Below are 144,179 nucleotides of genomic sequence, written 5' to 3'. Positions count from 1 at the left end.
TGAGTGACATCATATACTCTAATGGGTATGTGCACTTGCCGTAATTGTGGATGTCTAAACACGTTGGTCAACAAACTTACCACCTCAGCTAATCCTTCATCCATCGGGGAATTCTGATCCTCTTGATTGTTATCTCCCTTAGGATTCTGAGGTATTCTACTACGAGTCATGTGTCATTTCTTGAAACACACGACTATACGTATTAAAACCACATACTACCTTTCATACCTTAAGAAATTCAAGCCTAATGACGACTAAAATTTCAAACCTAATGTTTGGTGCATTTCCTAAGGACATGTGGATTTACTGCCCAGAGACGTATTGCTCTGATACCACCCTGTGACGCCCCCAAATTCCGTTTGGGATTGGACGGACATTTGAAGCGTCGAGACATGCAACACCAGGTTACCTGCCCCCGTTCATGACATATAAGATGCAATGTTCCTAACATGCATCTAACATTATGCAATATTCGCAGCGGATAATTTTTTTCTTTAGCAATACTATGCACCAAATTGAAAATATCCCAAATGCTTAAAACATACTTCACACATAAAGATCCCTTGAATAACTAAGATCACAGCACTAGTCCAAAATAGTTATGATCCAAAAGTACTGGAGATGCAACTCAATCGTACAAGTAGTAATTTAACTACTATATTAACATTAACGACGCACCTTCGTTCAGTCGACTGTGTCTAGTTGGTCAGCTCCTGATCCTCCTTCAGGTCCTGTAACAAGATCTACCATTCGGGGGGAATGGTAGTTGGGACTACCACAGAGAGATTTGATTACAAATCTCAGCAAGTTAACAAAAAACTTCCACACAGACTAATGATGCATGGATAACAGTAAAAGCATAAATGCATAATCAAATTCATAAGTAATTAAAGCATAACTTAGCGTACAACATAGCATAATTGACATAATTTAAATTGAATCATAAACTGAACTTGACTTGACATGAACTTGATCTGAAACTTGACTTAGCATGAACTTGCTCTGAAACTTGAATTAACATGAAAAATACATACTCCACAGTTGTTGTGGCCCCATGTATTCTACGTGTAAATACATACTCCACAGTTGTTGTGGCCCCATGTATTTTACACAAACTTGACTTAACATTAAAAATACATACTCCACAGTTGTTGTGGCCCCATGTATTCTATGTGTAAATACATACTCCACAGTTGTTGTGGCCCCATGTATTCCACACATCACTATGCAGTTAAATACATACTCCACAGTTGTTGTGGCCCCATGTATTCTACATAAACTTGACTTAACATGAAAAATACATACTCCACAGTTGTTGTGGCCCCATGTATTCTATGTGTAAATACATACTCCACAGTTGTTGTGGCCCCATGTATTCTACACATCACTATGCAGTTAAATACATACTCCACAGTTGTTGTGGCCCCATGTATTCTACATAAACTGAATGTACTCAATATGAAACGTGACTGGAATATGAAAGGACTGAAGCCTTGACGTAACATAACGTGACTTGAACATAATTTGAAATACATAACCAACTTGAGATAGTAACATTTCGTAACATGGCATAACATATAACAGACAACATATTTAACATGACATATTTGTAATGTATAGTAATACATGACAGAATATATTATGTAACAGATAAAAATTGATGACAGAATAAATTCTGTATAATAGACAATTACATGATAACTTGGCATGGCATGACATATATGATAACATACATACATACACTGTAATTCTTTTACTTAGCACACATACACAGTATACTGCTAGTAAGTTAAAAACTAACTTACCTCGATCTCCGCGTTTCTTATAAAACTTCAAGTGCGATCACGAGGAACTGTAATTAGTGATTCTAAAAGTTAGAACTAAATCACTAATAATTTGAAATATGGAAAATACTAACTTAAATAGTAAAATTTTCATTTTACTCTCTACATGTGGGAAAATGACCGTTTTACCCATAACTTAAGGATTTTGCATACTAACTCCAAAAGTCACCAAAATTTACATCCTTCATGTAAATTTTATCCTCAATTCAAATATCAATTTAGAAAAATTTAAAACTAATCACAACTATTAAAACTCCGTAGGGCCGAAATTCTCATATGCTATTTCTATTGATTTTTTGTTTCCAACTTGTTTTGATCAACCTTTTGATCTATGACTTATAAATATGTGATCTTCAAACCAAACCATCACATGGTTTAAAAAGATGTCCTAAAACATATATAAGCTTCTAATTCAATGTCACATGGTTAAAAATTAACCAAAACATAAATTTAGCCAGGAACATCCACACTTTGGCTTATCTGAATATCTCTTTACATAAAATTTCATATCTTTGAAACTAACATCAAATATCTTCAAAATAATAATATAACATGTATATAAGATGCTTAGTATCCTACAATAAAATTATCAAAGTCATTAGAATAGGTTTAAACCACCAAAGAGTTAAACTTTCTCAAAACAGAAATTGTTTTTCCTCTTCTAGTTTCTAAGTTTCTAAATCTAAGAAAATCTTTCATTAAAACCTTTAATCATGCAAAAATCCTCAACCAATAGTCATATATACATGTTAACAATACTCCATAAAAATTTCGGACCAATATCTATCCATTAGCTTGGTCAAAAACTCCAAATTATAATATATTCTCCAGTTTATCTCCCAGAATGACCTTTCTATAGTTTACACAATATTTAACAGACCGAATGATCTTCAAATGGGGCAAATAAAATATCCATGTAAACTAGACTCAAAAAGGAACAACTTATATGAAGGATACTTTATGATAAAACACTTACAAAAGCTTCGAAATGGGCGTGCAAAAGAACTCCTAAAAGCTGTACGAGAGAGAGTGTTTGATAATCTTTTATTGGAAGGTGTAATTGAAGATAAGTTCGTGGGTGCTGGCTAGAGACACTTATGGACGAGATAAGGGAGATGATAAGGCTGGAGTTGAGAGTTGAGTGTGGTTTTCTCCTACCCAAAATATCTAAAAAAGATTATCTTAAAATATTCTATCCAATAATATCTATAAAAATCAGCTCAACATATTTTCCAAATGTGGAGTAGAGTTAGAAGAGTAAGGTTGCTAAAATCTTTCCATGTGTCCAAATAAAATTTCGCTAACCTAATTTGGATATTACACACTGTGATTTTGAAAACACTGTGCTTAGTACGTTTACCGAGGTTACTATTCACTCCAAAAATAAACGTAATAAACTTAGTACTGAAAAATCATAAATATTCAATTAAGCCTATTGGTGTAGACTATAATGTATTCTGACACTTCTAACTATCTCAAATAATTAAAATCGCACTTCGGATACCATAGTAAATAGTAACACTAACTATATAGTTAGACTAAAACCTATACGATTAATGGATTCGTGAAAATTTATGGGCTCTTCACGAGGTTCCTAAAGTCAAAAGAAATTCCACAATTGAATTTCTAGCGGGCTGTTACACATATCCACACTTCCACACCAAAACTCCACCCCACAAAAAGAACCTAGTAGCTCTGATACTAATTGTTGGGAATTTAGACCTCTCAAATTCACCCCTCTAGGATCTACCTTTTGCAAGCATAACAAGAAAAATAGAGAAATAATAACAACACAAGATTTTACGTGGAAACTCCTAAACAGGAGAAAAACCACCAGACCCAGCAAAGAAAATAGACTATGTGAAAAATTATTACAATCACATAATTTCTCTCCTCACCCCAAACACACCCACAAAGCTTTCTCCACTAGAAAAACTTTAACTCACACCTCTTCCCATTTTATAAAAATGGACAACAGAGGAATTTAATGAGAGTCAAAAGTTATTAACTAAGCATTTGGCTGGTGCACTTAAACTAAGAGGCTAAGCCTCTTATTTATAAACCTTGAGAGCTTGCTTCTTCCCATTTCCCACCCATGTGGGACTAACCAAAGGAGCAAAAAGTCCAACACTTTTCTGCTTGACTCGATCAATTTTACTACATTTCATGTAACGTTTCAATAAAAAGCTCAAACTATATGACTTTATAATCTAAAATAACTAGTTAATGATATAACTGGAGTCTAATTAAAATCTTATAAAGAGCAAAAATTTCTTTTTCCAAACAATGTTATATCACATTCACTACCTACTCTTATCCTTATTATATGGAATATCATATTTTATCTCAATCGGACTGTTCTCTTCCTCATTTAACCATTGCAATTAGGGGTATAAAAATTAATTGGAAAATCAGAAAACCGAACCAAACCAACCCAAATTGATGGAACTGGTTCGATTTTGGACTGGCTCCCTTAGTTCCAAAACTGGTCAGTACCGGTCCGGTTCCAATTCTATGCTTTGTAGGACCGAACCGGGCCGCTATAACATATATTTTAAATTAATTTTTTTATATTATATATTATTTATATATATTATATATAAAATAATGTTATTATAATTTATAACATAAAATTTTAATTTTAAACGTGAAAATTTATTTGATCATATGCTTTAATATATATTAAAGCACATATTAAGTCTACGAGCCTGCCCTAATATTCTAGAGAGAGAAGGAGAGAAGCTCTTCCTTCTCTCTAGAAGTCCAAGCCATAAACCACCTAGGGGAATCTTTGGCTACTTCCCCCCTTCCTCCTCTCTCCCTCTTCCCTCCTTTCAGTTGATGTGTTTTGGGTTTTGTTTTTATTTTTCCAGTTTAAACATGGAGAAGTGGCGTTTGATGTTTTCTAATGGCTAGCTACCATCATGCACCCCACTGCGGGGTTCTTAAGCCCCCGATCTTTCAACCTTCGAAGGGTTTGCCACAAGGAGAGGCACGTGAGCCACATGCACAATTCAAAGTGCACGCGTTGTCTCCACGCACCACCACACAGAGGGCTCTGTTGCCTTCACGTGCGGCGTTTATGGGGTCAGCGAGTCTGGAAGCTTCAGGATCGTCAGTCTGGCACACTCCGAGCATGACGCATGTCCTTCACACGCAACTATAGTCTCCATGCACAATGTTTTTTTGGTTTTATGTGTATTTCCAGTTTCTGTTTTGTTGTATTTCAGTTTTTTTTTTTTATATATATATTTTCTATATATTTCTATTTTATTGTTTGTTGTTGTTTGAGTTTTAGGTTAAAATAAAAAAATATATATATGCTATTGGACTTGTGGTCTATAGTAGGAAACCCCATCCTCATTTGGAGGATGGGAGATGGTTATCCCGCTCCTCCTTGGAAGGATGAGGTTGGTGTTCCCTCTCCTCCTTTGGAGGATATGGGTTGCATTTTTCTTTTTATATAGAATGGTGTATTCTCAGACAGACCGAGATGAACACCTCTGTTATTACAGAGTCTTGCATCTCAGAGGGTAATTTCACTTGAGAGTTTATAGAAGTTTAGACGATATCCGTCACAAAGAAATTTATGTGCTAGGAAGCCTCAAACAGATGAGTAGTTTGGCTTGTAATATGAGTTTTTTCTCTGTATTTATCAGTCATAGTTATTACTTCGGTTTCATTTTAATAAAATGAAGTCTATTTTCTATTAAAAAAATATATGAAATAATGATATAATAATACTAATACTATCACTCTCAATAATATAGTTATAATAAATTAAAATCACTATAACAAATATTAATATATAGTTATTCTAATCACTATAACTAATACTAATATATATACAAACACTATTAAAACTGAAAAATCAGACCGAATCGAACTGAACCGGTAAAATTGAAGGTACTAGTTTAGGAGGGTAACTGGTGCGTAATCAATTTTAAAAAATGTAAAACCGGTACATACTAGTTTGGTCTCAAATTTTATCCAAAACTAGACCAAAACCAGACCAGTTATACTCCCAACTACTCACTTCACCCTCTTCCTCCAACCAAAGTAGGAACGGACTAAAAAGAGTTAAAAAAAAACAAAATCCTCCTCAATCACTCTCAAGAGACGGTTGAGAGAAGATCACTCCAAAATCAATGATATAATAAAGTTGTTGACATTTTCTAATCTTTATAATGATTATAAGCACTAATAGTGCATATGATTTTTCACTAAGAGATAAATTGGTTCATTTTTTTTCTTAGGGATGACTCGTGAGTTCTAACATTGAATATCCCGACACATTCAAATTGGCCTAGATTACCTTTAGAGATTCCGTCAATAATGCTAAGCTTCATTTTTTTCAATTGGGGGAGTTAACCACTCGACAAGTTTAAGCCTTTTTCATTTTTACTTGCAATATAGGAACATGCAATATTTGTAGAAGAAAATTGTGCGAATCTAGTAATCTGAAAAAATAAATGCAATTTTGAGGCGTGTAGTGATGAGAACTGAATATAAACAAAGTCTTTTTTTGCAAAGAAACAATTGTATTTCCACTCACACATTGATACACGAATCAATATAGAATAAATACATGTTTATATATTCTATTCTAAGTAAGGAGACTAAAAATGAGGCTAGAATTTCTATCAATTACAAAGTCAAAAATCCTTTGTGATTTTCTAGCTGTTACGGCTGCGATTCATGCCAAATACTTAGCTTGTGTGATCTTCAGCTTGATTTAAAGAATCATCCTTTATACAACCCCGCAAGATGAAGCTACCAACGGCTGGCCCAATCTTGTTTCTAAGGATTTCTGTATGCTAACATGTCAAAGGTTTTGTTAAGAGATCGGCAAGCTGATCTTGTGTATTAACATGATGAACATTTAGTGAGTCCCTTTGCACTGTGTCACGGACAAAATGTAAATCAATCTGAATGTCTTCGTCCTTGAATGTTGAACATGATTGAAACTTAGTTGTGTTGCTCCCAGATTATCACATAATAATTTAGGGGAAGATGAGATGAAAAAGTCGAGTTCAGCAAAGAGTGCTAGAAGCCACAATGTTTCTAAAGCAGCGTTCGCAAGTGCTCTATATTCGGCTTTGGTTGATGATCTTGCAATAGCCAGTTATTTTTTTGAGCTCTGAGATATGTGATCGGAACCAAGAAAACTGATGTAGGTAGAAGTGGATGTTCAATCTTCAAAGTTACCAACCCAATTAGCATCGAATTATGTGGTGAGAGTGGAGGTGGAGCTTTTACAGATGTGAATGCCATGGAGAATTGTATGCTTCAAGTATCGAAGGAGTCTCTTTGTAACTGTCCAATGAGTGGCTATTGGTTTATGCATAAACTGTGACAATTTATTGACCGCAATGAAAATATCTGGACGTGTGAGTGCAAATATTGAAGAGCACCAATGTCACATCAAAACTATGTGCTATCAACAAAGGATGTACCATCAATTAACTTGAGAGCTGTGGTTGTGGACTGTGGAGTTGTAACATCTTTTGCACCAGTCATGTTGGTCTTTGACAATAAGTCTCGAATATATTTGTGTTGGGACAAGAAAAGACTTGATGTAGTGGGAATAACCTCCATGCCTAAGGAAAAATGTAGTTGGCCCATGTCTTGTAGAGAAAACCGAGCTCTAAGTTGTTCAATTATTGAAGAAACAAAAATAGAATCATTTCCTGTGATAGCCAGATCATCCACATACACCAAGAAATAGCAAGTAGCAAATCTGGTTTTATATATAAACAATGAAGAATCTGCTTTAGAGTTTTAAAAAGGCATGATCCATGATGGTGCTTTCTAGAGCCAAATACCATGCTCTAGGGGCCTTCTTGAGGCCATAGATTGCCTTGTGTAACTTGCAAACATGGTTAGGTTAGACATAGAGGATGAAATGTGAGGCAAATTGGGAATGTGTGTAGAAGGGGTTGTGTGTGTGGATGACGAGGAGCGTTCGCCGTGGTGTGATGAATTTGGGTCAATGCGTGAGGGATTGAATTGCAAATTTTGGAAAGCACAAAAGGAGAAATCAAAGGAGTTACTTGGAGGTGATGTGAAAGTAGTGGCACGATCCAAAAGCACTGGTGGTGGTTATGGTGGAGACGGCACACGGATGGGTGGAGCAGCTATCGGGGATGACGAAGATGTTGTTACAGATATATGGGTTTGAAATAGGTTTTGGTTTTCATCAAAGAGAACGTGGCAAGATATGTAAGTTTTGTTTGTGGAGAGGTCGAGACACTTGTAGGCATTTTGAGTTTGAGAGTAGCCTACAAACAGACACAGGGTGGCTTTGGGTTGAAGTTTATGGGTGTTGTAAGGTCTGGTGAGGGGAAAGCAGAGATGTCTATTTTTTATTTTTTTTTTAATTTGAGGTAATTCGGTGAGTGTTGAAATAAGACTTCAAATGGAGACTTGTTGTGTACAATGGTGCTGGTTGCCGATTAATAAGGTAAGCAGCTGTGGAGAAGGCATGAGGCTAGTAGGATAATGGTAAGGAAGCATCATGTAAAAGGGTGAGACTCATTTCCACTAAGTGCCAATGACGATGCTCGGAGACACCATTTTACTGTGGTGTATGAGGGGCTGTGGTGTTGTGGCTAATTCCATGAATAGAAAGATATTGTTTAATAGCAACAAATTCACCACCACTATTCGAGTAAAGACTTTTGATTTTATCTTGAAATTTTGTTTTAACAAGATGTTTAAATTGACAAAATATGTTGCTTACTGATTAGTGCAAAACTGCAAGTGTACAGTATCGTAGTTTTATAATAAAGTGATAAGAAAAGATCGTCATCAGAGATTGGTACCTTACTTTTGCCAAATACCAAAATTATACTAATCTCGATTTTCTCTAGAGGAATAACTAAGATTTTTGTAGTTGCAAATTAAACTAAAATCAACTCAAAGAGAAATACGCAAAGGAAATAAAACTGACGTTCAAAGATCAAATTAATGGGAAAGAAAACTTCTAGGAAATAGATTGCACCTAATTCTTCACTATGCTTTTCTCATCCAGCTAATTTAATTTAATTCTTTTCGTCTATTAGCAAATCTCCAATTCATCCAAAAACCTCTTTCGATAGTCAATTGGAAATGATTCTTGTTTATCAATTCACACAAGAATATGCAAATTAAATAATCAAGAAAGCAATAAGATCAATGATTTAATTTCTATATAGGTTCATACAAGTCTGTCAATCTCTATATTTACCTATCCTGAAATATTCAAGATCTACCCTATAATTCCCTCTTTCGATAGGAAATCACAAGATTAAATATTATCTAATTAATGGCCAGTTAATTAGAAGCAATAAACTCAGAATAAATCAGATAAACAAAGAGAGAATTGCCTTAAATTAACATAGACAATCAATCATAGTTTGGATATAGGTTATATCGTTTTCCTAGAATAAATAAAATTTAGCTCATGCTAGAAATGGAATTCAACATAAACGAATTCACTATAATTGTTCTGAGAATATTGGAAGAAAATAAACACTGAAAAATACTCCTCGCAACCGCAACTCGTCTTCAAAAACTCAAGGAAATGATTCAAAGCTTTTCTCCCGTCTGTGCTCGTGTATGATTCCAACGTACGTGCAATATATGGAATTCCCTCTCCAAAACAGATGAATTGAATCCATCTAGCTGTGTTTTTGTAACAGCCCGCTAGAAATTCAATTGTGAAATTTCTATTAACTTTAGGAATCTCGTGAAAAACCCATAAGTTTTCACGAATCCATTAATCGTATAGGTTTTTGTCTAACTACATAGTTAGTGTTATTATTTACTATGGTATCAGAAGTGTATTTTTGATTATTGGAGATAGTTAGAAGTGTCAAAATGTATTATGATTTGTGCCATTAGACTCGGAGGGTTATTTAAAGTCTTATGGCGCAATAACATTTTTTCACATTTTCGGACAAAACGTCTGTTCAAAACTGTAGATATTATTGGATAAAAAGAAATATCTTGAGGTGATTTTTGTGAATATTATTAGATAAAAATATCTTAAGTTGATTTTTGTAGATATTATTGGATAGAATATTATGAGATAATCTTTTATAGATATTTTGGGTAGGAGAAAACCACACTCAACTCTCAACTCCAGCCTTATCACCTCCCTTATCTCGTCCATAAATGTGTCTAGCCAGTACCCATGAACTTATCTTCAATTACTCCTTCTAATAAAAGATTATCAAACACTCTCTCTCGGACAGATTTTAGGAGATCTTTTGCACGCCTATTTCGAAGCTGTTTTCCTCGTGATCGCACTTGAAGTTTTATAAGAAACGCGGAGATCGAGGTAAGTTAGCTTTTAACTTACTAGCAGTCTACTGTGTATGTGTGCTAAGTAAAAGAATTACAGTGTATGTATGTATGTTATCATATATGTCATACCATGCCAAGTTATCATGTAATTGTCTATTATACAGAATTTATTCTGTCATCAATTTTTATCTGTTACACAATATATTCTGTCATGTATTACTATACATTACAAATATGTCATGTTAAATATGTTGTCTGTTATATGTTATGCCATGTTACGAAATGTTACTATCTCAAGTTGGTTATGTATTTAACTACAATTGTGATGCGTAAAATACATGGGGCCACAACAACTGTGGAGTATGTATTTTTCATGTTAAGTCAAGTTTATGTAGAATACATGGGGCCACAACAACTGTGGAGTATGTATTTAACTGCATAGTGATGTATAGAATACATGGGGCCACAACAACTGTGGAGTATGTATTTACACATAGAATACATGGGGCCACAACAACTGTGGAGTATGTATTTTTAATGTTAAGTCAAGTTTGTGTAGAATACATGGGGCCATAACAACTGTGGAGTATGTATTTACACGTAGAATACATGGGGCCACAACAACTGTGGAGTATGTATTTTTCATGTTAAATTCAAGTTTCAGAGCAAGTTCATGCTAAGTCAAGTTTCAGATCAAGTTCATGTCAAGTCAAGTTCAGTTCATGATTCAATTTAAGCTATGTCAATTATGCTATGTTGTACGCTAAGTTATGCTTTAATTATTTATGAATTTGATTATGCATTTATGCTTTTACTGTCATACATGCATCATTAGTCTGTATGGAAGTTTTTTGTTAACTTGCTGAGATTTGTAATCAAATCTCACTGTGGTAGTCCCAACTACCATTCCCCCCGAATGGTAGATCTTGTTACAGGACCTGAAGGAGGATCAGGAGCTGACCAACTAGACACAGTCGACTGAACGACGGTGCGTCGTTAATGTTAATATAGTAGTTAAATTACTACTTGTACGATGGAGTTGCATCTCCAGTACTTTTGGATCATAACTACTTTGGAATAGTGCTGTGATCTTAGTTATTCAATGGATCTTTATGTATGAAGTATGTTTTAAGTATTGGGATATTTTCAGTTTGGTGCATAGTATTGCTAAAAAAAAAATTATCCGCTGCGAATATTGCATAATGTTAGATGCATGTTAGGATTATTGCATCTTATATGTCATGAACGGGGGCAGGTAACCTTGTGTTACATGTCTCGACGCTTCAAATGTCCGTCCGATCCCAAACGGAATTTGGGGGCGTCTCAGTTTTTCTGTCCCAAAAAGTGTTCTTTAGTCAACAGGTGCGGCCATAGAGTGAAAAATCCCTTTTTATATGGTGTGACGGCGGAAAACCTTAAATCTGTCAAAATACGATGTTCGCTCAAGAGGGGTGTCGAACGCACATCTAGCGTTTGATTCTGCCTGATTTCGCTCGAGCGTCCTATTGAGCGCACGTCGAGCGTTCGACTCTGCCTGATTTCGCTTGAGAGACCAATGTCCCCGCTCAAGCGATCTTTGTTTTCCAGCAACCCGCTCGAGCTCAATGTCGAGCTGCAGTCGAGCGTTTGAATCTGCCTGAATTCACTCGAGCGGCCAAAAGTTTCCGCTTGAGCGATCTTGTAAAATCTACAATACGAAATGTAGGGGATGATGGAGCCTCAGCGTTTCTATTGATAACTGTAGATGAGACAACCAAAACTATAGGAATCCAAGGGATACCTGTGGTTGAAGACTTTCCTGAAGTTTTCGTTGATGAGTTACCTGGTTTACCACCAGATAGAGAAGTAGAATTCCAAATAGAGTTGGAGCCGGCAACAACTCCGACTCACAAGGCGCCATATCGTATGGCCCCTACCGAGTTGAAGGAGCTCAAGTTACAATTGGAAGAACTTTTGGAGAAGGGTTTTATCCGCCCTAGTTCTTCGCCGTGGGGAGCACCTGTGTTATTTGTGAAGAAAAAAGATGGATCTATGAGGATGTGTATAGACTATAGAGAGTTGAATAAGGTGACGATTAAGAATAGATACCCATTACCCAGAATCGATGATTTGTTGGATCAGTTGCAAGGAGCAGTAGTGTTTTCAAAGATTGACCTGAGATCCGGGTATCATCAGCTAAAAGTCAAGGATCAAGATGTGCTGAAAACTGCCTTTAGGACAAAGTATGGCCACTTCGAGTTTTTAGTGATGCCTTTTGGGTTAACCAATGCTCCAGCCGCATTCATGGACATGATGAACAAAATATTCAGACCTTATTTGGATAATTTTGTTGTCGTATTCATTGATGACATCTTAATCTACTCTAAGAACAAGGAGGAACATGACATCATCTAAGCATGGCTTTAACTATACTTAAGGATCAGAAACTTTATGCCAAACTTAGTAAGTGTGAGTTCTGGCTGGAAGAAGTAAAATTTCTAGGTCATGTGATCTCTAGTAGAGGAGTAGCAGTAGACCCGAGCAAGATTGAAGCTGTAACGAACTAGCAGAGACCGACCAGTGTGCATGAGATCCGAAGTTTCTTAGGACTGGCTGGTTACTATAGGAGATTTGTGGAAGGATTCTCCCATTTGTCTGGACCACTCACCGCCCTGACTAAGAAAAATGTGAAATTTACTTGGAATGATAAGTGCGAAACAAGTTTTCTTGAGTTGAAGAAAAGACTTACCACCGCACCGGTACTTACACTGCCGGAACCTCTTAAATCTTTTGTAGTATATAGCGATGCATCTAAGGCAGGACTCGGATGTGTGCTAATGCAAGAAGGGAAAGTGGTTGCTTATGCTTCACGACAACTGAAGAATCACGAACAGAATTATCCTACTCATGATTTGGAATTAGCTGCAGTAGTTTTTGCTCTTAAGATTTGGAGACATTATTTGTATGGCGAGAAGTGTGAAGTCTTCACAGATCACAAAAGCCTAAAGTACCTGTTTGAGCAGAAGAATCTTAATATGAGGCAAAGAAGATGGCTGGAATTAATCAGCGACTATCAGTGCGACATCAAGTATCATCCTGGAAAGGCCAACGTGGTAGCTGATGCTTTAAGCCGCAAGAGCAGACAAGAAGCTTCATCAGTTCCTTCATCAGAAGTAAATTCCCTCTTATGTAGTATGAGAAAACTGTTGATTAGAAACCGTAGTCAGGAAACCATGTTGACTACAATCCAAGAATTCATTCCATTGGACTGGGAAGAACTGAAAGACCGTCAAAAGAAGGACAGTAAACTTGCGGAAGTTGTAAAAAAGATCGAAAAGTCAAAAGGACCAGTGGACTTTAGCCTCAGAGAGGATGAGACTCTGTATTACAAGGACAGAAGAGTCATTCCAGCAGATGAAGAGTTAAAGGAAAAAGTACTAAAGGAAGCTCATAACACACCTTACACTGCTCATCCTGGTAGTACAAAAATGTATCAGGATTTGAAACAGTCTTTTTGGTGGGAAGGAATGAAGAAGGACGTAGCAGAATTTGTGAACAAATGTTCTGTCTGTAGATTAGTAAAAGCAGAGCACCAAAAGCCAGCCGGTAAATTGCAGTCATTGCCAATCCCAGAATGGAAATGGGAGGATATTTCCATGGATTTTATAGTAGGCTTTCCAAGGACCTCAGCCGGAAATAATACTATCTGGGTAATAGTTGATCGTCTGACAAAAAGTGCTCACTTCATACCCATTAAGAATACAGATTCTCTAGAAAGATTGACGAGAATTTATATAGCAGAGATTGTCAGATTGCATGGAGTGCCTAAGACAATCGTATCAGATAGAGACCCTCGTTTTACGTCACGCTTCTGGAAAAGTTTACAAGAATCGATGGGCTCTAGTCTGAGGTTTAGTAGTGCATACCACCCACAAACAGATGGACAGACAGAAAGGACGATTCAAACTTTGGAAGATATGCTAAGAGCCTGTGTTTTGGATTACGAAGGGAATTGGGAGAAACAATTACCTTTGGTAGAATTTGCTTATAACAATAGTTTCCAGGCCACTATTCAAATGGCACCATATGAAGCCTTGTATGGTAGAAAGTGTAGATCACCTCTGTATTGGGATGAAGTAGGGGAAAGCAAAGTAGTTGGACCAGAAGTCTTACAAGAGATTAAGGACCAAGTACACTTGATTAAAGAAAGGATGAAAACAGCACAGAGTCGACAGAAGAGCTATGCTGATAATCGAAGGAGGAGCATAGATTTTAAAGTTGGAGATTGGGTCTATGTGAAGGTATCTCCTATGAGAGGAGTAAGTCGTTTCGGAGTGAAAAACAAGTTAAGTCCGAGATATGTGGGACCCTATGAGATAGTGGAGAAAGTGGGAGTAGTTGCATATCGTTTGGAATTGCCAACTGAGTTCCATGGAATTCATAATGTTTTCCACGTGTCTTCTTTGAAAAAGAGTTTTGGGAATCAAACACCAATGATAGTGGATCCCGATAGCATACCTTTACAACCCAACTTGACCTATGAAGAGAATCCAATGCAAATTCTTGACTGGAAAGATAAAGAGTTGCAGAACCGTAAGATCCCATTGGTCAAAGTACTTTGGCAAAATCATAATATTCAAGAGGCGACTTGGGAGAAAGAAGTTGATATGCGAGCCAAGTACCCCCAGTTGTTTGACATCTAAATTCAGTCTTGCAGAATTGTTTTAGGCTTTTGCTTAATTGATACTTTGTAGTTCACTTGTACGGGACTGACAATATCAGACGTTGTACTTCGTTATTCGAATATCAATAAAGTAAATGTGTTTCCTTAACTTTTGAATTGTTATTTCTTACTTACTTCGATTTCGAGGACGAAATCTTTTTTTTAGGAGGGGAGATTGTAACAGCCCGCTAGAAATTCAATTGTGAAATTTCTATTAACTTTAGGAATCTCGTGAAAAACCCATAAGTTTTCACGAATCCATTAATCGTATAGGTTTTTGTCTAACTACATAGTTAGTGTTATTATTTACTATGGTATCAGAAGTATATTTTTGATTATTGGAGATAGTTAGAAGTGTCAAAATGTATTATGATTTGTGCCATTAGACTCGGAGGGTTATTTAAAGTCTTATGGCGCAATAACATTTTTTCACATTTTCGGACAAAACGTCTGTTCAAAACTGTAGATATTATTGGATAAAAAGAAATATCTTGAGGTAATTTTCGTGAATATTATTAGATAAAAATATCTTAAGTTGATTTTTGTAGATATTATTGGATAGAATATTATGAGATAATCTTTTATAGATATTTTGGGTAGGAGAAAACCACACTCAACTCTCAACTCCAGCCTTATCACCTCCCTTATCTCGTCCATAAATGTGTCTAGCCAGCACCCATGAACTTATCTTCAATTACTCTTTCTAATAAAAGATTATCAAACACTCTCTCTCGGACAGATTTTAGGAGATCTTTTGCACGCCCATTTCGAAGCTGTTTTCCTCGTGATCGCACTTGAAGTTTTATAAGAAACGCGGAGATCGAGGTAAGTTAGCTTTTAACTTACTAGCAGTCTACTGTGTATGTGTGCTAAGTAAAAGAATTACAGTGTATGTATGTATGTTATCATATATGTCATACCATGCCAAGTTATCATGTAATTGTCTATTATACAGAATTTATTCTGTCATCAATTTTTATCTATTACACAATATATTCTGTCATGTATTACTATACATTACAAATATGTCATGTTAAATATGTTGTCTGTTATATGTTATGCCATGTTACGAAATGTTACTATCTCAAGTTGGTTATGTATTTAACTACAATTGTGATGCGTAAAATACATGGGGCCACAACAACTGTGGAGTATGTATTTTTCATGTTAAGTCAAGTTTATGTAGAATACATGGGGCCACAACAACTATGAAGTATGTATTTAACTGCATAGTGATGTATAGAATACATGGGGCCACAACAACTGTGGAGTATGTATTTACACATAGAATACATGGGGCCACAACAACTGTGGAGTATGTATTTTTAATGTTAAGTCAAGTTTGTGTAGAATACATGGGGCCACAACAACTGTGGAGTATGTATTTACACGTAGAATACATGGGGCCACAACAACTGTGGAGTATGTATTTTTCATGTTAAATTCAAGTTTCAGAGCAAGTTCATGCTAAGTCAAGTTTCAGATCAAGTTCATGTCAAGTCAAGTTCAGTTCATGATTCAATTTAAGCTATGTCAATTATGCTATGTTGTACGCTAAGTTATGCTTTAATTACTTATGAATTTGATTATGCATTTATGTTTTTACTGTCATACATGCATCATTAGTCTGTATGGAAGTTTTTTGTTAACTTGCTGAGATTTGTAATCAAATCTCACTGTGGTAGTCCCAACTACCATTCCCCCCGAATGGTAGATCTTGTTACAGGACCTGAAGGAGGATCAGGAGCTGACCAACTAGACACAGTCGACTGAACGACGGTGCGTCGTTAATGTTAATATAGTAGTTAAATTACTACTTGTACGATGGAGTTGCATCTCCAGTACTTTTGGATCATAACTATTTTGGAATAGTGCTGTGATCTTAGTTATTCAATGGATCTTTATGTATGAAGTATGTTTTAAGTATTGGGATATTTTCAGTTTGGTGCATAGTATTGCTAAAAAAAAAATTATCCGCTGCGAATATTGCATAATGTTAGATGCATGTTAGGATTATTGCATCTTATATGTCATGAACGGGGGCAGGTAACCTTGTGTTACATGTCTCGACGCTTCAAATGTCCGTCCGATCCCAAACGGAATTTGGGGGCGTCTCAGTTTTTCTGTCCCAAAAAGTGTTCTTTAGTCAACAGGTGCGGCCATAGAGTGAAAAATCCCTTTTTATATGGTGTGACGGCGGAAAACCTTAAATCTGTCAAAATACGATGTTCGCTCAAGAGGGGTGTCGAACGCACATCGAGCGTTTGATTCTGCCTGATTTCGCTCGAGCGTCCTATTGAGCGCACGTCGAGCGTTTGACTCTGCCTGATTTCGCTCGAGAGACCAATGTCCCCGCTCAAGCGATCTTTGTTTTCCAGCAACCCGCTCGAGCTCAATGTCGAGCTGCAGTCGAGCGTTTGAATCTGCCTGAATTCACTCGAGCGGCCAAAAGTTTCCGCTTGAGCGATCTTGTAAAATCTACAATACGAAATTTTTCAAGTCATCACTTACACTAGATTTTGATGCCATGGGATAGAACCAAATATATTTGGTAAAATGATCAACTAAAATCATATAATATTGTGAGCCTTCAAGACCAACCATGTTAGATGGATCCCAAACATCAGTGTAAATAAGATCAAGTGGTGCATGACTTTGGAGACTTGTTGGACGAAATGGTTGTTTATGTACTTTATTGACTAAACAAGGTGTACAAAGATGAGACACTTGCTCTTTTATTATTGGAAGAGAAAAGGAATTAATAAGGTGATGAACAATTTTTTGAGATGGATGTCCAAGACAATTGTGCCACCCATCGATCGAGGTCCATTCATGCACATCTGCAACCATTTTGAAAAGGATACTAGTGAATCCGAAAGCTTGTAAAGACAATTTCCACATGCATCTTTGAGTAGAACTGCCCCATAATCTGACCCTTAACAAGAAAAAAAGAAGGATGAAATTCAACAAAGACGTTATTTTGGATAGTAAAATGATGAACAAAAATAAGATTTTTGCGTATGCTTTAAACACAAAGAGTATCATTTAAATGAAAGGTGCATGTGGGTGAATGAAATAGTAATGAACCAATATGTGAGACATGCAAACTTGATCCGTCACCAATGACAACCTAATCTGTGCCATCATATTCAGAATGGATAGATAAATTTACAAGATCACCGATAATAATGTGAGAGGTGATAGATTCAATAAGACATTTAGTACCCTGACTTGCGAGGTGGAAGCACAATTAACAGTTCCCTCAGAAAAATTCAACCGAGGACAATGTTTGGCAATATGGTCCAATTGATCACAAATTTGACACTTTGGTTGATACCTATGCTAGCATATGGACTTAGTTGATTTCTTATTATCCCATGGGCCACCATATTTACGAGATTGAGCTGAAGATCCATTAGATTTTGATTGGCCACCTTGTCGAGAGGGGTTATTTGATTTGTAGAAAGCCCTAGATCCGTTAGCTCCTGCCGAAGAGTTTAGGGATGATCGACGATTTGAAAAATTAGCCGTAGCAAATAGCTGCTGCATGGTGGCTTTAAGGCAGCACAAATATCCTTCATGGCCTACAAGAAGATCATGAAGCTCCTCAAAGGCCAATGGGCATTCCCTTGCTTGAATTGGTGCAAAGAATTCTTGAAAATTAGGTCTCTGACCATTGAGAATATAAAAAGTAAGATCATCATCAGGGATGGGATGATCAATGAGTGCAATTCATCTGCAAGAGCCTTGACAGTATGCATATAATCTTGAATCGTCCAATTTACCCTCTTGATCAAGGTGAGCTCCTATTTGAGTTGCATTGCACGAGTGTGGGATTTGCTTGCATACATGGTATTTAATTTTTGCCATGCCTCTTGGGATGTTGCAGTAGCAAAGATGAATGGGATTATGGTGGGTGTAGTGGAAGCCAAAATGGCACTTAAGATCAATTTATCCTACCTTATCCAGTGGATTTTTTGAAGGGTAAAGATGGAGGAGCCATTGTTGGATGGACAATGTTTGTCGCCACTGACAAAATTAAGAAGATTATAACCAATAAGTAGGGCTTCAAACTAGTCATACCATTGGGTAAAAGTTGAGGGTGTGAGTTTTTCATTGATTTGGATAGAAATGTTTAGGGCAATTAGGGGAGCATCGATGGGAGATGGCAGACTTGTAATGGGTGTATGCGTGTTTTCTGGGGTAGGGACCGAATTCTTGTTAGAGTGTGGCTCTCTTGATACCATCATGAGAATTGAATAAATATGGAGTCTTTGCTAACAAAGAAACAATTGTATTTCCACTCACACATTAATACACGGATCAGTTTAGAATAAATACATATTTACAGATTCTATTCTAAGTAAGAAAACTGAAAATGAGGCTAGAATTTCTATCAATGATAGAGTTAAAAGTGAGAGGGAGAAACGAGTTGTCGTTGCTCCGACTCAAGACCTAATATATGAGGGAGAGTCCCACCTCTTGAACTAGTTATTAAGATTGAGAGAGGTCCAAGACCACCTAACATCATCTTGGACGGTTGATGGATACGATAATTCTTGGAGCCACTTTGCATACAATAAGAATGGTCATAGCCATATCTCCTAACATTTTCTTTTATATTTTTAGTTCTGGAACCAAAAAAGAAGCCAGCCAATTAAATGATCTTTCAACAAACGAAAAGAAGAATGTTGTGAAACATGGGCCAAACATTTTTTGGGCAGATAATACATTGACTTATAATTTCCTAAAGTAACAAGAGTTAGTTATTTGACCAGACCCAAAGCGAGAGGTCTATTCTCCACAATATTCCATTGGAAAGTAACAGACCACATTAAACGACTCCTCAAAGCAAGCATGATTGAAATTTTTAGGTTGGCCTAGCTTGTGTAGGACAAAATTTTCCAATTTTCTACTTTTCAATAAAATATCTTTTGAAAGAGAGATTCTTCAAACCACACCATTATCTTACTCTGATCATCCCACTACAATGACTTGGTATTATTGCCTATCAACTTTTGAATTTCGTTTTTTTTTTATTAAAAATTTACCAGAATGATAAAAAATGTCAAATTTTTTAAAGCATTGAAAGAAAAACAATAGTATAGTATATAATATTACTTGTATTTTTAATTATTTGTAAAAACTTTATAAACACAAAACTTGTATAAATTGCCTGTTTGTTATTGTATTTGAGTTATGAATAGTAATATTTTATAAGTTCTAGTTGAGATGGGTTTAACTTTTTTTAATTAAGATGAATTTAAATTTTATGTTGAAATATATAAAATAAACTAAGATGAATTTAACTTTTTTATGAGAAGTTAAACAAATAATAATTTTTATCAATAATTAATTTAAGAAGAATTGAATTTGATCCAAAAACCAAACACAACCTAAAAGGTATTTTTTTTGTGTAATTTATGAGCTATGGACCTAAGCTTGACCGGTAAATTTTATAAGAGAATAAGGATGTATAAAAGTTACTTTACACCTTGCCTCTGCCACCGCCATTCATGTATGTCAAGAAGAGAAGTTTCATTTTTTTTTCTTTTATTTTACGCAACCAAAAGTGATCAGTTTTATGAGATGCATGCATTTGTTTTATTTGTAAAAGAAATGAATATATATTTTAATTTTTGTAAGAGTAATGAGATGGAAATGTCGGTGGTAAATAAGGAAAAAAGTTTGTCGAGACAGTTTCAGAAAATTAAGAATGCAATAAAAGAAAAGGAAAAAAAAAAAAAAACCCGAATCCAAAAGGTAGTATAAATTTTATTATTTCCTAAAGCATTCCCATCCGGTTCCTTAAAACTCTATATTTCCTATAATTTGGAGTTTATTTTAGGATTTTGATCAAAATACCCCCCATATCCGGATCCCTATTTTAGGGAAAAGGTTTAGGAAATAAACAGTAAGTCTCCATATTTAGGGACTCACTATTCATTCCCTAAATTATTTTTATTAATATTTTATTCTAATATATAAAATAAATAATTTTTCAATCATCTATACTTTCTTTTATACTCATATTTATTATAGTTTTAAATAATAATGTTAAAAATAATTTAATTAATTACGAAAAAATAAAAAAATTAATTTTAAAAATATTATTATATTCACAAAAAAATAATTTAAATTTTTGTTTAAAATATTCACTAGAGTAATAGTTCAAAAAATAAGAAAAAATATTGAGTAGTTAAATTTGTAAATAGAAGTGAAAGAAAAAAGTAATAAAAAAGGAATAGAAAAATATTATTTAATAGAATAGAGATAGGGATGGGGAATGGGATGTAGGAAATTTTTGAAAGATGAATAAAATTTAGGAAAAATTTTGAAAAAATGTGATTTTAAGTTAAATTATAGGAATGTGGATGAGGAATAGGATGAGGATGCTCTAACCAAACTAAAGTAGACTTTAGACCCGATCAACTCCTAAAGATTAGAATGAAAGAACCATACACATGAACGGGTGTACAATATGGTTTAAAACTCTTAAAATATTAAAATTATTTAGTACAATAGGTTCTGCTTGATCACTGAGATTTTTTAGATAAAAATTTTAAGTTTTAAGATTAAATATTAAAATATTATATTTTAATATTATTATATTAAAATTTGAAAAAAAATTAAATTATTTATTATATTTTGTATGGAGATTTGAAAAGGTTATAATGACGAGATGAGAATTTTATGTTTGAGATAAAAATTTCTTATGGCCAAACAGTACTTAGTCATATTAAATGAAAGAATCATTCGTATTGATGCAATTTTCAAAGGAAAAATCTATTTACAAGTACAACTACACATTATTATGTGCACTAATCTAATGTGATTAATCAAAAAGTAGATTTTATTGAAAATATTACTAATTTAAATTTTAAATATAAAAAAATCAATATTTATATACGGATTAATACGCGACTTTACTTAAATATAACAAAACTCATTTTCAAATATGCCTACGGTGTGTTCTAACCTTTCGGAACACAATATGGCCGTTGATATCTTGCTTATTAGTGCCCAGTATCATATCTTGTCAAGATATAGTTGGTTTTCATGCTGGTAGTGTCGTTGTAGGATTTATCTCTATGGATTGATGTTGATATCAGAGGAAGAATATTGATATTCATTATCCCACACATCACACTTATTTTTTTCTTTTCTTTTTTTTTTTATTTTGGTTTTATTTATACTAAACTAATTAAGTTCTTCTATTCATTATCTCTAAATCACATACTTGCTAAAAAAAAAAATTTATATATTATATGTGGTATAGGGATAATGAGTAAAATTTTTTAGTAAAAAAGTACGAATAGTTGACTTTATCCATGAACTCATATGGTGCGTTTGATGTATTTTCATCTTTTAATCGCTACTTATTAAGTGAATTCCATGTGACCGCAACCTTTAGATCCTGTTCGAATATTCAAGTATTTTTAAATTTTTTCTTTTCAAACATTACTTAAACACAAAATATTTCTAATTTCAAATCATTAACATTTTCATTTAATAATTATCTAATCATTACAACCTTTTTAAACTTTCAAACAAAGCACAAAAAAAAAAAAAATACAAAATTTTCCAATTTCAAAATAAAAATTATATTCAAACAATTTTTTTTTTAATTTTATAATATTTTTTTTAATTTTCTCTTTCTTTTTTTCAAAATTCAATAAAATATCTTAATTTAAACTATTTTATTATTATTCACAGTACCCAAATGTGCTATTAGTCGCCAGTTATTCATTCATTGCCCACTATGCCAACATGTTCCGTTATTCATCGTTCTCGCCTCTAAAGCATATTTGTACCCAACAATTCATGTATTTCTATCTCTACTTCTCTAAAAATAAAGTAGGATATCTTAATCATATGGTAATAAAAAAAATTCAAAAACTCTAATAATTTCTATTTTTTTCTCACAAATTTCAACTCAATTCCATAAAATAGAACAAAATAAATAATAGTTAGCACTTCATCTGACAATTATATCTGACAATCTTCAAGAGTTTTTATTTTTATTTTTATTTTCTTAACTTAAATGAAAACTTCAAAAATTTAGATTGTAAAAAAATTTGAAGAAAATACCCAAAAAAAAAATAATTTTATTTATCATTATCAAATATGTTTATCACGGGTGCTTCTTGAAGGAGTCAAGATTCAACAATAGAAAGAAAAAAAAAATAATAGAGTTCTGGATCAGATTCCTTGAGCATTGGTATTGGTTTGGCCAAATTTATCTTTAAATTTGGCCAATATCAACATTTTTTTATATTTGCCCACTCCATCAAAATTCAATCCCCACATTAGATTAGCCATTTATTCTCTATATAATAATAAAATATTATTAAATTAATAAATTTTTTATTTAATTTATTTTCTCACATTTTGTAATTCTACCAATTAAATGTTAATAATAATTATATTCTAATTAGATTAATATTAAAAAAAGTATTATTAAATGTTAATAATAATAATTATATTATATTACATTAATATTATTATATTATAATTAAATTAATATTAAAAAAGTATTATTAAATGTTAATAATAATTATATTCTAATTAAATTAATATTAGAAAAAGTATTATTAAATCTTAATAATAATTATATTGTATTAAATTAATATTACAAAAAAGTATTATTAAATGTAAATAGTAATTATATTCTAATTAAATTAATATTAAAAAAATATTATTAAATGTTAATAATAATAATAATTATATTATATTATATTAATATTACAAAAAAGTATTATTAAATCCTAATAGTAATTATATTCTAATTAAATTAATATTAAAAAAAGTATTGTTAAATGTTAATAATAATTATATTATATTCAATTAATATTAAAAAATATTATTAAATGTTAATAATAATTATATTCTAAATGTTAAATGTTAATTATATTCTAATTAATTTAATTTATTTGTTTGGAATGATAAATTAATATTTTAATGTTTGATGAATGAGTAGTGATCTTTCATCTTTAGCTAACCACTGTAGCAAAAGTCTAAATTATTTTAGACTTGCCCAATCTAATGTGAAGGATTTTTGAGCTAAATTATGTAAAATTTGACCAAATATCTCATTTGACCAAGCCAACGTGAATGCTCTTAGAATCTTCTCAGCCAATCACCATAAAACAATTTGCGGTTGCCCCACACGTTAGTTTCTCGCAGTCGCATACCCTTTCAAGTTTCAATTGACTGTTTACTACTCCCAATCCCGCGTGCTCTTTTCCTCAGCCTCTGTTCCCACTCAACAACAATGTCGCCAATCCCACAACGTATTGTATCCGCCAGCCTTCAAACTTCAAAGTCGTTACCAGTGATCGTCCGAAGCTCAAGTCTATAAATTTTATGGTCCAGGTCCGTTTATTCGTATCAAAATCGACTTCTTGTGGTGGGTTTTTTCTTGAGTAAAGGTGTTTGTGATAGAAATAAAATAAAGGGTCTGAACACCATGGCTGAGTTGATTAAAGTTTCTGATTTCAATGGTGGTGATAGCGATGAAGGTATTAGAGTACGAAAGGAAGCTTTGGTGAATGGGCCATCCAAGTTTCTTCGGGAGTTTATGGCTGATGGACTGGAAGCTACTCTCAATCGAATGGTTGGTATTTTTGGAAAATCTCAAATATCATGGTTTTTTTTCTCGCTTTTGATTTCTTTTTATTGTTGTTGTTATTGCATGTGAATCATGATGCCAGTATGACGGTTCTGGTTTCTTTTGATTTGTTCTGATTGATCATGAAATTATTTCTGACAGTTCAATTAAAACAACGTTCTCATATTATTTTATTTGGCCCGTTTAGAGCTGAAAATATCTCTAATTTTAGTTTTAGTTTAAGGTCACTAAATACATTTTGTGTGAGTAAATAGATATTCTATGTTCTTTCTTCCTTTCGATTTTGAATTTGTGTTGGAGAACTAAAGCGTCCTTAGTGGATGTTCTCTACCTAAATGATAAAAGTCGCATTGTACTTTTAGACTGAGATGTCTTTTAAGAAATATGTCGGGGTGTGGTAGTAGAATTTTCTACTTCCTAGTGGTTAATATGATTCATCTTGCAGTTTTCTTGCTTCTCATGAGATCATATTACACTTCTTATACAGATCCTTGAGGTCGCAGTCCTTGCATTTGCTAAAAATTACAGTTGACAGTAGAGCATCCGTTATATGGTTGGTAACTAAAAGAAGTTGGGTGAAAATGGATTGAAGAACATTAGCAAGAATATGTACCCGTTTAATCAATTATGAATCATTCAGCAGCCATTAGGAATTAGAATTTATTTTCTGCTCATATAAGCACTCTTACTACCATTTGGCTTCTGAGGTATGCATTAGATAGTTAGATGCTAGGATAGTAACCAAACTTCTCATCACATAGAGGTGATACTGTTGCGAAGCTCTGCAGCACATGATATTTTCTGGATATTGCTAACCACACATATTCTAATCTCGTCTAGTGACCATTTTCTTCTTTTTGGACTTCCTTTAGGGCTAAAATCATGCACACGATGACCATATCTCACTCTTTTATTTCATTGCCTGGTCTCTACATAACTAAAATGTAAATTGATACAAACCGTAGGGGTTGGCTTAGTGGTAAGGGCCTTGGTCTTAGTGGTATGCTCCCTTCAGGTCCAAGGCTCTAATCCTCTTGGATGCAAGTAGTTTCTAAGGGTCATTGGATTAGGAGAATTTTCACTTGAGTTACCTAGGGTGCACTTGCAGGAAACTCATAGCCAAGTGCTTTTACACCCCTGGGATTCACCTGAACTTTGTTCTCGGACATCTGGTACCAATAAAAGAAAAAGTAAATTGATACAATAAGGACTTCAAAAATTCTTAATAATAGCACGAGATTCCTTGAATGGAGACTGGTATGGGCTTGAGCCGATAAAAGAGAGATTAAACATAGTTTTCATCAAACCCTAGAACATGTGTGAATATTATTATAGATATGTAGATACCACAATTTTCTCTCTTTTAACTTTTGTGGAGATGGTTTTGCATATCTTGGCAAAAAAATCTTGAGTTAACATCTTAATTGCTGTTGTTTTCAGAGCAAGTGGCTTGTAGCTGCTCTTTTTGGTGGCATTATTCTTTGGAGGCATGATTCAGAAGTCTTGTGGGCTTCTATGGGTTGTCTTCTAAATTGCATACTCTCTATTGTACTCAAATGGATACTAAACCAAGAGCGGCCTGTTTCCACTTTGAGATCTGACCCTGGGATGCCATCATCACATGCACAATCTATCTTCTTCACTGTTATGTTTACCAATCTTTCAAGTAATTTCTCCCGTTGTCTCCCTACTTTATGATTACTCATGAATGAGAGAGAGAGACAGAGAGAGAGCAGTTGCATTGTTAAGCTTAGAATTGATTGATATGAAGTTTGCTTGTTTTTCGGAACATAATTTCAATATGTGTTGGCTCAATTGCAGAAATTTAATGCTTGTTTTTCTGCATACTGTTGCAGTTATGGAATGGCTAGGAACAAATATATTTACAGTAACCATCAGTGGTCTTGCCTTGGCATTTGGTTCATATCTTGTAAGTATCTTCACATGGCTCATATTAGTCAAATGTTGCACATAATATATGCTTTTAGCTTAGGTTTCATACATGAAGGTTGTTATTCTTAAAAATAAAAACAGGTCGAAAGCTAATCTGGTACATTTCTCTCCTCTGTTAATGTTAATCTATTGAACAATATAGAGACCATGGTGCAGTTATCCTTGCTAAAACTCTCTTGTTCATACCATAGTGGCAATTGCAATCATCCTTAGTTGGGATCAGATGCAGCTTTATATCGCTATTTTTATAGGATAAGAAGGTCAAAATCTAACTGATGGAGCCCCAAATAAGACCAATTGATTTGTCTTTTCTAAAAATAAATTTACTGATTAACCAATATCAGTTTTATGAGAATCTTCTTTGTTGAGGAACAGCTTAATGCTTTCATAGAATCCTCCTGGTGGTATACCAATAGCCCTTTCTTTTTTATTGTGAACCATATTTTGACATTAACACTGTTTGTGAATCTAGATATGAACTCATCTCTATGTATATGGAGTATAGGGAAGAAAGAATATAGGGTACGATAAAAACCATAGAGGATGGTTATGTTCTAGTAGCCTGTAACTTATTGGCCAGTGCTGTCCATTGTTTAGACTTAATTCACAACACTTTCAAGCTGAGTATGCATCTAACTGCATGTGCTAGTAGACTTATTGTGCCAGAGGATTGATTTTTTTACCATCTATAAGTCAATTGACAATAGCTTTATATAAAGAATAAATTTGCATTGTGACACCCTGTACGCATATACTGAATAAGGCAATATTATTATGGGTATGGACAAATACACTTTGCACTCTCAAACTAAGTAGGGTTCTACACTTTGCACCCTAAACTACCACGACTGACACATTGTATCCTCTAGCTACCAAAAACTGATAAATAGCTCATTCATTCAATTCTACCCATCAAAATAGATAATATATATAAATATGTGTGTGTGTGTGTGTGTGTGTGTGTGTGTGTGTGTGTGTGTGTGTGTGACGGGGCCGGGGCACAATCTTCTCCTAAAAGTATTGATTGGCTCACAATTAAGTAGAAACTCTGAGGAAAAAAGAAAGTAGAAACTAAATTTTTGCCACTATATGTCCACCCTGAAAGGAGTGGAAATCAACAAAATAAATGAGTAAAAGAAACAGAATTTCTTGTTAAGTAGTGTAGCTGCTGTAGGATGAGTGACCTGTCTGTTGCATGGATTTAAAAATAATGCTTATTTTTATCTTTCTCCTTGGTGTTTGCAGTCATGGCTACGGGTCTCACAAAGGTTTCATACTGTAAGCCAAGTTGTTGTGGGTGCTGCTTTGGGATCTATCTTCTGTATTTTGTGGTCATGGTCGTGGAATGCTTATGTTCTAAAAGCATTTATTTCCATTTTATGGGTTCGAATAGTTGTTGTTCTGGGAGCTGCTGGGTTTGCCTGGATTTTCTTGTACATGTGGTTCGTTTTTCGCTTAGGGATGAGGAGGAATTCCTTAGATAAACTCATGAAAGCCAAACTTCACTCAATCTTAGTCAAAATATGGAGAAAATGTACGCTGAGGTCTCCAAATAGATGGACATAACTTTGTAATGTGCTGCCTTAAGTTTACTACAATTTTTGTAATATACCATAAGTAGCTCAAGTAATGAAACACCAGATGTGTGCATGCATGCGCGCACAAATACACACAGCGTGCAATAAGGCGCACACCAGATGGTAGTAGCAGAAGTAAAACAATGGCAGCAGAGGCAACTATTTTGAATGCTTCTCGATGTACGGCAGAGTAGTTGTCTCATTCTTAGTTACAAAACTTCAGAATAGGCTGCTCTAATTTCCTTTCTTGTAATCTCAGTGAACAGATCACAATTCGATGGAATGTTTGTATAATTGTATCAGCATATATTAATGAAACTAGATTGGGGTCGAATGAATTCTAGTACCAAAAGCACTCGAGTTGTGGCTGCCCCACCCCCTTATTTTTTATTGATTGATATTCCATGATAACCAAATCCATTACACCATTGTATTGTCATCCAAGGCTATACTTAATTCATATATAGAATTCCTAAGATTGAGTACTGCCAGGGTTACTGGATGAGGAAAATAACAACCCTGAAGCCATCGACAAATTATTTCCACAGGAAGGGGTTTTCAAAAGACAAGTTTTAAATGGTGAGGATATGATGAGGATTAACGACAAGGAGAAAAACAAAACTAGTAGCTTACCTTCGGTGGATCCTGTTCTTAACTGCATGATGGAGATGGAGTTAGAAAAGGACCAGCATTATGACAACTATGAAAGGGAATTCACTTCAACTACCAGCACCAGACAAGCTACTAGTCAAATGGAGGGGAATTCTCTTACTGAACCTACTGGTCAACCCGAAAATGCACAAGAGATACAGCTACATGTCATTCACTCTCCATCTGAAAAGGACCCTACAATGACCTGCGATGATAAAGTAGAGAAAATGAAAGCTGGCAAGTGGAAGAGAAAGGCAAGGGGACCACCCAAGGAATCTAATGTCCTTCAAGACGTCACTAATCTCCAAAACAATGCTGGCTCAAAAAGGAGAGGCCTAAGATGTGAAAGTGAGCTGTCCCAATTACAAAAAAGACCTAGAAACAATGGCGACTACTCTGAGTCCCAAGAGCAAAAGGCAGTGGTTGGTTTCCAGCACTGCCTACCTAAATGAGTCTCCTAGTGTGGAATTGCCGGGGGCTCGGGAACCCCCGAGCAATTCGAATCCTTAGAAAACTTTCTAAGGAAAAGTGCCCCAAACTAGTTTTCCTAGTGGAAACTAAGTGCAGTAAAGTTAGAATGGATGAAGTAAGAAGATCTCTAAAATTTGATGCTTGCTTCGATGTAGAAAGAGTGGGGCTAAGCGGGGGTATAGCTCTACTATGGAAGGAGGAGTGGAAGGTAAAAGTGATTAATTATACCCGGTGGCACATAAGTGCTTTGGTCACTGAGCATAATTCAAACTCCCCTTGGCTATTCTCTGGATTTTATGGTCATCCCGACAAGACAAAAAGGGAAGGCAGCTGGGAACTACTCACTAGAATTAAGCCAGACCCATTGACCCCGTGGCTGTGTGCAGGAGACTTCAACGAGATTCTACACCAAAGAGAAAAGGTGGGTGGACCAAGTAGACCCTACAGGCAAATAGAAAAGTTCAGACAAGCTGCTGAGGTATGTGGGATCAGAGATATCCCTAGCTTAGGACAGAGATACACCTGGTCGAATAACAGAAGAGGAGTGGGTTTTATAAAAGAGAAAATAGACAGGGCAATGGCAAACAAACCCTGGCTAGACCAGTTCAAATCAGCTACTTGTAGTGTCCTTGCAGCCATTAAATCTGACCATTCACCTCTCCATATCAGTATACCAGACCGGAAAAGGAAGAAAAGGGGAAACAATAGAGTTTTTAGGTATGAGGCAGCTTGGGAAGTTAGAGAAGGCAGTAGTGATGTGATAAAAGCAGAATGGCATAAAAGAATAGATGCAAAAAACCTTGCTGGAACAATGAGGACCAAGCTAGAACAGTGTCAAAAAGGACTTACAGATTGGAAAAAAACCTTAGATCTGAAAGAACAGCAGCTCCCTAATCAAATATGGTCTAGAATCAGTCAGTTACAAGATACAGGAAGGGAGGACCAAGTAGAACAGATTCAGATTCTGCAAAGAAAAGCTGAGACATTCCTTGAGGAAAATGACCTAAAGTGGAAACAACGGGCAAAGCAACACTGGCTGAGGTATGGAGATAGAAACACTAGTTATTTCCACAAGCAAGCAACCCAAAGGAGAAGGGTTAACTCCATCAAAGCCATATCTGGGCCTTCGGGAAGCACAATTACTGAGCAAGAGGAAATTGGGGCAATCTTCACAGGTTATTTTTCATCTCTATTCACCTCTTCCATGCCAAGTAATATTGAGGTTTGTTTGTCAGTTTTAAAACCGAAAATTACTGCTGAAATGGAGCTTAGCCTGAACAGTCCTTTCACCGAAGATGAAGTAAGGGTTGCAATGTTCCAGATGAACCCTCTTGGATCACCTGGCCCCGACGGGTTTCCTGCTCATTTCTACCAGAAAAATTGGGAAGTTGTTGGTGAGGATATTTGCCGCTTTGCCCTGAATGCCCTAAACCAGCAGGGGTCATTAGATGAGGTGAATGACACCTTCATTACTCTTATCCCTAAAGTCAAGTCCCCAAGTAAAGTTGCTGATTACAGGCCAATAAGCCTATGTAATGTACTCTACAAAGTGGTATCGAAAACACTAGCTAACAGGATGAAAATTGTCCTTCCTCACCTCATCTCGGCTAATCAGAGCGCTTTTGTCCCAGGCAGGCTCATCTCAGATAATACTCTTATAGCCTATGAGGTTCTTCACTCCATGAACTCGAGGATTAAAGGAAAGAAGGGTTTTATGGCACTTAAGTTCGACATGAGCAAGGCCTACGACAGGGTGGAGTGGGTTTTTGTGAGAGAAGTAATGACCAAGATAGGCTTCCCCCCTCGGTGGATTCACCTTGTACAGAAATGCCTCAACTCAGTCACTTATTCTATATTGGTCAACGGGGAACCCCAACAGAGATTCAAACCTACTAGAGGGATTCGGCAAGGAGATCCAATATCTCCTTATATTTTTATTCTTTGTGCAGAAGCACTATCTGCAATGCTACAAAAAGCTGAAGAGAGGGGTACCATAACTAGTCCACCAATAGGTCGAGGTCCCACTAAGGTGAGTCACCTCTTCTTTGCAGACGATAGCCTTCTTTTTTGCCAAGCCTCTTACAAGGAACTCTCTAGTGTGATTGACATTCTGGATACTTATGAACGGGCCTCAGGACAGATGCTAAATAGGGACAAGTCTTCAGTATTCTTCAGCAAAAACACAAAGAAGGAGATGCAGAAACATGTACTTCAGCTTATTGGTATGAAATCTACAGGAACTTTTGAGAAATATCTTGGCCTACCTGCAATGTTGGGAAGATCAAAAGTAGCATCATTTCACTCCCTAGTGGACAGAACCTGGTCTCGGGTTGCAAATTGGAAAACCAACCACCTCTCCTCGGCTGGAAAAGAAATCCTCCTCAAAGCGGTGCTCCAAGCCATCCCCCTTTACTCTATGGGTATGTTCCTACTCCCTGACTCAATCACTCATAAGCTGAACCAGCTACTCAGAAAATTCTGATGGGGTTTTAGTGAGGATTCCTCAAAAATTCAGTGGATCCCTTGGGACCAACTCAACTCAGCCAAAGAGAGTGGAGGCCTCGGGTTTAGGGATTTTAAGTCTTTTAACTTGGCAATGCTGGCCAAACAAAGCTGGAGAGTGATCCAAGACCCTCAATCCCTTGTAGCTAGAGTCCTAAAACAGAAATATTTCAAGGCTGGGAGTCTTTTGGAGGCAAAGCTAGGTTCGGGCCCCTCTTTTGCTTGGAGGAGCATCATAGCTGGTATGCACACCCTCAAGGCAGGACTTATGTGGAGAGTTGGAGATGGACAGAACATTAATATATGGGTTGATAAATGGATCCCCTCCCTCCCCCTTTTCCAAGTAACTACCCCTCGAGAAGCTGATTGTTGGTGTGAAAAAGTGGAAGATTTAATTGACTCAGAACAGAAAGCTTGGAGAATGAACCTCCTAAGGGAGATGTTTTCTGAAGAAGAAGTGAGAGCTATATCTTCTATTCCTATCAGTAGTGGAAATAGGAAAGATAAATTAACCTGGAAGTTCACTCCTAATGGTCAATATTCAGTGAAAAGTGGATACCACCACCAGAAACAGATGCAGGCAGAAGAGGAAGGGGAGAGTTCGAATAGGCAAGTGGAAACTAACATGTGGAAGAGTCTTTGGAAGATGGAGGTTATCCCTGCAATCAAACATTTTATTTGGAGAGCATGCAAAGAAGCCCTTCCTACCCTTGCAAACCTGAAAAGGAGGAAAATAATAGAGAAGAGTGTGTGCCCCATCTGTAACCTTGAACCCGAAACCTCTGGCCATGTTCTGTGGGGCTGTCCAGCAGCTAGAGATGTATGGAGTCAGGGTTGTGTTAAAATCCAAAAAATGTCATACCATGATGACCTCTTCTCAAAAATCTGGTCTAGGCTGATTCATAAACTTGATAAAACTGAGATCGAGGAGTGTGCAATTATGATGAGGGGGTTGTGGACCAGGAGAAATGAACTAGTACATGGAAAAGGGCTTAAGCATCCAAGGGAACTTCTACAGGGAGCTAAGGCAGAAGCCATTGCTTACAAGGAAGCCAAACTGTCCCAACAAGGCTGTCAACGGAATGCAAACCAAACTACACAGACCTGGCAACATCCAGCTCAAGGAGTATACAAAGTCAATTGGGATGCAGCATTAAACAAGGAAACAGGGCACGTGGGTTTGGGAATTCTTGTCCGAGACTACCAGGGCAGAGTTGTTGGTGTGCAACGAGCAAGAAGATCTAGTGCAGGAAGTCCTTTTGATGCAGAAGCACTGGGTCTAGTCACTGCAGCCACTTTTTGCAGGGAGTTGGGGCTGAACCAGATTATTCTAGAAGGCGACTCCATGAAAGTCATCAACCTACTTCTTGGGAAGGAGGAGAATTGGAGCCTGGGTGGTCTACTAGTGGAAGATGCAAGGGACGTGTTGGCAAACATTGGAAGCTGGCAAGCAAATCACACCTTCCGTGGTGCAAACAGAGCTGCCCATGAATTAGCAAAGTCTGCTCTATCTTTAGTCAGTGATGTATACAATATTGAAGAATGCCCAGTGTGTATTCGTTCAATTGTAATCTCTGAGCTGGTTTTAGCATGATTAATGAAAGTACTGATTTCATTTTCAAAAAAAAAAAAAAGAGTACTGCCAGGGTTGTGCAAAAAAGTCTGGGCCGATGAATCCGAAAGGTCCGACATGAGCCCACCCGACTAAAATCGGGAAACCCAATACTGGGTTTATAACACCTAATGTCGGTCGAAAATGAAATCCATATGCAAATTAAAGATGAAATTTGTTTGGATAAATGAAAAAGAAAAAACAGAGAAAGCAAATAATTACTAGGCTTTCAAATCCCTATCATTTGTACAATAAAAATGCTTTAACAATTCCTTAACAAGAAGCCGTAATTGTTTGTGACCACTGAAATTCCAACTAACCAACCACGGCCAGGTGCCTTTCTTTGAATGAAAAGATTTTTATTTTTCTGGTTTAAAAAATGTTTTAATTGAAATTAAAATTTTAAAAAAATATTTCAAAACTTTTAGATACATTTGGGTAGTAAGAAATGTTTAGAAGATGTAATAAAAAGTGTTAAGAAGAGTTGTGAATAATAATAAAAAAATAATAATAGAATATTGAATCGTAATAAAAAATAAATAATAATAATAATAAATAAGTAAAAGGTAATAAAAAATAAAAAATAATAATAGAATATTTTAAAAATACATGAGATATTCTTGATATCCAAACCGCTCTAAAAAAGATTAGGGAATATGAGTCACTCAAAAGTAAAACATCAACTAAAAAGTTATCTTATTCCCCATTTACAAATAATAAAACCTCATGATTCCAACACCGGAATTTGAAATAAATTCAGTTCCTCACTCCAACGAACATATAAAGTTTCCAGTAGTAGAAATTGATCCTCTTTTCACAAATATTCTCAAACATAGGAAATATCATAATTTACAACATCAAAGACAGAATAAGTTTAATTTTCTAGCTTCCTTAAAAAAAAAAAATAATTAATTAATTAATTAATTTTCAAGCACCCCCGTTATATAATGCCAGATCTCGCCAAACTCATGGCCAATCATCTGAAAGGAAGAAAATAAAAGAGTTAGGTACAACACATTCAGTAAGTATCCAAATGGACTTTAATTACAAATCATAAATCCAGTATCTATGCGATGATATTATCAACATATTTATGAGAATCGTTAAAATTTTACAAGAAGTTCACAGATAAGTATCAAATTATATCAATAAGGATTCTTTGATTTTCTCTTTGATGAGGTATTTAAAAGTCAAACAAGGAAATCTTAATTTACTAAATGTTGTTTATTTATGCCTTAAATATGCCCCAAAATAATTAAGACACATTGAATTTTCTATTGGAACAAATCATAATCAGGACAAACCCAGAATATATTTTAATACCTTCCTATTACATTTACGATCATGATGATAAACCCAAAAAAATTTTAATTCATGAAACACACCTAATTTTAGTACCATGAAAACTGATTTCAAATTTTGCAAGTGTTTATAATAAAATTAAGACATTTTCAATACAGATAGAGGTCGTACTGCAAAAGGTACCAAAAGACAAAGATTAGAGATGCTCTTATGAAAAAATTAATTAATTAATAAATGTATGAAAGACATTGAAATTAGAATAATTAAAGCAGTATATCATGCATTCCGATCAGATTTTTGAAAATTTCAAGTTCATGAAATGAAGTCTTTACCGTGTAACATGTTACACTGCTTCTAATTATGATAACTTTTGTTTTAGCATTATTACCTTCTGGCATTGTATGTTCAACTTCGAGGGAAGGCACGTGTCGTATTTTGTAAAAATCTTGTCCTCCTTCGTCAAGTCTAGCTACGAATGATGAGTACATGTGTACGATTTCCAATTTTTGTAGGTTACCGACAAACTGAAGTCCATCTGGAACCATCCTGAGATCCTCGCAAAAAACAATCTTCAAATGGTAGAGGTTGGGCATGGATCCTTCCTCCACCTCCCACTCCTCTAAGTTTGGTAAATGAGCAAGTATGAGAGATTGAAGTTGAGGAAATCCTCTTACAGAACACATCATCTTCTTCCCTATGTAGGATTTATTCCCAAGGTAGAGAATCTTTATGTTGGGAAACTTCTCCAAAATCAGCATTGGGTCTTCTTCAAGATCAGTGTGTAATAAGCTTAACTTGGCAAGATGTGGAGAAATTTTGTCGTGTTCTGGCAATTTCTTTATTCTCCCCAAAAGCCGTAGCTGATATATGTGAGGACAACTCGTTACCATTGGTGTTATATCCACTCTCTTATCCCTTCTAATAAATGGATGTGAGATCTTAAGAACATGAAGACAATTGAATGTGAAATTTGAAGGCATTAAGTTCTTTCCAAACTCGTCAAATCCAACTGTTGGATCTTCAACAGCACATATGAAAACAGGAATATTCACAAGTGTTTGCAGTTTACTAGCATTAGGTAGTTGCAACTTCCCCCTGATTTTGGAAAACTGAGGTAGATACAGATGCCGCAAGTGCTCCATATTTCTAAACATATCATTTGGAAAATTAAATTGCCAATTTGTCGTCCGCAAATCTAGTGTTTGCAAGCACTTCAAATTTCTTAGAGATGCGATAATTCTTACACTAGTAGACCTTAGAGATAAGAATCTCAAGTGGATGAGACTTTTGATTGCAGGGGGGAAATCCCTCTTCCTATCATTATCATTGTTGAAGTGAGATACCATGGCCCTGGCCCTATTGTATTCAGCAGTCGTTACAAAATTCAAGACTCTAAGATATTTGAAATTCCTTAGCATCGATTTCTCTTTCCAACTTTCCAGAGGCCTAAAGAATGTTAGAAGAGACCTTAGGTGAAAATATTTTTGGGAAGTCGATGGAAGTATAAATCCAAGTCTCCCGAGATCACTTGATCTACCGCTAATAGCAGCTCTTCGAACCTCACCAATGGAAGCTTCTATTTCTTCATTGGACTCATGATTAACATTGATGATGTGTAGAAAGTTTTCCGATTTAGCTTTATCCACACAAAAGTCTCGCATAAGATCATGGAGACGACAAGTTTTGATCCCTGCAACTGAACTCTTTTTTCCTACTTGTACCATACACCTTTGAACTAGCTCCTTGAAATATTGTTCTCCAACATCCTCCAGTGTTTCCTTGTTACTTCCAGTTTGAAGTATAAGACCTTCAGCCATCCACATTTGAATTAACTCCTTAGTCCGTATCTCAAAATCCTCTGGGAAATGGCCTAAATATAGGAAGCACAATTTCAAGTGGGAAGGCAAATCATCATAACTTAAGGCTAACACCATGCTTATTCCAAGATCTTTCTGTTGATGAAGGCATGATTTAACATTTCTATGCACTTGTTCCCACTCTTCTAATGTTTGCTTTGTTGCCAAAAGTCCTCCTAATACAATGACGGCCAATGGTAAACCCTTACAATAGCTAACCATATCTTTTCCTAAAAATCTCATTTCTTCCTTGATATTAGAATTATCTGCATAGCCAACAACGACGTAAACAATATCATTCCGTCTTGCATATTGAGCCAACATAAATAAATAAATAAAAATGGATCCTATTTTGAGGCTCGAAAGCTTTCAATGTCTAATTATAAAGTGACTAAACCATTGAAAAATATGGACTAAAAGCAGAGTATGCATTGTTATTGAATATAATTTTGAAATAACTATAAATAAACTAAGTTAATCATGAATTGCCGTATCTCCCATTTGAGGGGGTCAGTTTCATCAAAATGAAACTGACTGCTATGGATGGTCCGATACGAAATAAACTAGCAAGTATCTCCTCTAGATGGAAGAAAGATTCCGTTGGAAAGCTCGTTTTGTCCAATCGGCAAAAGCTTGAAGAACTCCTAAAAGACGGGAGTAATCAGGTACAATATGTTATTGTAGTCCTTCAGATATATCTCTTTCTATCCATACAATTACTAGAAAAACACTACTCCCACCTAAAAAGTTCACTGACAAAACCAACCGATTGAGTTTTTTTTTTTTTACTTAATATTTAAGGAAGTGTTTTTTAATGATTTTGTAAATTTTTTAAAAATGTTTAAGGAATATAAAAAATGTTAAGAAAAAAAAACTTGATTGTTTGGTGAGTACGGTGAGAATCTCTGTGAATGTAGCATCACCCTAATTACTAATATGCCAATTGTGATACCCAATACAAGAGTCATAATAGGGAAAAGCCCCCATATAATTCCTTAGACCTGTTTACATGTTCAACTCCATAAAAAGAAATGATATCTTGTATTTCCGTTCCATCCATAAATTATCATTTCAACAATCAACTTCTCCGGCAATTTCATTCTTTTAACAAACAAATTAAGGGTAAACTGTTAAAGCAAGTGTAGACCACTTTCTTTTTTTTTCCTGATCTCTCTCTTAAGTCCTGTTCAATATGTTAGTCAAAAATAATACAGTGACTAAACCAGCAATCATTTCATATAAAAAATGCACTTTTAGAAAATCTAGCAAATGAGAATTAGATACTGTCTATATACCTTCTGATCTCCATGATATTGCTAAATTTTGAAGCAATTCCCAGCTGCTTTCATCGTTTAGAAGCTTTAATTCGTGAAGGTGGCCCCGCCTTGGATCTACTTGCAAAGCCACGTCTACATTACGAGAGGTAAGTAATATTCTGCTGTTTGTATCATTCATTTGGAAAGCAGCCCGTAAACTGTTCCACTGCTCAACTTTCCAGATATCATCTAGAACCACCAAACATTTATTTTGGCGCTGAACTTCACAAAGTTTCTCAGTAAGCTCTGCATCTGTCATGCTTCGAATTTCATCTCTCTGCTCTTTAGATGGAGAGATCGTAAGACTGATCATAACTCCTTCCCAAACATCTCTTCTTTGACATTGTTGAGAGATACATACCCAGGCACGACATTTGAAGTGACTCTTGACTTCTTTGTGATGATAAACCTTTCTAGCAAGAGTAGTCTTTCCAAGACCGCCCATACCACATATGGAAACGACTCTGTACTTGTATTTGACCTCTTCTGTCAAACATGCCACCACTTCCTTCAGGTTATCCTCCAATCCAACAACAACATGATCATGTTCAACATGCGCATAAGTTTGCCTTTGCTCTTTTATCTTCTCACTCAAAGAACTCGGGCCACCACCATCCATCGAATCAAGTTTTATGCCATAATCTTGTAAACTTGACTTCAACGTAAAAATTCTCCTCGTTATTTCACCAATCTCTGAGCTAGTTTGGAAACTAGTTTTTGCTTCTCCCAAGATGCAAGCAAACCTCTTGAGGACATCCTGTATGCCTCCTCCCTTTCTGGAGCCAACTTTGAGGGCATACCTCTCAATAATATCTTCGGCATCATAAGCAACATCTCTCATATCTGCAACCCACTGGCGGACACTCTGACTTTCATTTTGCCTCGCATCTGCATCTTTTAGGAGACTTTGGATCTGTTTGAGCGCATCTTGTAGCTGTTCAACTTGGTTACTCACCCCGTGCAAGGATGTTGCTTTTCGTAAGAGCAAATCACCAAGCCTTGCCACCACACCAGAGACGATAGCCTCTGCCATTTCTCTTCCGCTCGTCACAAAAAATAGGAATAATAGAAGAAGATATATTAAGAGATTTGGATGTAACTCTCGGCTCAAGTTTTGCAACAAAGTATCATGTTATTGATGTGCAACGCTTGGTATCACGACAAGAGATCAGGATTCGACCAAAACTGCGTGCAAACAGATCGTCCAGCAAGGAGGGTCCACGGGGTTTCAAAAATAAGAAAATCTCTTATTTTATTAGCATAAGGTTCATACCTTAGCTTTTCTACAGACTACAGTTTTAGAAGAAAGAAGAAAACTTCTTATTTTCGTGAAGCATATATTCTACTAAACTTTTTTTTTTTTTAAATTAAAGTCTTACTTTTTCAACATTCATTTTGGATAGATATGCATATTAATAAATATAATTACTTACATTCAGATTTTTTTAAAATACCGAAAGCACCGAGCAAAAGCACCGAGCAAGACTCCCAATCAAAAAGTAAAGTGTTAACGACAAGAAAGAAAAAAGAAAAAAGACTCCCAATCAAAAAGTAAAGTGTTAATGAAGAGAGGGTTTTCATGGTGCGTAACTTCTTGAGATGAGGATGTTTCAATTTCCTTTTTTTGTTTTCTCGTTAATGAGTAATGTTGTTGAACCAATGAAATACCCATGATTTTGATCGATACTTTTTTTTTTACTGATTAAGGAAGTGAATATTATTAATAATTTATATATATTTTTTTTGTAAAATAATAGTTAAAGATGTTAAAAAATATTTAAAAAAGAAAAGAAAAGAAAAAACTAAAATTACACTTATTTGTCGTGATTATCGGTTGTGACATAGGTCATAGTAACATCATCCATAACCACTTTAGTCGGTGGATTATCTCGATTAGAATAGCATTTTTCTTTTTATAATGTACCATGCACTATGTATTACTTTTCCAAGGACTTTAAAATTGACTATATAATTGTTCAATAATAATAATAATAATAATAATAAAAGACTATGTACTATGAGAGAGGGAAGGTTCAATGAAACTCACTCCAATTCCTCTTTCATTATTTGGTCTTCATCCATCCATGTGATGTTATTATTCCTACATCATGCACGTTCTACGAAGTTTAAACTGTGACCCCTTTCCAGACATGACTGGACGAATATACCCCTATGTTGATTAGCTTTTGCTTTTTCCCTAAGGATTCTTCAAAAACCGATCAAAGGACCTCCGAAGTCCCAAGAGCCAAAACTAAAGTGATTAAAAAAAAAAAAAAAAAAAAAAAGAGAAAAGAAAAGAAAAGAAAGAAAGAAAGAAAGAAAGAAAGAAAGGAAAGGAAGCATCCAATTTGGACACCGAAAGCACCTCGCAAGACTCCTAGTCAAAAGTCTAAAGTGTTAATGACAAAGAAAAAAATGAATTGGATTGGGATGACGTGCGAAACCAATCGAGTGTTAGCCAAATTTATTTAGTCCTGGTCTGAATTGAGATGTGAATTGATATTTTCACATAGGCCTATGCAAAAAAGAGTCTGACCCAATGAATCTAAAAGGCCCGACATGAGCCCACCCGACTAAAATCGGGTTCATCAGTTCAAATCCAATGGTTTATAACACCTAATGTCGGTCGAGACCAATCACGCCCAATGAAAACAATCATCGCCCTCAGAGCTCTTCTCCACAAGGCTCAAACTCTAACCTCTTTCTCTCTCATCGACCGCCCCTCCAAGAGGATGCTTCTAAAGAGGAAGCTTTTTTTTTTTTCCCCCTGGTTCAATTGAAAATGAGTAGGGGTGTACAAGAAACCGACAAACCGGTCGTGACCGACACAGACCGGCCGCCGGAGTCCGGAACTGGCCAGAACCGCCAGGGAATCGGTTGGCGGGCGGCAGAAAATTAACAAAACTGATGTCCGTCGGTTCAGTCGCGGTTTGAGGCCTACTCAAACCGTTGAACCGGCCGACCACATATACATATATATTTTTTTAATTTATACCTATATAAAACGACGCCGTTCCACTTAAACTTAAGTGGAACGGCGTCGTTTGATGCTATCAGTTGTGATTAAAACACATGTAAACGACGCAGTTTTATCTATGAGAAACGAAAAAAAAAAATAAGTAGAATGACGCCATTGGATTTAGAACCAAACAACGTCGTTTTGATCTTCTTCTTCATTCTTCTTCTTCTTCCCCGATTCACCTGGGTTTCACATCCTCTCTCTCTCTCCTCTGTAACTCTCTCTCTCTCTACTCTCTCCGAGAAACAGCGCCGTTAGAGGAATCGAGAACCGACCATGAACCGCCGGAGTAGATACGGACGGTCTTCCTCCTCCCCATCGACCGGTTACGGTCGGTTGCTCCTGAAAATCTCACCTCGTCGGTAGGCGTCGGTTTTACCCAAAAATCGCGCCGATGAGGTCGGTTTTCACCCCTAAAAATGAGAACATGAATAATGCCCTGGCTGTGCATTAATCTTTCCTGGAGCCATAAATCTACATGCAGCTCCTATGCCAACATCTATTCATGTTAGCTTTCATCATTAGAACTTGAACGCTTTTTCACTTATAGAGGATCATGCCATTGATACCAGAATTGGCTCTTATTACTGCTGAATGGGTAGTTGTTCTACCACTTGAATACATGTGCAGATTATTATCACAGGAAAACATGACAAATATTTGTGTCCAGTCATTTCATTAGATTGGATTAATGACAATTAGAAAAGAAGATGATGTTCTTCAGTCCCAGTTGATATTCTTGATCTAGATGAATTAGAAACTGCAGGCATTCCTTTGATGGGGATAGAAATTGTCAAACTGATAACAATTGTTTGATTGTGCAGCAATAAGCTCTTATTGGTGAAGGCTTGAGGAGATTTCTGAAAGGAGTCATACGAGGAGTAGGCGTGGTGGAGTGGATATATATATATATATATATATATTTTTGAGTTGGATATTGGATTATAGCCATTTTTATTCTTGTATTAACTCTATTAGTGCTATCATTTTTGTGTGCTTCGTCTTTGCAATTTGCAAAGATTTATTGTTATTGAATTATTTTTTTAATTTTTGTTAATTTTATGATAATTGTATGAGGTGGGTGATAAACTATCAAAACGGTTCAAATATCAATGTTAAAATCAGTAGTTTCTTGGGTAGTATTCATGAACGTTTAAAAAAAAAACTTTTTAACCCAATCCGATTTGAATGGGTCGGGTCATCTATGTACCGCATCGTATTGGGCCCAAAACAGCTTCGGGAGTAATTATATAGAGAAGCTACTGTAGCAGTGCACACAACGCACACGTTATGTGGCTGCTCTTTTTTATTTTGAGAAAATATTGGGAGCAGCCCCCTATTTCGGATCGGCCGAACGCACACCATACGTGGCGTTGGCTAATGACGAAATTGTCCCTAACTTTTCGTTCCCTTCTTTAGTATTGGCAAACATTTGATTTTTGAGAAACTTTTGAGAAGCAGGGCTCGAGTTCCCTCCTTTCTCCCGAACGTGTATTCTCGACATTCGACTCGGTTCTCGTAGGTTGTATACTAGCACTCTCAGCCCACTCTCCCCCTCGTCTCGCACAAACTACAGTGGGAGCAAACTGTAGTTCACAGAGACATTAAGGCAGGAAATGTTTTATTGGATTCTGAGTTTAACCCAAAGCTGAGTGATTTTGGTCTGGCCAAGCTTTACGAGCACGGGTCCAAACCAAGGACTACTAGGGTGGTGGGCACGTTGGGTTATTTGGCACCTGAGCTCACGCGCACAAGTAAGGCCACGACCAGTTCGGATGTTTTTGCCTTTGGTGCTCTGTTGCTCAAAGTTGCATGTGGTAGAAGACCCATTAATTCCGATGCATCGTCTGAGGAGTTCATGCTGGTGGACTGGGTGTGGCAGAAGTGGAGAGTAGGAGCAATTCTTGGTGTTATGGACCCAAAGTTGGGGGGGAAATTTGACGAGTCTGAGGCCGTTTTGGTGCTTAAACTGGGCTTAATGTGTTCCAATGATGCACTGGAGGCACGCCCCACGATGCGACAGTTGGTGAGGTACCTGTTGGGCGAGTTGACGTTGCAGGAGGAGGTGGCGGAGCCATATAGGAAAAAAGTACGTGGTGCTATTGCTATAGATTTGTTTGAGAATTTCTTGCAATCCTTTCCAACTACTTCGTCGTATTCTCAGAAGAACAGCACGTGGACTTTCGTCAGTAACAGTGGGAGTGGTGATGCTGAAACTGGTTTGACCCCGCCATTTTCAGTTCTCAACAGAGAGAGACCACGAGTTAGGCATGAGATTTCGAAGCTTCTCTACTCTTGTTTTTTTTTTTTTAAATGTTCACCCTTTCTTTCTTTCTTCTTTTTTTTTTTTTTTTTTTGGTTCATATGCGTTTACAATATTAACACTTTTGTGCAGGCCATTTTTAGTTCTCAGCAAAATGGTTTGACCTCGCCATTCTCAGTTTCATGTGTTTTACCTTCGTATGAGCAACGACGGCGGTGAGGGACGGGCTTCGTACTCCAACTGTTTGCTCCGTTCAATGATTTCTAGGGAGTGGCGGCTCTGTGCAGATGAAGTAGCGTCGCTCGGTGTCACTGGGTAGAGAGACGGTGTCGCCAGTGGCGCTGGGCGGAGGAACGTGACGCGGGGCCGAGAGATGAGGGGTTTCGCGAGAGGAATTCGAAATGCTGTGTTTCAATCGAAATATGAGGATTTGTAAAAAACGCACGTTTTGAATTATTAAAAAAAAAAAAAGACGCCACGTATGGTGTGCAAAGTGTGCACCTGCTACAGTTGTGGATGCGTAGAATTACTCTTTTTATTTTTATTTGTTTTTCAATCAAAACGTGCGTTTTGATTTGATTTTGATTCTTGTACGTTAGTTATTTTTCCCCCATCCTCCATTCAAATTTGTCCAAAAAATACCTCCTCCTTCGCTCGCATTGCATCACCTTCCCCTGCCCAGCGCCACCCGCAATGTCGTCTCTCTGTCCAGCGACACCGAATGATGTTTCTCCGTCTGCACAGCGTCGCCACTCCCGAGTGCTCGTCCGACGGCGCAAACCAGATTAACACCCTGAGTATGAAAGCCCTCCGACGTTCCTCTGTTTCACCGCCGCCCCTGCTCAGCTTCATAGGTAAATGTTGTACCATTTTTCCGTCTATATGATTACGTTCTTCTTGTTTCCTGAGAAATGTGAATTTTGGATTTTGTGAGATGGGTTTCGAAAGACTTAGGGCATGGAGAAAAAACCTTGCTTTCTGCTTGACGACCTCTGCTTTCATAAACTTGTCCGTTTAGATTTTGAAGTCAAACAAAAGAGGGAGCAAAGCAGGGAAAAGAAAGGGTAAAAGGACCTAAGATTTTGACGACCTTGCTTTCATAAACTTGTCCATTGCTTGCAGAGTTGAGTAAATTCTTCTGGTACCATGCCTTTTCCTTGAGACTTTTTCTGAGTTCATTGTATCATTTGCTAAAGATAATAGTTATGGTAGTTCTATGTATTAATTTTTCAAGGGTTATTAGTTTGCTCATTCTAGTGGACAAAAACAGAAAAGAATTAGCTCAATCCCATTGATTACTTCTTTGTAGTACTTGATTTAGTTTTAAAGTAAAACAAACAAATGTATTTGGCTAATATGTAAACTCAATTTTGATACTTTCTTTTAGCTGAACCCAAGAGTTGAACTCAAAATCCAACCATTTCCCTACACTTGCTGCTTGTCCTCTGGCAGTTTGCTAGGATCCCTTTGACATGCTTCTGTACTTCTTTATTATACTCGATGTTGGCAGCACGGACATGCACATATATGCTATACGGGATTGAACCCAGGTGCTTTTTTTGTGATGAATCATGAAATTCTTTTCATGTACGGCTTAAGAGTCTATCCTTGATCTCCTTTACCAATAATCTGGGGCGATCAGCTGTCTCCACATAAAGCAAACTGCAAAGATAATATCATGTTGGGGACAGGGGGAGACAACAGAGATTTTTTCCTGCTTCACTCATTCAAAGATATCACCACTCACACTAGGTATATAATTGCTAATACAAGGCTGCAGTCTCGCAAAATTGGCATAGGAGTAGCTTGTTGGAGTGCAGGTGTAAATTACATGAGAAAACAACTCATACATGCATTACCTCTGTGTATAACTTGGATCTTTTGCAAGTTAATTCATGGGGCTGATTAATCTGAGATGGGTTTGTGTTTACTATTTGTTGCTCCCCCAACAAGTATAGAATCATTCTATTTTATCAAGTTTTCTTTTTTTTGCTCCATTGAGGGAATTAGAATTAGGAGAAGCTTATGTTATTTTATTTTTTGTTTGTTAATTTAGAAGTGTAAAGTATTTCTACTTCTAGAGTTGCTCACCCTGTAATTGGGAGTATGAAACTTCCTCTTCGAAGTCATTATTTTTTATGCCACTCCTATGTTATAGTAAATGGTAATTTTATTATTCAATGATGGCTTTGTACCCTAACGAAAGTCTTAGCTAACCTTTTTTTTAAAAAAAAAAAAAAGGTTTTGCCTTCCAAATTAAAAAAATTGGTTGTATGATTTTTTTTAATTTGGATGAACTAATCTCATTTGTAAATTATTATGGTTCTGCATATGTTTGTAATTTCTATGTATGCAGGACTCATAACCATATGGTGAATAGAGGGTGAGTTAGAATGAGTCCTATAGGGACACCAAGAGTGCCATATAGATGTTTGGTGAGGGAACTTGGCAATGAGTTGGGGGCTGGCAATCTGAGAGTTATTATTTATGGCTAATTGATTGAATTTATGAATCTGAGAGTTATTATTTAAGGATGTTTAAAGATCGATATGATGCATGCTTGGGGGCTGGCAATCACAACCTATGATTCTCTTGGGCCATGGACTCAAGACCATGATCTTTAACCTTGTTGAGCTGCTATCAATTTGGACTTTTTGGTCATAATCAAAACAGTGGTGTTTGATTATTGTTGTTGGTTTAATAATCTTCCCAAAATTCAACGTTGAAATTATTTTGTTGAGTCAGATCGTAAATGGTGTTCAGCATTTGATGTTTCTTATGTATGCCACTGAACAGGTTAGTGAATAAGTGGAGTGTGCTTTTCTTTATGAATATTGTTGTTTTATAAAGCTGAGTTGTTTCAAAAAACATGGGTACTTACGCACTGCTGGTTGCACAGGAGCTTTTTGTGTTACTTATCAAAGTAAGGGGAGCTGAAGGCCTACATTCAGGGGGGAGAAAAAAGAAAAAATTTATTTATAGGTACTTCCATGACTAAAGAACGTTTAGAAAAAGGCATGAATATTTGACTTTGATAACTGCATACAACTTTCTGATTACAAGTCTCTTGCAGAGTATGTATAATATATAGAAGGAACATCACCTCAATTTGACCAAAAAAAAATCTGATATAAGTGCTTTTCCTTTTTGTGTTCATTTTTTGGTTTATCATTACACAGATTTTCCTCATTATGGCTTTCAATATCTGATCTATCTGTTTCTGCCATTTTCAGATCTAGTCTTTAACTTTGGTAAACATTCCACCTAACAATTTGGTAATGGCTTTGTGGTTCAAACTTCAAATTGACTAAAATTGCGAAGATTGGAAGCGAAGCTGTTGATTTGCATAATTGCATATTTACTATTTAGTTCATGTAACTTTAGCACCCTATGTGGTTGCTAAGCATGCACTGATCTCTGTATATATTGAGAGAGAGAAGACCATGATTTTCTATTATGTAGATCAATATTGTAAGCTCATTCCACGTGAAAATGATGAGGGAATTTGGCAACTTTTTGGTGATATTTGTCTCCATATGGTTGTTTCCTTCATGGCCATCAGGACGGAAAATCTATACATGTGATTCTGGTGCTTCACCTTCATGGCCAGATTTTTGTGGTACTAATTAATCTACAATGGGGATGAAAAGGCTCAATTTGCTTTGCATCCTTGCTTTATTGTCCAAGATATGTTTTAGTATACAACGACAGCTATGAATATTTAGTGCCCTTTAAGTTTGAACCAATGGCATTGTTAAGGTTTCTCTAGAAGTTCTCACCTTTCAGAACTCAAGACTTTGTATTCTTGTTGATTTTAATGTTGCATTTAATATGATGTCTGTTGTGTTATTAAGAACTGGACGTATAAAATCAGCTGCAAGAAGATCCACAACAGCCATGCAGGTTAAGATTCACAACTCCACCACCAAGTTTGTAGATCAAATATAAATTATAATTTGAATGGCTTCAAATTTCAAGAGATCAAACCATGTGCACAAGCTGTTTAGTAAACTCAACTTTTCATTACACAGGTTAATTTAAAGAACCTACAGATAACCCTTTTGTACAGAATAACCAAAACATAGAGGGAGTACAATTACATTGATCCATTTAAAAATGACCACTTAGACAATTCCCAAAGTTCATTATTCATTATCTCCAACCAACTGTAATTTCTTAAAACAAATAAACGCCCTTCAGATTGAGTCACAATCGTTGTTACCACAAAACTCAATTACAGCGTTATGATGGCCATGCATCATAAGCCATTAGCCAATAAACGATATCAAAGTCTATTCCTCCAAAAAGTCTCCACTACATTCAGATCAACAGGTGATTAAACAAAACATGCACATATTAGCGTAGCGGAATACCCCCAGAGAATGCTCAACCTCCTGAAAATCAGACAAGAAAATGTCAAACAGAACTCCCTAGAGGGTATATAGTAAAGTTTGTAAAGCATTCTAGTCAATACACAAAAGACCATGTTCCTTTCCTAAATAGCTTTAGATATTTTTAAAATTGCATTTTTTATTTACTTATTTAAAGAAAAAAATTATGACATAACATGATGAAAAAGGAGGGGGCATGATTTCAACTCAAGAACATGAACCATAGATGTGATCTCGATCCTATATCGGATAGGAACTCAACTAAAATTGAGATTATTTGAGCCGCCCAAATGGAAACAGACAGCTAGATTATTTAAGCTGTTGATCAAGCCAAACCATATCATCAAGACCAAGATGTACTCAAAATTGCAGCCAGCGACAACTTTCAGATCTGTCATAGGATAAAGTATGCCTTGAGAAGTATGAACTTGTCAACGCCAGTCTAAAACACACAGAGCACTTGTCAGTGAGAACATTGTAACTGCAAGTTTGTAACCAAGCATGGTATAAAAAGAGGTAATGTTGATCCTTTCCCACTTTGAGAATTTGACACAAAGGCAACAGGTCTCTCTCAATTTATAATATCTTGTAGAGACAATAGTATTATCCATATGACCAAGTAAATCTACCTATACTTAGGCAATAGGTAGGCGTAATTGGCTAAAGCATGAAAGTTCCAAGTTTGGGCTAGTATATGTGCACATGCTAAATAGCAAGACATCTAAACCTAGCTACTGATTACTTTTAATTGTCATGCAATCATTTCCAAACAAAAAAATAATAATAATGTAAACAAAAAAAAAAAAAAAAAGCTAACTCAATTATAATAGGAGGAAGATTTTAACATGTGCAGGGGGTAAGGAAAAAACTCAGTCTGAGGCATGTGTTGGAAGAAGACCCAAAGTGTTAAACTGTCAAAAAAACAATTATAACAAAATAAAAGAAATTTGAATATGAAGAAACAAGAAAAAATGTTGCACAAAAAGACAAACTGAAAATACATCTCACCTTCCAAACAACCAGTGCTAAACCACCCAAATTAAGGGCAATAAAGAGTAACTTGGGCCCAAGAAGATCTACTCTAATGTGATAATTTGTCATTACCTATCAACCATTTAATTTGTTATATTAAAAGGGACAGAGTGATAAAAGTGGGACAAGATGTGGCATCTAGCATAACTAAAAGAGAAAGGGAAAAGGAAGAAACGAGTATGCAGGGCAACACAGTGTGTGAAATCAAAATTAGCATTAAACTAGCATTCCCAGGCCATATTCTTACAGTTATCTTACATACATAACTAGATTAGGAAGGGGGAAGGGATATCTTAGGTAAAGTGAAAACAATCATAGAATTCAAATCTTCAGGAAAAATAAAGAAAATAAAATTAAAAGATAAATATGTGCTTTCGTACTTTTTAAATCATTTGCATTATCATGCTGCTTCTATAACCACAAAGTTGACAGCATTCAAATGGTTACTTGGGCAGAGGGAGGTTAACGGGGGTGCGGAGCAGAGGGAGAGTCGATGGTAATGGGGCAACCAGGGCAAGGGATGGGCGACGTAGGGAATGAGGGAGAGAATGAGCGACACGGGGGAGATGCTAGGGGAGAGGATGGGCTGGGCGATTGGGGGGGGGGGAGGATAGGTGACTCGGGGGGAGAGGATGGGTGCTTTGAATTTCAAAGGATTAAAACTAGAGAGAGGCAACGTGCAGCTGTACAGGGAGAAAAAGGGAAATTTACTAAGGCCACGTATAGTGTACAATGGCTACTGCCAAATAGTGGCTGCTGCCAAGATTATTTCTTACACTAATGTTGACCCTATGGAGTAGAGAAGCCATTATATTGGGGGAAACCCCTAAAGCTTTTTGCATCAAAGTTTCGAGGGAAATTATAATCAAAACAAAGCAGGAAGGAAAAAATCTGCTAAAACCCTACTAATGTCCAAAGCTTGGAATCTCCAATCTGTTTAGGACATACTGACCTATCAAAGCTCGGGGTATTTTTTTAGTTTTTTTTTTTTATGTTGGGAAACCTCTCCAAGGCAGGCCCTTCGGACTCCCCCTACAGAGTAAACTCCTATCCTGTGCACCATAAAAGCTTGGGGTAATTATTCAGATACATCATATTGAACTGCTGAATCTTCTCCAAGAACTCAACCTTATAATTAATCTGCATCTCCTCGTTACAAAACCCAAGACTGGTTTTTCCTTCTTTAGAATGAATTATTATAACAAGAGAGCCTGGGTGAAGATCATCGCTTACAAACCCTATTCCATGAACATTGTCCATCTCCAGTATCTTGGTGGACCTCATACTCTTGAACTGCTATCTCTTCTTGGACCTCTTCCAACTTGTTATCAGGATTATTTAGGGATGCAGTGTCAACAATTCTAAAACATCTGTATCAGTCTATTACCCGTAAAGCAAAAAAAAGAGCTTAGCCTTTACGAACAACTTGAATGCTGCACCACAATGGTTTGTGAAAAGACTGCTAAAATTCAAGTCAATTTATTAATGTAGGAAATTCGGGATGACATTGTAAGGCCTGTGAAGCTAAGCAACTGGATAATGTCATGCTCCATACTGCAGGGCACACCTTTGGTGGAGAACCTCCATATTCATGAATCCCCTATTACTATCCCTGGTACTGACAGTTCCATGTGGCACGAGGTCTAGTCACAATCTTTGAGCTACAGCCAAATATGACATCTCATTTCATTTTGTAGATTTTTTCAAGGAACAACCTGCTTTGTTGTGCACTCATTCATAACCAATGCAGCTGTTGCTCATCCCTGATATTCTTTTATGTCCACAATATGTTTGCTGACAGAAAGATAGTCTTCAAAGTGAAAAATGGTTGCTCCATTGTTTCTGACCTGCAGCTCTAGAAAAAGAAAACTTTTGCTAACCTTCAACATTATTTGATATAGAACCCACTTCCTGAATTACAATTTCTGTCCTTGAAGCTAGTAAGTCCAACATACTGTATATATATTCACCTTGGGGATGAGAGCGATCCCCAGCAACAAATGCAGAAACCTGGTCATTGACCTTAATCCAAGAACATCCTAGCTCCTTGACCACCCCTTTTGCTTTCATCATCTTCCTTAGATTTGCTGCTTCCCTCCATCTCCCTCTTGTGGCATAAATGTTAGCAAGAGTAATATGAGCTCCAGCACTACTTGGATCTAATTTAAGAATCTTCTCTGCACTACATATTCCACAGTCAACATCTCCTTGTACTCTAGAAGCTCTCAGCAGTGTAGACCAAACAACATCATCCTGTTGAAATGGCATGTGTTTTATCATGTTCTCTGCGTCACTTAATCGTCTAGCTCGGCAAAGGAGATCAATCATGCAGCCATAATGTTCTTTTGAAGGATTTATCTGATATTTATTAGTCATCAAATTGAAGTAGTGGAAGCCAAGATCAGCAAGTCCAGCATGGCTACAAGCAGTAAGAACGCCAATGAAGCTCACGGCATCAGGTCTTAAACCAACTTTGGGAATCTTCTCAAACACATCAATGGCTTCTTGGCTGAGCCCATGTTCAGTATAACCAACGATCATGGCAGTCCACGAGACAATGTCATCATTTTCCATCACGTAAAAAAATTTCAAAGCTTCTTTTATACTCCCACATTTAAAATACATATTGATTAGAGCACTTTGTATCAGAGCTGTGCGTTCTAACCCGACAGACAAGACATAAGCATGTAGTTGCTTCCCTTGCTCAAGAATGGCCATACTTCCACATACACTAAGCACGTTGGAAAAAGCAAACTCATTCGGTTTTGGTCCTTCCTTTCTCATCCACGATAAATACTCAAAGGCTTCTTCCCCATAATCACCTTGAGAATACGCAGCAATATAGTACTCCATGAAACAACATCTTTTCTGGTCATGCCACGAAAGACCAATGAAGCTGAAGTCAACTGCCCACATTTTGAATACATGGTCATGACGGAATTTGCCACTGATAAAAAATCAATGAAACCTACACATAAAACATGCGCATGTAATTGTTCACCCCATTCAATTCTTGCAAGATTGGCAACACTACAGATAATAGCTGCAAAAGTGTACTCATTAGGACTCACATCTAATTCCTTCATTTTCATAAATGCTTCAATTGCATGCTCCCCCTGACCCATCTGAACATAGGTTGTTATAATGGTTGTCCATGAAACCACGTCCTGCGTCCTCATCTTCTCAAACAAGCACATGCCATAGTCTAACTTTCCACATTTGTAGTACATGGCAGCAAGAGTGTTAGCCACAAATGAGCTCTCATTGACACCCTTTTTTCATTGTTTTTGCATGAATCACCCTCCCGTAGTTCAGAGCACCAGCATCAGCACATGCCTTCAATGCAATAGCAAATGAATACGCATCATACTCCACCTTTGACCTCTGCATTTCACAAAAGTAAACCAAGCCCTCCATATTATAACCTGCACGAACAAGCCCAGTTATAATGGCTGTCCAAGAGACTACATTTCTTATTGGCATCTCGTCGAAAACTCTACAACCTTGCTCAATTTTACCAATCTTGGCATACATGTCAAGAAGGGCACTCCCAACAAAAACTGAATTAACAAAACCAGATTTCACTGAATACCCATGTAACAGTTCCCCATAATGCAAGTTCAAAATGAGTGCACAAGCCTTGAGTGCAAGACTAAGCGTGAAGTGGTCCATTCGAAGTCCTGGTTGAATGCACATATTTGAGAACAAATCTAACGCTTCAAAGGAATCCGAGGCATCGACATAGCTAGAAATCATATTGGTCGATGTAATCTCATCTCGGTATGGCATTTTATCGAACATTGCGCAAGCATCACTCAAATGACCGGTTTTCACTAGCTGCTTAAGTTGGGCATTGACTTCAGGCATATCTACATCATTAACAGAATGAGTTTTTGGAATTATGCAGGTACGTTTTAGCTCTGAAACCAAGAGGTCTCCATATTCAGTATAAGCAAGGGCTGATGCCGTAAAAAATCTCCTGAAAGGACTCCTAATGGGTAAAACCATGTTTGTATGGCCGTCATGCAAATCGCTTACCCAAAAGTAGTTTGAATGTCTTCTAAATCACTATAACCTGAATAGTCCTCCCTGAAGGATCTGACGTGCATCTAGGTTCATTCATAAGCTCCCAGGCCATGATTGTTGGGTCATCTTTGTAATGAACTCCAGTATAGCTGTTATATCTGGACAGAACAGTCTGAAAGGGTATAGCAAAATTAGTGCTGGACATCATACATCTAAATCTCACAAAAGAAAAGCTCAGGAACTCTGCATTACAGAAACTAAATCTGAATACTATTTTTTTTTTGCCTTATATAATTTTTGGTGGTAAAATCATTACATCTTAAAATCGTAGAAGAGAATAAAAAAAATGAGTGGATTGCCTTACCTTTATATGGTTCTTGTAGTAACCCTTAATGACAGGATTCCTAAAACAATCATCTTCAGATGACAGGTACTGCCCCTGATTTCTTGCCCAGTTCACCCAGTTCACATACTATTTTTTCCCTCCAAAGCTGTTGTAGTTGTTCGCCAAGCTCAATATGAGCTTAATCCCATACCTCCTGGCCTCAGCTATAACAAAATCTAAGCCCTTCAATGTTCAAACCACCAGAAAGAGAGTACCCAAAAAACCAAGATCAACATTCTGAACTTTGCAGAATTAAAGAATTGTACAAAATGGTAGAGAATAATGAGAAAGTGTGAGAGAGAGACCTTAAAACCCTTCGAGACTAGGATTGAGTCCCTTCCTCTGAGGCATGGATTGCGCATAAAACCCTTCTAAACCAGCTTCCAGCAGGTGATTTCTATCAATGGAATTACATAGGAAGCCATTTCATTTATCCAAGCTTGTTGGACAAGAACCAAAGGATTTAAGTTTAGGACGAATTCTGAGCAAAATATTAGACTTCTAGCTTCAATATCTTTCTATATATATAAGTGGCTAACTAACGGATCTAACGGATGAACAGTAGTTTTTCATTGTTTTCCGTTTGTTTCTTTGTTTCCCCCCGTTAAGTATCCGTTTATATCTATTACAAGTTTGCTTTCTACAAAGATGAAACTAGAGAACACCCTCTTCTCTCCTTTTCTCCCTCAAGTCGTCTCTCTCTCTAAAATTGATGGGTTTTTTTTTTTCATTTCATTATTTACAGATTTTTTAAAATATATAATTTTTTTTTCCAATGGGGTTGGCTCTGGCTTTTTCTATATATTATTTTGGGATTGGGAGCTGCAGAAAGAGAAGATTTGGTCAATGGATGGAAGCGGTGATGGAAGAAAACTAGGTATTTGTTTTCCAGAACAAGTTTTTTTTTTTTTTTATATTTCATTTTCTATATATATTTTTTTATAGAACAAGTTCCAGAAAGCGATCATATCTTTTCTGGCTCTGGCTTCACGTTAGTTAAATCTTGCCCTTTTGCTGTATCTTTATTCTTCATTTTTCCTTTTCTTTCTATTGCAGTTTATCTCTTAATTTTTCTGTTTTGCATTCCTTTTTTCCATGTTAGTCGTGTTGAAAATGACTGAGCGTAAATGTATTCGAGATTTTGATTTTCTGTTTCTTTGCTGTCAATATTATGTTTTGACTTCATTGTGAATCTATATGAAGGGCAATTCCATTTTTTTCTTTGGACTTCACTCTTTGTTTTGTTTTTGTTGTTAATTTATTTGGTTTCTCAACTACTGGGTTTCATTAGTCCCTGAAATGTCAAGCATTGGAAGCAGTCAATTAAAGGGTGATGGTTGATAGAAATGGAAAATTTATTGAGATTTTGGAAATGCAACGAGATGAACACTCATTATCCAGTAAGATTCTACTTTCCTTTTTGTTGGTTGACAATTTTTTGTGGTGGTTTTTTTGGGTTGGATGCAAGTATTACAAAAGGAGATGCAAGATTCAAGCTACCTGCTGCAACGAGATCTATCTGTGGTGCCATTGTTGCAACGAGGCCACTGTATGCATTTACTATTTCTATATATTACACGATATATGTTCACATAATCACATTAATTCTTGGTTTTTCAACTTGTATATATATATATATATATATGCACACACGTGTGTGTTTTTTAGCTCTTTATAATATAATATGCCATAGTTTACAAAATCACAAATGTTCTGATATATATAACAAAAGAAATATGAATATATGTGCAAGTACTTTTAAAATATTATGTAAACAAAACAAATAAAATAAGAGATGAAGTAAAGTGGGAAGATAGTATGGTCCAATGACATGAACATGTGATCAGGAAATGAAACCTAGAAGGGGAGTGTGTGGGTGGGGTTATGCTGCTGCTTGCTATTCTTCTTCTGTCAAGAATTGAAAATTTGAATCACTTTCATTCAAATTACTTGTCAATTACAATGATACACGGATGGTTAAATAATTACAAGGAGCGTAGCTAAGTATGGAAATACTAGACTAAGTATGGAAATAACCAAATGTAAGGAAATTAGACTAAGTATGGAAATAATTGATATTTACAAATAAATAATGCTTGCTGAAAATATGGTGAGGATTTTGTGCAAATTAGAATCCGGTGATTGTGTTGTCAATACTCCCCCTCAAGTTGGCGCATGAAGGTCCGTAATGCCCAACTTGCATAGAAAATGATGGAAGAGTTCGCGGCCTAAAGCTTTAGTGAAGATGTCCGCAATTTGCTCATGTGATGACGTATGGACTGCAGTGAGTAGACCAGACCGGATCTTATCTCGAATAATGTGGCAATCAATCTCAATATGTTTGGTGCGTTCATGGAACACAGGATTATGGGCAATATGCAGAGCAGATTGATTATCACAATGCAAACTGAAAGGTTCAAGATGAGAGATACCAAAGTCAGTGAGGAGTTGTTTCAACCATGTCAGCTCGCAAGTGGTGACAACCATAACTTGATATTCAGCTTCAGTGGAAGAGCAGGCTACAGTCATTTGTTTTTTGGTACGCCAGGAAATAAGATTTGTGCCGAGCTGAATGAAAAAACCGGTGGTAGAGCGGCAGGTAGTGGGGCAGCTGGCCCAATCAGAATCAGTGTAGGCAGTAACATGTAAGGTATTGGAGGATGGAAAGAAAATGCCTTGACCTGGACTGCCTTTGATGTAACGGAGAACACGGGTGGCGGCTTGCATGTGAGGAAGGCGGGGAGCATGCATAAACTGACTGAGGATGTTCATGGCGAAGACAATATCAGGACGAGTGATAGTCAGATAGATGAGGCGGCCCACAAGTCGTTGATAGGAGCTTGGATCAGGAAGAAGGGTGCCATCTTGATTGTTGAGCTTCAAGTTTTGTTCCATGGGAAAGGGAGTGTTCCAGGCGCTGAGTTGGCCACTGTCTTTCAAAATATCAAGAGCATATTTTCGTTGATTAAGGAAGATGCCTTTTGATGAACGAGCAACTTCAAGACCAAGAAAATATTTGAGGGGGCCGAGATCCTTGGTTTTGAAATTGGTGGAGAGAGCACGTTTGAAGTCTTCTATTTTGGAGAGATCATTGCCAGCAACCAGAATATCATCAACATAGACGAGCACAATGGTGATACTCGTGGTAGTGACCAAGGTGAATAGAGAGTGATTTGCTTGAGATTGAATAAAACCTGCATCAAGAAGCACAGTGGTTAGTTTAAAAAACCAGTTGTGGGATGCCTGTTTGAGACCGTAGAGAGATTTGCGGAGACGGCAAGCACAGGTCTCCCCCTTAGGGTAATATCCGGGAGGTGGTGTCATGTACACTTCTTCATCAAGATCACCATGGAGGAAGGCATTGTTGACATCAAGTTGGTGAATGAGCCATTGCTGAGTGGCAGCAACAGCTAACAAGCACCAAACAGTAGTCATTTTTGCAACAGTGGCAAAGGTCTCATGATAATCGAGCCCTTCAACTTGAATGTAGCCTTTGGTGACCAAGCGAGCTTTATATCATTCAACAGAGCCATCGGCTTTGAGTTTGGTTTTAAAGACCCATTTGCAACCGATGGGTTTTTTACCAGGAGGGAGAGGTTCAAGTGTTCAGGTGGAATTTGCTTCAAGGGCACGTAGCTCATTAGTCATGGCGTCGTGCCAATGGGAATGACGAAGGGCAGTAGAATAACAAGAAGGTTCAATAGAAGTGGTGAGAGCATGTAAATATGTAAGATGAGAGGGTGAGAAATGAGAATCAGAAAGAAAAGCAGATAAAGGGTGAGCAGTACCTGAGGTTGACGCAGCAAGTGATGGTGCCGTGGGCTCTGTTTGTAGAGTCGGACAAACATAATCCTGGAGATCAGCAGGTCGAGTGGTAGTGCGACGAGGACGAGAAGGAGGAGGAAGAAAGGAAGATTCCATGATGGTAGTAGGGAGGGGGGAAGGGGTTATGAGATCGGTGGGAGGGGGAAGGGATGGGGTTGATGAGGGAGGTTCAGGAACAGGTAAGGGAAGAATAGGAGAAGGTGAGAGGGAAAGATCAGGGAGATCTTGGAAGGGAAATATGTCTTCATGGAAAGTGACATCGCGGGAATAAAAAATGGTATGTGTGTCTAGATTGTAGAGTTTGTATGCTTTGTGGTTACTGGGGTAGCCAAGAAAGATGCATTTGGAGACACGGGGAGAGAATTTATCTCGATGAGCACAAAGGGTTTGGGCGTAACATAGACAACCAAACACACGAAGACGATTATAATTGGAAATGGTGTGGAAAAGAAGTTCAAAAGGGGATTTATTTTGAAGAATGCGACTGGGTGTACGGTTAATGAGATATGCTGCAGTGAGCACACACTCGCCCCAAAATTTTAGGGGTAAGTGTGCTTGGAAGCGAAGGCTACGAGCAATATTCAAGAGGTGCCTGTGTTTTCACTCCGCAACACCATTTTGTTGAGGAGTTTCAACGCAGGTACGCTCGTGAATAATGTCGTGAGTATGAAGGTAGGTTTGAAATTTGTGCGAAAGAAATTCTTGTCCATTATCGGTGCGAATTTTTTTAACCGTGGTATTAAATTGATTTTGGACAAGGGCAAAGAAATGCATGAGATTGGCATATGTCTCAGATTTAAAACGCATAAGATAGAGCCAAGTAGTGCATGAAAAATCATCGATGATAGTGAAAAAATAATGAGAGCCACAAATAGAAGAAGTGTGGTAGCCACCCCAAATGTCACAAAATATTCTATTAAAAGCAAAAGTACTTTTATTATCAGTAGAGGAAAAAGGCAAACGAGTGTGCTTGGAATGTGCGCAAACATCACAATCTGAAACAACATGAGAATGATTAAATAATTGGGGAATAATAAGGCGAGAAGGATGACCTAGGCGTCAGTGCCATAAGTCTTTATTCATAGTGGTTTGCACGGAAGAAGCCAGAATATTGTTGGGCCGGTACACATAAAGCCCATTGCAAAAATCACCCACTCCAATCAGCCTCGTCGACTGTGGGTCCTGAAAGAAAAAAGCTTTAGAGGAGAAAGAAACAATACAATTTGTGTGAGTGGTAAGCTGAGGGAGAGATAAGAGATTAAAATGAAAGTCAAGGATAAAGTAGACATTTAAAAGGGTAAGGGAGGGAGATAATGGGCAAGTGTCGATACCCTTAATAGGAAGGGTATGGCCGTTCGGCAGCTTCACCAAAAGAGGGGGGGGGGGGGGGGGGGTTTCCAAAATGGAAAACAAGCGCCAGTCGTGGCACATGTGGGCTTTGGCGCCGCTGTCCACAACCCAGTCCCGGCGTCGATCGAAGGAAAAAGGGGAAGAAAAAACATTACCAACAAAGTTTGAAGAAGTGGGTTTCGGTTTGAGCAGGTCCAAGACTTGCTGGTAGAGATCCGGCATCAATCCGAGGAGGGGAGTGGAATCGGTGGAGAAAGAAGCTTGATTGGCGGCCGAAGTGAAACCAGATGGGGGTTTGCCGAGGATGGAGGAGCGAGACTTGGAGCGTGGGTCGCGGCCTGGTGGGTAGCCGATGACCCTCCAACAGCGGTCATGGGTGTGGCCCTGCTTTCCACACTCTGTGCAATGGAGGTGGCTCCGTGAGTGGTTGGAGTTGGCGGTGAAGGCCATGGAGTCCGCCGGTAGGGGTTGAAGTTGAAGGAGGCACTGCTACTCTTCCTGAAATAAAATAGAAAAAACTTTGGTGATTGAAGGAAGGGGGTCCATAGCAAGGATTTGGGTTCTGAGTTGGGCAAAGGAGTCGTTTAGGCCAAGGAGGAACTGAAAGACACGCTCATCATCGGCTTGTTTTTGCATATCCTTGAGGTTAGTGGTGTCTTGAAGATGGCTTAATTCATCCCATATCTGTTTGATTTGGTTGTAATAGTCATGAATGGAGTTGGTATTTTGGTGCAGGGAGGAAAGGGCACGCTTGAGATGATAGAGGCGAGCGTTATTGCCGTGGCTGAAACGAGATTGGAGGTCAACCCAAACATCACGTGGGTTTGTGTGATATTCAAGTGAATTGGCTAGAGATGGGCTGATGGAGTTTAAAATCCAGGTAAGAACCATGTCTTTGGTTTGATTCCATTGGTTGTATTCGGGAGAACTAGGATCAGGGGTGGGGAGAGAGCCATCAACAAAACTAAGTTTGTTCTTGGCATGGAGTGCACGGGTCATGGCTTTTTCCCATTTTGGGAAGTTGTCACCTGTAAGAAGGCCAGAAAAAAGAATTAAACTAGGTGAATCAGAAGGATGGAGGAGGTAGGGAGAGAGGACAACGGAAGGGAAGGAGGAAGAGGAGGAGGAAGAGGAAGAAGAGGCCATATAGGACTCGGGTAGGGAGGGATCGTGGTTAGGCTGATACCATGTTAAGAATTGAAAAGTTGAATCACTTTCATTCAAATTACTTGTCGATTACAATGATACACGGATGGTTAAATAATTACAAGGAGCGTAGCTAAGTATGGAAATACTAGACTAAGTATGGAAATAACCAAATGTAAGGAAATTAGACTAAGTATGGAAATAATTGATATTTACAAATAAATAACGCTTGCTGAAAATATGGTGAGGATTTTGTGCAAATTAGAATCCGGTGATTGTGTTTCAATATCTTCCATGAAATGTTGTCTTGTGTAGGTCTCATTTTGAGTAACTTTTCATCTATAATATGGGGAAATATTGATGGAGGCCTTCAATTTAAATTGGATGAAACTGCATAAAGCCAAATTATTAGTTTAAAAAATGTGCTCTTAATGTTCAAATTGAAAAAAAAAAAAAAAAAAAAAAAAAAAAAAAGTACATGTTATGACCCTTGGTCCCTTACTAACATGTTATGGTATATATGGTATGGTATGTTATGACCCTTATTTCCAAGTATGTAGTTGAGTAGGCCGTGGGCCTTAGTGGGACAACAAAATATGATGGTTAAAGGATTTGTCAATACAATTAGAGGCACTCTATCCAACAAGCAACGATGAGAAGAAGGGTATTTTTTCATGGACCTGTATCATGGACATGCTGGGTCTCGGGAGAAGTGTTGATACAAATCCGAAGAATTTGATTCCAATTCCCTGATGTTCCCTTGGCATCTAATGAAATCAATAGATGATAGTTTTTTAATCATAAACCGCAGGTAATAACACGGTTATTTTAATTATATCTTATAAAGTATACTGTAATCGTTTGTTACTTATCTTGAACTTTGCTCCACTTATCATTTCCGTCAGATATTCTCTTGCAAGAATTTAGCGATGTATTCCATGTGCTTCAAGATATACACCTAATGCTTATTGGTAGTATTTGCATATTGTTTGTTTGATCCTTATTTACCATGATATTACTCATAATTATGGAATGCTGCTTCTAAAAACTGCCAAGAAAGTTTAAACCACTTCACAAGAAGTGAGAAGCTTGATTTATGAAATAGGGTGTCGTTAGCTTCTGATTTTAAAGCAAATGCACCCCAGAAGAAGCCACAAAAAGCCCCACGAAATGAACCCCATGCTGAGTACAAGCCATATATGTATCTTTGTATCCTCATTTTTGTAGCTTTGTATCCTCATTTATATATATATATATATACATATATATATATACATACATATATATATATATATATACATATATAAAGTTCACCTTTCAGGGCCTATGATATTAATGTTCAAGTTTTTGTTTGCCACAGGAGCAACACTACAAGTTCACATCTCGGTTTTGATCCAGCTGGTTGTAATTGATAATCACCATAAACTTCGCCAAGAAAGGTTAGGTTTCTTCTAAATTATTTATAGATTCCTAAAAAATTTTATGTACAATTTTTATAGATAATATCACCAATTTTTAAGCATTCTTTAGCGAGTTTTTTATTTTTCTATTTATAGTAATTGTTTATTTTATTTTAGTTTTGATAGATATGGATGCTTCACCTAATGGAAGGTTAGAAGGGAATCCAAGTGCCACAATCCTGTCACCGACACCGAGATCTAGACCCATTTCTAGAGCAGCTACTTCTTGTGCAAGTAGTCGATTCTCACTCCCAATAGACATAGAAGATGAGGATGAGTTTAATGAGGATGTGGAGATGGGTATTGGGGATGATCCGGATCTAACACTTCCACTTGAAAGGCCACCTCAGCCACGAACTACTAAAAAAAGATCTTGGATATGGGACCATTTATTTCACTAAGATTCCTGGTGACCGTGAGAACCCACAGGCAAGATGTCACCACTATGGACAACTTTGTGGATGTCATTCAACGAAGCAAGATACCTCTATCTTGATAGCACATCTTAATGGTTGCTAGCGGTATAAAATAGCGAAGGGATTGGCGACCACTGATCAGACGAAGCTGAGTTAGGAAACTTCTACGACTGATGATACACGGACTAAGAAAATGGTTATTCCTCAATATAGTGAGAAAATATTGAGGGATATGCTTGCAGAGATGATAATTCAAGATAAGATGCCTTTTACAACAATCGAGAAAAGAGGCTTCCAAAAATTTGTCAAGACTATTGAGCCACGATTTCTATTGGCATCACGGTATATAGTGATGTGGGATTGTATGAAGAGGCATGCAAAAGAGAAGGTAGAGATGAAAAAGATGTTTATTACCACAGGCCAGAGAGTGTCATTTACAACTGACACATGGACTTCCATATAGCACATTTCCTACATGTGTATCATAGCACACTACATCGATAGTGAGTGGATGTTGAAGAAACAGATCCAAAGTCTCCTAAAAGATGCAGATGCGAGGCAAAATGAAAATCAGAGTGTACGCCAGTGGGTTGTAGATATGAGTTTTTATTTTTTTTTCTTGACTTAAATGAAAACTTCAAAAAATTAGATTGTAAAAGAATTTGAAGAAAAGAACCAAAAATAAAAGATTTTTATTTATCATTATCAAATATGTTTATCAGGGATGCTTCTTAGAAGGACTCAAGAGGCAAGATTCAAGAACAAAAGAAACAAAAAAAAAAAAGGAGGGAATCCAAAAGAAAAATCAGAGTTCTGAATCACATACCTTGTTAGGAATCTTCTCACTTCTCGGCCAATCGCCATAAAACACATTTGCGGTTGCCCCCACACGTTAGTTTCTCGCAGTCGTAGACCGGACCCTTTCAAGTTTCAAATGCCGGTTACTACTCCCAACTTTCTTTGCCTCCCCCGCGTGCTCTTTTCCTCAGTCCTCTGTTCCCACTGAAAAACAATGGCGCCAACCCCACAACGTATTGTATCCGCCAGCCTTCAAAGTCCTTTCCAGTGATCGTCCGAAGCTCAAGTCTATAAATTCTATGGTCCATGTCCGTTTATTCGTATCAAAATCGACGCCTTGTGGTGGGTTTTTTCTTGAGTAAAGGTGTTTGTGATAGAAATAAAATTAAGGGTCTGAACACCATGGCTGAGTTGATTAAAGTTTCTGATTTCAATGGTGGTGATAGCGATGAAGGTATTAGAGTTCAAAAGGAAGCTTTGGTTAATGGGCCATCCAAGTTTCTTCGGGAGTTTATGGCTGATGGACTGGAAGCTACTCTCAATCGAATGGTTGGTATTTTTGGATAATCTCAAATATCATGGTTTTTTTTTTTCTCGCTTTTGATTTCTTTTTATTGTTGTTGTTATTGCATGTGAATAATGGTGCCAGTATGATGGTTCTGGTTTCTTTTGATTTGGTCTGATTGATCATGAAATTATTTCTGACTGTTCAATTAAAACAACGTTCTCATATTATTTTATTTGGCCCGTTTAGAGCTGAAAATATCTCTAATTTCAGTTTTAGTTTAAGGTCACTAAATACATTCTGTGTGAGTAAATAGATATTCTATGTTCTTTCTTCCTTTGGATTTTGAATTTGTGTTGGAGAACTAAAGCGTCCTTAGTGGATGTTCTCTACCTGAATGATAAAAGTCGCATTGTACTTTTAGACTGAGATGTCTTTTAAGAAATATGTCGGGGTATGGTAGTAGAACTTTCTACTTCCTGGTGGTTAATATGATTCATCTTGCAGTTTTCTTGCTTCTCATGAGATTATATTACACTTCTTATACAGATCTTTGAGGTCGCAGTCCTTGTATTTGCTAAAAATTACAGTTGACAGTAGAGCATCCGTTATATGGTTGGTAACTAAAAGAACTTGGGTGAAAATGGATTCAAGAACATTAGCAAGAATATGTACCCGTTTAAGCAATTATGAATCATTCAGCAGCCATTAGGAATTAGAATTTATTTTCTGCTCATAAAAGCACTCTTACTAGCATTTGCCTTAATCTGAGGTATGCATTAGATAGTTAGATGCTAGAATAGAAACCAAACCTCTCATCACATAGAGGTGATACTGTTGCGAAGCTCTTCTGCACATGATATTTTCTGGATATTGCTAACCACACATATTCTAATCTCGTCTAGTGACCATTTTCTTCTTTTTGGACTTCCTTTAAGGTTAAAATCATGTGCAGAAGAGCCTATACACCCTTGGGATTCGTCGGAACTTAATTTATTCTTGAACATTTGGCACCAATAAAAGAAAAAGTAAATCGATACAATAAGGACTTCAAAAATTCTTAATAATAGCACGAGATTCCTTGAATGGAGACTGGTATGGGATTGAGCTGATAAAAGAGAGATTAAACATAGTTTTCCTCAAACCCTAGAACATATGTGAATATTATTATAGACATGTAGATACCACAATTTTCTCTCTTGTAACTTTTGGGGAGATGGTTTTGAATTTCTTGGCAAAAAAATCTTGACTTACATCTTAATTGCTATTGTTTACAGAGCAAGTGGCTTGTAGCTGCTCTTTTTGGTGGCATCATTCTTTGGAGGCATGATTCAGAAGTCTTATGGGCTTCTATGGGGTCTCTTCTAAATTGTATACTCTCTATTGTACTCAAACGGATACTAAACCAAGAGCGGCCTGTTTCCACTTTGAGATCTGACCCTGGGATGCCATCATCACATGCACAATATATCTTCTTCACTGTTATGTTTACCAATCTTTCAAGTAATTTCTTCTGTTCTCTCCCTACTTTATGATTACTCATGAGAGAGAGAGAGAGAGCAGCTGCATTTTTAAGCTTAGAATTGATTGATATGAAGTTTGCTTGCTTTTTTTGAACATAATTTCAATATGTGTTGGCTCAATTGCAGAAATTTAATGCTTGTTTTTCTGTGTACTGTTGCAGTTATGGAATGGCTAGGAACAAATATATTTACAGTAACCATCGGTGGTCTTGCCTTGGCATTTGGTTCATATCTTGTAAGTATCTTCATATGGCTCATATTAGTCCAATGTCGCACATAATATATACTTTTAGCTTAGGTTGCAAAGCTGAAGGTTGTTATTCTTAAAAATAAGAACAGGTCGAATGCTAATCTGGTACATTTCTCTCCTCTGTTACTCTTTAATCTATTGAACAATATAGAGACCATAGTGCAGTCATCCTTGCTAAAACTCCCATACCATAGTGGCAATTGCAATCATCGTTATTTGGGATCAGATGCAGCTTTATATTGCTATTTTTATAGGATAAGAAGGTCAAAATCTAACTGATTTGGCCCAAATAAGACCAATTGATTTCTGTCTTTTCTAAAAATAAATTTACTGATTAACCAATATCAGTTTTATGAAGATCTTCTTTGTTGAGTAACAACTTAATGCTTTCATAGAATCCTCCTGGTGGAGTACCGATAGCCCTTTCTTTTTTATTGTGAACCAGAATTAGACATTAACACTGTTTGTGAACCAAGATATGAACTCATCTCTATGTATATGGAGTATAGGGAAGAAAGAATAAAGGGTAGAATGAAAACCATAGAATATGGTATGTTCTAGTAGCCTGTAACTTTTTGGCCAGTGCTGTCCATTGTTTAGACTTAATTCACGACACTTTCAAGCTGCGTATGCATCTAACTGCATGTGCTAGTGGATTTATTGTGCCAGAGGATTGATTTTTTTACCAGCTATAAGTCAATTGACATTTTGACAATAGCTTTATATAAGGAATAAATTTGCATTGCGACACCTTGTAAGCATATACTGAATAAGGCAATATTATTATGGGTATGGACAAATACGCTTTGCACTCTCAAACTAACTAGGGTTCTGCACTTTGCACCCTAAACTACCACGACGGACACATTGTATCCTCTAGCTACCAAAAACTGACAAATAGCTGATTCATTCAATTCTACCCATCAAAATAGATAATATATATGTGTGTGTGTGTGTGTGTGTGTGTGTGTGTGTGTGACGGGGCGGAGCTCACAATTAAGTAGAAACTCTGAGGAAAAAAGAAAGTAGAGACTAAATTTTTGCCATTACTTATAAATCCCGTAAGGATTGGAAATCAACAAAATAAATGAGAAAAAGGAACTGAATTTCTTATAAGTAGTGTAGCTACTGTAGGATAAGTGACCTGTCTGTTGCATGGATATAAAAATAATGCTTATTGTTATCTTTCTCCTTGGTGTTTGCAGTCATGGCTACGGGTCTCCCAACAATTTCATACTGTAAGCCAAGTTGTTGTGGGTGCTGTCTTGGGATCCATCTTCTGTATTCTGTGGTCATGGTCGTGGAATGCTTATGTTCTAAAAGCATTTATTTCCACTTTGTGGGTTCGGATAGTTGTTGTTCTGGGAGCTGCTGGGTTTGCCTGGATTTTTTTGTACATGTGGTTCGTTTTTCGCTTAGGGATGAGGAGGAATTCCTTAGATAAACTCATGAAAACCAAACTTCGCTCAATCTTAGTCAAAATACCGAGAAAAAGTTTGCTGAGTTCTCTAAATATTAGATGGACATAACTTTGTAATGTGATGCCTTAAGTTTACTACAATTTTTGTAATATTACCATAAGTAGCTCAAGTAATGAAACATAGTGTACTTGGGCAATGCCTTTTATATCAATAAAATTTACTTTTACCCATCAAAAAAAAAAAAAAAATGTAATGAAACACTAAATGTGTGCATGCATACGGGCACAAATACACATAGCATATGCAATATGGCGTACACCAGATGGTAATAGGAGAAGTAAATCAATGGCAGCAGAGGCAAGTATTTGGAATGCTTCTCCATGTACGGAAGAGTAGTTGTCTCATTCTTGGTTACAAAATTTCAGAATAGGCCACTCTAATTTCCTTTCTTGTAATCTCAGTGAACAGATCACAATTTGATGGAATATTTGTATAATTGTATCAGCATAGATAAATGAAACTAGATTGAGGTCGAATGAATTCCAGTACCAAAAGCACTCTTGAGTTGTGTCTGCCCCCACCCCCTTATTTTTTATTGATTGATATTCCACGATAACGAAAGCCATTATACACCATTGTGTTTTCATCCAAGGCTATACTTAATTCATATATAGAATTCCTAGGATTGAGTATTGCTAGGGAAAAAAAATGTCTGGCCCAATGAATCTGAAAGGCCCAACATGAGCCCACCCGACTAAAATTGGGTTCATCGGTTCAAACCAAATACCGGATTTATAACACTTAATGTCGGCTGAAAATGAAATACATATGCAAACGAAAGATGAAATTTGTTTGGATAATTACTAGACTTTCAAATCCCTATTATTTATACAATAAAAATGCTTTAACAATTCCTTAACAAAAAGCCGTAATTGTTCATCGCCACTGAAATTTCAACTAACCAACCACGGCCAGATGCCTATCTTTGAAAGAAAAGATTTTTATTTTTCTAGTTGAAATTAAAATTAAAAAAAAATCTTAAAAAAATTTTAGATAAGTTTGGGTACTAAGAAATGTTGAGAAGATGTAGTAAGATGTGTTGAGAAGAGTTGTGAATAGTAGTGAAAAAGTAATAATAAAATATTAAATAATAATTAATAGTAATAAAAAATAAGTAAAAAATAATAATAAAATAATAAATAGTAATAAAGTATTCTAAAATTACATGAAATATTCTTAATATCCAAACTGCCTTAGAAAGATTACGGAATTTGAGTCACTCAAAAGTAAAACTTCGACTAAAAAGTTATCTTATTCCTCATTTACAAATAATAAAATCTCATGATTCCGACACAATTTGAAGTAAATTCAGTGCCCAACTCCAACGAAATTTAATTTACATAGGAAATATCAGAATTTACAACTTCAAAGTTAGAATATATTTAATTTTCATGCACCCACGTTCTATCATGTCAGATTGCTAGTGTTATATCGTCCAAACTCCAAGATCCTAAGATTAAAGAAGGATGAAAATAAAAAGAGTTAGGTACAACACATTTAGTAAGTATCCAAATTGACTTTAATCACAAATCATAAATCCAATATCTACGGGATGATATTATCATCATATATACGAGAATCGTTAAAATTTTACAATAAGGTCATAGATAAGTATCAAATTATATCAACAAGGATTCTTTAATTTTCTCTTTAATGAGGTATTTGAAAGTCAAACAAGGAAATCTTAGGACACAATGAATTTTGCATTGTAACAAATCATAATCTTAGGACACAATGAATTTTACGATCATGATGATAAACCCAAAAATTTTTAATTCATGAAACACCCTAATTTTAGTACCATGAAAACTGATTCAAATCTTGCAAGTACTTATAAAATGTACTAGAGACATTGAAATAAGAGTAATTAAAGCAGTAAATAGCGCATTCCGATCAGATTTTTGAAAATTTCAAATTCATGAAATGAAGTCTTCACTATATAATATGTTGCAATGCTTCTAATTATTATAACTTTTGTTTTAGATTTATTACCTTATACAAATCTGCTTGGTTTAACTTCGAGGGAAGGCACGTGTCGTATTTTGTAAAAATCTTGTCCTCCTTCGCCAAGTCTAGCTATGAATGATGAGTACATGCCTTCAATTTCCAATTTTTGTAGGTTATTGACAAACTGAAGTCCATTTGGAACCATACTAAGATTCTGGCAATATTCAATCTTCAAATGGCAGAGGTTGGGCATGGATCCTTTCTCCACCTCCCACTCCTCTAAGTTACGTAAATATGCAAGAACGAGGGATTGAAGTTGAGGAAATCCTCTTACAGAACAAATAATCTTCTTCCTTGTGTAGGCATGAGACCTAAGGTGGAGAATCTTTAAGTCGGGAAACTTCTCCAAAATCAGCATTGGGCCTTCTTCAAGATGAGTCGCATGTAACATTAACCGGGCAAGATGTGGAGAAATTTTGCCGTGTTCTGGCAATTTCTCTATTTTCCACAAAAGCCGTAGCTGATATATGTGAGGACAACTCGTTACCATTGGTGTTATATCCACTCTCTTATCCCAATTACTATTTGGACATCGGATCTTATGAACATGAAGACAATTGAATGTGAAATTTGAAGGCATTAAGTTGTTTCCAAACTTGTCAAATCCAGCCATCGGATCTTTAACATCACAAATGAAAACAGGAATATTCACAAGTGTTTGCAGCTTACTAGCATTAGGTAGTTGCAACTTCCCCCTGACTTCGGAAAACAGAGGTAGATACAGATGCCGCAAGTGCTCCATATTTCTGAACACATCATTTGGCACATTAGCTAATTGCCAAGATGTCCACCACAAATCTAGTGTTTGCAAGAACTTCAAATTTCTTAGAGATGTGATACTTCTTACACCAGTAGACCTTAGAGATAAGAATCTCAAGTTGATGAGACTTTTGATCTCAGGGGGGGAAACCATCTCCGACCTATAGTCGCCATCGTCAAGATCGGTAGTCATTCCAAAATTCAAGACTCTTAAGATATTTGAAGTTCCTTAGCATAGATTTGACTTTCAAAGGCACAGAGAATATTAGAAGAGACCTTAGGTGAAAATATTTTAGGGATGTTGATGGAACTATAAATCCAAGCCTCACGGGATCACTTGATCCACCACTGATAGCAACTCTTCGAACTTCACCAATGGGAGCTTCTATTTTTTCATTGGACTCATGATTAATATTGATGATGTGGAGAAAATTTTCCGATTTAGCTTTTACCACACAAAAGTCTCGCATAAGATCATGGAGACGACAAGTTTTGATCCCTGCAAATGAACTCTTTTGTCCTACTTGTACCATACACCTTTGAACTAGCTCCTTTAAATATTGTTCTCCAACATCCTCCAGTGTTTCCTTGTTACTTCCAGTGTGTTGCATTTGAAGTATAAGACCTTCGGCCATCCACATTTGAATTAACTCCTTAGTCCGTATCTCAAAATCCTCTGGGAAATGGCCTAAATATAGGAAGCACAATTTCAAGTGGGAACGCAAATCATCATAACTTAAAGCTAACACCATGCTTATAATTCCAAGATCTTTCTGTTGATGAAGGTATGATTTAACATTTCTATGCACTTGTTTCCACTCTTCTAACGTCTGCTTTGTTGCCAAAAGTCCCCCTAGTACAATGACGGCCAGTGGTAAACCCTTACAATAGCTAACCGTCTCTTTTACTAAAAAGCTCATTTCTTCCTTGATTTTAGAATCTACATAGCCAACAATAACGTAAACAATATCATTCCATCTTGCATATTGAGCCAACATAAATAAATAAATAAAAATGGATCCTATTTTGAGGCTCGAAAGCTTTCAATGTCTAAGTATAAAGTGACTAAACCATTGAAAAATATGGACTAAAAGCAGAGTATGCATTGTTACTGAAAGAATGTCCCTCCCGATCAATTCAATACTTGCGTTATTAAGCTTTACGGCACAACATTGAATAGAATTTTGAAAGAAAGATTCCATTGGAGAGGTAGTTTTTTCCAATCGGCAAAAGCTTGAAGAACTTCTAAATAAACCACTTTTTTTTTTTTTTATCTCTCTCTTAAGTCTTGTTCAATATGTTAGTAAAAAATAATACCGTGCCTAAACCAGTAACCATTTCACATAAAAAATGCACTTTTAGAAAATCTAGCAAATGAGAGTTAGATACTGTCTATATACCTTCTGATCTCCATGATATTGCTATATTTTGAAGCAATTCCCAGCTGTTTTCATCATTTAGAAGCTTTAATTCATGAAGGTGGCCCCGCCTTGGATCTACTTGCAAAGCCATGTCTACATTACGAGAGGTTAGCAATATTCTGCTGTTCGTATCATTCAATTGGAAGGTAGCAGATAATCTGTTCCAATTCTCGACTTTCCAGATATCATCTAGAACCACCAAACATTTATTTCGGCGTAGAATTTCACAAAGTTCCTTAGTAAGCTCTGCATCTGTCATTTTTCGAATTTTATCTCTCTCCGTTTCAAATGGAGAGATAAGTTCGATCATAACTCCTTCCCAAACATCTCTTATTTGACATTGTAGAGAGATATATACCCAAGCACGAAATTCAAAGTGACTCTTGACTTTTGGGTGATGATAAACCTTCCTAGCAAGAGTAGTCTTTCCAAGACCACCCATACCACATATGGAAACGACTCTGTACTTGTATTTGACCTCTTCTGTCAAACATGCCACCACTTCCTTCAGGTTATCCTCCAATCCAACAACAACACGATCAGGTTGAACATGCGCATAAGTTTGCCTTTGCTCTCTTATCTTCTCACTCAAAGAACTTGGGCCTCCACCTTCCATCGAATCTAATTTTATGCCATAATTTTGTAAATGCGAGTTCAATGTAGAAATTCTCTTCGTTATTTCACCAATCTTTGAGCTAGTTTGATCAATAGCTTTTGCTTCTCCCAAGATGAAGCCAAACCTTTTCAGGACATTTTGTATGCCTCCTCCCTGCCTGGAGCCAACTTTGAGGGCATAGCTCTCAATAATATCTTCGGCATACACTCTCTCTTTCATTTTGCCTCGCATCTGCGTCTTTTAGGAGACTTTGGATCCGTTTGAGCTCATATTGTAGCTGTTGAACTTGGTTACTCACCCCGTGCAAGGACCCGTAGAAGGATGTTGCTTTTTCCAAGAGCAAATCACCCAGCCTTTCCACAACAATAGAAACAATAGCCTCTGTCATTTCTCTTCTGCTCGTCACAAAAAATAGGAATAATAGAAGAAGATATATTAGAGATTTGGATGTAACTCTCTGCTCAAATTTTGTAAGAAAGTATCATGTTATTAATGTGGTATCACGACAAGAGATGATTCAACCAAAATTGCATGCAAACAGATCGTCGAGCAAGGGGTCCACGTGGTTCAAAAAATAAGAAAATCTCTTGGTCCATCCCACCTAATCCATCTACTCAGTAACTCAGGCTTTATTATTGGGGTCCTACATAATCAATAATAGTCTTCAATAAGACTGTTCATACGGGCCAGGTAAAACCCGGCCCGCACCGAAAACGGGATAACCGGATTTCTAGTTACGGGTTTTGGCCCGGATTCAATCCAGGCCGAAAACCCGGATATTCAAATCCGGGCCTATCCGGCCCGGATGCGGTCTTAACACATGGGCACCGGTTTTAAAATCCGGTACCCATGTTTATTAACAAAAACAACTTGGAAGCCCTAGCCGCAAACCCCCCCCCCCCCCCCAAAAAAAAAAAAAAAAAAAACGCAATCGCAGATTCACAAATCACTCTCTGATCTGAGTCTCTAGACCTCTAGTCTGCTATTTGCTCTCTCTCGCTCTCCCTTTGTCGTCTCCATCTTGCTCTTTCGGTCTCGCGTCATCATGGTCCCAGTCCGTGATCAGGTGAGGGAAATTTCAGTATTTAACAATATGCTTGAGTTTTGAGTTTTGTGATGGGTTTTGAGTTTTGAGTGGACCCTGATAAGTGTCCTACAGTTGTTTGGAGAGCTGTTTTATTTTGTGGTTTTTGTAACACTGGTATAATTTGCAGTTGGGTTAATAAAGAGGTTTGATTGGGGGTTCTTTGGTGGTGCTTTTTTAGTTTTCTGTGAATGAATTTATTGTGAACAGTTGTTATTATTATTAAAAATAGTGTGCAAAATATTTAGTCGGTAAATGCATGATATGCATCTTAAACTTGAACAGAGGGTGAGCTTCAAGTAACTTATCAAATGCTCTGTTTTGGTCTAATATTGATTTAGAGAAGATTCAAATATTCTTTAAAGATCACATGGAACGGAGCTGGTGATTTCATTGATGAATTTGTTGTTTATCTTCTGTTTGCATATTGATTTCATTTTTATGAACCAATCCACATGTGTTTTAGTAAATATTAATGGAACTTTTTTAGTCTAGGCATGCTTGCATAGTAGTAAAAGGATCTAAGTGAAGATGTTTTATTGGTTTTTGAAAAAAAAAAGAGAGTAAAAGTTGAATAAAAATATTATAAAGTTAAAAACATTGTTTGAATATAATTTTTAAATATAATTTTTATTTTAAAATTTAAAAGGTTATATTGATTTTGCAATCTTTATGACAAAACATTATGATAATCTGTAAACTTTAAATGGAGTCACCTTTTTTTCCTCGAGATGTAAGCATAAAGAGCACATATGATAGTTTGTCACTCTATACAGGCACTTGGAGGTAAAAATATTGTTATCAAAATATTTTTACCTATTGCAACTTGACTATTTATCAACCAGAGATTTTCACTCTCCTCTTATCAAAAACCAGAGTTTCAAACTCTAACCACCTAAATAAAAACTTCATGCATGTACTTTATTAGATGTTACCAAGTTTTGATTTATTGCATGGATGGAAGGCAGTGCTCATTTAGAAAACTAAAATTCTTTCGATTGGTTGCTTGGGTCAATGAGATTTTATGCTTGTGGGTCTGGATGAGCACGGTGTTGTATGTTTTATGCTTGATACTCATTGCTTTATGGTCTAATAAACTCAAAAATCTCCTTGGTACTCATTGCTTTATGCTTTCTTTTCTGATAATGTCATTTGTGACTTTTTTGGGGTTTCTTTAAAGTCTTTGGATATATTAAATCATGAGCTTCTCCGATTTTACACACTGAAAATGCCTAGTATGGTATAGGAGAGAATGAAAAGTTTATGAGAACAGCAAAAGAGGAAGGTCATGCTACTGCTTATGTAGAGGATGTTTGGAATCAACACACAAATAACTGATTTGAACTTGTTGCTTTTGTTGGGTTTAAGATGATATTTGGATATGTACAAATGTCAATGTTTTATGGGAACTTGAATTCAAAACAATGTGCTATGTATTTGGATATGCCAAGTAGATTTTATCAAAACAAAGGATGATATGATCTATTTTTAGAAATGAACACTGCATGTATAATGTGATTTCTACTACTTGCATCTGTTTTCTTGTTTGTATAAAATCTGTATCAAAATCTGTTTTTATTTTTTAGTTTTCAAATAGGTCTTTGTTGGACTAATTTTGTGTGTATAGCTAAGATACCATTTATTTATTTGCTCACACGTTGCATCTTTCTTTTTCCATAGTGCTGCTGAGTATATTCTATATATGCTAAAATTAATGGAGAAGATAATTGAAGTCCACACTGGTGCTGAAGTTTCTTACTTCAATCCTTCTTATATTTTTTGGGGATTTGTTTGCATTTAAATGTAACTTTTTTGATCAATTAGTATGCTAGATTTTATTTTTAAGAGTTGGTACTCGAAACCGTTCATTTAAAACAGGGTTGACAAGATAAAATCATTAAAGTGGTGGAAAAATATTAATATTTTCCCCTTTTTTGGTTCAGGCCGTTAAAAAAAAAAAAAAAAACCAATTTTAAAAGGATTCTTGCACAGTTTTATGAAGGAGGTGTACCAATTAAGCATAAAACCTTTACTCCGATGATTCATTAAGAAAATTTGAGTGAGTTTGATTTGTTCAAGAGAATAAAAGTAGAATGACCGAAACATGTATGTCTTAATTCCCTATTTATCCAAGCTGCTGGCTTAAAAAAAAAAAAAAAAAAAACCGGGTTGAACCCGGAATCCGGGTTTTTAAAAAAACCGGATTCAACCGGGTTTCGGCCCGGATCTGACCCGAGTTAACCCAGTCCAGGTTCTGGCCCGGCTTAAAAACTCAGGTTCCGGTTTGGATGTACTCGGATTTCCAGGTTGAAACCCGGTTAAACAGTCCTAGTCTTCAACATGGCTACAGTTATTGAAAAACTGTACCCGTACCGATTGAGGTGGCGTACCACCTTACCTGCAACATGGCTCTTAATGAGCGCTCAGTGTTGTCGAGAGTTATTTTTTGAATTTTAATTTTAATTTTTTAAATATATTTATATATTTTTAAAAAATAAAAAAATATATAACTATATTTAAAATCACTTTCTTAATTATTAATTAAAAAAATTGACTATACATGCAAGCTTTTCTCTTAATTAAAAAAATAAATAAACACAGGAGTCCCTTTCGTGAAAACAGTTCACAAAGTACAGTTTCTGAAGAAAGAAGAAAACTTCATTTTTCGTGAAGCATATATTCTACTAAAGCGAAAGATTACCATGCCCTCTCTCCTTGCCTCTTCAAAGTGGAGTTGGTCACGAAACGTTTTTTCTTTTTAAATGTTGATATTTTTTAATAAATAGTTTTTATTTATAATTTATTTTAATTTGATTAGAGGAAGATTTGTAAGCGCTATTCTTTTTGGTTAGTTTTTAATGTTCATACTGTTTTATGTCTTCAACGTTAGGTTATTAGACATTATGAGTTATGAGGTTTATTGCTTGAAGTTATTTAGCCTGCATTTATTGTCAATAACTGATCTCTTTGAAATAATGTTGGCCTCTTAATTACTTTGCTACCGTTATCTTTTTATTATTGTACGAACGTTGGTATTAATTTCTCGTAGTTGGGATATTAATCTTCAGAAACTCTTTACTGCTAGTGAGGTTTTAATCACTCTGCAATTAGTTCTTGTATTTGGGAAAAAGATCACCTAGAGGGGTTGAAATGTGTGGCTGTTTTTAAAACTGTACGAACTTATTTTTTTTGTATACAATATAGAAAAGTTTGACGGAGAAAGATAAAAAGAAGTTTGTATATATTTTTGAGGGATTTTTCATACAATAGAGATGTGTTCTTTTGGTTGAGCTTTGAGCTCAATTACTTGTGTAGAGTTGGTTCGAGCTGTATAACGATAAGTTGGGCTGTTGTATCCTAGAGAAGTCAAGTCAAGATAAATTCTACTGCATCAATTAATATGAGATTTTGTACACAGCAGAGGGCTTAAATCTCCTTAAAGAGAGCGAGATTTCCGTGCCTAACTCCAAATTGCTTTCATTTGAATATTAATTTTATTATAATTTTCATTACATTATTGTGTATTTATCTAATACTAAATAATTAAAGAAATGATTTTATGTGTATTGATTTTTTTTTTTAAAAATATTGAAATATATTAAAAAAATGTGAAAAGAAAAAGAAAAAAGTGCGGTCAAACTAAGCGATGCACTAGCGGCAGAGTAGCACAGCTCTCTACTAAAATCTAATTCCTTTTCTACCTCTTTCAAAATTTAAACCAGATACCAAACACCGTTGATTTATTTATTTAGTACCAATCAACGAAACAAAACTCAAACTAACTAACTAATTTATTAGCATATAACAAGGGTTGAAGACAAAAATTGCTACGCACTAGTTGGAATCCAGGAAGAGATCCCTGGAAAGAAGAGGGCAAGAAAATAAATTGAAAAATAAAAGGTTTTCCATGGATGGAAAAGAGAGTTAAAGAAGCCCCAAATAGGAAGAACCAAATGGTTTTTTCGAAGACGAGAGGGAGCTCTTTAGGTGCGAAAGCTTAGCTTGATGAATTGCTGTTGCTTGTTATTCTTCTTCCTTGCACCTGCAGTACAAGTACTTCAACCCCCTAAACTCCACTAAAAATCCTTAAATATCCTTGTATTGTAACACAAATTCACTACAAGAAAAATAAACATTTGTGATGGATTATTTACGACAAAAATAATTATTTGTGACAAAAACAAATTCATTTTGATATGAAATAGTTATTTTCGTAAAAAATAACTGCCTACAATTAAACAGTTTTTATAGTAAAAATAAAAGATCTACCAATTCACTTAAAAACAAATTCATTTTGTGTGAAGTTATTTACATGTGATATTTTTAATACTAATTTTAGTGAAATACCTATAAATGAAGGAAGGCAAAATGTTTATTAATTTGGACAAAATAGAAGAAGAAGATGATGAAATAATGATAATGGACAAAGCAGTATAAGAGACGCTCAGAAAGTGGTAATAAAGAGTAGATGGAATAATCAGTAAAGTGGTCATTGACGAAAAGTACCAACACATTATGAATACAAGAGACGAATAATATTAGATCGAGACGGATATGAATTGGTAATAAACCGTGGATTAACTAAAACCCAACCCAACCCAACGAACACGTATAAAATACATATATAGAGGAAATGTAAAAGGCAAACCGTGCCAATCCACTTGTGAGTTAACGCTATACATTTTAGAATTTTTATTTTCTAATTTTTTTTCTCTTTTACCTCGTTTGGACACTAAATTATTTTATAATAAATAGTAATAAAATAATTTAAAAATATCTATTCCCAAAACCATTTGCAATGATTTTAGACATTCATATTTCCACCATTCAAGCTAATAATAATTCAAACAATAAATAAAACTTGCTGAGGGAAAATGAGATTATAAATAGAAAAAAAGAAAAAGAAAATTAAGATGAGTAGACGGAGGGATAAGATTTAAAAATTATTAGTAAGGCTTGCATTATTTTGTGACTTAAGACTGTTCAATTAGGTTTTGGCCCGAGATCCCACGTATATCCAAACCGGAACCCAGGTATCAAATCCGGACCAGGTTAACTGGAGTCAGACTTAGGCCAAAACCCGAATGAATCAGGATTTTTAAAAACCCAGATTCCAGATTGAACCTGATTTAAAAAAAAAAAAAAAAATCTAGTTGTGAAAATTTTATTCATTAATTTTATTTATAAGAAAAGATATGAGAATAGAAATTTTTTTATTTTTTTGTTAACAAGAAATTTAAGATGTGGGGGTAGAGAAGACAAAGCAATGGGAGGGAGGTGTTGGTTTGGGTTCATAAATAATGCAGCTTTGGACGCAGAAGTAGTAGAACTAGTAGTAGTTGGAAAGAATAGGGAAGAGTGGTAGAGTCTGCAGCATCTTCCTCAAGATTTTCCGTTAAAGCTTGCAACCTCCCCTACAAAACCTCTCTCTCTCTCTCTCTCTCTCTCTCTCTCTCTCTCTCTCTCTCTCTCTCTCTCTCTCTCTCTCTCGGTTCCATGTGGTCGTTGAGCTCTACATTTTTGCTTTATGTGAGCTTGGATTCAGATCAACCTACTACCGCTCATCGTCTCTTATCTCTATTTCTCTTTTTGAAATTTGTGGTTTTTTCTTGGAAACTAGTAATTTGCCAGCTTTCCAATATTTGATGTTCGGCTTTTGAGCATTAACACCAAAATGGCGTCGTTTTGATACTCTGATTTTTAAAAAAAAAAAAAAATCCGATACTTGGCTCAAGTGTACTTGGATTTAGTCAAGCAGTTATCGACCTGAATACGTTCCGGGCTAGCACCCGAGACTAGAACTCGGTTATCCTTATTCTGGACCGGGCCAAAAAAAATCCTACCTTGATGAATAGTGCTATTTCATGTAGGAATGATTTCAATCAAACCCAAATGAGACACAATGGACTTAAGTCAAACAAGCCCGGTCCAAGAAGAGTTCCGTCCATCTTACATAAAATATCATATTATTACTATCATATATAATCAAGTATAAAAATAAGGTAGATACTAGTATTTAAATAAGTATGGTATGATAAATTAGTAATATGTTGATACTTTAAAAATCGCATAACAGGCCAGAATGGGAAAAATAGTCATTTCTAGCCTACTGAGATGATCTTGGCCTTGAATGGTGTGGTCTGGTGCTCCCGGTAGTGGTCTGAAAATCGATAAAACCGGAATATAGGTTTAGGAGGGTAACCAGTGCCTAATCGGTTTTGAAAAATGTAAAACCGGTGCATACCGACTCGATTCTAAATTTTGTCCAAAACCGAACCGGTTACACCCTTACTTGCAGTTTAGGAACATGCAATATTTGTTGAAGAAAATTATGTGAATACAGTAATCTGAAAAAATAAATGCGACTTTAAGGCCGGTAGAACACTATCTTTAAGGTGATAATTGCCCCCATCCGAAAGAGTTTGTTACCGGGTTACAAACAATTCATCTCCAGGATACAACAAAGTCACAAACTGCAAATAGCAATTCTGAAATTTTTCTTTTAGAGTTTCTTTACAAAATTGTGTAAGTGACTGAAAATATGAGAGAATAGAAGAAATAAAATTCATGGATCTCATCATCTATTTATAGAGAATGAAGTGACACCATCTGAAAGATCACAAATCTTAACTTGTAACTTTTCAATTAGTAGTTACTGGTTAAAAGGTTATGATGTTTCACCTAAAGACCAAGTGAGATGCCTAGAAACCCATATTCAACATTTTAGTTGAATTAATTTTGAAGTATTGCACCATTTTTCAAGTGCCTATTCAGGCCAAACATTGCACCTGTTCGGCCCCTACACACCTGTTGGGCTTGACCCATGTGTTGCACCTCTTCGGCCCAAACATTAATTTTGAAGCATTACATCCTTTTTCAAGTGCCTCTTCAGGCCAAGCATTGCACATGCTAGGCCCACACACACCTGTTGGGCTTGACCCATGCGTTGCACCTCTTCAGCCCAAGCATCATGTATCTTCGGCCCAAGCATTGTGCCTCTTTGAGTTTGGCCCACACGCCTCTTGGGCTATTCCATAGCCTTACTAAAATTAAAACATCAAAGTGTAACTATGATAGTTTGAATCCATACTCTCTTATTTGAAACAACACACTCTTACCACTGTACCAATGTATCTATTTGAAATAGTGGTTCACGAAAATAAGTTTTCACGAAAATAAGTAATAACCCATGGTTATTACATATTTAATATTATAATCTATAATAAATATAACAATATTTCCATGGTTATAACATCATTTGGCTTTGATGCAGCCTTTAAAGGCTAGCTTGATTATGAGAGAACATCGTCATGATCTCTCGCTGATCAGTTACAAGCCAACCTTAGTTTCCATAGAATTAAACAAGTTGCATATTGTGCAACTAGATCATGAAATAATTGGCTATATCATTCCAGCATAAGGCTGCCAAATAATGAACACAAAAAATGAGACAAACAAATTCCTTAAGGTTTGGATAGTAAGTTGAAAATTTTTTATTTTAGATGAAAGTTTAAAATATTATTTTTTAATATTATTATTGTTTTGAGATTTAAAAAAATTGAATTGGGATTTGAAAAAGTTAAATTGTTTATTATACTTTGTGTAAAAATTTGAAAAAGTTGTAATGATGAAATGAGATAGATGAGAATTTTATATTTTATCCCACTTGCCAAACCTGCCCTAAGAGAGCAATCATGATCCAAGCTAACTTCAATATTATAAGGCTGATTGAGGTGTTGAATTAAGGTGGCCGGGGAAAGGGCTGCTGCCTATTATTTTTCCTAAATTTTTGTTAAATGTATTTTTTGCAATAACAATTTCATTTCAAGTACTATATTTTTCATAAATAGAATAAAAAATTCATCTGAGTTAGTACACTTCTGTTGGGGTTGTACCACATCGGTTGTGGAAGTGACTGGTGGTCAATTTATAAGTGTGAGGGAAAACCTCACCTCTTGAAGTAGTTTTTGAGGTTAAGAGAGATCCAATACCATTCAACACTGATATCATAGCTCAGGTTTACCAACAGTTTCAGGCCTAACAGTCCAAAAGAAAAACAGGTTGTTGCTGCTCCGATCTAGAGACCGATTTGTGAGAGAGAGGTTGTTGAGGTTGTCTTACATCAATTATGAAAGAGGCTGGTGGTCGGTTTATAAATATAAGGGAAAACTTCACATTTTAAGTTAGTTTTTGAGATTGAGAGAGGTTCAAGACCGTCCAAAAACATCTTGGACGGCCGATGGATATGACAATTCTTGGAGCCATTTTGCAAACCAATAACAATGGTCATAGCCATATTTCCTAATATTTTCTTTTATTTTTTTAGTTCTGGAACCAAAAAAGAAGCCAACCAATTAAATGATCTTCCAACAAACGAAAAGAAGAATGTTGTGAAACATGGGCCAAACATTTTTTGGGCAGATAATACATTGACTTACAATTTCCTAAAGTAACAAGAGTTTGTTATTTGACCAGACCCAGAGCGACGGGTCTAGTCTCCACAATATGCCATTGGAAAGTAACAGATCACATTAAATGACTCCTCAAAGCAAGCATGATTGAAAATTTTAAGGTTGGCCTCGTTTGGGTAGGACAAAATTTTCCAATTTTCTACTTTTCAACAAAATATCTTTTTAAAGAGAAATTCTTCACGCTACACCGTTATCTTACTATGATCATCCCACTACAATGACTTGGTATTATTGCCTATCAACTTTTGAATTTCGTTTTTTTATTAAAAAATTACCAGAATGATAAAAAGTGTCAAATTTTTAAAAGCATTCAAAGAAAAACAATAGTATAGTATATAATATTACTTGTATTTTTAATTATTTGTAAAAACTTTATAAACTCAAAACTTGTATGAGTTTATAAATTATAGTATTTTATATGTCCCGTTGAAATAGATTTTAACTTTTTTAAGTTAAGATGAATTTAATTTTTTATGTTGAAATATATGAAATAAGTTGAGATGAATTTAAATTTTTTACGAGAAGTTAAATAAATAATAATTTTATCAATAATTAGTTTAAAATGAGTTGAGTTTGACCTAGCAACCGAACACAACCTAAAAAGTATTTTTTTGTGTAATTTATAGAGCTGTGGACCTAAGCTTGACTGGTAAATTTTATAAGAGAATAAGGATGTATAAAAGTTACTTTAGACCTTGCCTCTGCCACCGCCATTCATGTATGTCAAGAAGAGTAGGTTCATTTTTTTCCTTTTATTTTACGCAACCGAAAGTGATCAGTTTTATGAGATGCATGCATTTGTTTTATTTGTAAAAGAAATTAATATATATTTTATTAATTTTATTATTTCCTAACCAAACTAAAGTAGATCGACTTTAGACCCGATCAACTCCTAAAGATTAGAATGAAAGAACCATACACATGAAGGGGTGTACAATATGGTTTAAAACTCTTACTCATATTAAATGAAAGAATTATTCGTATTGATGCAATTTCAAATATGTCTATGGTGTGCCCTAACGACCTTTAATCAAAAAGGAAAATTCAAAGAACTAAGTGGGAGATACTTTTGATACTTAAGTTGGCGGGGAATTAAACTCTTTTAATAACTAATGAATTATATAAATCAATAACACTTACTACGTAGACTAATATAATAGAGGTTGATGTATTTTACTATGGTAAAACCTCTTCATATTCATGATTATCGATGCACACTTTGGTATGCAACATTTCGGAACACTATGACCGTTGATATCTTGCTTATTAGTGCCCAGTATCATATCTTGTCAAGATACAGTTAGTTGGTTTTCACGCTGGTAGTGTCGTTCTATGATTTATCTCTATGGATTGATGTTGATATTAGAGGAAGAACATTGATATTCATCATCCCACATATCACACTTGTTTTTTTTTTTTTTTTTTTATATTAAATTAATTGAGTTCTTCTACTCATTATCCCTAAATCACATACTTGCTAAGGAAAAAAAAAAATATGTATGATGTGTAGTGTAGGAATAATTAGTATAATTTTTTACTGGAGAAGTACGAATAGTTGACTTTATCCATGAACTCATATGGTGCGTTTGATGTGTTTTTATCGTTTAATCGCTACTTATCAACTGAATTCCTTGTGACCACAACCTTTAGACCCCGTTCCAATAATAAAGTATTTTCAGATTTCTTTTTTCAATTATCACTCAAATACAAAATATTTTTAATTTTAAATTTTTAACTTTTTAATTTAATAATTACTTAATCATTGTAACTTTTTCAAACTCCCAAATAAAACACAAAAAAAAAAAAAATACAAAATTTTCAAATTCTAAAATAAAAATTATATTAAAAATTTATATTCAAACAATTTTTTTTTTAATTTTATAATATTTTTATTTAATTGTTTCTTTCTTTTTTTTCAAAATTTAATAAAATATCTTAATTCAAACTATTTTACTATTATTCACAAATATTTTTAAGTACCCAAATCAAATGTGCTATTAGTCGCCAGTTATTAATTCATTGCCCACTATGCCAACATGTTCCATTATTCATCGTTCTCGCCCCTAAAGCATATTTGTACCCAACAATTCATATATTTCTATCACTACTTCTCTAAAAATAAAGTAAGAGATCTTAATCATATGGTAATAAAAAAATTCAAAAACTCTAATCATTTCTATTTTTTCTCACAAATTCCAATTCAATTCCATAAAATAGAACAAAATAAATAATAGTTAGCACTTCACCTGACAATTATATTTGACAATCTTCAAGAGTTTTTATTTTTATTTTTATTTTCTTAACTTAAATGAAAACTTCAAAAATTTAGATTGTAAAAAAATTTGAAGAAAATACCCAAAATAAAAAAAAATATTATTTATCATCATCAAATATGTTTATCACGGGTGCTTCTTGAAGGAGGCAAGATTCAACAACAGAAGGAAAAAAAAAGAGAGTTCTGGATCAGATTCCTTGTTAGGAATCTTCTCAGCCAATCACCATAAAACCATTTGCGGTTGCCCCCACACGTTAGTTTGTCGGATTCGTATACCCTTTCAAGTTTCAATTGGCCGTTTACTACTCCCAATCCCGCGTGCTCTTTTCCTCAGTCCTCTGTTCCCACTTAACAACAATGTCGCCAACCCCACAACGTATTGTATCCGCGAGCCTTCAAACTTCAAAGTCGTTCCCAGTGATCGTCCGAAGCTCAAGTCTATAAATTCTATGGTCCATGTCCGTTTATTCGTATCAAAATCGACTTCTTGTGGTGGGTTTTTTCCTGAGTAAAGGTGTTTGTGATAGAAATAAAATAAAGGGTCTGAACACCATGGCTGAGTTGATTAAAGTTTCTGATTTCAATGGTGGTGATAGCGATGAAGGTATTAGAGTTCGAAAGGAAGCTTTGGTTAATGGGCCATCCAAGTTTCTTCGGGAGTTTATGGCTGATGGACTGGAAGCTACTCTCAATCGAATGGTTGGTATTTTTGGAAAAACTCAAATAACATGGTTTTTTTTTCTCGCTTTTGATTTCTTTTATTGTTGTTGTTATTGCATGTGAATAATGGTGCCAGTATGACGGTTCTGGTTTCTTTTGATTTGGTCTGATTGATCATGAAATTATTTCTGACAGCTCAATTAAAACAACGTTCTCATATTATTTTATTTGGCCCATTTAGAGCTGAAAATATCTCTAATTTCAGTTTTAGTTTAAGGTCACCTAATACATTCTGTGTGAGTAAATAGATATTCTATGTTCTTTCTCCCTTTCGCTTTTGAATTTGTGTTGGAGAACTAAAGCTTCCTTAGTGGCTGTTCTCTACCTGAATGATAAAAGTCACATTGTACTTTTAGACTGGGATGTCTTTTAAGAAATATGTCGGGGTGTGGTAGTAGAATTTTCTATTTCCTAGTGATTAATATGATTCATCTTGCAGTTTTCTTGCTTCTCATGAGATCATATTACACTTCTTATACAGATCTTTGAGGTCGCAGTCCTTGCATTTGCTAAAAATTACAGTTGACAGTAGAGCATCCGTTATATGATTGGTAACTAAAAGAAGTTGGGTGAAAATGGATTGAAGAACATTAGCAAGAATATGTACCCGTTTAATCAGTTATGAATCATTCAGCAGCCATTAGGAATTAGAATTTATTTTCTGCTCATATAAGCACTCTTACTAGCATTTGCCTTCTGAGGTATGCATTAGATAGTTAGATGCTAGGATAGTAACCAAACTTCTCATCACATAGAGGTGATACTGTTGCGAAGCTCTGCTGCACATGATATTTTCTGGATATTGCTAACCACACGTATTCTAATATCGTCTAGTGACCATTTTCTTCTTTTTGGACTTCCTTTAGGGCTAAAATCATGCACACGATGACCATATCTCACTCTTTTATTTCATTGCCTGGTCTCTACTTAACTAAAATGTAAATTGATACAAACCATAGGGGTTGGCTTAGTGGTAAGGGCCTTGGTCTTAGTGGTATGCTCCCTTCAGGTCCAAGGCTCTAATCCTCTTGGATGCAAGTAGTTTCTAAGGGTCATTGGATTAGGAGAATTTTCACTTGAGTTACCCAGGGTGCACTTGCAGGAAATTCATAGCCGAGTGCTTGTACACCGTTGGGATTCACCCGAACTTTGTTCTCGGACATCTGGTACCAATAAAAGAAAAAGTAAATTGATACAATAAGGACTTCAAAAATTCTTAATAATAGCACGAGATTCCTTGAATGGAGACTGGTATGGGCTTGAGCAGATAAAAGAGAGATTAAACATAGTTTTCATCAAACCCTAGAACATGTGTGAATATTATTATAGATATGTTGATACCACAATTTTCTCTCTTTTAACTTTTGTGGAGATGGTTTTGCATATCTTGGCAAAAAAATCTTGACTTAACATCTTAATTGCTGTTGTTTTCAGAGCAAGTGGCTTGTAGCTGCTCTTTTTGGTGGCATTATTCTTTGGAGGCATGATTCAGAAGTCTTGTGGGCTTCTATGGGGTCTCTTCTAAATTGTATACTCTCTATTGTACTCAAATGGATACTAAACCAAGAGCGGCCTGTTTCCACTTTGAGATCTGACCCTGGGATGCCATCATCACATGCACAATTTATCTTCTTCACTGTTATGTTTACCAATCTTTCAAGTAATTTCTCCCGTTCTCTCCCTACTTTATGATTACTCATGAATGAGAGGGAGAGACAGAGAGACAGAGAGAGAGCAGTTGCATTGTTAAGCTTAGAATTGATTGATATGAAGTTTGCTTGTTTTTCTGAACATAATTTCAATATGTGTTGGCTCAATCGCAGAAATTTAATGCTTGTTTTTCTGCATACTGTTGCAGTTATGGAATGGCTAGGAACAAATATATTTACAGTAACCATCAGTGGTCTTGCCTTGGCATTTGGTTCATATCTTGTAAGTATCTTCACATGGCTCATATTAGTCAAATGTTGCACATAATATATGCTTTTAGCTTAGGTTTCATACATGAAGGTTGTTATTCTTAAAAATAAAAACAGGTCGAACGCTAATCGGGTACATTTCTCTCCTCTGTTAATGTTAATCTATTGAACAATATAGAGACCATAGTGCAGTTATCCTTGCTAAAACTCTCTTGTTCATACCATAGTGGCAATTGCAATCATCCTTAGTTGGGATCAGATGCAGCTTTATATTGCTATTTTTATAGGATAAGAAGGTCAAAATCTAACTAATGGAGCCCCAAATAAGACCAATTGATTTCTGTCTTTTCTAAAAATAAATTTACTGATTAACCAATATCAGTTTTATGAAAATCTTCTTTGTTGAGGAACAGCTTAATGCTTTCATAGAATCCTCCTGGTGGTATACCAATAGCCCTTTCTTTTTTATTGTGAACCATATTTTGACATTAACACTGTTTATGAAACTAGATATGAACTCATCTCTATGTATATGGAGTATAGGGAAGAAAGAACATAGGGTAGGATAAAAACCATAGAATATGGTTATGTTCTAGTAGCCTGTAACTTATTGGCCAGTGCTGTCCATTGTTTAGACTTAATTCACCACACTTTCAAGCTGAGTATGCATCTAACTGCATGTGCTAGTAGACTTATTGTGCCAGAGGATTGATTTTTTTACCATCTATAAGTCAATTGACAATAGCTTTATATATAGAATAAATTTGCATTGTGACACCTTGTACGCATATACTGAATAAGGCAATATTATTATGGGTATGGGCAAATACACTTTGAACTCTCAAACTAAGTAGGGTTCTACACTTTGCACCCTAAACTACCATGACTGACACATTGTATCCTCTAGCTACCAAAAACTGATAAATAGCTCATTCATTCAATTCTACCCATCAAAATAGATAAATATATAAATATATGTGTGTGTGTGTGTGTGACGGGGCCGGGGCACAATCTTCTCCTAAAAGTTTTGATTGGCTCACAATTAAGTAGAAACTCTGAGGAAAAATGGTAGTAGAAACTAAATTTTTGCCATTACTTGTCCATCCTAAAAGGATTGGAAATCAACAAAATAAATGAGTAAAAGGAACAGAATTTCTTGTTAAGTAGTGTAGCTACTGTAGGATAAGTGACCTGTCTGTTGCATGGATTTAAAAATAATGCTTATTTTTATCTTTCTCCTTGGTGTTTGCAGTCATGGCTACGGGTCTCACAAAGGTTTCATACTGTAAGCCAAGTTGTTGTGGGTGCTGCTTTGGGATCCATCTTCTGTATTTTGTGGTCATGGTCGTGGAATGCTTATGTTCTAAAAGTATTTATTTCCATTTTATGGGTTCGAATAGTTGTTGTTCTGGGAGCTGCTGGGTTTGCCTGGATTTTCTTGTACATGTGGTTCGTTTTTCGCTTAGGGATGAGGAGGAATTCCTTAGATAAACTCATGAAAGCCAAACTTCACTCAATCTTAGTCAAAATACGGAGAAAAAGTATGCTGAGGTCTCTAAATAGATGGACATAACTTTGTAATGTGATGCCTTAAGTTTACTACAATTTTTGTAATATACCATAAGTAGCTTAAGTAATGAAACACTAGATGTGTGCATGCATGTGCACACAAATACACACAGCATGCAATAAGGCGCACACCAGATGGTAGTAGCAGAAGTAAAACAATGGCAGTAGAGCCAACTATTTTGAATGCTTCTCCATGTACGGCAGAGTAATTGTCTCATTCTTGGTTACAAAACTTCAGAATAGGCTGCTCTAATTTCCTTTCTTGTAATCTCAGTGAACTAGGGGTGTACAGAAAACCGAGTCATCGACCTAAACCGACTGGAACCGACCTTAGGACACCGGAATCGGCGAAGAACCGGTTGGCGGTCGGTAGAAAATAATATGAACCGATTTCAGTCGGTTCGGCGTGCGGTTTGGCTTTTCAGAAACCGAAAAACCGATCGACCGAACCTTAACAATTTTTTCCCTTTTTATATAAATAAAACGACGCCGTTTCACTTAAGTGAGTGAAACGGCGTCGTATTGTATGTATATGTGTCAAAGAAATAATATAAACGGTGCCGTTTGGCTTTAGGCCAAACGGTGCCCTTTTGTATTAGGGCAAAAGTGCCCCTTTCCCCTCTCGGCTCTCACTCTTCCAGCACGTCGTCTTCCCTCTCCCTCTCTCCCGATTCTTGAACTCTCAGCATCTTCCCCTCTCGGCAGTCCACCACGCCGTCCGTCTTCCCCTCTCGGCCGTCCACCACGCCGTCTTCTCCTCTCGGCTCTCTCCCACGCCGTCTCCTCTTGGCCCTCGGTTCTCGAGATTTTACTGGTAAATCTCTTAAAATTTTACTTGACAACATGTGGATCTTTATGTTGTTTTACTACTTATCTTGTTTTGTTCATGAAGATGAATAGATTCACTGCATAAGAGAATTTATTAGCAATTATGCGTGCTCCTCTCAGACAGTGCTTGCTGTAAATTATGTTTCTCCAATTGCTGATAATAGTTGTAACTAATAAGGTCGCTGGAAGGAGTCAAATTTTGGTGGGTGTTTTCGTTTTTGGCTATTAAATGTGAAAGAAATTACTGAATTTATTAAGTTCCATTTCAAAACGACGAAAAAGACAAGCATGGTCTCCACAGTTGAGGTCTTGAGAAATCTAGGAACAGGTATAATTGAGCAAATTTGGGGCTTTGGAATGTCTATGCTAATGACATTTGTCTCTCCACTCAGGTGGCTAGTAGAGAAACTAAGCATGGATTTTGTAGACCATAATATGGATGCAAATTGCCTCAATTGCACTCTTCATGGGGAATTGCATCTCATACCTCATCTCATAAAACATTAGTTGCTATATGACTATTAAAAAGCTGTAGGTTCTAGATGTTATCTTTGCGGTGTACTTTTTGTTTTCCAACAAAGACAGAGTGGACCATTTATTATCTTGACTGTGAACTTGGATGTTATCTTTTGCTGAATAATAAACCTATTTGCAATTGTTCTGCACACCTTGCATGAAGGAAAGTATATGAGATTAGTAGTATCACAATTTGATTTGAGATTTGGGAAATTTGTTGGTGTTTGCCGTTGGGAATTTAGAATCCGAATGTTGATGGATTTGTTTCTTATTTAATTTTGAATTTAATTTTTCACATGTTAGATGGATTCCTCGTCAACTCCAATCGATCTTGATAATGATGAACAAACTATGAATTTGGGAGAGACTCAAACACCAAAACCATCAAGTGCCCCTAGTAGTACTTGTCCACTTCCTAGGAAACGGAAGGGGAAGGACCCGTCAGTTGTTTGGGATCATTTTACTAAAGTTGAGGGTTGTCCCGTAGATGATCCGAAGGCTAAGTGTAACTATTATGGCAAGATTTATGCTTGCCACTCAAAGAGGAATGAGACTTCAACTATGCAAAATCACTTATCTGCATGTCCAAGAAATCCTCATAAACGTGGGCCTCTAGATAGATATCAACAAACATTGGCGGGTGAGGCAAGACCCGAGGAGGGGATTGGAGAGAGTGATAGTAGCGTCGTAAGGAATCTTGTGACCCACAAATATAATGAAGATGCAGTGAGGTTGGCCATTGAGGAAATGGTAATTATTGATGAATTGCCATTTAGAATTATTGAAGGTCAAGGCTTTAGGAAGTTGGTTTGGTTACTTGAACCAAAATTTAAAGTGCCATGTCGTGACACAGTTGCAAGAGACTGTATGAAATTGTTTACATCTGAAAAGGTGAATCTTAAAAAATTGTTTAAAGATGGGGATCGGATGAGGGTTTCATTGACTACTGGTACATGGACATCGATACAAAATCTGAATTATATGTGTCTAACTGCCCATTTCATTGATAATGATTGGAAGTTGAAGAAAAAAATCATTAATTTTTGTTTGATCCCTAATTATCGAGGGGATACAATTGGAAAATATATTGAATCTTGCCTCCTTGATTGGGGCATTGATAAGATATTTACTGTGACTGTTGATAATGCTAGCTCAAATGATACTGCAATTTCTTACTTGAAGCATTTTTTGACGGGGAATGTGTTGGATGGGAAGTATATGCACTTGAGGTGTTGTGCTCATATTTTAAATCTTGTCGTGAACGAGGGTTTAAAGGAATGTAATGATGCCATCACAATGGTTAGAAATGCGGTTAGATATGTGCGCTCTTCTCCTGCTAGATTAGACAAGTTTAAGAAATATGCAGAAAAAGAAAAAATTGATTGTAAAAAAATGTTGTGTCTTGATGTGCAAACCCGATGGAATTCAACTTACATGATGTTGGATGCGGCTGAAAAATTTGAAAAGGCTTTTAGGCGGATGGAAAGTGAGGATTACAATTTTTTGTCTTACTTTAATAAGGGACACATAGGGCCTCCTAGATCTGATGAGTGGGAGACAGTGCGAGTTTTTGTGAAATTCTTAAAGATGTTCTATGATGCCACTTGTCGATTTTCTGAGTCCCTTCATGTCACGGCAAATACAAGTTTTGTGGAGATTTGCATGCTCCAAAAAGAATTGGTTAGGCTGAGTGGGAGTTCTAATAGTTGTTTGATGAACATGGCCATAAGCATGAGAACGAAATATGATAAGTATTGGGGTTCATTGGATAAGATGAATTTGTTGTTATTGGTTGCCGTTGTACTTGATCCTCGAAATAAGTTAGGGCTTCTCACCCGTAACTCGAAAAAAATTTATGATGAGATTCAAGGATTACATTTGGTGTCTAGTGTGAGACAGTTACTATTCGACTTATACGATGAGTATAATGCTGCATTTGGTTCTATCTCGAGTAGTCGAAAACATGTGCCCGCTACGACATCTATACCCACAAGAGAAAGTGAAGAAGAGTCACAATTGTATATGGATTGGTATAAGCCAGATAATGAGACTGAATCTGTTGCTTCTAAAACAGAGGTAGACCGATATTTATCAGATGGTTTTGAGGCACTCAGTTCATCTTTTGATTTGTTGATCTGGTGGAGACAAAATGAGGTTAATTATCCTATACTTACAAGGATTGCACGAGATTTGTTAGCTATGCCTGTTTCCACTGTTGTCTCGGAGTCAACATTTAGTACAGGAGGGTGTGTACTTGATCAGTTTCGTAGTTCATTGGCTCCGAAAACAGTTGAGGCACTTATTTGTACTCAGAATTGGTTGCGACATCCGTCGACGCCAATTGATCTTCGAGAGGCCATGGATAATGTGGAGAGCTTTGTGGTAAAATCTGGTAATGTATTCATTCAATATTCATTTATTTTTATAAGTTAAATTAATTTATTTCTTGATTATCCAAATTTATTAATATTTGATGTTTAATCTGAATTTTTTTCATATTTATATAGAGTTGGGAGCACAATCAGACATCACAACTATTGAAGATTGAAGACTTTGCAAATATGGAATGAGACATTAAAGATCTAAGATTTTAATTTTAATTTGTGTTAGTTGCTTGCTTCTTACTTAAAACAATTTGTGTTGATTTGTATTAAATATCTACTCATTTAGTGGACACTTTTATTAATTACTTAGTAGTTAGTAGTTAATAGTTATTAACTAACTTATTAGATTTTAGAGTATTATTTAGTAATTACTACTACTTACTATTATTAGTTTCTAAAAAAATATTAATTTTATGGTTTTAAACTAGTAATGAATTTTAAAAATACAAGAAGAAAAGTTTAAAATATTGTGAATATTAATTAATAGATTCAATAGATTGAGTAGAAAAAGCCCAAAAAATAATTGAAGTGAGCAAAAAAAAAAACCATCTGAAAAGGCCAAAAGGGGTCCAAAAGAGGCCCAAAACAGTGGCCCAAACCGGACAAAACACCTCTAAAAAGGGGCCCAAAATAGGGCCCAAACCGGTGAACCGACCGGAATCGGTTCCGGCTGGTTCCATCCCCTTCTACGGTCGGTGGTCGGTCGGCGGTCGGTTCGGCGCAAAACCGAACCGGTGAGGTCGGTTTTTCAGGCCTACAGTGAACAGATCACAATTTGATGGAATGTTTGTATAATTGTATCAGCATATATTAATGAAACTAGATTGGGGTCGAATGAATTCTAGTACCAAAAGCAATCGAGTTGCGGCTGCCCCACCCCCTTATATTTTATTGATTGATATTCCATGATAACTAAAGCCATTACACCATTGTATCGTCATCCAAGGCTATACTTAATTCATATATAGAATTCCTAAGATTGAGTACTGCCAGGGCTGTGCAAAAAAGTCTGGCCTGATGAATCAGTAAGGCCCGACATGAGCCCACCCGACTAAAATCGGGAAACCCAATACCGGATTTATAACACCGAATGTCGATAAAAAATGAAATCCATATGCAAACGAAAGATGGAATTTGTTTGGATAAATGAAAAAGAAAAAAAGAGAAAACGAATAATTACTATCATTTGTACAATAAAAATGCTTTAACAATTCCTTAACAAAAAGCCGTAATTGTTTGTGACCACTGAAATTCCAACTAACCAACCACGGCCAGATGGCTATCTTTGAAAGAAAAGATTTTTATTTTTCTAGTTTAAAAAATTTTTAATTGAAATTAAAATTTTAAAAAAATCTTTAAAAACTTTTAGATACATTTGGGTAATGAGAAATGTTGAGAAGATGTAATAAAAAATGTTGAGAAGAGTTGTGAATAATAATAAAAAAATAATAATAGAATATTGAATTGTAATAAAAAGTAAATAATAATAATAATAAATAAGTAAAAAGTAATAATAAAATAATAAATAATAATAGAATATTTTAAAAATACATGAGATATTCTTGATATCCAAACTGCGCTAGAAAGATTACGGAATATGAGTCACTCAAAAGTAAAACATCAACTAAAAAGTTATCTTATTCCCCATTTACAAATAATAAAACCTCATGATTCCAATACCAGAATTTGAAATAAATTCAGTTCCTAACTCCAACGAACATATAAAGTTTCCAGTAGTAGAAATTGACCCTCTTTTCACAAATATTCTCAAACATAATTTACAACATCAAAGTTAGAATAAGTTTAATTTTCTGGCTTCCTTAAAGGTTCCAATCTATACCGCCTAACTCCGCGATTCTGCGTTTGAAGAAGTTGAAAGGAAGAAAATAAAAGAGTTAGATACAACACATTTAGTAAGTATCCAAATGGACAAATCATAAATCCAGTATCTATACGATGATATGATCAACATATTTATGAGGGAAAAATATAGTTGCAAGCATAATTGTGCACTAATCTGTGCACCAATGTGATGTGATTGGTCAAAAAGTAGATTTTATTGAAATCAGTGTTAATTTAAATTTTAAGTATGAATAAATCAGTATTGATACAAAGATTAGTACACAACTGTGCTTGTATGTAGCAAAACTCATTTATGAGAATCGTTAAAATTTTACAATAAGTTCATAGATAAGTATCAAATTATATAAATAAAGATCCTTTGATTTTCTCTTTAATGAGGTATTTAAAAGTCAAACAAGGAAATCTTAATTTACTTTTTTTTTTTAAATAACCTCTGTTTGTAATCATATCAGTAACGTATCATTTGTTTACAGATTTTGTCATCTATAACTTTCTGTTTACAAGCAGGTGGGACACATTCCATCCACACCATTTCCTCTTCTATGTTCAAACCTATCTTAGCTAGACAATGAGCCACTTGGTTACATTCCTTGTGAATAAAGTTCAGCTTCCATCCATTACAGCTCCTAATGGTTTTCTGCAGATCCCCAACTACTTGGCCTTCCCACGATTCATCTTCTTCTTCCCTGTTTACTCTCTCCACAACCTGCAGTGCATCCCCTTCAAACCATACAGAAAAACATCCTAGCTCCTTGCACAATTCCAAAGCTCTATCTAGAGCTTTACATTCAGCCATAAAAGGAGAGGCGACATTCATGATTTTTGCACTTAAAGACAGTAATACATCCCCTCTAAAGTCCCTCATTACCAACCCTATTCCAACTCTTCTTTCTTTTTGTTCTACAGCTGCATCAAAATTCACTTTAACATAAGGTTTCTCAGGTTTCTGCCACACCATCTCTTTGTTAGCTCTGTTCTTTTTCTTCTCACCAGTTTTACCATCAATCTGCACCTGTTGAAAATCCACCAAGCTAACCAAAGCTCTTTTCATAACACTAGTTGGACTGCAGAATTTGTTTTCAAAAACCCAAGTATTCCTTCTATGCCATATCGATTGCATAATGGCCACCACCCTTTCCACATCTGCTTGAGGCAATTCCTTTTCCATCTTCCTCCAAAGGTCTTCAAATTCCCTACCATTCGAGCTCCATTTGTGCACTGGACTGCCCTCTTCAGCCCATACATCAGTAGAGGCAGGACAGGACCACAAAGCATGCACTATTTCTTCTTCTTCTTGAAGGCAGACTGGGCATATCGAGTCCTCCACCACTCTTTTTTTATAAAGACTCAGCTTAGTTGGCAAAATATTGTGAAGGGCCCTCCACATCAAATGCTTCCACTTCCCTGGAACTTGTAGTGACCAAACACTCTTCCATCTTTCCCCTTCTCTCTCAGCACTTGAAGCTTGTCCTTGCATCTCTTTACATCTTTGAATTTCAGCATGGTATGCACTTTTCACCGTGTACTTACCATCCTTTGTCAAGCCTCAAATCATTTTATCAGAAGCCCCCATTCGACTAAGAGGGATAGCACATATGACAGCTGCTTCCTCTTTACTGAAGACCTCCCTGACCAGCTTATAGTTCCAGTTTCTTGTCCCATCATCAACCAATTCACACACCCTTGCTTCAGGACTTAGTACCCTTACTGGAGATTGGACAGAAAAGGAGCTAGGTACAGGCAACCACTTTTGACCCCAAATCCTTATATCCTTTCCATTTCCCACCCTCCACCTCATACCATTCCTCACTACTTCTTGTATTGACCACAAGCTTCTCCATATATATGAAGGCATACTACCCAACTTTGCCTCAATAAAATTTTCTTCCCTAAAGTACTTCTCTTTAAAGATTTTTGCAACCAATGAGCCTTCCCTTTTCATTAGTCTCCACCCTTGTTTTGCCAGCATTGCTTTATTAAAAGTCTCCATATCCCTAAAGCCGAGACCACCCACATTTTTAGATTCCCCCAACTTCATCCAACTTTTCCAATGTATACCTGCCTCCTTCTTGCCTTGTTTCCACCAGAATCTTGCCATGATTGTCTCAATCTCTTCACACAGTTTTTTAGGCAATTTAAACACACTCATAGAGTATGTTGGTATGGCTTGAAGCACTGCCTTGATCATTATTTCTTTCCCTGCTTTGGATAGAAACATGCTTTTCCAATTCTGAATTTTTTGCCAAACTCTCTCTTTAATCCCTTGAAAGGTTCTATACTTTGCCCTTCCAACCATTGCTGGGAGACCAAGGTATTTTTCATAACTATCACATCCAGTTGCCCCTATCTCCTTCACCACTTCATCTTGCACTGGTTTCTTGACATTTGAGCTGAACATGATTGCTGTTTTCTGTTTATTAATGGTTTGGCCAGATGCTAACTCATATTGGCCCAGAATACCATCAATTCTCTTCCACTCCTCAATTTTGGCTCTACAAAAAATTACACAGTCATCTGCAAACATAAGATGGTTAATCTTAGTTCCCCCTCTTACTGCTGAAACACCTCTGATCTCACCCTTCTGTTCTGCACTATTCAGTAACAAACTTAGCCCCTCTGCACAAATCAGAAAAAGGTAAGGGGATAATGGATCCCCTTGCCTTAGACCTCGAGAGGGCTTTATATGCATCCCAACCATACCATTTACAATGACTGAGTAGGTAACTGAGCTCACACAATTCATTAGCAGCTTTGCCATCTTCTCTCCAAATCCCAACTTCAACAACATTCCATTTAGAAAAACTCACTCAACTCTGTCATAAGCCTTTGCCATATCCAGTTTCACAGCCATACAACCAGTTCTTCCCTTTTTCCTAGTCTTCATGGAGTGTAACAACTCATAAGCAATCATTATATTGTCAGAAATTAACCTTCCAGGGATGAATGCACTCTGGTTCAGGGATATACAGCCTTGCAACACCTCTTTCACCCTATTTGCTAGCACCTTTGAAATGAGTTTGTAAAACACATTACAAAGGCTTATTGGTCGAAAATCCCTTACTGAGTTAGGTGTTTTCACCTTAGGGATTAAAGCAATCAGTGTGTGATTAATTCCAACCCTCATGTCCCCACCACTTAAAAAATCTATAACAGCCTCACAAACCTCCCTACCAACCACCTCCCATTGTGTTTTATAAAACCCCATTCCAAATCCATCAGGACCAGGAGATTTTAAAGAAGACATTTGTTTTAAAGCCCTTTCCACTTCCTCTGGTTGAAACTGTCTCTCCATTCTTTTTCTCTTTTCACTATCAATTTTCAGCTCCACCCCACCAATACAGGCCTCTACTTGCTCTATTGTAGGGTTTGAGGAAGTATAAATCCCACAAAAGTATTCCCTAAAAGCTTTTTCAATCTGTTCCCAGCCCTGCACCACATTCCCCTCCATATCATCAATCTTTACAATTGCATTTTTTCTTCTTCTTTGAGAAGCACACAAGTGGAAATACCTTGTATTTCTGTCTCCTTGTTGTAACCAGTGTCTCTTAGCTCTAATCTTCCATCTCAAATTCTCTCTTTCCAACAACTCCTCCACTTCCCTACTTTTTGCTTTAATTAAAGAAATTTGTAAGTTCTCTTCCCTCTCCTGTAATTTCTTTAGTTCAGCCAATTTTTCTGTTAATTCTTTTTCTGCCCCCTTAAACATCTTTTTACTCCATTGACTCAAAGCCCCCCTACACCCTGCCAACTTATTTTGAACTTTTTCTTGTGGCCCCATCCTTCTTCTATCTCTCTCCCATACTTCTTTCACTACCTCCCTGCACCCTTCCCCCACATCCCAACTTATCTCATATTTAAAGGAATGTCCTCTTCTCATCCCTCCCTTTCTTATTTCCCAGTTTGCAGAAAGTACCACTGGGCTATGATCTGAACATACAGCAGGCAAGATATCCACTTTAAACTCTACAAACTTATTTCTCCAACTATGATTAGCAACCATTCGATCTAGCCTTTCTCTAATAACAGATCCATCCTCATGCCCATTGCACCATGTAAATTTACTCCCCCTCCATCCCAGGTCAGTTAGAGCACCATCTTCTAATACCCTTCTAAATGCCTCCATTTGTTCCTCCCTCCTATCCCTTCCCCCTTGCTTCTCACTATTACATAAAATCTCATTAAAATCCCCCACTACCAGCCACCCCTTAAATTGCCCAGGATTAAAGGATGACAAAAGATCCCAAGATCCTTGCCTTTTATTCGAATCTGGGTGCCCATAGAAGGCAGTAAGTAACCACTTGTTTCCCCCATCCCCATCATCAATCCAACAATTAATGTGTCTATGGGAAAAGTTGATCAAATCCACCCTCTCTTCTACCCTCCACAGCAGTAGAAGACCCCCACTAAATCCCCTCGAGTCCACTCCTACACAACCTTCAAAACCCATTTTCTTCAACAATCTACTCCCTTTATTTACTGACATCCTAGTCTCAATCAAAAAAACAATATCAGGCCTAGTTTCCCTTACTGTTACATAAAGGGATTGAACTGTTCGAGGGTTGCCCAGCCCTCGACAGTTCCAACTTAAGATTTTCATGGCTGTTGGCGGGGCTGCCTCACAGCCTCCACCAATACATTTGATACCTCAACCATTCTTCCCCCTTTTTCAGCTTTAATTTTTTTTCAGCCCCCTCACACTACCTCCCTCTTCTATCCCCTCACCTAGTAATTTCCTCTTAGAAGATTTCAGAACCTCAGGAACCAGACTACAACCTTTCTCCCTTGCCCTCCTCTTCCATCTCCCCCCATAAACAGTTTCATCCACATCTTCTCTATCAATATTTTTTGAATTTTTTCCCCCCTCAATTTCCTTCATCACTCCTTTACTCCTACTCTGCATTTCTTATGTTTCTCCCTTCTCTCCTTCTCCCTTTTGCATCAATATTAATTCACCCATACCTACCACCTTATTACTTGCTTCAGGCCCCTTAAACTCTCCTTCTACTACTTCTTCATAGCTCGAATTTTCAATGCCCATTTTTTCCTTCCCAACCTCCCTCACCACTTCCTCCTCCCTTCTATTCTCATAAAGAATTTCTTCACCTTTCTCACCCCCTCCTTTCACCCCTCTTTCTTCACTCATAGCCTCCCCCACCATCCCCTCTTCCCCATTTTCCCCTTCCTTCTCACTCACCTCTTTACCCCATCTATCTCTCCCTTCCATATCCTCACTACTCCCCTGATGAAAGCCACCTCTATTCCTTGTAACAGTATCACTTCTCCAGAAAGCACCCATAGTAGTTTTTTCTGCCCGAAGCCATGCCCCAAACTGAGGCCCCTCTCCCCTTCCCCCTCCTATCTTACAACAACCAGAATTATCATGGACCATAAGCCCACATTCAAAACACAATCGAGGCAGTTTTTCATATTTAAAACTCACCCACACCTTCTTACCTTCCACAGCAACCATGCGCCCTCTTGTGATAGCTTGCTGGATTGGGATCTCAATTCTCACTCTCAGTGAGCTACCCCATCCAATGCCATCCTCAGGAACATCAACCTCTAGAACCCTGCCCACCGTACTACCAATCATCCTACCACACTCTTCATTCATGATTCCCAGTGGTAGGTTCAGCATTCTGATCCAGAAAACTTCAGTGTCAAAAACTATAGACTAAGCTTGAGCCAATCCATCAAACAGTTTGAGTGCGAAGAGATGGTTATCAAATAACCATGGCCGGCCATCCATCACTCTATCCTTATCTGCGTGTGTAGAGAACGTGATGATAAATGTGTTTGTCCCAATCTCCTGGAACCTTGCCGACTTGCTTACCCTCCAGATCCTCCCCATCGTGGACTCCACAAAATCCCTCCCAATCTGTCTATCAATCCAGATCTTCCCAACCAGGCTCTTCCCTCCCTTCTCTCGCATCCTTTCCTCCATTCCACCAAGCTCAATTAGTGAGCTCTCCTTCTCCGTCAGCCTAAGTTTCTCCCACATTCCTTCCAGCCCCTCCATTCCCTCCCCCGCCGGTAGCAAGCTTCCTGCCGTAACTGCCGTAACAGAATTTCCCACGCTAAAACTCCACCTCTAACAGAAAGCTAGAGAGGATACTCTTAACGAGATAATCATGTTCCCTTCCAATGCTTAGGAAATCTTAATTTACTAAATGTTGTTTATTTATGCCTTAAATATGCCCCAAAATAATTAAGACACATTGAATTTTCTATTGGAACAAATCATAATCAGGACAAACCCAGAATAGATTTTAATACTATCCTATTAGAATAAAAAAAATTTACATTTGCGATCATGATGATAAACCCAAAAAAATTTTAATTCATGAAACACACCTAATTTTAGTACCATGAAAACTGATTTCAAATGTTGCAAGTATTTATAATAAAATTAAGATATTTTCAATACAGATAGAGGTCGTACTGCAAAAGGTACCAAAAGACAAAGATTAGAGATTAGAATAATTAAAGTAGTATATAGCGCATTCCGATCATATTTTTGAAAATTTTAAGTTCATGAAATGAAGTCTTTACCATGTAACATGTTACACTGCTTCTAATTATGATAACTTTTGTTTTAGCATTATTACCTTCGATATTGTATTTTTAACTTCGAGGGAAGGCACGTGTCGTATTTTGTAAAAATCTTGTCCTCCTTCGCCAAGTCTAGCTACGAATGATGAGTACATGCTTACGATTTCCAATTTTTGTAGGTTACCGACAAACTGAAGTCCATCTGGAACCATCCTGAGATCCCAGCAATATTCAATTTTCAAATGGCAGAGGCTGGGCATGGATCCTTCCTCCACCTCCCACTCCTCTAAGTTTGTTAAATGATCAAGTATGAGAGATTGAAGTTGAGGAAATCCTCTTACAGAACACATCATCTTCTTCCCTGTGTAGGCTTTATACCCAAGGTAGAGAATCTTTAAGTTGGGAAACTTCTCCAAAATCAGCATTGGGTCTTCTTCAAGATCAGTGTCAATTAAGCTTAACTTGGCAAGATGTGGAGAAATTTTGTCGTGTTCTGGCAATTTCTCTATTTTCCCCCAAAGCCGTAGCTGATATATTTGAGGACAACTCGTTACCATTGGTGTTATATCCACTCTCTTGTCCCTTGGACATGAGATCTTAAGAACATGAAGACAATTGAATGTGAAATTTGAAGGCATTAAGTTCTTTCCAAACTCGTCAAATCCAACCGTTGGATCTTCAACATCACATATGAAAACAGGAATATTCACAAGTGTTTGCAGTTTACTAGAATTAGGTAGTTGCAACTTCCCCCTGATTTTGGAAAACCGAGGTAGATACAGATGCCGCAAGTGCTCCATATTTCTAAACATATCATTTGGCAAATTAAATTGCCAATCTGTCGTCCGCAAATCTAGTGTTTGCAAGCACTTCAAATTTCTTAGAGATGCGATACTTCTTACACCAGTAGACCTTAGAGACAAGAATCTCAAGTGGATGAGACTTTTCATCTCCACCTCCCTAAAGGGGCCGCTTTGCCTATCGGGATCATTAGTAGTAATTTTCAAGACTCTTAAGATATTTGAACTTCCTTAGCATAGATTTCTCTTCCCAAAATTTCAGAGGCACAGAGAATGTTAGAAGAGACCTTAGGTGAAAATATTTTTGAGATGTCGATGAAAATATAAATCCAAAACTCATGGGATCACTTGATCCACCACTGATAGCAAATCTTCGAACTTCACCAATGGGAGCTTCTGTTTCTTCATTGGACTCATGATTAACATTGATGATGTGTAGAAAGTTTTCCAATTTAGCTTTTACGACACAAAAGTCTCGCATAAGATCATGGAGACGACAAGTTTTAATCCCTGCAACTGAACTCTTTTTTCCTACTTGTACCATACACCTTTGAACTAGCTCCTTCAAATATTGTTCTCCAACATCCTCCAGTGTTTCCTTGTTACTTCCAGTTTGAAGTATAAGACCTTCAGCCATCCACATTTGAATTAACTCCTTAGTCCGTATCTCAAAATCCTCTGGGAAATGGCCTAAATATAGGAAGCACAATTTCAAGTGGGAAGGCAAATCATCATAACTTAAGGCTAACACCATGCTTATTCCAAGATCTTTCTGTTGATGAAGGTATGATTTAACATTTCTATGCACTTGTTCCCACTCTGCTAACGTCTGCTTTGTTGCCAAAAGTCCTCCTAATACAATGACAGCCAATGGTAAACCCTTACAATAGCTAACCATATCTTTTCCTAAAAATCTCATTTCTTCCTTGATATTAGAATTATCTGCATAGCCAACAACAACGTAAACAATATCATTCCGTCTTGCATATTGAGTCAACATAAATAAATAAATAAATAAATGGACCTTATTTTGAGGCTCGAAAGCATTCAATGTCTAATTATAAAGTGACTAAACCATTGAAAAATATGGACTAAAAGCAGAATATTCATTGTTATTGAATATAATTTTGAAATAACTATAAATAAACTAAGTTCATCATGAATTGCCGTATCTCCCATTTGAGGGGCCAGTTTCATTTTGATGAAACTGACTACCATGATGGTCCGATACTAAATAAACTAGCAACTATCTCCTCTAGATGGAAGAAAGATTCCATTGGAAAGGTAGTTTTGTCCAATCGGCAAAAGCTTGAAGAACTCCTAAAAGACGGGAGTAATCAGGTACAATATGTTATTGTAGTCCTTCAGATATATCTCTTTCTAACCATATAATTACGAGAAAAACACTACTCCCACCTAAAAAATTCATTGACAAAACCAACCGATCAATTTTTTTTTTACCCAATATTTAAAGAAGTGTTTTTTAAGGATTTTGTAAATTTTTTAAAAATGTTTAAGGAATTTAAAAAATGTTTAGAAAAAAAAAAAAAAAAAAAAAAAAACCTGATTGTTTGGTGAGTATGGTGAGAATCTTATGTGGATGTAGCATCACCCTAATTACTAATATGCCAATTGTGATTCCCAATACAAGAGTCATAATAGGGAAAAGCCCCCATATAATTCCTTAGACCTGTTTACATGTTCTACTCCATAAAAAGAAATGATATCTTGTATTTCCGTTCCATGCATAAATTATCATTTCAACAATCAACTTCTCTGGCAATTTCATTCTTTTAACAAACAAATTAAGGGTAAACTGTTAAGCAAGTGTAAACCACTTTTTTTTACCTAATCTCTCGCTTAACTCCTGTTCAATATGTTAGTAAACTGTTAAAGCAAGTGTAAACTAGCAATCATTTCATCTCGAAAATGCATTTTTAGAAAATCTAGCGAATGAAAATTAGATACTGTCTATATACCTTCTGATCTCCATGATATTGCTATATTTTGAAGCAATTCCCAGCTGTTTTCATCGTTTAGAAACTTTAATTTGTGACGGGGGCCCCTTGGATCTACTTGCAAAGCCAAGTCTTCATTACGAGAGGTAAGCAATATTCTGCTGTTTGCATCATTCATTGGGAAGGCAGCATATAAACTGTTCCAATCCTCAACTTTCCAGATATCATCTAGAACCACCAAACATTTCTTTTGGCGCTGAACTTCACAAAGTTTCTCAGCAAGCTCTTCATCTCTCAGGCTTCGAATTTCATCTCTCTGGTCTTTAGATGGAGAGATAAGACCGATCATAACTCTTTCCCAAACATCTCTTATTTGACATTGTTGAGAGATACATGCCCAAGCATGACAATTAAAGTGACTCTGGACTTGTGGGTGATGATAAGCCCTCCTAGCAAGAGTAGTCTTTCCAAGACCACCCATACCACATATGGAAACGACTCTGTACTTGTATTTGACCTCTTCTGTCAAACATGCCACCACTTCCTTCAGGTTATCCTCCAATCCAACAACAACATGATCAGGTTCAACATGCGCATAAGTTTGCCTTTGCTTTCTGATCTTCTCACTCAAAGAACTCGGGCCTCCAGCTTCCATCGAATCAAATTTTATGCCATAATTTTGTAAACTTGAGTTCAATGTAGAAATTCTCTTTGTTATTTTACCAATCTCTCAGCTAGTTTGGAAAATAGTTTTTGCTTCTCCCAAGATGCAAGCAAACCTCTTGAGGACATTCTGTATGCCTCCTTCCTTTCTGGAGCCAACTTTGAGGGCATACCTCTCAATAATATCTTCGGCATCATAAGCAACATCTCTCATATCTGCAACCCACTGGCGGACACTCTCTCTTTCATTTTGCTGCGCATCTGCATCTTTTAGGAGACTTTGGATTTGTTTGAGTGCATCTTGTAGCTGTTCAACTTGGTTACTCACCCCGTGCAAGGATGTCGCTTTTTGTAAAAGCAAATCACCAAGCCTTTCCACCACAACAGAGACGATAGCCTCTGCCATTTCTTTCAGCTCGTCACAAAAAATAGGAATAATAAAAGAAGATATATTAAGAGAATTGGATGTAACTCTCGGCTCAAATTTTGCAAGAAAGTATCATGTTATTGATGTGCAACGCTTGGTATCACGACAAGAGAGGATTCGACCCAAAATGCGTGCAAACAGATCGTCCAGCAAGGAGGGTCCACGCGGTTTCAAAAAATAAGAAAATCTCTTAGGCGGCCATTGGATACGTATAATATTTTATATCGAGGTCTTGGTACATCCCACCTAATCCATCTACTCAGACTTTATTATTTTATATCGAAAGTCTCTCTTGATCCAGCTGCCGTTGGAATTGCACGTGTGTTTGTCTCTGATGGGAATAATTTATGGAAAAATATACTTGCAAGTACAATTATGTATTAATCTGTACATCAATATGATGTGATTGGTTAAAAAATAGATTTTATTGAAAACAGTGTTAATTTAAATTTTAAGTATGAATAAATCAGTATTGGTACACAGATTAGTACGCGACTGTCCTTGTATGTAGCAAAACTCATAATTTATAAAAGAATGCTACATATCATCTTACACCACACACTTTATATATTAAAATATTATTTTTTATTTTTTTTATTTTTTATTTCATTTTATTCTTATTAAATTAATTGAATTATTTTATTTATCATCTACACACTACATATTTATTATAGAAAAAATGAAAAAAAAAAATTAAAATAAATGTGGTGTGTGAAGTGTGAGGATGACAAGAAGAATTTTCCTAATTTATATCAACAAATGAAGAGAGGGTTTTCATGGTGCGTAACTTCTTGAGATGAGGATGTTTCAATTTCATTTTTTTGTTTTTTCGTTAAAGAGTAATGTTGTTGAACCAATGAAATATCCATAATTTTGATCGATACTTTTTTTTAGTAATTAAGGAAGTGAATATTATTAATAATTTACTTTTTTTTTTTTTGTAAAATAATAGTTAAAGATGTTAAAAAATCTTTAAAAGAAAAGAAAAGAAAAAACTAAAATTGCACTTATCTGTCGTGATTATCGGTTGTGACATAGGTCATAGTAACATCATCCATAACCACTTTAGTCGGTAGATTATCTCGATTAGAATAGCATTTCTCTTTTTATAATGTACCATGCACTATGTATTACTTTTTCAAGGACTTTAAAATTGACTATATAGTTGGTCAATAATAATAATAAAAGACTATGTACTATGAGAGAGGGAAGGTTCAATGAAACTCACTCCAATTCCTCTTTCATTATTTGGTCTTTCATCCATCCATGTGATGTTATTATTCCTACATGATGCACGTTCTACGACGTTTTATCTGTGACCCCTTTCCAGACATGACTGGACGAATATGCCCCTAGGTTGATTAGCTTTCGCTTTTGAGTTTTGCTACATGATGCACGTTCTACGACGTTTTGAAAAATTGATTATGTAGTTGTTCAATAGTAATAATAAAAGACTCTGTAGTATGAGAGGGAAGGTTCAATGAAACTCACTCCAATTCCTCTTTCATTATTTGGTCTTCATCCATCCATGTGATGTTATTATTCCTACATCATGCACGTTCTACGAAGTTTAATCTGTGACCCCTTTCCAGACATGACTGGACGAATATACCCCTATGTTGATTAGCTTTTGCTTTTTCCCTCAGGATTCTTCAAAAACCGATCAAAGGACCTCCCAAGTCCTAAGAGCCAAAACTAAAGTGATAATGAAAAAAACAAAAAAAAAAAAAACAAAAAACGGGACGCGTCCAATTTGGACACCGAAAACACCTCGCAAGACTCCTAGTCAAAAGTCTAAAGTGTTAATGACACAGAAAAAAGTGAATTGGATTGGGATGATGTGCGAAACCAATCGAGTGTTAGCCAAAGTTATTTAGTCCTGGTCTAAATTGAGATGTGAATTGATATTTTCACACAGGCCTATGCAAAAATGAGTATGACCCAATAAATCTAAAAGGCCCGACATGAGCCCGCCCGACTAAAATTTTAGTTGGGTTCATCAGTTCAAATCTAATGGTTTATAACAAAGATACTGTTTGGCCATTAAGATTTCTCATTTCAAACATAAAATTCTTATCTCATCATTACAATTTTTTTAAATTTACATATAAAATATAATAAACAATTCAACTTTTTTAATTTTTTCAAATTTCAAAATAATAATAATATTAAAATATAATATTTTAATATTTAATCTTAAAACTCAAAATTCTTATCTGAAAAATCTCAATGGCCAAGCAGAATCTAATGTCGGTCGAGACCAATCACGCCCAATGAAAACAATCATCACCCTTAGAGCTCTTCTCCACAAGGCTCAAACTCTAACCTCTCTCTCTCTCATCGACCGCCCCTCCAAGAGGATGCTTCTAAAGAGGAAGTATTTTTTTTTTCCCGGTTCAATTGCAAATGAGAACATGAATAATGCCTTGGCTGTGCATTAATCTTTCCTGGAGCCATAAATCTGCATGCAGCTCCTATGCCAGCATCTATTCATGTTAGCTTTCATCATTAGAACTTGAACGCTTTTTCACTTATAGAGAGGGTCATGCCATTGATACCAGGATTGGCTCTTATTGCTGCTGAATGGGTAGTTGTCCTACCACTTGAATACATGTGCAGATTATTATCACAGGAAAACATGACAAATATTTGTGTCCGGTCATTTCATTAGATTGGATTAATCACTACAAGAAATTTAGTTTTTCCTCACGAAAGTTTTATCCCAAGCTTTACGTTCGTGGCAAATACTTAGCTTATGACACCAAAAGGGTCCGTGTGAAAAAAAGTTGCTATTTTCTACTAAATTACGTCCAAGCAAGAAGTTGTGGTAAAAGTGATTTTTTGCGGCCAAAAAACGAATTTCGCAAATACTTTTAAGTATTACAACACTTTCCCCTTATTTCTTTTTTCCCCAGCCCGATACCCGCTCGTTTTTCCTTCTCCCCCTTTTTTCTTTTCCCCCCGCTTGATACTCCCTCTCTGGTTGAAGGATGGGTTTGCTGCCGCCCTTCCTAAGCCGTGCTTGCTGGTGTGCTGTCGCCACCTCGCCGAGGAGGTGAGTCTCTAATCCTCCCATATTTCTTTCTCTATCTTCGTCTCTTTGGGTTTGCGTCTCTCTCTCTCTCTCTTTGTCTCTCCGTTTCTCTCACTCTCTATTTCGCCCTAATTATCTCTCTCTCTCTCTCTCGGTTCCATCGTCGTATGTGGGGGAGCTTGACCAGAGCGTGGACGAGGGGCTGCTGCTCAATGAATGGGTCTGTGTTTTTCAAATTTTTTCCCTCCCGATTTAGGTATATGGATTGGAAGCATTTTATCAGAGCATAGTACTATTTTTTGAATTTTAGGAGTTCTTGCGTGTTTGGGAAAGTTCAGTTATTTTTGGATATTCTCCATTATTGATTGTGAATCTGTTACGAATTGCAGTGCCTTTTTTTTTTTTGGTGATACATTAGGGACTTTTTTTATGTTGAAGGATGGGTTTGGATCAGTTTTTTAGATATTGATTTAGAATTGATTTGGGGTTTTGGGAGCTTTGTCGAATGTTCTTTTGGGTGATATACATCCGAGAGTTCATGAAAGTAAGTTTTATTTGATTTTTGTTAATATGGGGTTGCTCAACCTCCTCGGGAGGTAGTGAATGTATCATCATTTGTCATATTTGTGGTGCCCCATGATTTGGGTAGGAAAAGAGGGTGGGTAGTTTTGTTACAAACCTTTGTCTAAGCTATAAAAATTTTCTCAAAGGAAACCTTCTCTAGCTGCTGTGATTTTGGGATTTTGGTAGCTCTAGCTGCTGTGAAATATTTAATTCACATCTAATCAAATAAATGCACACTGAGGAGGGCAGTAATCTCTGGTAGTTTGGAGGAAGGGAAAAGAACTTAGAAATTAACCTGGTAGCATCATTGATGGTACTTATATTTTGCAAAATGGAACCAAATATGTGCATACCCATGTGTGAATAATATCTATCATATACGTTGACTGGGATTTTTGGCTATTCTGTTTTGCTTTGCAGCCTTAAGTTTTGGTATCATGGCTTTAATTGGAACCTTATTGTAGATGGTTCTTAACTTTGTTATCATTTACTGTTGCTTTCAGTCATATATAGAGGTTTGATTTTGTTATACAGAGTGAGTTCATGTGGTTTTTTTGGGTAGCAGATGTAGCTTTCTTTTTGTCAATTTAATAAGCAATAGATTAATATATATATATATATATATAATTAATTCGACTGAGAGAAAGGAGAATAGGTAAATGCCATATAAAAAGGCAAACCATAAAACAAATTAAGCATGCAAGCATATTAGATATAGAAGGCAGATACCAAGAGAACTCATGTGCAAACCAAGCTCAAGATGGAAGCAACTACCATTCATGTTTCTACCTCAATCTCTATGGATTTGTACCCAAAGTTGCCAAAAGAAGATGGAGTTCTTGTGGTCTGTAATGGTGAAAATGGAGTCTCTGCTGCTCACCAGTTTTCTGATCATCATCATCAAGTATTATCGGACAGCATAGAAGCTTTAAGATCATGATCATGATCTTAAACAACCACGGATTCCTGGTTGGTTTGCAGAGCATTGTCCAATTTGGCCAGGTGATCAGTTTCACTTTCCTTGATCATGAAGTTCTGAGAATTTATTATATGCATATATGTGATGATCAGACTCAAATTTCTCCCGATGCATTAGCTTTTATATATATATATATATATATATATATATATATATATATCTTTGTTTTTGGATACATTTAGTTGATCTCTTTCTGACTAATTTTATCAGCCGAATTCAGACAGCTTATTATAAGTTATCACTTCTTCTTTTCTTACACACACACACACACACACACACACACACACATTATATACAGTTAATCATCAGTTAGACCATTTTCATCGTTAATTTACCTTAACTAGATCTTTATAGTAGTATCTTTTTTAATGATTTTTCTAATTAATTGCAGTACATTTCTGACTTTGGACATCTCAGGAAAAAGAAATCAATGGACAAACAAATTTAAGAAAACAAAGTATGTTATTATTATTATTTTGGTTGTTCTTTATTTTTGGATTCAGTAAGCATGCTCTCATAATTTGGTGAAGATGATGATCTTGACATGTAAATGATCTTGCGCATGCGTGTTGATCTATCATGATCATCTACTCAGTTCAACGCAAAGGTTGCCAAGCTATTAATTCTGCTTTGGTACTTTTTTGTTCCACTACTTGCACTATAATGGACCATAATATATAATATATATATTGTAGGACAAGCACACTTTCTAAAAGTGGAGAAAATTCTGTTTTAAGGATCGTCCCAATACCAAAGTATGATGGTTTTCCAGGTATATATCTTGTATATATATATTTATTTTATTGTGAGAATTAAATACCAATTTTTGAGTTAATCATTTGTGTAATAATGCAAAAGCAGCATGCATGCATGTGTGCTACTATATATCTTGTATTTTAATATCCTCAATAATTATTATTGATCAATGCAGTCATCGGCCTATGGCAAGGTTTTTGTCCTAGATGGAGCACTACAACTTACAGAGAAGGATGAATGTTCTTACCAAGAAATCATGACCCACCTCCCACTTTGCTCTATTCCTAATCCAAACAAGGTACTTGATCAGATAATATTCCTTTTTACTATGAGAAATGCATTTCTTTATCTTAGGTATATTATTTCTAGTCATAAAGGTTTGTGCGATGATGCGGTACTATTTAAATATATATATAAATTTAAGCAATAAACATGTGAAACTAACTTAAATGTGTCGCACGATCAGTTAGTGTGACGGGGATAACAAGATCTAGAAGATCTAAGATAAAGAGTAGTATCGCTTTTCTCTTATATACTTAAGAAGTTCCTACTGATTCAGCATCTTATTTCAAAAGGTTTGGGCTAGTCTATTGCTGCAGTGATGGTCCTTAATAAATTCCAGGTGAGTTACTCTCTAGTCTCCGCTATTGCATTTATTTGTGCCTTATGAGTTGGTTAGTCTTGCATTTTCATTTATATATTTTTAAGTTTTGATTGGTGTGGTTTAATTTTTGTACCTTATTATCTAATTGCAGGAAAGGAAAGTAGAAGACACGCATATAACTTTTCAGAAAAAGAAATTTTGTTGACCAAACAACATTCATTTTGCTTGTCATATTTGTGGTAAGATTTTTGCCAGATTCATAGATTTTTGCCATTTGCGTAGTCGTCATGCACTTCTTTCATCTCTTTTTTTGCCTTTTGGTTGTCATATTAAATTATTGGCATTGAATAAATTTTGCCTTTAACTTTTTTGAGGACTTTCCACAGGTAGTTCAATTGATATGGTGATCCTCTATGATTTTGCTTCTTGGTGAGCTAAAAGCTGACAAAGCTCATTTAAGTCTTTGAATTTCAGTTAAGGCCAATGTCTTTATGTTGTATGTAATGAACACATTTCAAAAACTCAAGTGTTATTTGAATAAAATATCTACATTTGTGTTGGATTGGATTACATGGGCAGCAAGCATGTTGATATGTCTTGCAATACAAGATTTTGAGTTATATATATGGAAGTGTGAAGTGGAATGATGTGAATTGGTAGTAAATATTGAAGTGATATGTTGGTTGGGATTATTGTTGGTGTGTATGAAGCTTGAAAGAACATTTGTAGATTGATATTAACAGCTGGATAGACTATGTTCAAAGTGGTTTTATTGCATTTCATTGGTGTACATGCTGGTTGTTATGTATTGAATTTTAATGGATGGTGGTTTATTGCATTTCATGGTTACATTGGTTTGTATATAATTTTTTAGCTTATATTAGACAATTTTTTATGATCATTTTTGGCTTAGTCTCGTTTGTTTTTAGTTTTACGGTTTGTATTTTTTTTTCTAAATTCTTTTAGCATTTTCCACGAAGACAACTAGTGGCAAATACTATTTTTTTGCCAGTAGAAGTTTTTCCCCACAAATGTTATAGTGGGTAATACTAATACCCGCCAGTACCTCTCGTGGTATTTGCTCCTATTCTCACATAAACGAAAATGGATGTGCTTTTGCGACAAGCTTCATCGGCTCTTGCCACGAGATGTGTCGTGGGAAAATATAGGTATTGCCCATGACTTAAACCTTTCGTGGGCAATAATACTTTTTGCGGCGAGTTTTACGCCACGAGCTCCCCACGGGCCAAATTGGTGGAAAAAATATTTTTCCCACAAAAACATGACTTTTTGCCACGAATCCCCTCCTTGGAGAAAACCAATATATCTTGTAGTGAATGACAATTAGAAAAGAAGATGATGTTCTTCAGTCCCAGTTGATATTCTTGATCTAGATGAATTAGAAACTGCAGGCATTCCTTTGATGGGGATAGAAATTGTCAAACTGATAACAACTGTTTGATTGTGCAGCAATAAGCTCTTATTGGTGAAGGCTTGAGGAGATTTCTGAAAGGAGTCATACGAGGAGTAGGCGTGGTGGAGTGGATATTTATATATATATATATATATATATATTTGAGTTGGATATTGGATTATAGCCATTTTTATTCTTGTATTAACTCTATTAGTGCTGTCATTTTTGTGTGCTTCTTCTTTGCAATTTGCAAAGATTTATTGTTATTGAATTATTTTTGTAATTTTTGTTAATTTTATGATGATTGTATGAGGTGGGTGATAAACTATCAAAACAGTTCAAATATCAATGTTAAAATCAGTAGTTTCTTGGGTAGTATCCATGAACGTTTGAAAAAAAAAAAAAAAAACTTTTTAACCCAATCCGATTTGAATGGGTTGGGTCATCTGTGTACCGCATCGTATTGGGCCCAAAACAACTTCGGGAGTAATTATATAGAGAAGCTACTGTAGCGGTGCACACAACGCACACACTACGTGGCTGCTCTTTTTTATTTTGAGAAAATATTGGGAGTAGCCCCCTGTTACGGATCAGCCGAACGCACACCATACGTGGCGTCGGCTAATGACAAAATTGTCCCTAACTTTCCGTTCCCTCCCTCAGTATTAGCAAACATTTGATTTTTGAGAAATAGGGCTTGAGTTCCCTCCTCTCTCTCGAACATGTGTTCTCGACGTTTGACTCGGTTCTCGCAGGCTGTATACTAGCACTCTCAGCCTACTCTCCCCCTCGTCTCGCACAAACTGCAGTGGGAGCAAACTGTAGTTCACAGAGACATCAAGGCAAGAAATGTTTTATTGGATTCTGAGTTTAACCCAAAGCTGAGTGATTTTGTTCTGGCCAAGCTTTACGAGCACGGGTCCAAACCAAGGACTACCAGGGTGGTGGGCACGCTAGGATATTTGGCACCTAAGCTCACGCGCACAAGTAAGGCCACGACCAGTTCAGATGTTTTTGCCTTTGGTGCTCTGTTGCTCGAAGTCGCATGGGGTAGAAGACCCATTAATTCAAATGCATCGTCTGAGGAGTTCATGCTGGTGGACTGGGTGTGGCAGAAGTGGAGAGTAGGAGCAATTCTTGGTGTTATGGACCCAAAGTTGGGGGGGGGGGGGGGAATTTGACGAGTCTGAGGCCGTTTTGGTGCTTAAACTGGGCTTAATGTGTTCCAATGATGTACCGGAGGCACGCCCCACGATGCGACAGTTGGTGAGGTACCTGGAGGGCGATTTGGCATTGCAAGAGGAGGTGGCAGAGCCATATAGGAAAAAAGTACGTGGTGCTATTGCTATAGATTTGTTTGAGACTTTCTTGCAATCCTTTCCGACTACTTCGTCGTATTCTTAGAAGAACAACATGTGGACTTCCGTCGGTAATAGTGGGAGTGGTGATGCTGAAACTAGTTTGACCCTGCCATTTTCAGTTCTCAACAGAGAGAGACCACAAGTTAGGCATGAGATTTCGAAGCTTCTCTACTCTTGTTTTTTTTTTTTTTAAATGTTCACCCTTTCTTTCTTTCTTCTTCTTCTTCTTTTTTTTTTTTTTTTTTTTTTTTTGGTTCATATGCATTTACAATATTAACACTTTTGTGCAGGCCATTTTCAGTTCTCAATAGAATGGTTTTACCCCGCCATTTTTAGTTCTCAGCAGAATGGTTTGATCCCGCCATTCTCAGTTTCATGTTTTTTACCTTCGTATGAGCAACGACGGCGGCAAGGGACGGGGTCTTCGCACTCCAACCGTTTGCTCCGTTCAATGATTTCTAGGGAGTGGCAGCTTTGTGCAGATGAAGTAGCGTCGCTCGGTGTCACTAGGCAGAGAGACGGCGTCGCCGGTGGTGCTGGGCAGAGAGATGATGTCGCCGGTGGTGCTGGGCGGAGGAAGGTGACGCGGGGCCAAGGGAGGAGGGGTTTCGCGGGAGGAATTCGAAATGCTGTGTTTCAACCGAAATATGAGCATTTGTAAAAACTCACATTTTGAATTATTAAAAAAAAAAGACGCCACGTATGGTGTGCAAAGTGTGCACCTGCTACAGTTGTGGATGCGTAGAATTACTCTTTTTATTTTTATTTGTTTTTCAATCAAAACGTGCATTTTGATTTGATTCTGATTCTTGTACGTTAGTTATTTTTCCCCCATCCTCCATTCAAATTTGTCCGAAAAATACCTCCTCCTTCGCTCGCATTGTATCACCTTCCTCTGCCCAGCGCCACTCGCGACGTCGTCTCTCTGTCCAGCGACACCGAGTGATGTTTCTCCGTCTACACAGCGCCGCCACTCCCAAGTGCTCGTCCAACGGAGCAAACCAGATTAACACCCCGAGTACGAAAGCCCTCTAACGTTCCTCTGTTTCACTGCCGACCCTGCTCAGCTTCATAGGTAAATGTTGTACCATTTTTCCGTCTATATGATTACGTTCTTCTTGTTTCCTGAGAAATGTGAATTTTAGATTTTGTGAGGTGGGTTTTGAAAGACTTAGGGCATGGAGAAAAAACCTTGCTTTCTGCTTGACGACCTCTGCTTTCATAAACTTGTCCGTTTAGATTTTGCAGTCAAACAAAAGAGGGAGCAAAGCAGGGAAAAGAAAGGGTAAAAGGACCAAAGATTTTGATGACCTCTGCTTTCATAAACTTGTCCGTTGCTTGCAGAGTTGTGTAAATTCTTCTGGTACCATGCCTTTTCCCTGAGACTTTTTCTGAGTTCATTGTATCATTTGCTGAAGATAATAGTTATGGTAGTTCTATGTATTAATTTTTCAAGGGTTATTAGTTTGCTCATTCTTGTGGACAAAAACAGAAAAGAATTAGCTCAATCCCATTGATTACTTCTTTGTAGTACTTGATTTAGTTTTAGAAGTAAAACAAACAAATGTATTTGGCTAATATGTAAACTCAATTTCGATACTTTCTTTTAGTTGAACCCAAGAGTTGAACTCAAAATCCAACCATTTCCCTACACTTGCTGCTTGTCCTCTGGCAGTTTGCTAGGATCCCTTTTGACATGCTTCTGTACTTTATTATACTCGATGTTGGCAACACAGACATGCACATATATGCTATACAGGATTGAACCCAAGTGCTTCTTTTGTGATGAATCATGAAATTCTTTACATGTACGGCTTAAGAGTCTATCATTGATCTCCTTTACCAATAATCTGGGGCGATCAGCTGTCTCCACATAAAGCAAACTGCAAAGATAATATCATATTGGGGACAGGGGGAGACAACAGAGATTTTTTCCTGCTTCACTCATTCAAAGATATCACCACTCACACTAGGTATATAATTGCTAATATAGGGCTGCAGTCTCGCAAAATTGGCATAGAAGCAGCTTGTTGGAGTGCAGGTGTAAATTACATGAGAAAACAACTTATACAAGCATTACCTCTGTGTATAACTTGGATCTTTTGCAAGTTAATTCTTGGGGCTGATTAATTTGAGATGGGTTTGTGTTTACTACTTGTTGCTCCCCCAAGAAGTATAGAATCATTCTATTTTATCAAGTTTGAGGGAGTTAGAATTAGGAGAAGCTTATGTTATTTTATTTTTTGTATGTTAATTTAGAAGTGTAAAGTATTTCTACTTCTAGAGTTGCTCACCCTGTAATTGGGAGTATGAAACTTCCTCTTCGAAGTCATTATTTTTTATGCCACTCCTATGTTATAGTAAATGGTAATTTTATTATTCAATGATGGCTTTGTACCTTAACAGAAGTCTTAGCTAATCTTTTTTTTTTTTAAAAAAAAAAAAAAAGGTTTTGCCTTCCAAATTAAAAAAATTGGTTGTATGATTTTTTTTGTTTTGGATGAACTAGTCTCATTTGTAAATTATTATGGTTCTGCATATGTTTGTAATTTCTATGTATGCAGGACTCATAACTATATAGTGATGAGAGGATGAGTTAGAATGAGTCCTATAGGGACACCAAGAGTGCCATATAGATGTTTGGTGAGGGAACTTGGCAATGAGTTGGGGGCTGGCAATCTAAGAGTTATTATTTATGGCTAATCGATTGAATTTATGAATCTAAGAGTTATTATTTAAGGATGTTTAAAGATAGATATGATGCATGCTTGGGGCTGGCAATCACAACCTACGATTCTCTTGGGCCATGGACTCAAAACCATGATCTTTAACCTTGTTAAGCTGCTATCAATTTGGACTTTTTGTTCATAATCAAAACAGTGGTGTTTGATTATTGTTGTTGGTTTAATAATCTTCCCAAAATTCAATGTTGAAATTATTTTGTTGAGTCAGATCGTAAATGGTGTTCAGCATTTGATGTTTCTTATGTATGCCACTGAACAGGTTAGTGAATAAGTGGAGTGTGCTTTTCTTTATGAATATTGTTGTTTTATAAAGCTGAGTTGTTTCAAAAAACATGGGTACTTACGCACTGCTGGTTGCACAAGAGATTTTTGTGTTACTTACCAAAGTAAGGGGAGCTGAAGGCCTGCATTCAGGGGGGAGAAAAAAGAAAAAATTTATTTATGGGTACTTCCATGACTAAAGAACGTTTAGAAAAAGGCATGAATATTTGACTTTGATAACTGCATACAACTTTCTGATTACAAGTCTCTTGCAGAGTATGTATAATATATAGAAGGAACATCACCTTAATTTGACCAAAAAAAAAAAATCTGATATAAGTGCTTTTCCTTTTTGTGTTCATTTTTTGGTTTATCATTACACAAATTTTCCTCATTATGGCTTTCAATATCTAATCTATCTGTTTCTGCCATTTTCAGATCTAGTCTTTAACTTTGGTAAACATTCCACCTAACAATTTGGTAATGACTTTGTGGTTCAAACTTCGGATTGACTAAAATTGCGAAGATTGGAAGCGAAGCTGTTGATTTGCATAATTGCATATTTACTATTTAGTTCATGTAACTTTAGCACCCTATGCGGTTGCTAAGCATGCACTGATCTCTGTATATATTGAGAGAGAGAAGACCATGATTTTCTATTATGTAGATCAATATTGTAAGCTCATTCCACGTGAAAATGATGAGGGAATTTGGCAACTTTTTGGTGATATTTGTCTCCATATGGTTGTTTTCTTCATGGCCATCAAGACGGAAAATCTATACATGTGATTCTGGTGTTTCACCTTCATGGCCAGATTTTTGTGGTACTGATTAATCTACAATGGGGATGAAAAGGCTCAATTTGCTTTGCATCCTTGCTTTATTGTCTAAGATACGTTTTAGTATACAACGACAACTATGAATATTCAGTGCCCTTTAAGTTTGAACCAATGGCATTGTTAAGGTTTCTCTAGAAGTTCTCACCTTTCAGAACTCAAGACTTTGTATTCTTGTTGATTTTAATGCTGCATTTAATATGATGTCTGTTGTGTTATTAAGAACTGGACGTATAAAATCAGTTGCAAGAAGATCCACAACAGCCATATAGGTTAAGATTCACAACCCCACCACCAAGTTTGTAGATCAAATATAAATTATAATTTGAATGGCTTCAAATTTCAAGAGATCAAACCATGTGCACAAGCTGTTTAGTAAACTCAACTTTTCATTACACAGGTTAATTTAAAGAACCTACAGATAACCCTTTTGTACAGAATAACCAAAACATAGAGGGAGTACAATTACATTGATCCATTTAAAAACGACCACTTAGACAATTCCCAAAGTTCATTATTCATGATCTCCAACCAACTGTTCTTAAACCAAATAAACGCCCTTTAGATTGAGTCACAATCGTTGTTGCCACAAAACTCAATTACAGCATTACGATGGCCATGCATCATAAGCCATTAGCCAATAAACGATATCAAAGTCTATTCCTCCAAAAAGTCTCCACTACATTCAGATGAACAGGTGATTAAACCAAACATGCACATATTAGTGTAGCGGAATACCCCCACCAGAATGCTCAACCTCCTGAAAATCAGACAAGAAAATGTCAAACAGAACTCCCTAGAGGGTATATAGTAAAGTTTGTAAAGCATTCTAGTCAATACACTAAAGACCATGTTCCTTTCCTAAATAGCTTTAGATATTTTTAAAATTGCATTTTTTATTTACTTATTTAAAGAAAAAAATTATAACATAACATGATGAAAAAGGAGGGGTCATGATTTCAACTCAAGAACATGAACCATAGATGTGATCTCGATCCTATATCAGACAGGAACTCAACTAAAATTGAGATTATTTGAGCTGCCCAAATGGCAACAGACAGCTAGATTATTTAAGCTGCTGATCAAGCCAAACCATATCATCAAGACCAAGATGTACTCAAAATTGCAGCCAACGACGACTTTCAGATCTGTCATAGGATAAAGTATGCCTTGAGAAGTATGAACTTGTCAACGCCAGTCTAAAACACACAGAGCACTTGTCCAGTGCGAACATTGTAACTGCAAGTTTGTAACCAAGCATGGTAGAAAAAGAGGTAATGTTGATCCTTTCCCACTTCGAGAATTTGACACAAAGGCAACAGGTCTCTCTCAATTTATAATATCTTGCAGAGACAATAGTATTATCCATATGACCAAGTAAATCTACCTATACTTAGGCAATAGGTAGGCGTAATTGGTTAAAGCATGAAAGTTCCAAGTTTGGGCTAGTATATGTGCACATGCTAAATAGCAAGACATCTAAACCTGGCCACTGATTACTTTTAATTGTCATGCAATCATTTCCAAACAAAAAAATAATAATAATGTAAAAAAAAAAAAAAAAAAAAAAAAAAAAAAGCTAACTCAATTATAATAGGAGGAAGATTTTAACATGTGCAGGGGGTAAGGAAAAAACTCAGTCTGAGGCATGTGTAGGAAGAAGACCCAAAGTGTTAAATTGTCAAAAAAAAACAATTATAACAAAATAAAAAAAAAAAATTTGAATATGAAGAAACAAGAAAAAATGTTGCACAAAAAGACAAACTTAAAATACATCTCACTTCCAAACACCCAGTGCCAAACCACCCAAATTAAGGGCAATAAAGAGTAACTTGGGCCCAAGAAGATCTACTCTAATGTGATAATTTGTCATTACCTATCAACCATTTAATTTGTTATATTAAAAGAGACAGCGTGATAAAAGAGGGACAAGATTTGGCATCTAGCATAACTAAAAGAGAAAGGGAAAAAGATGAAATGATTATGCAGGGCAACACAGTGTGTGAAATCAAAATTAGCATTAAACTAGCATTCCCAGGCCATATTCTTACAGTTATCTTACATACATCACTAGATTAGGAAGGGGGAAGGGATATCTTAGGTAAAGTGAAAAAAATCATAGAATTCAAATCTTCAGGAAAAATAAAGAAAATAAAATTAAAAGATAAATATGTGCTTTCGTATTTTTTAAATCATTTGCATTATTATGCTACTTCTATAACCACAAAGTTGACAGCATTCAAATGGTTACTAGGGCAGAGGGAGGTTAACGGGGGTGCTGAGTAGAGGGAGAGTCGATGGCAATGGGGCAACCAGGGCAAGGGATGGGCGACGCAGGGAATGAGGGAGAGAATGGGCAACACGGGGGAGATGGTAGGGGAGAGGATGGGCTGGGCGATTGGGGGGGAGGGGGAGGATAGGCGACTTGGGGGAGAGGATGGGTGCTTTGAATTTCAAAGGATTAAAACAAGAGAGAGGCAACGTGCAGTTGTATAGGGAGAAAAAAAGGAAATTTACTAAGGCCACATATAGTGTACAATGGCTACTGCCAAATAGTGGCTGTTGCCAAGATTATTTCTTACACTAATGTTGACCCTGTGGAGTATAGAAGCCATTATATTGGGGGAAACCCCTAAAGCTTTTTGCATCAAAGTTCCGAGGGAAATTATAATAAAAACAAAGCAGGAAGAAAAAAATCCGCTAAAACCCTACTAATGTCCAAAACTTGGAATCTCCAATCTGTTTAGGACATACTTACCTATCAAAGCTCGGGGTATTTTTTTAGTTTTTTTCATGTTGGGAAACCTCTCCAAGGCAGGCCCTTCGGACTCCCCCTGCAGAGTAAACTCCTATCCCATGCACTGTAAAAGCTTGGGGTAATTATTTAGATACATCATATTGAACTGCTAAATCTTCTCCAAGAACTCAACCTTATAATTAATCTGCATCTCCTTGTTACAAAACCCAAGAATGGTTTTTCCTTCTTTAGAATGAATTATTATAACAAGAGAGCCTGGGTGAAGATCATTGCTTACAAACCCTATTCCATGAACATTGTCCAGCTCCAGTATCTTGGTGGACCTCATACTCTTGAACTGCTATCTCTTCTTGGACCTCTTCCAACTTGTTATCAGGATTATTTAGGGATGCCGTGCCAACAATTCTAAAACATCTCTATCAGTCTATTACCCGTAAAGCAAAAAAAAAGAGCTTAGCCTTTACGAACAACTTGAATGCTGCACCACAATGGTTTGTGAAAAGACTGCTAGAATACAAGTCAATTTATTAATGTAGGAAATTCGGGATGAAATTGTAAGGCCTTTGAAGCTAAGCAACTGGATAATGTCATGCTCCGTACTGCAGGGCACACCTTTGGTGGAGAACCTCCATATTCATGAATCCCCTATTACTATCCCTGGTATTGACAATTCCATGTGGCACGAGGTCTAGTCGCAATCTTTGAGCTACAGCCAAATATGCAATCTCATTTCATTTTGTAGATTTTTTCAAGGAACAACCTGCTTTGTTGTGCACTCATTCATAGCCAATGCAGCTGTTGCTCATCCCTGATCTTCTTCTCTGTCCACAATATGTTTGCTAACAGAAAGATAGTCTTCAAAGTGAAAAATGGTTGCTCCATTGTTTCTGACCTGCAGCTCTAGAATAAGAAAACTTTTGCTAACCTTCAACATTATTTGAAATAGAACCCACTTCTTGAATTACAATTTCTGTCCTTGAAGCTAGTAAGTCCAACATACTATATATATATATTCACCTTGGGGATGAGAGCGATCCCCAGCAACAAATGCAGAAACTTGGTCATTAACCTTAATCCAAGACCATCCTAACTCCTTGACCACCCCTTTTGCTTTCATCATCTTCCTTAGATTTGCTGCTTCCCTTCATCTCCCTTTTGTGGCATAAATGTTAGCAAGAGTAATATGAGCTCCAGCATTACTTGGATCTAATTTAAGAATCTCCTCTGCACTACGTATTCCACAGTCAACATCTCCTTGTACTCTAGAAGCTCTCAGCAGTGTAGACCAAACAACATCATCCTGTTGAAATGGCATGTGTTTTATCATGTTCTCTGCATCACTTAATCGTCCAGCTAGGCAAAGGAGATCAATCATGCAGCCATAATGTTCTTTTGAAGGATTTATCCGATATTTATTAGTCATCAAATTGAAGTAGTGGAAGCCAAGATCAGCAAGTCCAGCATGCCTACAAGCAGTAAGAACGCCAATGAAGCTCACGGCATCAGGTCTTAAACCAACTTTGGGAATCTTCTCAAACACATCAATGGCTTCTTGGCTGAGCCCATGTTTAGCATAACCAACAATCATGGCAGTCCATGAGACAATGTCATCATTTTCCATCACGTCAAAAATTTTCAAAGCTTCTTTTATACTCCCACATTTAAAATACATATTGATTAGAGCACTTTGTATCAGAGCCGTGCATTCTAACCCGACAGACAAGACATAAGCATGCAGTTGCTTCCCTTGCTCAAGAATGGCCATACTTCCGCATACACTAAGCACGTTGGAAAAAGCAAACTCATTCGGTTTTGGTCCTTCCTTTCTCATCCATGATGAATACTCAAAGGCTTCTTCCCCATAACCACCTTGAGAATACGCAGCAATTATAGTACTCCATGAAACAACATCTTTCTTGGTCATGCCATGAAAGACCAAGCTGAAGTCAACTGCCCACATTTTGAATACATGGCCATGACAGAATTTGCCACTGATAAAAAATCAACGAAACCTACACATAAAACATGCACATGTAATTGTTCACCCCATTCAATTCTTGCAAGATTGGCAACACAACAGATAATAGCTGCAAAAGTGTACTCATTAGACTCACATCTAATTCCTTCATTTTCATAAATGCTTCAATTGCATGCTTCCCCTGACCCATCTGAACATAGGTTGTTATAATGGTTGTCCATGAAACCACGTCCTGCATCCTCATCTTCTCAAACAAGCGCATGCCATAGTCTAACTTTCCACATTTGTAGTACATGGTAGCAAGAGTGTTAGCCACAAATGAGCTCTCATTGACACCCCTTTTTCATTGTTTTTGCATGAATCACCCTCCCGTAGTTCAAAGCACCAACATCGGCACATGCCTTCAATGCAATAGCAAATGAATACGCATCATACTCCACCTTTGACCTCTGCATTTCACAAAAGTAAACCAAGCCCTCCATATTATAACCTGCATGAACAAGCCCAGTTATAATGGTTGTCCAAGAGACTACATTTCTTATTGGCATCTCGTCGAAAACTCTACAACCTTGCTCAATTTTACCAATCTTGGCATACATGTCAAGAAGGGCACTCCCAACAAAAACTGAATTAACAAAACCAGATTTCACTGAATACCCATGTAACAGTTCCCCATAATACAAGTTCAAAATGAGTGCACAAGCCTTGATTGCAAGACTAACCGTGAAGTGGTCCATTCGAAGTCCTAGTTGAATGCACATATTTGAGAACAAATCTAACGCTTCAGAGGAATCCGAGGCATTGACATAGCCAGATATCATATTGGTCAATGTATCTCATCTCGGTATTGCATTTTATCGAACATGGCGCAAGCATCACTCAAATGACCGGTTTTCACTAGCTGCTTAAGTTGGGCATTGACTTTAGGCATATCTACATCATTAACAGAATGAGTTTTTGGAATTATGCAGGTACGTTTTAGCTCTGAAACCAAGAGGTCTCCATATTCAGTATAAGCAAGGGCTGATGCCGTAAAAAATCTCCTGAAAGGATTCCTAATGGGTAAAACCATGTTTGTACGGATTGACTACTACTGAGCTGTCATGCAAATCGCTTACCCAAAAGTAGTTTGAATGTCTTCTAAATCAATCTAACTTGAATAGTCCTCCCTGAAGGATCTGACGTGCATCTAGGTTCATTCATAAGCTCCCAGGCCATGATTGTTGGGTCATCTTTGTAATGAACTCCAGTATAGCTGTTATATCTGGACAGAACAGTCTAACAGGGTATAGCAAAATTAGTGTTGGACATCATACATCTAAATCTCACAAAAGAAAAGCTCAGGAACTCTGAATTACAGAAACTAAATCTGAATGCTATTTTTTTTGGCTTACATAATTTTTAGTGGTAAAATCATTACATCTTAAAATCGTAGAAGAGAATAAAAAAATGAATGGATTGCCTTACAGCTTTTCTTGTTCTGTTGAACAGTCCAAAGAATGATATACTCGTGATTATTCTTTTTGTATTTTCAACACTTCAAAGCAATAGTTACCATTGATCAGGATATGAGTATGTCATTGCAAAATCGATGCCAAAGATTCGATTATTTGCAATGAAATATGTTCCAATTTGGAGACTAGGATTGAGTCCCTTCCTCTGAGGCGTGGATTGCCCATAAAACCCTTCTAAACCAGCTTCCAGCAGGTGATTTCTATTAATGGACTTTACATAGGAAGCCATTTCATTTATCCAAGCTTGTTGGACAAGAACCAAAGGATTTAAGTTTAGCACGAATTCTGAGCAAAATATTAGACTTCTAGCTTCAATATATATATATATATATGCACACTCGTGTGTGTTTTTTAGCTCTTTATAATATAATATGCCATAGTTTACAAAATCACAAATGTTTTGATATATATAACAAAAGAAATATGAATATATGTGCAAGTACTTTTAAAATATTATGTAAACAAAACAGTTGCCCAAATGACTAATACAAGAGGGGGGTGAATTTAGTTGTATTTAAACAAAATAATTATAAATCAAATATACAATATAAAATATAAACAAAATACGAAACAGTAATAAATATAAAGAGTAAGGGTAAGAGAGAAACAAACTCAGTATGTTAACGAGGTTCGGCCCCACTGCCTACGTCCTTGCTTCAAGCTACCCTTTGAAAATCCCCAAATTCACTATTCAACCTCTTTCAGGTGGAGATAAAAACCTATTACACCTTTGAACAACACCGCTACAAAAGATCAGTGTAGAACACCCTCTACACTTGCAATCACCTTACACGTGGTGATTCAACTATTCCCTGTGTAGAACACTTTCTACACTACAAGGGTTATACCCACCCTTTTACTGATACAAGAGCTGATAGTGGGTAGGTTATCAGAAAACACTCCTCAATGAGTGAAATAAGAACAATACAGTGCAAAGGATCCCCAAATTCACTATTCAACCTCCTTCAGGTGGAGATAAAAACCTATTACACCTTTGAACAACACCGCTACAAAAGATCAGTGTAGAACACCCTCTACACTTGCAATCACCTTACACGTGGTGATTCAACTATTCCCTGTGTAGAACACTTTCTACACGTATAAGGGTTATACACACCCTTTTATTGATACAAGAGATGATAGTGGGTAGGTTATCAGAAAACACTCCTCAATGAGTGAAATAAGAACAATACAACACAAACTATATTTCTCTCAAAATGAACAAGGATTAAGGCTCAATGCTTAGAGAAGAGAGAATGAAAGTTTTGAATGAATGTTGTATGCTCTTGGTGTTGTAAATATGAAGCTCTCAAATGATCTATTTATAGGCATATGAGATTTCATATTCAAATTTAAAAAGATTCACATGTCAAAGACAATATCATTCACTTTTTCAAAAAATTCAAATAAAATGTTCTTCTTTTTCAATTGTCAAAGACAACATCATTCATTTTTCAAAAACTTCAAACCTAATCTTTTACTTTTGGCATATGACAAAAGGAGCACACTTTACTTTTCAAAAAAATTCAAATCTAATCTTTTTACTTTTTGCATATGACAAAAGGAGTACACTTTACATTTCAAAAATTCAAACCTAATCTTTTTACTTTTTGTATATGACAAAAGGAGCACACTTTACTTTTCAAATTATTCAAACAAAAACATCTACCTTTTGCATGAGTCAAAAAAAGTATCAATCACTTTTGAAAATATTCAAATAAAACATGCACATGTGAAAGATGACAATCAATCATCTTTAATATTTTTAAAGTTCAAACCTTTAATCATGTAATACACATGTGAAAAATGACAATCAATCATCTTTCAAAATTTTCAAATTTAATTTCAAAATATTCATGCACATGTGGAAAATGTATTTTAATGTTTTATGATAAAATATTAATTTTGAGCCTTAATTCTAATTTCAAATTTTTAAGAGATTTACAACATTACTCTATGACTTTAATGTGAACTTGTTTCTTTCTTGCTCATGCTTGTTTCCTTGATGTGCTTGACTCCATTGTGTAGACAACTTGAGCTTGAGACTCCTTTATTCTTTGAATTCATTTGTTATCATCAAAATCCATGTGTAGATATATAATTACACAAAACTTGAAACCTTGGGTTCAACAAAAACAAATAAAATAAGAGATGAAGTAAAGTGGGAAGATAGTATGGTCCAATGACATGAACATCTGATCAGGAAATGAAACCTAGAAGGGGAGTGTGTGGGTGGGGTTATGCTGCTGCTTGCTACTGCTGCTTCTTCTTCTTCCATGAAATGTTGTCTTGTGTAGGTCTCATTTTGAGTAACTTTTCATCTATAATATGGGGAAATATTGATGGAGGCCTTCAATTTAAATTGGATGAAACTGCATAGAGCCAAATTATTAGTTTAAAAAATGTGCTCTTAATGTTCAAATTGAAAAAAAAAAAAAAAAAATACATGTTATGACCCTTGGTCCCTTACTAACATGTTATGGTATGGTATGGTATGTTATGACCCTTATTTCCAAGTATGTAGTTGAGTAGGCCGTGGGCCTTAGTAGGACAACAAAATATGATAGTTAAAGGATTTGTCAATACAATTAGAAACACTCTATCCAACAAGCAACAATGAGAAGAAGGGTATTTTTTCATGGACCTGTATCATGGACATGCTGGGTCTGGGGAGAAGTGTTGATACAAAATCCGAAGAATTTGATTCCAATTCTCTGATGTTCCCTTGGCATCTAATGAAATCAATAGATGATAGTTTTTTAATCATAAACCGCAGGTAAGAACACGGTTATTTTAATTATATCTTATAAAGTATACTGTAATCGTTTGTTACTTATCTTGAACTTTGCTCCACTTAACATTTCCGTCAGATATTCTCTTGCAAGAATTTAGCGATGTATTCCATGTGCTTCAAGATATACACCTCAATGCTTATTGGTAGTATTTGCAAATTGTTTCTTTGATCCTTATTTATCATGATATTACTCATAATTATGGAATGTTAATATGTGGCTGCTAAACCCTAAATAAATTTGTTTATTGAGGAAAAAATGTACATGTATTGTAAGAAAAAGAAAAGATTCTTATCAGAGATATAATATAATGTTAAATGGTCGAATGAAAAATCTTTTGCATTTTTTTTTTTTTTTGTTACATGTCTCGTTAACTTGTCATTTTGTACTCCCTCTTCTTTGATATTTATTAATAATGACTCCTACACCTTTAGGTAAGCTTGATCTTGAGTTCTAGGTTCATGCTGTTGAGTTGGTGTTGATATCCTAGGCTTGTCTAAAGGCCAATTTTGTAATTCTGTGGCTTTTAATAATATTTACAGCCACAGGTCCCTTAAGAAGCAACACAAGTGCTGCTTCTAAAAACTGCCAAGAAAGTTTAAACCACTTCACAAGAAGTGAGAAGCTTGATTTATGAAATAGGGTGTAGTTAGCTTCTGATTTTAAAGCAAATGCACCCCAGAAGAAGCCACAAAAAGCCCCACGAAATGAACCCCATGCTGAGTACAAGCCATATATGTATCTTTGTATCCTCATTTTTGTAGCTTTGTATCCTCATTTATATATATATAAAGTTCACCTTTCAGGGCCTATGATATTAATGTTCAAGTTTTTGTTTGCCACAGGAGCAACACTACAAGTTCACATCTCGGTTTTGATCCAGCTGGTTGTAATTGATAATCACCATAAACTTCGCCAAGAAAGGTTAGGTTTCTTCTAAATTATTTATAGATTCCTAAAAAATTTTATGTACAATTTTTATAGATAATATCACCAATTCTTAAGCATTCTTTAGCGAGTTTTTTATTTTTCTATTTATAGTAATTGTTTATTTTATTTTAGTTTTGATAGATATGGATGCTTCACCTAGTGGAAGGTTAGAAGGGAATCCAAGTGCCACAATCCTGTCACCGACACCGAGATCTAGACCCATTTCTAGAGCAGCTACTTCTTGTGCAAGTAGTCGATTCCCACTCCCAATAGACATAGAAGATGAGGATGAGTTTAATGAGGATGGGGAGATGGGTATTGGGGATGATCCGGATCTAGCACTTCCACTTGAAAGGCCACCTCAGCCACGAACTACTAAAAAAAGATCTTGGATATGGGACCATTTATTTCACTAAGATTCCTGGTGACCGTGAGAACCCACAGGCAAGATGCCACCACTATGGACAACTTTGTGGATGTCATTTAAAGAAGCAAGATACCTCTATCTTGATAGCACATCTTAATGGTTGCTAGCGGTATAAAATAGCGAAGGGATTGGCGACCACTGATCAGACGAAGCTGAGTTAGGAAACTTCTACGACTGATGATACACGGACGAAGAAAATGGTTATCCCTCAATATAGTGAGAAAATATTGAGGGATATGCTTGCAGAGATGATAATTCAAGATGAGATGCCTTTTACAACAATCGAGAAAAGAGGCTTCCAAAAGTTTGTCAAGACTATTGAGCCACGATTTCCATTGGCATCACGGTATATAGTGATGTGGGATTGTATGAAGAGGCATGCAAAAGAGAAGGTAGAGATGAAAAAGATGTTTATTACCACAGGCCAGAGAGTGTCATTTACAACTGACACATGGACTTCCATATAGCACATTTCCTACATGTGTATCATAGCACACTACATCGATAGTGAGTGGATGTTGAAGAAACAGATCCAAAGTCTCCTAAAAGATGCAGATGCGAGGCAAAATGAAAATCAGAGTGTACGCCAGTGGGTTGTAGATATGAGTTTTTATTTTTTTTTTCTTGACTTAAATGAAAACTTCAAAAAATTAGATTGTAAAAGAATTTGAAGAAAAGAACCAAAAATAAAAGATTTTTATTTATCATTATCAAATATGTTTATCAGGGATGCTTCTTAGAAGGACACAAGAGGCAAGATTCAAGAACAAAAGAAACAAAAAAAAAAAAAAAAAAAAAAAAAAAAGGAGGGAATCCAAAAGAAAAATCAGAGTTCTGAATCACATACCTTGTTAGGAATCTTCTCACTTCTCGGCCAATCGCCATAAAACACATTTGCGGTTGCCCCCACACGTTAGTTTCTCGCAGTCGTAGACCGGACCCTTTCAAGTTTCAAATGCCGGTTACTACTCCCAACTTTCTTTGCCTCCCCCGCGTGCTCTTTTCCTCAGTCCTCTGTTCCCACTGAAAAACAATGGCGCCAACCCCACAACGTATTGTATCCGCCAGCCTTCAAAGTCCTTTCCAGTGATCGTCCGAAGCTCAAGTCTATAAATTCTATGGTCCATGTCCGTTTATTCGTATCAAAATCGACGCCTTGTGGTGGGTTTTTTCTTGAGTAAAGGTGTTTGTGATAGAAATAAAATTAAGGGTCTGAACACCATGGCTGAGTTGATTAAAGTTTCTGATTTCAATGGTGGTGATAGCGATGAAGGTATTAGAGTTCAAAAGGAAGCTTTGGTTAATGGGCCATCCAAGTTTCTTCGGGAGTTTATGGCTGATGGACTGGAAGCTACTCTCAATCGAATGGTTGGTATTTTTGGATAATCTCAAATATCATGGTTTTTTTTTTCTCGCTTTTGATTTCTTTTTATTGTTGTTGTTATTGCATGTGAATAATGGTGCCAGTATGATGGTTCTGGTTTCTTTTGATTTGGTCTGATTGATCATGAAATTATTTCTGACTGTTCAATTAAAACAACGTTCTCATATTATTTTATTTGGCCCGTTTAGAGCTGAAAATATCTCTAATTTCAGTTTTAGTTTAAGGTCACTAAATACATTCTGTGTGAGTAAATAGATATTCTATGTTCTTTCTTCCTTTGGATTTTGAATTTGTGTTGGAGAACTAAAGCGTCCTTAGTGGATGTTCTCTACCTGAATGATAAAAGTCGCATTGTACTTTTAGACTGAGATGTCTTTTAAGAAATATGTCGGGGTATGGTAGTAGAATTTTCTACTTCCTGGTGGTTAATATGATTCATCTTGCAGTTTTCTTGCTTCTCATGAGATTATATTACACTTCTTATACAGATCTTTGAGGTCGCAGTCCTTGTATTTGCTAAAAATTACAGTTGACAGTAGAGCATCCGTTATATGGTTGGTAACTAAAAGAACTTGGGTGAAAATGGATTGAAGAACATTAGCAAGAATATGTACCCGTTTAAGCAATTATGAATCATTCAGCAGCCATTAGGAATTAGAATTTATTTTCTGCTCATAAAAGCATTCTTACTAGCATTTGCCTTAATCTGAGGTATGCATTAGATAGTTAGATGCTAGAATAGAAACCAAACCTCTCATCACATAGAGGTGATACTGTTGCGAAGCTCTTCTGCACATGATATTTTCTGGATATTGCTAACCACACATATTCTAATCTCGTCTAGTGACCATTTTCTTCTTTTTGGACTTCCTTTAAGGTTAAAATCATGTGCAGAAGAGCCTATACACCCTTGGGATTCGTCGGAACTTAATTTATTCTTGAACATCTGGCACCAATAAAAGAAAAAGTAAATCGATACAATAAGGACTTCAAAAATTCTTAATAATAGCACGAGATTCCTTGAATGGAGACTGGTATGGGATTGAGCTGATAAAAGAGAGATTAAACATAGTTTTCCTCAAACCCTAGAACATATGTGAATATTATTATAGACATGTAGATACCACAATTTTCTCTCTTGTAACTTTTGGGGAGATGGTTTTATTTCTTGGCAAAAAAATATTGACTTACATCTTAATTGCTATTGTTTACAGAGCAAGTGGCTTGTAGCTGCTCTTTTTGGTGGCATCATTCTTTGGAGGCATGATTCAGAAGTCTTATGGGCTTCTATGGGGTCTCTTCTAAATTGTATACTCTCTATTGTACTCAAACGGATACTAAACCAAGAGCGGCCTGTTTCCACTTTGAGATCTGACCCTGGGATGCCATCATCACATGCACAATATATCTTCTTCACTGTTATGTTTACCAATCTTTCAAGTAATTTCTTCTGTTCTCTCCCTACTTTATGATTACTCATGAGAGAGAGAGCAGCTGCATTTTTAAGCTTAGAATTGATTGATATGAAGTTTGCTTGCTTTTTTTGAACATAATTTCAATATGTGTTGGCTCAATTGCAGAAATTTAATGCTTGTTTTTCTGTGTACTGTTGCAGTTATGGAATGGCTAGGAACAAATATATTTACAGTAACCATCGGTGGTCTTGCCTTGGCATTTGGTTCATATCTTGTAAGTATCTTCATATGGCTCATATTAGTCCAATGTCGCACATAATATATACTTTTAGCTTAGGTTGCAAAGCTGAAGGTTGTTATTCTTAAAAATAAGAACAGGTCGAATGCTAATCTGGTACATTTCTCTCCTCTGTTACTCTTTAATCTATTGAACAATATAGAGACCATAGTGCAGTCATCCTTGCTAAAACTCCCATACCATAGTGGCAATTGCAATCATCGTTATTTGGGATCAGATGCAGCTTTATATTGCTATTTTTATAGGATAAGAAGGTCAAAATCTAACTGATTTGGCCCAAATAAGACCAATTGATTTCTGTCTTTTCTAAAAATAAATTTACTGATTAACCAATATCAGTTTTATGAAGATCTTCTTTGTTGAGTAACAACTTAATGCTTTCATAGAATCCTCCTGGTGGAGTACCGATAGCCCTTTCTTTTTTATTGTGAACCAGAATTAGACATTAACACTGTTTGTGAACCAAGATATGAACTCATCTCTATGTATATGGAGTATAGGGAAGAAAGAATAAAGGGTAGAATGAAAACCATAGAATATGGTATGTTCTAGTAGCCTGTAACTTTTTGGCCAGTGCTGTCCATTGTTTAGACTTAATTCACGACACTTTCAAGCTGCGTATGCATCTAACTGCATGTGCTAGTGGATTTATTGTGCCAGAGGATTGATTTTTTTACCAGCTATAAGTCAATTGACATTTTGACAATAGCTTTATATAAGGAATAAATTTGCATTGCGACACCTTGTAAGCATATACTGAATAAGGCAATATTATTATGGGTATGGACAAATACGCTTTGCACTCTCAAACTAACTAGGGTTCTGCACTTTGCACCCTAAACTACCACGACGGACACATTGTATCCTCTAGCTACCAAAAACTGACAAATAGCTGATTCATTCAATTCTACCCATCAAAATAGATAATATATATGTGTGTGTGTGTGTGTGTGTGTGTGTGTGTGTGTGACGGGGCGGAGCTCACAATTAAGTAGAAACTCTGAGGAAAAAAGAAAGTAGAGACTAAATTTTTGCCATTACTTATAAATCCCGTAAGGATTGGAAATCAACAAAATAAATGAGAAAAAGGAACTGAATTTCTTATAAGTAGTGTAGCTACTGTAGGATAAGTGACCTGTCTGTTGCATGGATATAAAAATAATGCTTATTGTTATCTTTCTCCTTGGTGTTTGCAGTCATGGCTACGGGTCTCCCAACAATTTCATACTGTAAGCCAAGTTGTTGTGGGTGCTGTCTTGGGATCCATCTTCTGTATTCTGTGGTCATGGTCGTGGAATGCTTATGTTCTAAAAGCATTTATTTCCACTTTGTGGGTTCGGATAGTTGTTGTTCTGGGAGCTGCTGGGTTTGCCTGGATTTTTTTGTACATGTGGTTCGTTTTTCGCTTAGGGATGAGGAGGAATTCCTTAGATAAACTCATGAAAACCAAACTTCGCTCAATCTTAGTCAAAATACCGAGAAAAAGTTTGCTGAGTTCTCTAAATATTAGATGGACATAACTTTGTAATGTGATGCCTTAAGTTTACTACAATTTTTGTAATATTACCATAAGTAGCTCAAGTAATGAAACATAGTGTACTTGGGCAATGCCTTTTATATCAATAAAATTTACTTTTACCCATCAAAAAAAAAAAAAAAATGTAATGAAACACTAAATGTGTGCATGCATACGGGCACAAATACACATAGCATATGCAATATGGCGTACACCAGATGGTAATAGGAGAAGTAAATCAATGGCAGCAGAGGCAAGTATTTGGAATGCTTCTCCATGTACGGAAGAGTAGTTGTCTCATTCTTGGTTACAAAATTTCAGAATAGGCCACTCTAATTTCCTTTCTTGTAATCTCAGTGAACAGATCACAATTTGATGGAATATTTGTATAATTGTATCAGCATAGATAAATGAAACTAGATTGAGGTCGAATGAATTCCAGTACCAAAAGCACTCTTGAGTTGTGTCTGCCCCCACCCCCTTATTTTTTATTGATTGATATTCCACGATAACGAAAGCCATTATACACCATTGTGTTTTCATCCAAGGCTATACTTAATTCATATATAGAATTCCTAGGATTGAGTATTGCTAGGGAAAAAAAATGTCTGGCCCAATGAATCTGAAAGGCCCAACATGAGCCCACCCGACTAAAATTGGGTTCATCGGTTCAAACCAAATACCGGATTTATAACACTTAATGTCGGCTGAAAATGAAATACATATGCAAACGAAAGATGAAATTTGTTTGGATAATTACTAGACTTTCAAATCCCTATTATTTATACAATAAAAATGCTTTAACAATTCCTTAACAAAAAGCCGTAATTGTTCATCGCCACTGAAATTTCAACTAACCAACCACGGCCAGATGCCTATCTTTGAAAGAAAAGATTTTTATTTTTCTAGTTGAAATTAAAATTAAAAAAAAATCTTAAAAAAATTTTAGATAAGTTTGGGTACTAAGAAATGTTGAGAAGATGTAGTAAGATGTGTTGAGAAGAGTTGTGAATAGTAGTGAAAAAGTAATAATAAAATATTAAATAATAATTAATAGTAATAAAAAATAAGTAAAAAATAATAATAAAATAATAAATAGTAATAAAGTATTCTAAAATTACATGAAATATTCTTAATATCCAAACTGCCTTAGAAAGATTACGGAATTTGAGTCACTCAAAAGTAAAACTTCGACTAAAAAGTTATCTTATTCCTCATTTACAAATAATAAAATCTCATGATTCCGACACAATTTGAAGTAAATTCAGTGCCCAACTCCAACGAAATTTAATTTACATAGGAAATATCAGAATTTACAACTTCAAAGTTAGAATATATTTAATTTTCATGCACCCACGTTCTATCATGTCAGATTGCTAGTGTTATATCGTCCAAACTCCAAGATCCTAAGATTAAAGAAGGATGAAAATAAAAAGAGTTAGGTACAACACATTTAGTAAGTATCCAAATTGACTTTAATCACAAATCATAAATCCAATATCTACGGGATGATATTATCATCATATATACGAGAATCGTTAAAATTTTACAATAAGGTCATAGATAAGTATCAAATTATATCAACAAGGATTCTTTAATTTTCTCTTTAATGAGGTATTTGAAAGTCAAACAAGGAAATCTTAGGACACAATGAATTTTGCATTGTAACAAATCATAATCTTAGGACACAATGAATTTTACGATCATGATGATAAACCCAAAAATTTTTAATTCATGAAACACCCTAATTTTAGTACCATGAAAACTGATTCAAATCTTGCAAGTACTTATAAAATGTACTAGAGACATTGAAATAAGAGTAATTAAAGCAGTAAATAGCGCATTCCGATCAGATTTTTGAAAATTTCAAATTCATGAAATGAAGTCTTCACTATATAATATGTTGCAATGCTTCTAATTATTATAACTTTTGTTTTAGATTTATTACCTTATACAAATCTGCTTGGTTTAACTTCGAGGGAAGGCACGTGTCGTATTTTGTAAAAATCTTGTCCTCCTTCGCCAAGTCTAGCTATGAATGATGAGTACATGCCTTCAATTTCCAATTTTTGTAGGTTATTGACAAACTGAAGTCCATTTGGAACCATACTAAGATTCTGGCAATATTCAATCTTCAAATGGCAGAGGTTGGGCATGGATCCTTTCTCCACCTCCCACTCCTCTAAGTTACGTAAATATGCAAGAACGAGGGATTGAAGTTGAGGAAATCCTCTTACAGAACAAATAATCTTCTTCCTTGTGTAGGCATGAGACCTAAGGTGGAGAATCTTTAAGTCGGGAAACTTCTCCAAAATCAGCATTGGGCCTTCTTCAAGATGAGTCGCATGTAACATTAACCGGGCAAGATGTGGAGAAATTTTGCCGTGTTCTGGCAATTTCTCTATTTTCCACAAAAGCCGTAGCTGATATATGTGAGGACAACTCGTTACCATTGGTGTTATATCCACTCTCTTATCCCAATTACTATTTGGACATCGGATCTTATGAACATGAAGACAATTGAATGTGAAATTTGAAGGCATTAAGTTGTTTCCAAACTTGTCAAATCCAGCCATCGGATCTTTAACATCACAAATGAAAACAGGAATATTCACAAGTGTTTGCAGCTTACTAGCATTAGGTAGTTGCAACTTCCCCCTGACTTCGGAAAACAGAGGTAGATACAGATGCCGCAAGTGCTCCATATTTCTGAACACATCATTTGGCACATTAGCTAATTGCCAAGATGTCCACCACAAATCTAGTGTTTGCAAGAACTTCAAATTTCTTAGAGATGTGATACTTCTTACACCAGTAGACCTTAGAGATAAGAATCTCAAGTTGATGAGACTTTTGATCTCAGGGGGGGAAACCATCTCCGACCTATAGTCGCCATCGTCAAGATCGGTAGTCATTCCAAAATTCAAGACTCTTAAGATATTTGAAGTTCCTTAGCATAGATTTGACTTTCAAAGGCACAGAGAATATTAGAAGAGACCTTAGGTGAAAATATTTTAGGGATGTTGATGGAACTATAAATCCAAGCCTCACGGGATCACTTGATCCACCACTGATAGCAACTCTTCGAACTTCACCAATGGGAGTTTCTATTTTTTCATTGGACTCATGATTAATATTGATGATGTGGAGAAAATTTTCCGATTTAGCTTTTACCACACAAAAGTCTCGCATAAGATCATGGAGACGACAAGTTTTGATCCCTGCAAATGAACTCTTTTGTCCTACTTGTACCATACACCTTTGAACTAGCTCCTTTAAATATTGTTCTCCAACATCCTCCAGTGTTTCCTTGTTACTTCCAGTGTGTTGCATTTGAAGTATAAGACCTTCGGCCATCCACATTTGAATTAACTCCTTAGTCCGTATCTCAAAATCCTCTGGGAAATGGCCTAAATATAGGAAGCACAATTTCAAGTGGGAACGCAAATCATCATAACTTAAAGCTAACACCATGCTTATAATTCCAAGATCTTTCTGTTGATGAAGGTATGATTTAACATTTCTATGCACTTGTTTCCACTCTTCTAACGTCTGCTTTGTTGCCAAAAGTCCTCCTAGTACAATGACGGCCAGTGGTAAACCCTTACAATAGCTAACCGTCTCTTTTACTAAAAAGCTCATTTCTTCCTTGATTTTAGAATCTACATAGCCAACAATAACGTAAACAATATCATTCCATCTTGCATATTGAGCCAACATAAATAAATAAATAAAAATGGATCCTATTTTGAGGCTCGAAAGCTTTCAATGTCTAAGTATAAAGTGACTAAACCATTGAAAAATATGGACTAAAAGCAGAGTATGCATTGTTACTGAAAGAATGTCCCTCCCGATCAATTCAATACTTGCGTTATTAAGCTTTACGGCACAACATTGAATAGAATTTTGAAAGAAAGATTCCATTGGAGAGGTAGTTTTTTCCAATCGGCAAAAGCTTGAAGAACTTCTAAATAAACCACTTTTTTTTTTTTGATCTCTCTCTTAAGTCTTGTTCAATATGTTAGTAAAAAATAATACCGTGCCTAAACCAGTAACCATTTCACATAAAAAATGCACTTTTAGAAAATCTAGCAAATGAGAGTTAGATACTGTCTATATACCTTCTGATCTCCATGATATTGCTATATTTTGAAGCAATTCCCAGCTGTTTTCATCATTTAGAAGCTTTAATTCGTGAAGGTGGCCCCGCCTTGGATCTACTTGCAAAGCCATGTCTACCTTACGAGAGGTTAGCAATATTCTGCTGTTCGTATCATTCAATTGGAAGGTAGCAGATAATCTGTTCCAATTCTCGACTTTCCAGATATCATCTAGAACCACCAAACATTTATTTCGGCGTAGAATTTCACAAAGTTCCTTAGTAAGCTCTGCATCTGTCATTTTTCGAATTTTATCTCTCTCCGTTTCAAATGGAGAGATAAGTTTGATCATAACTCCTTCCCAAACATCTCTTATTTGACATTGTTGAGAGATATATACCCAAGCACGAAATTCAAAGTGACTCTTGACTTTTGGGTGATGATAAACCTTCCTAGCAAGAGTAGTCTTTCCAAGACCACCCATACCACATATGGAAACGACTCTGTACTTGTATTTGACCTCTTCTGTCAAACATGCCACCACTTCCTTCAGGTTATCCTCCAATCCAACAACAACACGATCAGGTTGAACATGCGCATAAGTTTGCCTTTGCTCTCTTATCTTCTCACTCAAAGAACTTGGGCCTCCACCTTCCATCGAATCAAATTTTATGCCATAATTTTGTAAATGCAAGTTCAATGTAGAAATTCTCTTCGTTATTTCACCAATCTTTGAGCTAGTTTGATCAATAGCTTTTGCTTCTCCCAAGATGAAGCCAAACCTTTTCAGGACATTTTGTATGCCTCCTCCCTGCCTGGAGCCAACTTTGAGGGCATAGCTCTCAATAATATCTTCGGCATACACTCTCTCTTTCATTTTGCCTCGCATCTGCGTCTTTTAGGAGACTTTGGATCCGTTTGAGCTCATATTGTAGCTGTTGAACTTGGTTACTCACCCCGTGCAAGGACCCGTAGAAGGATGTTGCTTTTTCCAAGAGCAAATCACCCAGCCTTTCCACAACAATAGAAACGATAGCCTCTGTCATTTCTCTTCTGCTCGTCACAAAAAATAGGAATAATAGAAGAAGATATATTAGAGATTTGGATGTAACTCTCTGCTCAAATTTTGTAAGAAAGTATCATGTTATTAATGTGGTATCACGACAAGAGATGATTCAACCAAAATTGCATGCAAACAGATCGTCGAGCAAGGGGTCCACGTGGTTCAAAAAATAAGAAAATCTCTTGGTCCATCCCACCGAATCCATCTACTCAGTAACTCAGGCTTTATTATTGGGGTCCTACATAATCAATAATAGTCTTCAATAGGACTGTTCATACGGGCCAGGTAAAACCCGGCCCGCACCGAAAACGGGATAACCGGATTTCTAGTTACGGGTTTTGGCCCGGATTCAATCCAGGCCGAAAACCCGGATATTCAAATCCGGGCCTATCCGGCCCGGATGCGGTCTTAACACATGGGCACCGGTTTTAAAATCCGGTACCCATGTTTATTAACAAAAACAACTTGGAAGCCCTAGCTGCAAACCCCCCCCCCCCCCCGCCCCCCCCAAAAAAAAAAAACGCAATCGCAGATTCACAAATCACTCTCTGATCTGAGTCTCTAGACCTCTAGTCTGCTATTTGCTCTCTCTCGCTCTCGCTTTGTCGTCTCCATCTTGCTCTTTCGGTCTCGCGTCATCATGGTCCCAGTCCGTGATCAGGTGAGGGAAATTTCAGTATTTAACAATATGCTTGAGTTTTGAGTTTTGTGATGGGTTTTGAGTTTTGAGTGGACCCTGATAAGTGTCCTACAGTTGTTTGGAGAGCTGTTTTATTTTGTGGTTTTTGTAACACTGGTATAATTTGCAGTTGGGTTAATAAAGAGGTTTGATTGGGGGTTCTTTGGTGGTGCTTTTTTAGTTTTCTATGAATGAATTTATTGTGAACAGTTGTTATTATTATTAAAAATAGTGTGCAAAATATTTAGTCGGTAAATGCATGATATGCATCTTAAACTTGAACAGAGGGTGAGCTTCAAGTAACTTATCAAATGCTCTGTTTTGGTCTAATATTGATTTAGAGAAGATTCAAATATTCTTTAAAGATCACATGGAACGGAGCTGGTGATTTCATTGATGAATTTGTTGTTTATCTTCTGTTTGCATATTGATTTCATTTTTATGAACCAATCCACATGTGTTTTAGTAAATATTAATGGAACTTTTTTAGTCTAGGCATGCTTGCATAGTAGTAAAAGGATCTAAGTGAAGATGTTTTATTGGTTTTTGAAAAAAAAAAAGAGTAAAAGTTGAATAAAAATATTATAAAGTTAAAAACATTGTTTGAATATAATTTTTAAATATAATTTTTATTTTAAAATTTAAAAGGTTATATTGATTTTGCAATCTTTATGACAAAACATTATGATAATCTGTAAACTTTAAATGGAGTCACCTTTTTTTCCTCGAGATGTAAGCATAAAGAGCACATATGATAGTTTGTCACTCTATACAGGCACTTGGAGGTAAAAATATTGTTATCAAAATATTTTTACCTATTGCAACTTGACTATTTATCAACCAGAGATTTTCACTCTCCTCTTATCAAAAACCAGAGTTTCAAACTCTAACCACCTAAATAAAAACTTCATGCATGTACTTTATTAGATGTTACCAAGTTTTGATTTATTGCATGGATGGAAGGCAGTGCTCATTTAGAAAACTAAAATTCTTTCGATTGGTTGCTTGGGTCAATGAGATTTTATGCTTGTGGGTCTGGATGAGCACGGTGTTGTATGTTTTATGCTTGATACTCATTGCTTTATGGTCTAATAAACTCAAAAATCTCATTGGTACTCATTGCTTTATGCTTTCTTTTCTGATAATGTCATTTGTGACTTTTTTGGGGTTTCTTTAAAGTCTTTGGATATATTAAATCATGAGCTTCTCCGATTTTACACACTGAAAATGCCTAGTATGGTATAGGAGAGAATGAAAAGTTTATGAGAACAGCAAAAGAGGAAGGTCATGCTACTGCTTATGTAGAGGATGTTTGGAATCAACACACAAATAACTGATTTGAACATGTTGCTTTTGTTGGGTTTAAGATGATATTTGGATATGTACAAATGTCAATGTTTTATGGGAACTTGAATTCAAAACAATGTGCTATGTATTTGGATATGCCAAGTGGATTTTATCAAAACAAAGGATGATATGATCTATTTTTAGAAATGAACACTGCATGTATAATGTGATTTCTACTACTTGCATCTGTTTTCTTGTTTGTATAAAATCTGTATCAGAATCTGTTTTTATTTTTTAGTTTTCAAATAGGTCTTTGTTGGACTAATTTTGTGTGCATAGCTAAGATACCATTTATTTATTTGCTCACACGTTGCATCTTTCTTTTTCCATAGTGCTGCTGAGTATATTCTATATATGCTAAAATTAATGGAGAAGATAATTGAAGTCCACACTGGTGCTGAAGTTTCTTACTTCAATCCTTCTTATATTTTTTGGGGATTTGTTTGCATTTAAATGTAACTTTTTTGATCAATTAGTATGCTAGATTTTATTTTTAAGAGTTGGTACTCGAAACCGTTCATTTAAAACAGGGTTGACAAGATAAAATCATTAAAGTGGTGGAAAAATATTAATATTTTCCCCTTTTTTGGTTCAGGCCGTTAAAAAAAAAAAAAAAAAAAACCAATTTTAAAAGGATTCTTGCACAGTTTTATGAAGGAGGTGTACCAATTAAGCATAAAACCTTTACTCCGATGATTCATTAAGAAAATTTGAGTGAGTTTGATTTGTTCAAGAGAATAAAAGTAGAATGACCGAAACATGTAAGTCTTAATTCCCTATTTATCCAAGCTGCTGGCTTAAAAAAAAAAAAAAAAAAACCGGGTTGAACCCGGAATCCGGGTTTTTAAAAAAACCGGATTCAACCGGGTTTCGGCCCGGATCTGACCCGAGTTAACCCAGTCCAGGTTCTGGCCCGGCTTAAAAACTCAGGTTCCGGTTTGGATGTACTCGGATTTCCAGGTTGAAACCCGGTTAAACAGTCCTAGTCTTCAACATGGCTACAGTTATTGAAAAACTGTACCCGTACCGATTGAGGTGGCGTACCACCTTACCTGCAACATGGCTCTTAATGAGCGCTCAGTGTTGTCGAGAGTTATTTTTTGAATTTTAATTTTAATTTTTTAAATATATTTATATATTTTTAAAAAATAAAAAAATATATAACTATATTTAAAATCACTTTCTTAATTATTAATTAAAAAAATTGACTATACATGCAAGCTTTTCTCTTAATTAAAAAAATAAATAAACACAGGAGTCCCTTTCGTGAAAACAGTTCACAAAGTACAGTTTCTGAAGAAAGAAGAAAACTTCATTTTTCGTGAAGCATATATTCTACTAAAGCGAAAGATTACCATGCCCTCTCTCCTTGCCTCTTCAAAGTGGAGTTGGTCACGAAACGTTTTTTCTTTTTAAATGTTGATATTTTTTAATAAATAGTTTTTATTTATAATTTATTTTAATTTGATTAGAGGAAGATTTGTAAGCGCTATTCTTTTTGGTTAGTTTTTAATGTTCATACTGTTTTATGTCTTCAACGTTAGGTTATTAGACATTATGAGTTATGAGGTTTATTGCTTGAAGTTATTTAGCCTGCATTTATTGTCAATAACTGATCTCTTTGAAATAATGTTGGCCTCTTAATTACTTTGCTACCGTTATCTTTTTATTATTGTACGAACGTTGGTATTAATTTCTCGTAGTTGGGATATTAATCTTCAGAAACTCTTTACTGCTAGTGAGGTTTTAATCACTCTGCAATTAGTTCTTGTATTTGGGAAAAAGATCACCTAGAGGGGTTGAAATGTGTGGCTGTTTTTAAAACTGTACGAACTTATTTTTTTTGTATACAATATAGAAAAGTTTGACGGAGAAAGATAAAAAGAAGTTTGTATATATTTTTGAGGGATTTTTCATACAATAGAGATGTGTTCTTTTGGTTGAGCTTTGAGCTCAATTACTTGTATAGAGTTGGTTCGAGTTGTATAACGATAAGTTAGACTGTTGTATTCTGGAGAAGTCAAGTCAAGATAAATTCTACTGCACCAATTAATATGAGATTTTGTACACAGCAGAGGACTTAAATCTCCTTAAAGAAAGCGAGATTTCCGTGCCTAACTCCAAACTGCTTTCATTTGAATATTAATTTTATTATAATTTTCATTACATTATTGTGTATTTCTCTAATACTTAATAATTAAAGAAATGATTTTATGTGTATTGATGTTTTTTTTTTTTAAAAAAAATATTTAAATATATTAAAAAAATGTGAAAAGAAAAAAAAAAAAGTGCGGTCAAACTAAGCGATGCACTAGCGGCAGAGTAGCACAGCTCTGTACTAAAATCTAATTCCTTTTCTACCTCTTTCAAAATTTAAACCAGATACCAAACACCGTTGATTTATTTATTTAGTACTAATCAACGAAACAAAACTCAAACTAACTAACTAATTTATTAGCATATAACAAGGGTTGAAGACAAAAATTGCTACGCACTAGTAGGAATCCAGGAAGAGATCCCTGGAAAGAAGAGGGCAAGAAAATAAATTGAAAAATAAAAGGTTTTCCGTGGATGGAAAAGAGAGTTAAAGAAGCCCCAAATAGGAAGAACCAAATGGTTTTTTCGAAGACGAGAGAGAGCTCTTTAGGTGCGAAAGCTTAGCTTGATGAATTGCTGTTGCTTGTTATTCTTCTTCCTTGCACCTGCAGTACAAGTACTTCAACCCCCTAAACTCCACTAAAAATCCTTAAATATCCTTGTATTGTAACACAAATTCACTACAAGAAAAATAAACATTTGTGATGGATTATTTACGATAAAAATAATTATTTGTGACAAAAACAAATTCATTTTGATATGAAATAGTTATTTTCGTAAAAAATAACTGCCTACAATTAAACAGTTTTTATAGTAAAAGATCTACCAATTCACTCAAAAACAAATTCATTTTGTGTGAAGTTATTTACATGTGATATTTTTAATACTAATTTTAGTGAAATACCTATAAATGAAGGAAGGCAAAATGTTTATTAATTTGGACAAAATAGAAGAAGAAGATGATGAAATAATGATAATGGACAAAGCAGTATAAGAAACGCTCAGAAAGTGGTAATAAAGAGTAGATGTAATAATCAGTAAAGTGGTCATTGACGAAAAGTACCAACACATTATGAATACAAGAGACGAAAAATATAAGATCGAGACGGATATGAATTGGTAATAAACCGTGGATTAACTAAAACGCAACCCAACGCACACGTATAAAATTACATAGAGGAAATGTAAAAGGCAATCCCGTGCCAATCCACTTGTGAGTTAACGCTATACATTTTATAATTTTTATTTTCTAATTTTTTTTTTTCCCTTTTTACCTCTTTCTTCCTTCATCATTTTTCTCGCTTCATCTTTTCATTTCTCTTCATCAAAGTATAAACAAATTTAGGTAAACGGTATTATTGTAATAGGCCATTAGTTAAAATAGACAAAAATAGTTAAATATTTAGGACTCCTAAAATATTTTATAAAAAATAATAAATAGTATTAACATAATTTAAAAATATCTATTCCCAAAACCGATTCACAATGATTTTAGACATTCATATTTCCACCATTCAAGCTATTAATAATTCAAACAATAAATAAAACTTGTCGAGGGAAAATGAGATTATAAATAGAAAAAAGAAGAGAAAAATAAGGTAAGTAGATGGAGTGATAGAATTTAAAAATTGTTAGTAAGGCCTGCATTATTTCAAGACTTAAGATTGTTCAACTAGGTTATGGCCCGGGAACCCACGTATACCCAAACTGAAACCCAGGTTTTAAACTCGGGTAGGAACCTGGACCGGGTAAACTGGAGTCAAACCCAGGCTGAAACCCGTATGGATTCGGGTTTTTAAAAACCAAGGTTTTGGATTCAACCTGACCCTTCACTCGATCTGCATCTTACAATGGGAGAGGGCTGGCCCTGCGATGGCCTAGGGAACCTCTGATGCCAAAATTAGTCATTTTTGTATAAAAAAATGCCTTATGGAAATTGCCGGAAAGAAGACAATAGTTGAATCGAATTGAAAATAGATGCCAATCCTTTACCTCGTAGCTCTGGGCGTCTTTTTATACTTGAGCCTTCAAGTCAGGAGGGCCATGCCCTGCGTTTTGGGGAAGAGGGAAGCCTCTCCCCGGAGTCTCCATAGCCATTCTGCATTTAATGTGGCGTGGTCTTCTGGTGTCAGTCATTTAATGCGGCATGGGTATCTAGCAGGGCTACTTGGTTCCATCTCTTCTTCTTGCATGCTTTCCTCCCTTTCCCTCGATCACGGTTTCCTGTGCCATTCTGCAACTTCCCATCTTAGTGTGGGTGATTATGCCCGACCCGCATGGGTTTGGGGCGTGCCCTGAGCTACTGGGGGCCTTCTCGGGATTGGACCGGCATACCTGAGGGCTCATTGGGCAAGGTAAAGCAATGGGCCTGGGACCTGTATTATAGGCTTTAGGCCCTGACGAAAATAGTTCCTAACAGTTACCCCACCAATTCTCATTAAGCTGTCCCGATAGAAATTTTCATAGTCTTGGGTTCATTGCTGTCGATCACCTTCCTTGCGACCGACTGGTAGCATGAGAGGGCTAGTAGCCATTCCACATGTCTGATGCTGATTCGACCCTTACGATTACCGGGGTGCTGATATAGTACCCATTGCTTCACATACCCTGCAAGGCTGGTTGTTAGACACTATCTCCCTTCCGCGACTGTGTAACCTTATTGTGCCTTTAAATCTGATTTCCCTGTTCATCCGTGATGCTACCTGTCTTCCACCTTTGTATCTTTGCTGTAATGATCACTCTCTCTCCCTGTAACTCCCAACCTTCCTTACTTAACTGAGCTTCCCTCGCCCCGATGGCTTCCCAGAAAACCACCAACGGCTCGTCGGAGCTGGGTACTCTGGCCATTTCTAGCATTCTGAGGCTAACCCAACCTTCCTTCAGTCTCTGGCGCTGACCTACCACATCGCGGATTCAGTTACCATGAGGTTCCCGGCCAGCATCAAGGGGCAGTGAATGCTGATGGCTCATCAGTGCGGGCTAAGATTGCCCTTTTTCCCAGCATGTTTTCCTGCAGGCTAAGATTGCCCTTCCCTCTCCCTGTTCGTGAAGTTCTGTATCACTTGGGATTGGCGCCTACCCAGCTTCATCCAAACGCTTGGCAAATTTTGATGTGTTGTTGTATACTGTAGCGACGGGCTTTGTCGAAGTCTGACCCGAAGGGTGCCGACCTCACTTATCGCAGTTTTAGAGGAATGGCGCCCGTGTTGGAGTCCAAATACCACAAGGTCTCTTACTGGATAGGCAAAATCTTTTTCGTGACCGGCCAAGGGTGGGAATTTTCGGTGGGGCAGATTTTTCAGGTTGAATTCTCGATAAAAGCGTCTTGGGGAGTCATGCCAAGTGACAAGGCGGTTCGCTGTATCGTGATTATGAGAGACTAGGCAACTCGACACCCCCTCTTAGTTCATTCCAAATTCCTCCTTGGGGAATATAGTCTGGTTGCTTTCCTTCCTCTGTTGGGTCATGTCGTCCCTTCTACCCAAATTGTCGTCGTCGACCCGTTGTCACACTCGTCAAGGAAGCGAGTTGCTGACTCCTCTCCTAAAGATAAAAGGGGAAGTCCTAACGTTTCTGAAGGCCTTGGCTTCTCAGACCACTAGTGTAGCCCGTGCTGGCCTTACAAAGGCAGTCGGCCCTTCTTCTTCTTTTGCAATGCCAATTCGGCACCGGAGGGCTAGGGAATTGCCAGGCCTGAGTGCAACCTCCATGTCTCTTCCCCTCGCTGCCCTCTTGGGTGACCCCAGCTGTAGGAGCCCTTGTATCTCGGCGAAGGCGTTTGATATTTCGTGGAGGGTAAATGTGGTCAACATGAACTTCTGGGGCGTCCTCACGAATAGGGCGCCTCTACAAACTCAAATTGTGGGACCCCTCTGGAGTTGAACATCAAAATGTCCCTGTCTTCATTGTCCACCGCTCGTTCCCTAGTAGAAGCTCTTGATCCTGAATGAGTTTTGGGTTCCCTTTGGATGGATTTCAAACTCATTGATGAAGGCATCTCCGATTTTGGACGCATCTGGGATGCTTATAAGGGCCCTCCTGCTACTGTTAAGACCAGGCCGGAGGCCGATAAAGCTATTGACAGATCTAGAGAAGGGAAGCCAGTGGGTGCGTGCGACTCTTCCACCCCGCCTGCCGCTCACACCCCGCCGAGCCCTAGTAACTCGATGGCGGGGTTGTAAGTCTCCCCGGGGGGAGCGGTTAGGGGGTCTTGGCCTTCCCTGGTTGCGGGCCCGGTGAGGTCATGTTGACCAGGTCCCCAAGAGGGGAAATACATTCTTTGGAGACTACGAATGAAGCTGTTCCCACCAATCCATTGGGTGAGGCTCTACGGGAGGATGACGCCATAGACCATGAGGTGGAGTAGCTACAAAAACTTCTTTCTGAGGTACTTCTTACATCCTGCATTTCTTTTCATCTTTTCTTATTCTCAAGTTTGTTGTCTTCTCTTTCTGACCTCGAAGCCCACGCAGGGAATTAGAGCGCTAGCCAAGCGCGTTGCAGGTGACCAAGAGGCTATGAAGGATGAGATACGGGGTCTTCGGTTTGTGGTTGAGTGGGAGAGGGAGGAGTGGAGATGCATCAAGGCTGAGCTGACCGTGGCTCGAGATTGGGCCTTTAAGGCTCTAAAGTCTCTGAGCAAGCTCCAAGAGTCGCAAGACCTTCTCCAGGCGGGGAATGAGGAGTTGAAGGGCCTTCGAGACTTCCATTCACACCAAATTAAAATGCTAGAGGGGGAGTGCTCCAACATGTCAGCCATTGTAGAGGACCGTGGAGTATTGTTGTCTGTGGCCCAGATCTGTGAAGAAGTACTACTGGCCAACCTAGGGGCAGCCCGTAAAAGGATTGCCGGTCAGGATGTGGTTATCCAGGACTTGCGCGACAACCTTTCACAGGTGCAAGAGTTGGCCACGCTGTCAA

The 144,179-nt window shown here is 36.4% G+C and overlaps 7 protein-coding genes, 3 long non-coding RNA genes and 6 pseudogenes across 13 annotated transcripts; 8 read left to right on the top strand and 8 right to left on the bottom strand.

Annotated features, from left to right (window-relative positions):
* Window positions 1-24,017: 24,017 nt before the first annotated feature.
* On the top strand, window positions 24,018-28,348 carry LOC122308460 (annotated as a pseudogene).
* Window positions 28,349-33,976: 5,628 nt separating this feature from the next.
* On the bottom strand, window positions 33,977-38,995 carry LOC122308445 (putative disease resistance protein At1g50180). Of its 2 annotated transcripts, XM_043121783.1 has the most exons (3): window positions 37,686-38,995; window positions 34,923-36,656; window positions 33,977-34,212 (listed from the first exon to the last, which is right to left on the bottom strand). In XM_043121783.1, the coding sequence occupies exons 1-3, from the start codon at window positions 38,737-38,739 to the stop codon at window positions 34,199-34,201; spliced, it is 2,802 nt and encodes a 933-aa protein (XP_042977717.1). In that variant the 5' UTR covers window positions 38,740-38,995; the 3' UTR covers window positions 33,977-34,198. The 2 variants fall into 2 exon arrangements, with proteins under 2 accessions (XP_042977717.1, XP_042977709.1); XM_043121775.1 differs by lacking the exon at window positions 33,977-34,212 and having other exon boundaries at window positions 34,738-36,656.
* Window positions 38,996-41,281: 2,286 nt separating this feature from the next.
* Window positions 41,282-43,207, top strand: LOC122300876 (L-type lectin-domain containing receptor kinase S.4-like). Its single transcript, XM_043111859.1, has 3 exons — window positions 41,282-41,323; window positions 42,302-42,988; window positions 43,121-43,207. The coding sequence occupies exons 1-3, from the start codon at window positions 41,282-41,284 to the stop codon at window positions 43,205-43,207; spliced, it is 816 nt and encodes a 271-aa protein (XP_042967793.1).
* Window positions 43,208-43,525: 318 nt separating this feature from the next.
* On the top strand, window positions 43,526-46,610 carry LOC122308434. Of its 3 annotated transcripts, none has more exons than XR_006242045.1 (2): window positions 43,526-43,842; window positions 44,007-46,610. It is a non-coding gene; the product is annotated as an uncharacterized LOC122308434 (long non-coding RNA). The 3 variants fall into 3 exon arrangements; XR_006242050.1 differs by having other exon boundaries at window positions 43,937-46,610; XR_006242043.1 differs by having other exon boundaries at window positions 43,923-46,610.
* A 3,676-nt stretch (window positions 46,611-50,286) lies between these two features.
* LOC122300803 lies at window positions 50,287-53,095 on the bottom strand (annotated as a pseudogene).
* Window positions 53,096-58,486: 5,391 nt separating this feature from the next.
* Window positions 58,487-60,865, bottom strand: LOC122300654. The gene is made up of 2 exons (XM_043111502.1): window positions 60,745-60,865; window positions 58,487-59,025 (listed from the first exon to the last, which is right to left on the bottom strand). Exons 1-2 carry the CDS (start codon window positions 60,863-60,865, stop codon window positions 58,487-58,489), a joined length of 660 nt encoding a protein of 219 aa, XP_042967436.1.
* Window positions 60,866-61,785: 920 nt separating this feature from the next.
* LOC122308425 lies at window positions 61,786-65,712 on the top strand (annotated as a pseudogene).
* Window positions 65,713-68,147: 2,435 nt separating this feature from the next.
* Window positions 68,148-70,806, bottom strand: LOC122308419 (putative disease resistance protein At1g50180). The gene is made up of 2 exons (XM_043121739.1): window positions 69,743-70,806; window positions 68,148-69,282 (listed from the first exon to the last, which is right to left on the bottom strand). The coding sequence occupies exons 1-2, from the start codon at window positions 70,608-70,610 to the stop codon at window positions 68,519-68,521; spliced, it is 1,632 nt and encodes a 543-aa protein (XP_042977673.1). The 5' UTR covers window positions 70,611-70,806; the 3' UTR covers window positions 68,148-68,518.
* Window positions 70,807-82,453: 11,647 nt separating this feature from the next.
* Window positions 82,454-86,466, top strand: LOC122308412 (annotated as a pseudogene).
* Window positions 86,467-91,758: 5,292 nt separating this feature from the next.
* Window positions 91,759-102,581, bottom strand: LOC122308409 (annotated as a pseudogene).
* A 3,021-nt stretch (window positions 102,582-105,602) lies between these two features.
* On the top strand, window positions 105,603-109,037 carry LOC122308403. Its single transcript, XR_006242040.1, has 3 exons — window positions 105,603-107,008; window positions 107,377-107,442; window positions 108,497-109,037. It is a non-coding gene; the product is annotated as an uncharacterized LOC122308403 (long non-coding RNA).
* A 2,910-nt stretch (window positions 109,038-111,947) lies between these two features.
* Window positions 111,948-115,142, top strand: LOC122308397. The gene is made up of 2 exons (XR_006242039.1): window positions 111,948-112,195; window positions 112,360-115,142. It is a non-coding gene; the product is annotated as an uncharacterized LOC122308397 (long non-coding RNA).
* Window positions 115,143-118,863: 3,721 nt separating this feature from the next.
* LOC122300585 (putative pentatricopeptide repeat-containing protein At3g47840) lies at window positions 118,864-119,679 on the bottom strand. Its single transcript, XM_043111385.1, has one exon. It carries the CDS (start codon window positions 119,677-119,679, stop codon window positions 118,864-118,866), a length of 816 nt encoding a protein of 271 aa, XP_042967319.1.
* A 6,476-nt stretch (window positions 119,680-126,155) lies between these two features.
* Window positions 126,156-130,065, top strand: LOC122308390 (annotated as a pseudogene).
* A 1,261-nt stretch (window positions 130,066-131,326) lies between these two features.
* Window positions 131,327-135,116, bottom strand: LOC122308382 (probable disease resistance RPP8-like protein 2). Its single transcript, XM_043121676.1, has 3 exons — window positions 134,095-135,116; window positions 131,922-133,635; window positions 131,327-131,379 (listed from the first exon to the last, which is right to left on the bottom strand). The coding sequence occupies exon 2, from the start codon at window positions 132,886-132,888 to the stop codon at window positions 131,923-131,925; it is 966 nt and encodes a 321-aa protein (XP_042977610.1). The 5' UTR covers window positions 132,889-133,635; window positions 134,095-135,116; the 3' UTR covers window positions 131,327-131,379; window position 131,922.
* On the bottom strand, window positions 132,925-134,962 carry LOC122300516 (putative disease resistance protein At1g50180). Its single transcript, XM_043111270.1, has 3 exons — window positions 134,095-134,962; window positions 133,025-133,635; window positions 132,925-132,939 (listed from the first exon to the last, which is right to left on the bottom strand). The coding sequence occupies exons 1-3, from the start codon at window positions 134,960-134,962 to the stop codon at window positions 132,925-132,927; spliced, it is 1,494 nt and encodes a 497-aa protein (XP_042967204.1).
* Window positions 135,117-144,179: the final 9,063 nt, after the last annotated feature.

Source organism: Carya illinoinensis, chromosome 1 (assembly GCF_018687715.1).
Source record: "Carya illinoinensis cultivar Pawnee chromosome 1, C.illinoinensisPawnee_v1, whole genome shotgun sequence".
Lineage (NCBI taxonomy): Eukaryota > Viridiplantae > Streptophyta > Magnoliopsida > Fagales > Juglandaceae > Carya > Carya illinoinensis.
This window is presented reverse-complemented; position numbering and strand designations above follow the sequence as displayed.

Bases quoted from the DNA above. Each gene is read 5' to 3' on its own strand.
- LOC122308419 (XM_043121739.1), bottom strand. From the start codon at position 70,610: ATGCGAGGCAAAATGAAAGAGAGAGTGTATGCCGAAGATATTATTGAG. The intron at 69,283-69,742 runs GTATATAGACAG...TTGGCTATGTAG, and splicing joins AATATCATGGAGATCAGAAG to ATTCTAAAATCAAGGAAGAA.
- LOC122308382 (XM_043121676.1), bottom strand. From the start codon at position 132,888: ATGACTACCGATCTTGACGATGGCGACTATAGGTCGGAGATGGTTTCC.
- LOC122300876 (XM_043111859.1), top strand. From the start codon at position 41,282: ATGCCATTGATACCAGAATTGGCTCTTATTACTGCTGAATGG. The intron at 41,324-42,301 runs GTAGTTGTTCTA...CACAAACTACAG, and splicing joins CTCTTATTACTGCTGAATGG to TGGGAGCAAACTGTAGTTCA. The intron at 42,989-43,120 runs GTTAGGCATGAG...ACTTTTGTGCAG, and splicing joins TCAACAGAGAGAGACCACGA to GCCATTTTTAGTTCTCAGCA.
- LOC122300585 (XM_043111385.1), bottom strand. From the start codon at position 119,679: ATGTGGGCAGTTGACTTCAGCTTGGTCTTTCATGGCATGACCAAGAAA.
- LOC122308445 (XM_043121775.1), bottom strand. From the start codon at position 38,739: ATGGCAGAGGCTATCGTCTCTGGTGTGGTGGCAAGGCTTGGTGATTTG. The intron at 36,657-37,685 runs GTATATAGACAG...TTGGCTATGCAG, and splicing joins AATATCATGGAGATCAGAAG to ATAATTCTAATATCAAGGAA.
- LOC122300516 (XM_043111270.1), bottom strand. From the start codon at position 134,962: ATGCGAGGCAAAATGAAAGAGAGAGTGTATGCCGAAGATATTATTGAG. The intron at 133,636-134,094 runs GTATATAGACAG...TTGGCTATGTAG, and splicing joins AATATCATGGAGATCAGAAG to ATTCTAAAATCAAGGAAGAA.
- LOC122300654 (XM_043111502.1), bottom strand. From the start codon at position 60,865: ATGTCTATTGGGAGTGAGAATCGACTACTTGCACAAGAAGTAGCTGCT. The intron at 59,026-60,744 runs GTGAAGCATCCA...GCCTTCTTACAG, and splicing joins CCCTTCTAACCTTCCATTAG to GTGACAACTTCCCAAAATGG.